A 144179-nucleotide genomic window follows, 5' to 3' on the forward strand; every position below is an offset into this window, starting at 1 on the left:
TTGACCTAAAATCTCAGGACAATTCCCATTTTTACACTTTTTTAGCAGGACACAACTGTCCAAAGAGGGACTGTCCCTCGCAAAGTGGGACAGGTGGTAACCCTATAATCAAGGAGGTCTACAAATTATACTGAGGAAATGAGGAAACAAAAAAATAAGCATTTGCATGTTGCCTCCCACTTCATTTTTTCTGAATCCAGGTTTTATTCATAAGTACAGTATTTATACTAATAATAAAAACCATGTGTATCTTTACATCAGAGAACAAACAGCTTAATTGGTGGTCAGATTCACTGCTTCACTTTTATAGGATAAGAATGCTCAGACTTTTCTGTACTTCGTCTTAGATGAGTATGAAAAGAAATTTGTTTGATTAGTCTGCTTGCTAATGATCACATTTCAAATTACCCTGGAAGCCAGCTGAAATAGATTAAATTATTCTGATAAAATAATTTAAATGCAAATAGGAAACCCAAGTGAAACAGTAAACATTTTGGGAAATATTCTTTAGAAATATATTAGCTCTCAGAATGACTGAAAATACCCTTTAAACTGCACGCTAAAAATTAATTTCCTGACAGAAACTCTGATTTTCAGATTTCCAGAAAGAGACACTAATGTCTTGACTGTAGGAAAATTACTGGGCAGATGGGAACCCAAGATGAACAAAAGTAAGTAGAGTCTTAAAAGCATTTATATATAACCGAGTTAGCTATGAATTGTGTTAACATTTAATAACTGCTATATTTTTTCACTTTCCTTTTTAATTGAATGTACTGAGGTTGGGGATTGTATACTATGTTGGTGGTGCAGTGGTTAATGCTGTTGCCTCACAGCAAGAGGTTCTCCGGTTTGATTCTCAGCTGGGGTGCCTTCTGTGTGGAGTTTGCATGTTCTCCCTGTGTTCGTGTGGGTTTTCTCCAGGTACTCTGGTTTCCTCCCACATTCTAAAGACATGCTTCTGGAGCATTTCTCCCCGGGCCTCCGCTGAAAACAGGATCTGTGGAACCTAGTCGGACTTTCCCGGTCAACAAATGTTAAATAAATAAATATAAATAAAATATGTAAATGGTTTAATAAACATTGCTCTTTTTGGAACAAAGAAACTGTAAGTATAGTGCACGTAGCATCTAGCAAGGGCACTCGGTATCCAACAGAAACTGTCTTTTTTAACTTGAGATGTTTAGAACTCTGTAATTATTTACTTTTTCTAAATACTGGTTTATCTCATTATCTCTGCATTACCCATGGCTCAGCACTTCTGGACAGTGACTTGCTAATTAGGTAGGCACAATGAGTAAAAAGTGGTTAAATTCAATAGCAAAAACAATGCTTTGTTTTTGTAAGTGTGATTAATCCTGCTTTACACATTTCCACTTTTAAACTATACTGTTGAATAAGCTACATTCAGTTTCAGTTCAGTGGAGCAAGGACTGAACACAGTGATCTGTGCTGAAAATGTTAATTAACAGGAGTCTATAGTCACTGGTGCACTCTTTGCTGAAAACCACATCAGTGGATTTAGAGTGTCAAAAAGGTTAACTGTAGACATACTCCAGACAGCTTGACACTCTCCCATAGTAAAAAAATGAAAGTAAGAGGGGTTTAAATATTAGTTTTAATGAAAGGTGAAGGAATTCATATCTCATGTAATAAAATTATCTTACTGTGCATGTTCCTCTTTATGGCTTTCTGCTGCTGTATGCTGCATTCCTAACAGTTATTTCCTCTTCTTATTGTTGACCTCTTTTTTTCCTTATTTCTGTGGTGTTCTTCACCAATATTAAATGGTCTTGTTCTTGGTTTCAAAAGGTATATTTTATTTAATGTGTACTGCAAATTATGCATGTGCTTCTACTTGTAGCCTTTCAGGAATGAAAACCAAAGTACATGGTGCCCCTCATTCATATGGCATTATTGTATGTAGTAAACATTCATTGTTGTATATCATTATCTTCTGTGATGGACATGACTCGCATACCTCCCAACTGTACAGATTTTTGCGGAATACACAGATTTTTGCCTCATACTTTGGTCCATTTATCATGAAGTTGTGGTTTTCTGGCAAGTTAGTGGCAAATCATTAACATTTTGAAGTTAAAAAATAATGACAGACATTTGAATTTCAGACTTCATAACCATCAGAAATTTCATGCAAATGCAAAACCTGTTATTCTGTCAAATTTCTAAGTTTGTAAGAGTAATATTTAAAAACTGTCCCTATTTTTGGGCCTTTGTACCCCTTTTATTTATGGCATTGTCCAGATTTCTTGCTCTAAGAGGTTTGCATGACAGCCAATCTTCCAATGACAGAATACAGATATTTCAAAACAGCAAAAAGTAGTTCAAACAGCTAAAACGGAGACAGGTAAAACATAAAATTGTAAAACAGGTTCCGGCGTATAGATCACGAGATGAATGCCCACGAGCTACAATGCTGAAAACAGAAGCCCGCAGCATCGCTAGACTGTACAGCCAAAAGAGAGACATGCCGTGGGAATCCACGATGGTGGGAAAACCGACAAATGGAGATGACCCCTAAAGCAAGTACGTGGGCTGCCACCCGACAGTGGAAACAGCCGAGCAGCAGAACCAGGCTAAAACGTACACCAAGCAGCAGAACAAGGCTAAAACGTACACAATAAAAATTAAAATGCAGCATACCTTTTGTGCTTCACAAGTCCACACACAACCTGTACATCAAACCATTCCAGGGAAGCTGACAGTAAAACCCAAAGAAGCTGCAGCCGCAGCAGAGCGTACGTACATGCGCATTGTCCAAACTAGCAGCAAGAACACCACAAGCAACCCTGCCAATACCCCCTAACAGTATATAATGGCACAGACAGCCCTGAGCTGTGTAGAATATGGGTAGCCCAAATTCCACATACACGTGGCTGTCGGCCACTGTAGTGGAACAGACATTTGAGTTTCAGACTTCATACCTGTTAGTGTAACATCAACTAAGCATGACACAGCATGATGGACACAGTGTTCTTGTGAGTACCACTGTTGGGAATGGCTCTAACACATAACCAACCCAAAGAGGTGGAGAGGCATTACTGCAACAGACAGTAACTGTCCTGCCAGAGCCCACCTACTACAGTGGCAGGTGGGAACATGCCAGCCCAGGCAAGCACAGACTACCAACCCAACAGCAGGAAAGAAACATTGTAGAAGATAACACTGTCATGCAGGGGTAGCAACTCACCTCCCAGTCCACAGCAGCATGTGTGTATTCCAGGGGGCCACCAAACCCATCCAATGGTCGCTGCAGCTGGGATACACAAGTATGCAGGCCCATGCAGGCAGACAAGGGAGCAACACAGGGAAACCTCCCTATGTAACCTCTGTCACTGAAACTGAGATTGGGCCCCACACTCTGATTGGCTGGCAGCAACAGCTGGGAGTTAAAGGGGATCTGTGCAGTACATGTAGAACCTGTGGTGCAAGCAAGCTGTGTAGACTCCTACCAGACTACAATCACTTGTCAACCCCACGGCTGTGTGAACTGCACATAGTGAAACCCTAGCAGACCAGGAAGTCAGAGCAAGGTGGAGTGTAGACAGCTGCACAGGGCCACTGTGGCAGGCAGCGCTACTTCAGATGGTACAACACAAGGTGGTGTACAGCAACTAACCCAATGTCTGATAGTGACTTGTACTGGAGTCGCGTCTACATCCTGTTCCCTGCTACACTGGCTGCAATGGATACAGAGAGGCCATCAACAAGTGGTGTTACCATAATGGAATCTATGTACCTGTATAGCCCTGGTCAGCTTGGCAACAGATACAGCACAGTGCCCAATCAACAGGGCAAACCAATGCTGGTAGTGGAGGGATACCTCTACCATTTGGAGTGTGAAGCGATACTGGGCATGTATTGAGCGGAGAGTAAAGGCCTGCAGAGGTCGTGCCATCACTGTTCACCAGGATGAGGGGGAAGAACTGCTGAAATCACTGCCACACCAGCATGGTCCAGATGGAACAACAGCCTAAGTGGCTACACTGCAAGCAGAACTGCGGCAGAGGGTGGTAACCGGCAATGACCTGCCAATTCTGGTAATGCAGAGTGTCTTAGGCACAGTGGACGACAATGTACTACAAGAGATGTCTTGCCATGCCACCCTGTGTTGTAGCATAACCAGGGTACGGCAGAGGGCACGGGCATCCATGACCACACCTCCAGTAACACTTGCAGATATTGATGTCAGCCAGTATCCACTCCATAGTGGCGGCTATATCCTCCATAGAAGGTCTGATATGGATGGGACTGGTTCCTTGGTTCTGCTTACTACATCACAGAATCTGACTGATCTGTGCAGGTCTGACATCATTCTTGGGGAAGGCACCTTCCCCACATGGGCTGATATATGTCATCAGCTGTATACATTACATGGATGTATTGGCACCCCCACCTCAGCAAGGATCGTCCCCCTGGTGTACTGTCTAATGACACAGAAGTCAGAGTCTGCATACAACAATATGTGGGAGATACTGAAGGGTATGGCCATAGAACAGGGATGCACCTTGGCTCCACAGTATATTATGACTGATTTTGAGAAGGCAGTGATCTGTTCCAGCCGTAAGGCATTCCCTAAGAGTATTCTGAAGGGGTGCCTATTCCATTTTGCACAGATCATTTGGCGCCAGATCCAGCATCACCAACTTGTGGCCCTCTATGGTACAGACACTGCTTTCTCAATTGCCATCCACAAGCTGATTGCGTTGGCATTCCTACCACTGGAAGATGTTGTCCCTGCATTTCTGGACATTGTTGTTATCTTACCAGACTGTGCTCAGCCTATAGGCTTATTTCTGGACCATCATTATGTGTGAGGCGGACCACGGAAGTATGCATCCCGCTGCTCAGCACAGCAATGCCTTCCATTGTCCTACCCTTTGAGGTTTTGGAATGTGTGTGATGTCTCTGACATGGACTTCCCACGGACTAATAACCAGATGGAGGCATGGCATCGTCGGCTGAAGGTGTTACTGGGATTCCCTACAGTGCAGCTGTCCAACCTTCTGTCTGTTCTGCAACAGGAACAGAACCTGACAGATACCTGACCAGAGTCTTTTTTTGAGGGGGATGCCTGTGACACCATGTAGGAAGTCTATTGTTGTAAGGGAGCATCACCTAAAGCACATCTTGCAACATAAGTGTGAATACAGTGATGTGCAGAATTTCCTCCATGGTGTGGCACATTTCTACAAGTTGTGATTATATTTGGGTTTAGTACGCACCAAGCATTGCACACATCACTTTACATATTGTGTTAATAAAGGCTTTGCCCACAGCACACAGGTTTCACGTTACCACTTTCATGCCCACTTGGTATCCTATGCCAGCCACATGTTCAACTGACGGTCGCACATGGTGGCTTCTAGGGGGGTGCAGAGTCTATCACTGTGGGGGTTTGTGTCTGCCACCTGTGGTTAGGATGCAGGGGGTTCCTGTATTCCCACAAGGAATTGTCTGCAGGCATTTGTCACTGCAGCTAAACTGCCAACCTGCCATGTATCCACATCCAGCTGTCTCACAGTGGGGGTGTCGCGCCGCCTATGCACCTGAACCCATTATAAAACATTAACTGTCTCAAACTGCCACAGTAAAGAAGCATTAGTAGGTTAAAACTGATATATTTTCATGCAATGATGATACACATACGTTTAAATTAATGCCATATGAGTTATATATGAACATATAAGGGGTGGTGATTTTGTAGCAAGAGCTAAGGATATGGAATACAAATGGATCGATTTGTTATGTGTTGACAGAACCCCAGATATGAATCAAAACATTAGCATTAAGTCTGTGTTAAAAGCAAGACAATATAGGAAGGTAATATCCAGTCATGCTATATAATTTTGTCATGTGGCCAATTTACCTGCTATAAAAATATGTCCTTTTGTCCTTTCATCTATTAACCTAGTGAAGTGGTGTGTGAAAGCTTATTGTCTTTAATATATTAAAGTTTGTTTTCTGTGGTACTTTGGGCCAGTTCAAATGACAACTTTGAAAACTGAAATACACAAGCTGGATAAACAAATTAAGCATAGTGTGAGACAAGATCAAAAAATTTTTGAAGAAAATTTATATAACGATATTGAAAATAATAGGAAACCATTTTATAGATACATAAGATGTAGAAGGAGTAAAAACATACAAACTGATAAACTGTATGTAGATTCTAAAATGTATTCTCAGACACAACAGATTATAGATATATTTACAAAATCGTATGCAAAACAGTTTGGCTCCAAACAAGGGGTAATAAGTTGTTCTGCTGAGATCCAGTTAACCTCAAATACTGGAATCAGATTATATTGAAAAAGAACTATGCAAACTGGATCCAAACAGGGCACCAGGAGGAGACAGAATAAGTAATAATGACCTGAGAACACTTCAGCAAGAACTTACAGTACCATTATATTTATTATTTACTAGGTCATATAAATATGGGGAGATTGCTCAAGATATGAGACATGTGCTTATTAAACCTGTCTTTAATGGAAGGGGGAGTAGGACAAACCCAGAGTCATATAGAACCTTAAGTGTGCTTTCATGTTGTGGAAAAATAATGGAAAAAGTAATGTTGGATAAGTTATTGTCAGAACTGGAAAAGTTGGGACTTGAAACCATATATCAGCATGCATATGTTGAAAATAGATCTATTACCACCTGTAACATGATGTTCTACAACAATATAATAACAGCTATGAATGAAAAATTGTGCTGTGATATAATTTATAGAGATTTAACTTCAGTATTTGACAGGATCATACATATAATGATGGTCAATAAATTACAACAAATAGGTATTGATTTACTATTGATAACATGAATAGCTACATGACTTACCAATAGGACATGGTAATTATCATTCAGCAACTGGACAAGTGAAATTCTTGGTTGCAGTCAGAGTGCCCCACAGTGCTCTATCCTAGGCCCTTACTAGTTTAGAGTGTATCTTTCAAACCTATCTTTTTTATCTGAGGTGTCCTACATGCAGATGACCTGAAATTGGGTAAACTGAGTACATGTGTTACAGATAGGGTATATCTGCAAAAAAACTTGACTAAATTCACCATTTGGGCACATAAGAATAATATGCTGATAAAAACACCAAAAACTAAGCATGTGAGATTTAGGAGACATAAACTGAAATGTGAATATTTAACACAGCACAAAGTAATTAGATCCAGCTTTGAGGTTTTCTAATCATATCAACCAATTGGTTATTGACAGTTACAGAGCTATAAGCTGTATAAAAAAAGTATAAAGTCTAGGAAATCAGAAATGATTAAGTCATTGTTTGTTTATTACATTAAACCCAAACTTGAGTATGGAGTAACAATATGGAAACCTTATAAGAAAGCATGCATAAATACACTGGAAAGAATACAGTGGAACTATATCAAGAGTATCCATGGATGTGTAAATTTCAGTTATTATGAAAGACTAAAATAACTTGTACAGTGTCTCTTACAGATATTCAAGAGGAGATCTTCAGGTATAAAATGCATTAAGAGACAACTATCTCTGGGAATGTTTGGGGTTATCAAAAAGTAGTAGAAAATTATCAGACAACCTATGTAGAAGAGTCGGCAATCCTGTGCATGTGTACCTCCCCAGGTAGATAGCCCAGATCTAGGTGTGGTATGGGCATCACTTGCATGATTGATATGCCAAATGGCTATGATGTTATATTCAAATGAAGCTTGTGCAGATTTGATGGTGACACCGTGCATACAATTTACCCTTTTCCTTAATGTACTGTGATGCTGGAGTTGGAATATTTAATCTGCGGGGGTTGTGGGGTCACAGGGAGGCATAACCCCCTGACAAATGTAAAAAACAAAATATATTAGGTAGTTGCAGTGCCCCCTCAAGCTAAGTGCCGAATACCTAATGAATATTCATGTGGCCAATGAAGACATCAACATGAATATTCAGGGTTTAGGCCAGACCTGCTACTGCGCACCCGGGGAGGTGCTCATGTACATGATTGCCAAAGATTGTATAGGAATGAGAAGTGTACTAATTGGTTCTCTAAGAGAGCAGCCAATGCATGGATTAGACTCCAAACTACATTAAAGTAAGCATTAGTTAGACATTCTTAAGAACAGCCTCAACACTTATTATGGGAACAACTGTTTTGGTATATTGGCAGGCTACAAGGGCTTTAATGCCAATGCTTGAAATATATGTATGTATGTATGTATGCAACTGTGTATAAACATATTTCACATTTCTATAAATGTGCAAAGTTTGTTAATATATCTCTCTTGATATACAACTTATTCAAGATTGTCTTTTATCTGTATAAATGGGCAACGTTTTATATCTGTTTTATGTGTACAGTATATACTTAAAATGAATATTTACAAAAGAATGTTATTTGAGTTACTTTTATCCCTGTAAAAGTACCCTGTTTTGTATCTGTTTCTGTGCATGCTATGTGCTTTTACAAATGAATATGCCAGTAGCCTAGTAACTTCCTAGGATCCTATACACAAACTACATCCCTGGGATTACACCTGTGTCCCTGCTGGACAGAGGCATCAGGTGCAGACTTATCTAAACAAACTCTTAGCTAGACTTATAAGAACTTCAGATTCAATAGCCTAGTAACTTCCTATGATCCTATGATCCTATACTTCCTATGAATATTTATAAGTGAATGTTGGAGGTGGCAACAAACTCACAAGGTATTCATATACACCATTAGGATTAATGACTACCTTATCTACTAGTTCACCTCCATTTTATTATAATACTTCAAACATAGTATATATGTTTATACAATGCAAAATGCTCAAACACTGTAAAATATTTTTTGCACTGCCTCTCATCCAGTTTATTGATGAAAAGGTGTGTGTGTGTGTGTGTGTGTGTGTGTGTGTGTGTGTGTGTGTGTGTGTGTGTGTGTGTGTGTGTGTGTGTGTGATTGCCTGTGCCTATGTCCATACATGGTCGTGCATGTTTGCATTCAGTTATGCAGGAAAACAAAAAAAATGTTAGTTCAGAGCTTTCCCCTAGTGCATAGTTCCATACATTACAACAATGTTAAGCAAACAATAATATGTCCAAAAGAGTGTTACGGTGTACATAACACCTGTCCAGGGCTGTTCTGAGGTAGTGAAGGTCCTCTATACTCCTCGAAGGGCATTATTCACACGATAACACACACCCAGGATGGCATTATTTTACTTAGAGAATGGACTATCTGTTAAATTGTTTTGTGTTTGTTTGTACTTTTTTTAATTAGTATATATATTTTTAATATCTTTTATGTAAAGTAGTTCCTTCCTTAATGTTTCACACTTACTGTAGCATATGTAAATATTGCTGGAGGAAGTATTTTGCATGCAAAATATAAGTTTGATAAGTATTTAATGTCTACTCACTCTCTCTCTCTCACTCTTTCACACTCACAGACACACACACACACACACACACACACACACACACACACACACACACACACACACACACATATATAAATTCAGAGGTGGTTTACCTTTAAAATCATACAATTAAACTCAGTTAACGATGCCAGCCATTAAAAGTTTCATAACTTCATACCTCTCAATTGTCCAGACTTTCACAGAATGTCCAGATTTTTGCCTCTTTTTTTTGTCTGTTCCTCATAAAATTTGTGGTTTGCTGGCAAATCATTGGGGGGTGGGGTTGAAGTCATTAAATAATGGCTTACGTTTGAGTTTCAGACAACATATCCTTCAGAAAAATGCATGCTAACATAAGTCCTTTTATTATAGCAACGTTCTAATTTTTAAGAGCAATATTTAAAATCTGTCCCTATTTTTGGACCTTTTTACCACCATTATTTTACCCTTTGTCCAGATTTCTTGAGCCAAGATGTTAAGAGGTATGCATATATTTCAGTTTTTTAAGAAAATGCAGTAACGGCTGTTTTGCAAGTGTAAATGATTGGCATTTTAATTCTAATATGCTGCTGTGAAGAGTCAGACTTGGTTTCTAGAAGGCATTACCTATACATTAACACCATGCTGGAGAACATTCATTATCCAATCAGAGTGGTTATGAGCAGGTCACCCATTCTCTAATGTGTGGTATTATTCTGACTGACTTTCACAGGCTGCATGGCATTTCAGTGCCTATATATGCTGCTGATCTTGCTGTCATGTACCAGATGTTGTATCCTCTGGCTATGGCATATGATATACTATAGGCCTGCCGTGCTTTAATAGATTTTTGTGACATACTCGTCATTTACCCTGTGCATTCTTCCAGCTGTTCTCTTCTCTTCCGGAGGAAATGACAATACTAATTCTGCACAGAAAACATGTGCACTCCATGACAGCTAGGTCTCTACATTATTTATACGCATGTATCAGTGTATATCTAAGCTACCTCATTCATACACAACATACCTTTGACTACCTCCCTGGATAGTTCATGCTGTACTCCACAGTGAGACACCGACCTGGCAGACTCCAAAGCAGTCCCTCACTACGAGGTGATCACAAGAAGTCTGGATTACCACAATGGACAGAAACAAGCCAGAAATGTATTGAAAACAGCAAGCCAACTCATGCAGTGAGATAAAAAATTAAAATAATTAAACAAAGAAAAAAGAAGAGCAAACAATAATGAATGGTACTTGCATAGTTAAAATAGTAATCATGATTAATTAAAACTGTTTCTTAATTCCTTCCTCTTACTCTTTGCTTGACAGCTCTAATAATAGTGTTTAGCCATTGAAAAAGACAGGGTAGATTGCAAACGCTCAGCTATTACAAAATATAGGATTAAAAGAAAAAATAATAATTTTGTTACCATGGAATACAGTGTCCTAAATCAACCTTTTATTCACTTATTTTGCAATCACTGTGCTCACGGATATTGTGAATCAACACTTTTTTTCCAGTCACGTCTAGAACTAAGTAACAATAATTTAGTTCACCTAGCTAGTAAATAGACGCAAACTGTTAGTAAATAAATAAGAATAACTAGCTTTATATGTAGCTCTGTCATGGCTAGGTACTGAAAAAAACAGGAAAGTGTTTTTATGAGATTTGTATATAGATTAATTATTAGTGCCATCGTGAGCAATGGCACACAGAACTTAAAAAAAAAAATCACAGATCTTCTGACTTATCTGCTACAGAAGATGTATTGCTACTTCAAATTATTAGTTTCTGGTTATCCTTTGTAATACATGTTGTTGTAGACACATTCTAATTTAGGTGTTGCTGTGCCCTTACTCCGCACACTCTTCCTGAAATACTACTACATATCTTGTAAATGAACCACACCATATGAAGTTACAGCAGGCACTAACTGCTATACTCTCAGATTAAAGCTAATGAACCCTGTTGCATTTGTACTTAGTTTTCCAGTTATAATACTGGGATAGACGTCAGAACTGCTTTCTTAAGGTTTCCATAGGTTTATCCTAGGTAGTAAAGCTCTATCAGTCAAAATACTTTAACGTGTGTGTGTGTGTGTGTGTGTGTGTGTGTGTGTGTGTGTGTGTGCGTGCATGTGTGTGTGTGTCTTCAGCTTTTCTTTATTAAAAGCAATCTGTTTTGATGCTTTGTATCACCAACTGCATTTTGCACTGGATCTCATGTTACTGTTTAGCATTACATGCCACTATTTTTGGAGCATGCACCTAACAATAAGTAATCATCTGAAACCACTAGTTTCTACTTTTTCTTTGCATTTTCCATTATACTATGTATGGAAGACATAACTTATAACATGGTCACACCTCAGAGTTGTTGTTCTTTTAAAATACTACTGTTATTCTCAGAGGTGAAATAAGTTACATTAATAGCATTTATTGTACAGCAGCAAAGCAAGACAATTACAAATGCTACAAATTTGTACTGATTGTTACTTTTGGAGCCAGTTACTATAGAAACAAGCTGGAAACAGATACGAGAGTGCAGGGGAAGAAAGGCAGACTTTCAAGGGCACTCATCAATTTCTGTTGGCACTTTACCAATGTCAAATCTAAGTGATGTGTGTATACATAGTGGAAGCACTGCAAGGCTGAAGGTCAGTAGTTATTTGCAATAAAGTCATTTTATTCTATATCCAGAAAATAAAAAGGGGACAGACATCTGATTCTTTTTCACTGTGTATAGTTCAGATCTACAATCATGTAAGAACTGCATGCTTCATTCATCTCTTAGTTATATTACATTCATAACAACGATTGCTAAATTCATCTGTAAGGAAACTACAGAGGATATCAAGGCTGGATTTAGCACAAGGTGACCTAGGGCATTGTGCTGGCTGAGGGACCCCATAATCATAAAAAAGTCCCAATTTATCTCCTCCCCAGACTACCTCCACTTGGCTGTTTTGTTTTATCTTGTGAAAAGATCTAGGAAGTCTCAAATGTTGACACAATGAGAGAGTGGCTTCTTGGAGCTTCACAGAGTATGTGTGTGTGTGTGTGTGTGTGTGTGTGTGTGTGTGTGTGTGTGTGTGTGTGTGTGTGTGTGTGTGTGTGTACATGTCTGTATGTGTGTGTCTGAGTGTTATGATTCCTTTATCAAGACAACATTACAACCTCCCAATTGAATGCCACAAATTCAAACCTAAACAATGGAAATTCTGAAGTCTCATAATTGTTATTGTTCAGAAAATGCTACCTTTTTTTAAGATAAGACAACCCAGGAACACTGTCTGGTTAGGGAACTTGCTCAGAGTAACACAAGAGCAGAAAGAATCAAAAACTGTACTACATATATCAGCTCATTAAGAGCTTGGAGCCTTAATACTCCTAACTTTTTTTTCCTGGTAAATCATTGAGGATTATACTCAATAAATAAAGCCAGATTTTAGAATTTCATAGCTCCTATTGCTCAGAAAGTGCAAGTCGATACTACAATTTACTATCAAAATTGTGTAAATTGGTTTAACATGTAATGACTTACTCGAATCAAAATGGCGAAATTGCGCACATCGTTCGCTCACATCTCAAAACACAGTAATGTCGGTATGCTGAATTCAACATTATCGACATTACCTGAATGTTCAGAGATGTATTACCAATGTTTTCCAGGGGGAAAGCCCCCCTGCACCACTCACACTCACTGCTAATTATATATTCTAACTCTGAGATCACACTACAGTGAGGAAAAGCATATTACAGTGCAATCCAATTGAAACAGTGACTTGCAAAACCAACAAACTCAGGCTATGTGTCAACATTTCAGAGGCAACAGGATTTTCAATCATTTTAAACTTTTGAACCTTTACCCTCGACCTTATGAATGATGATAAGGTAACTTTCATACATTTGATGCTAAACCCCATACTACACTTGTTCTTGTACTGTTAACTTTTGGAATGAAAAAGAGTGGTCTGGCATTAAGACTCTGGACTAGTAATTGTTACCTGAAGTCTAAAGTGCAGGGTTTGAATCCCTCTACCTCCATTTTCCTTCTGTGACTATAAGTAAGTTAATCAGACAGTGTTCCTTGGTCACCTCTGAAAACAGTTATCCCCTGTTATTTTTGGTTTTTGTCCAAAATTCTTGAAAAAGGTCAGACATATTTTGATCTCCTCCTTGCAAATGATTTAGCTTTCTGGTAAGTTGCTGTGGACTGAAGTCATTAAATAATGACAGGCATGTGAGTTTCTGACTTTGCGTCACTCCAAAAAGATTTGCTAATGCAAAGCTTGTTATTCTAGCAACATTCTAACTTATATAAGAGAAATATTTAAAATATGTTCCTGTTTTTTGTTTTTTGTCCATGACTCTCAAGAGAAAAAGTTGTGAAGGCATGGAAGTATAATGAAATAAACCTGCTGATCATTATTTATGTATTTGTGCATTCATTTAATTGCAAGTAAACATCTAAATGTGTGCAGTCATACAAGGGTCTGTAACTGATGATCACATGGGAGTGTGTGCATGTGTTTATAAAGTCTAAGTTCTTGCATCCCAGTGTAGTTATGATGTAAAAGAAGGAATCAGTTGTAACAAACAGTAGCATCATCATATGAGCAATGTTCTTTGTATAAGATCCTCGCTTCCCTTGTTTTGTTGATAGTATGTTTATTATTTAGCAGTGAATAAGCTAGACAACATGAAGCATGTTTAATGTCAAAATATTAACTATGAATTTATTTTTAATTTAACTTTTTTTTTCAGTAATATAGATGGGAAATGCAATGTGCTCAGCGACAGCAGTTTGCCTGCTACTTGATGCAGATGAGTAAGCCTATGAGTTGCTTTTTGTAGTGTACCATTTGATTCCCACAACCTTCATTTGTCTAGTGTGTCAGTCTGACCAAGTTACTTTACCAGATAGAGGTCCAAGGCTGTCCCTTAAAAGAGACACTTGTATCCACCTAGCTGTCCCAAGCTACAACTCATACCATACATTTCAGCCACTAAACCCAGACTGAAATACAAAATGCAGGGGTGTATCCATATTCATCAAGGATACATACACCTCCAGGTTAGTGGCACAGCACGATGCTTCAGAGATCATCCACATGCAACTAACAACAGGCAAAACTGCAATTCAAATTGTAGCTTGCTACAGATCACCCACCATGTCCCAGGACCCCCATTCTGCATTTCTGGAAACACTGGAAAACATAAAGGTCCTATTAAACACTCTGATATTGGGTGATTTCAATTACCCAAATATTAACTGGGAGAACTACTCAAGTACTAACTCCCTTGCCCAACATTTCATAGAATTTATAAACTCAAACACCTTAGATCAACTGGGCAACACCCCCACCAGAGGTGACAAGGGTCTGTAACTGATGATCACATGGGCGACCAGTGTTCCACACCAGAGGCCAACACCTTGCTGGTTAGATCTGGCCATAAACTAATCACTCTGGATATCCACATTCCGCCCCCACCCCCGGTCAAAGAAATCACTGTGAAAAACTTTTCAAAAACAAACTTCATGTTACTTAAGACCGAGGTAGAAAGTTTGAAAGCGCCCATGCTAAAGGATAATGCTGCCCAAGCTGCAAAATCCTTTACTAATGCACTGTACGAGCACCTACTAGAATGCATGGATCATGTTATCCCAAGCAAAACCAAGACTCACTCCTCCAAGAAAAGGAAACCAGTCTGGCAGGCTCCTGCCATAAACAAGCGATACAACAGAAGGAGGAAACAAGTACAGAAAAGAGTAAAATCCCAAGAAGGTAAGACATCCCTGATCAGTATCAGCAAGAAACTATGATCCCTCATAAAACCATCCAAGGCTAGCTTCAAAAGAAAAATTGCCAAGGACTCCAAAGATAACCACAAGGCATTCTTTAGATATGTCAAGAATCTAAGTGACAATTCTCAGATCTGATCGGAGTTAATGCAGAATGGCACAAAATACACTGAACCAACCAATATCACCAACATCCTGGCAGACAGTTTCAATGCAAACTTTACCCCCCTCTCACCCCCAAAAGGGCCCAGAACCATACAAGAAGAATGTAGTGCCCCTGAAATCACAGCTCTCAGGTTAAAACAGCCCTCTCCAAAGCCAAAAGCACAGCATCAATGGGACAGGACAGTGTCCCAGGCTGCGTCCTACATGAGCTCAAAGATGAACTAACCCCTCACCTAAACACACTGTTCATACTCAGCCTCTCCACAGGCTAAGTGCCCATACAGTGGCACAGTAACAGTTATTCCATTCCACAAAGGTGGAGCCTAAACATACCCCTGGAACTATCACCCTATAAGCCTGACTAACTTGATCTGCAAGGCTATGGAGTGCATCATCATGGATCTCATTAACAGAGACATTGGGAACCTCCAAACACTGGACCCTACCAAGTTCGGCTTTGTTAAGGGCAGATCATGCCTCCTAAACCTGGTGGACTTCTTTGAGAAAGTTATCAAGGCTATAGATGAGGGGAAGGTGGTCCACACAGCCTACCTAGACCTCACAAAGGCCTTCGACACAATTCCCCATTCTAGTATTATAGACAAACTCACCAACCTGAACATAAACCCCTACATCATGAAATGGGTTGCCAACTGGCTCACTGACAGAACCCACATGGTAAGAGTTGCAGGAGCTAGGTCTGACTCTAAACCGGTTACAAGTGACATTCCCCAGGGCTCAGTCCTAGGACCCCTCCTGTTCGACATATACTTCTCAGAGGTACAGGCAAGCACAGGAGGTCTATGGCTGAGCAAGTTCACAGATGACTGCAAAGTAGGGGCTATAATTGACTCTCCGGCTGACACAGATATCCTCCAAAAGGGTCTCACTGAGACAGATACCTGGTGTCACAACCATGGCCTCAAGCTAAACGCCAAAAAGTGCATAGTCATCCCCTTTGGAAAAAACAAAGTACCCACAAACTACCACATAGGTGGTACGCCCCTAAATACGGAAGACATAATAAGGGATATGAGGACCCAAGTAGATAGTAATCTCTCCTTTGATAATCACATTGCCAAAGTGGTTAGAAAATCCTTCTATGTGGCCCACCTAATCACAAAAGGGTTTGCATCCAGATCAAAAGAGGTCATTGTGCCCCTCTACCCATCACTCATCAGACCCATCATACAGTACAACACCCCATTTGGGATGTACCTTACAAGACACCTGCAGCAGCTGGATGTACCTCACCAAGAGGATCACTGGCCTCAAACAGATACCTTATGCAGCTCAACTGAAGAAACTCCAGCTGTACTCGGTTGCATACCACCTACTCAGAGGTGATCTATGCCTGACATATAAGGCCATGTCCAACTCAGTATTGATGGACATGCTCCACCTAAAGAAAACCATATCCCCTCAAGCCACATGCTCTAGGGATCTAAACCTCACCACAACAATAAATAGGATGTGCTGGAAGGATAGATTCCTGCCCCAGAGACTTCCCATGCTCTGGAACAAGATTCCAATCTACATTAGGCAAAGCTCCTCACTAACACTCTTCAAGAGAAACCTTGACGATTGGATGGGAAACAGAAAGTTTACCCCAGGGATCACTTCAATGGCTCTGCTGGACAGAGGCACAGGGAACTAATCTAAGGGGTCAGCGAAAGCCAACACATTCCTGCTTGGCTTATAAATGCTTTCGGGCAGATAGCCTAGTACCTACCTATGAACCTATGAACCTAAATGCATTATACATTTGCCTTTTGAATTCTTACACCATTCAGAGAGCTGCTAAATAGTGCTTCACTAATGCTGTTTGATTATGACTCCTAGCATTTCTGTTGTACTCCAATGGGTTGCCAGTTGCATTTTCAATAAATGTGAGATACAAAGAAAAAGAAATTTACTGTTGCCCATGGTATGTCTGTTTTCAATGTGAGAATGTTTTGCTTTGTTCATTAAATGGTTGTCAGTGTTTTTGCTGCAAAATATTTAATAAACGTTTTAAACTAGATGCTAATTTATGTGACTATTGTAAAAGTAGAGAAAAAATTGTATGCACATGGACACATTTTAAATGTGTTTTATGGTAATTGGGGAAAGACAATTAAGTAATGAGATAGTGGCATTACTGAAGAGGGGAGTGGGACATTCCATTTCCTTGGCTAGGGCCCCATTGGACCACAATTTAGTTCTTCAAGATAAAATACATTTTAAATTGATTGCAGGTCTTTTCACTGAATCATATTTTAAGGAATTACAGATCATTGAAAAAAAAAAACAATTGAAAATTAATTTCATTGAAACACAAACCACAGTTCATAGAAATGATCATCTACAGCAAAACTAGCTTAACCTCCTTACTTAAATATGCAAATATACAAACTCACAGAGTTGCATAGCCATGGAGAAAAGGGAAAAGAAAGCACACAGCAAACTGCAGCTAGCCCATATACAGAAATTTATCCAGCAGTGGTTATCTGTATGTAACATCAATCACCACTTTGTCAAATGACCAGATAAACCTCTACATACAGTTGTACTTACAGTAGTTCAAGTTATCTATTACCCAATACCTTCAATTTATTACAGATGGTGATTTGAGAAAATATATTTTTAGTAAACTGAGTTTCCAACAAATGTTTTGCAACGCTTTGTTAATCAGTGAAATATGGTTTAATGAAAGCCAGGGGGAAAAAAAATAAAGGGTCTTCTTTTAGATTATTTTATTAGGGGTTCGCATTGTACATTTGAGATTCAATAGTGAGTATCACAAAACAACATGAAATTACATGCAAATGGGAAAATATGTCCTAAGCCCAAATTTGATGTATTTCAGAGAATCCCGCTTCCTTGAAAAATATTGATTTGGAAATGAGTATATATAAGTAGAAGAGGTATGGAGGTACATTGACCAACATCAGGGGTATAAGAGGGGGATGTCCCTTTCAGAAATTAATTTTGCACTTCACAGTTTCAACTGTAGAATCATGCTTACTTTCTCAGTTTTGGAACCCACATTGTACAATCTCATAATTTCAGTAAGTACATTTTAATAAGTATTAATTCCTCTGTGACTTTATTTCAATTCTCCCATTAAACAGGAATAAATGTAGAATTCATCAGTGAAAGCACCTAATCAAAAATGGACTCTAGAAATGTTAACAATACTAATTCTAGAAACTAGAAACAAAGAAATGTATAACATAGTTGGGTTTGTTACATCATAGCTCAGTTACACTGTTAGTAAATGTTTCATGCCAGCATGTAGTATGAGCAGGCCAGTTCAGGCCATATGAGTAGCATGATCACAATTACAAATACACGCAACGATGCTCTACTTGATTCAATTCTCTCGAAGAAGCTCACCTCCAAAAATATAATTTAATGCAAAACTGAGCTGCAGAATATAACTATCTCATGTTCTAAAAGGCGCAACGTTTATACAGGTGATGGACTTTCCCAGACAGGAATACTGTTGTACAAGTTCAGCTTATGTCAAAATTGAACTGAGCATGCTCATGTATTATAGGTTCATAGGTAGGTACTAGGCTATTGGGCCTAGGGCCTATATAAGCCTAGCCAAAAAGGTACCCTGACTTTCGCCACCCAAGAAAATAATTTTCCTGTACCACTGCCGAGCAGAGCCACAGAAGTGATCACCGGAGTGAATTTCATATCTCCCATCCAGTCATCAAGATTTAGTGCTAATGAGGAGCTTTGTTTGATATAGATAGGTAGTTTGTTCCAGAGTATGGGAAGGCTCTGTGACAGGAATATATCCCTCCAGCATGTTCTGTTTATTACCAGTGATTTTGCTGAACTCAAGTAAAGAACACAAGTTAAGAGTCTACCTTTAATTTGTAAAATGTTTATTTTATATAGATTTATAGATTTGCTGATTAGTTTCCATCACTTCCTTTGAGAGAGGTAACCTAGGACATGTAACATGGAAAATATATGATTTTGCATGATGTTGTCTAGCTGTGAGAACAAGCTAATGTTGAAGGAAGTCAAAACTGCAGGCATGGAAAATGTATTTTTAAAAGTAGTGTAGCATCTAGGCTGACATATTTCAGATAATGGCATGTAAGTATGAGACTGAGCACTTTACTTTCAGCAAGAACATTGAAAAATACATGAAACTAAGTGAAAAGTAATTTTAAACTATTAAGGAACTGAAATATGGTAAGATATAGAGATTTGATTGCTTTGTAATACCAGTAAGGCACTTTACTACTCATTAAAACATGTAAAAAAAAACAGAAAAATAAAATGAAAACTAGATGCAAATCTTCTGCTTGTGAGTTTTGAAGAAAACTGTGCAGATTATACAAACTGCTGATCTGACTGACATCAGTCAAAGATCTTGATTGGAAACAAAACAAAAGCTCAAGGGACAAATTTTGTCCAGGCTCTAGATAGATGGGTGAAGAAGGCTGGTGCGTTTCTTGGTTCAACTTAGAGCAACAAAAGATGCAGACACCTTCATAATTTAGATTAGGTTATTTGCAACTCTCCTTTATGCTTGAATGCTGTGGTCCAGCTTCCTACTTTGACTTAAAAATACAGCCCACATACATTTCAATCCCAATTTCAGTTTTGTCTTTCTTATAAATTTTTCTTTGATTGTTTGTCTGGCCAAATTAAAGTTCAGGTTGATGTGAGTTCTTAATTTGCAAGCTCTATACAATAACTTAATGTTACATATATTGAGGAACTAAAGAATATAGAATAAAGCTATGTTGTTATATATAAACAAAAAAAAAACCTTAATGAGATGGTCTTAATGATGAGTTATACTGCATTTGTTTGTTATCTGAATCATGGGGGAGCTGGGGGCTTATCCTCGCACTCACACTGGCACAAGACAGAGAAACTAATTTTAGAAAGGAAACCAATTGATTGCAGGATACACATGATCACTTACACACACACACACACACACACGCACACACACACACACACACACACACACACACACACACACACACACACACATACACACATATACTGAACTGAACTTGTAAACGAGTGTTGTGCTGCAGCAATACCAATCGCAGTGCATCACAGTACATAGCATATAACAAAAAAAAAAAAACAGTAACAAAAAACAATAAATTCAAATGGAATTAAATTTGCATTTTTACCACTAAAACAGTGGTAACCAGATTCAGCAATAAAAATATTTAAAAACAGTTCTACAAGCAGTCTATATTTAATACTGGATATAAGACCTCCAGCTTAAATGTATCACTGTAAAGCCAGACATAAAACTGTCCCATGAGCTACATTCCAAATCCTGGTAATGTCGAACACAATCACAGGAGATGAACATTATTAGTTCATCCTCTGTAAATATAGTAAACTTCTAAATCAGGAAAACAGCTACAGTAACAAAAAACAGCAGGGTACCCTATCTGTGGATGAAGATTTAATTCTCAAGTGTCATTTGTCTGAAATTCAACACACCGATAATCAGAGTTCCTGCATAGGAGAACATTGTCAGTGAGTTGTGTCAGCACTGATGCCCTTTTTGGGGGAATTTCTACTTTCTTCTAGTTGGTATTACTGTAGAGTTGTTATATATAAGTTTGTGGATGTGGGGACTGGCATATCTGTTTTCAGCCGTTTTTTTTTTCATGGAATGCAGTTCAGGAATTCTGATCCTGGGTGGGTTTAACTTCAGACATGCATAGTGGAAACAAAACAACAACATTGCTCAAAAAAGGCAGAAATGACTCACTTCAAGGAGACAGTCAACAAAAATGTATTATTACTTTTAAAATGTGTCATTAAATAAGGAAAGGATCAGCTGCATCATGCAGATGGCTGTGGTGCTAATAGCATTTGGGAAGAAACTGATAATCTGAAAAATAAGCAACATATTCAGTGAGCCAACTTAAATCAAAAACGTCAGTGAAATAAATGTAGCAGAAACACAAATTCTCCACACTAACTGAGCAATAGGTATAACTGTTTAAGATGTTCAAAAATGCATCTTAAAACAAGAGCAAGAAACATTGTTTCTGTGTGAAATAACAAACAGTACATGCACTGTGGAAAGGTCCGGAAATAAAGATAATGAGCACTGTACAGCAATAATGCTAGCAAAACAGGTTCACCAAGCAGTCTGCATTGGCTGTCACTCATTAGTCAGTTTCTCACCCATCACCATCATTTGGAAGGCGGAGCTTAGGCCAGGTTTAGTTGCTCATTCAATCCAAGACTGCAGTAACTTGAAGACTGTAAAGTAAGGAAGTTACTGACCACAGGGTCAGAAGGAACTGTGCCAAAAGTGAAGCATAGTCATGGGACTTCAGTCTATAGTGTTAGGGTTATGTATGGCATAATTAAGTTGCAGTAATTACTGAATCCCGTTTTCCGTTCTTTACATTCTTTCTGCCTCCCCTACATTCTTGATGCCCAGGGTCATATTGGTAGAAATGATAAGACAGCAGTTTATCTTTGGTTAACATACGTTGTAACAACAAAGTTTGTCTACTGATATCAGCTAATGTCTGAGCACTTTTTAAACATTGCAAAAAGGATCCCACTGCATTTTTCTTTTCAGTTTTCATGACCCTGGAATATTGGGGCAGTTCATGTTACATGCTAGTGTGACATCTTCAGTTTGCAGTACTTACACCTGGTAGCTGTGCATTTGACTATTTTTGTGCTCTGGAATTAACGTAATGTTCATGATATGGCTGACAATGATACAGGATATCTCAACACCTTGCATTATTATGTTAGGGGGCATGGGAAGTGTAAGTGCAGGAAATTCCTGAATTCTTACAATAGCTATACTATTTAGTGAAAAAATAAAAGGGGGACGTCATTTTTAGGAATAAATTAAGTTTTGAAAGTGTAAGATACATAACTGCATGTCCCACAGCTATGCATATACTAAGAACAGAGAGAGCAAGTCTGAGGTTGCATTACCTCCTTGTATTCCCCTTAATCAAAGGTCATAGTTAGTAACTATAACTAGCAGGGGTGTGGGAGGTACTGACTCTCCCAGAATGGGGTATCTGGGGCACAGCTCCCTGCAAAATGTTTTAATAAAATTACATTAGTTTTGAAATTCACAGTTGATTCCTTGATTTTTGCACTTTTGTTTATCTAGCTGCTGAGTTCAGTTACATGTTTTCAGTGGAGATCATAGCCTACTATTAGACAGCTGATCTTGATGGATCATAGGTTGGCTAGTCAAACCAAACCAACATCCTGTCACCCCCTTATATAAGCACATTAGGGGCCAGCACAGGAATATATTTGCAGTTGTCCATCCATTCATACAGGTAGTGTTTAAAAAAAATTAGGGAGCTGTATGAGACAGGGAAAAGGGACAGGGCCTAAGACAATTCTTAGAAGACAGAGAGCTTGGACCTTTTATCTTCTTAGTTAAGAAACATTGTGGTCTTTCAATTTGAGCATGTGTGTAATCAGATAAATATTTCAGGGGGAATTGCATTCCTTTATGAGCCTTGTTAACATCTGAGCAAGAGAGAAGGAATTTCCAATTAATGGAAGACATGGTTGTCAAAGTGTAGTTCATTGTAAATGGTAGTGCCCAGGTCTACAGTAATTGTATCTATTTTGAGACAGTATCTTCTTAGAGGTAGGTATAGGGGGTGTTGATGTTTATGAAAGGAAATAATGCTGTACTTTTTTGCATTTAGCATTAAACTATGGTCCTGGTACTATAAGTTTGTATGTGACAGGTCCACTTTTTGGATATGGGAGTCAGTGGGAGAGTTGATGATACTACAAAGTTTACAGCCATTCACAAACTTGATCAGACAAAGAACTGTTAATGTCAGCTTGGACATAAAAAAACAGATGCCAAATAAGAGCAGCAAGCCCGCTATGTGAGTTATTATGTTTGCATTGCAAACAGACCTCTTGATTGGTAACTCTACTTTTTTGCACATTTAGATCTTTTACTAATTTGACAATGATGCTATACTATATATAAAGATTTAAAGTACTACCTTACAAATGCATAATTTTACTTTCAGGACTTATGGTACAAAAAGTCAGCAAATCAAGGTATGAAGTACAATATTATGTGATATTTCTTTGGTACCAGATACCACCAACTCTTAACCCATCATCTGTGTTTAAAATATGTATAACATAAACAATTTATAACTGGATACAGCTTTGGTATTGTATTATTTTTTTAACTTAGGTTTCACTGTTCTAGCTTGTGACATATTTTATATAATGGGTTTGTACTTTGAAATGTATAGTGTTCAGGCAAAAATATCAGGCTTCTTAGATACTGTTTCAGTCTTTATTAATATAGGTCTCTAAATCGAGAAGCTTAATACAGAACTAAGACTGCCCATCATACACGCATTTATTATTCAGGTGTTTTCAGATCTACCGTAGTCCTGCTAAGAGCTGATATAACAGAGGAGCACAGTGGCCAGCGCTGAATGCATCCAGTTTATATACTGATGAGGCATGACTGCTGAAGCTAGAAGAAACATGTGACACCCAGTATGGATGGCGATTGCCTCATGGGAAGGTAAAGTGTCACTCCTACTCAACTACTACTGGTTTGTTCACAAGGGTGAAGCCTGAGTAATGAAACATAGCTAATCATGGGTAAATCCTGCATTACTCATGCTCAATAGTAGATTACTTCTATTTTACAATGGCATTATTTAAGAAAACAAATTACCTTTGCAAATTAATATCATTATGTAAACAGACTTTAGTGTTGCTCCACCATTTTCAAGTAGACTGGGACATTCCAAAGATGTACTGTGCATGCATAGTATATTGCTTTGTCTGCCTTTTTTTGTTAAGGTATTAGGGAGCATGCATGGTCCATGTAGCATATCTCTAAACTGTCTAGATTTTCAGATAATGTCTACATATTTTCCTCATATTGCTGGCAAGTAGTTTTCTAGCAAATCGTAATCGTAATGGATATTTCATTTTTTTGATGGCAACATATTGGGAGGTTGCTATGGAGCAGCAATTTGTTTGTGTGGATTTTTTTTTTCTACTGGAGAAAATGAGTTAACCTAAGTTCTCCTTGTGGAGAACTCGATTAATTATGAGCATTCAATGAGTAAGCTAACTGGTCTATCCAATCGGCTTTCACATTTTGAATATTAAATTATTTATATTAAACAAAAGAGAAAATATTGCTTTCTTTGCATCTGCATGTTGGTTTTGCTGAATAAATTTGGACAAAGTCAATACTTTAGTGAGAAAGAGCAGTAATCAAAGAGAATTTAAAAATTTTTTTGCTCTAATTTGTTTTGAAAAAATTAATAGGAGAGCATTACTGAGAGATGGGCAACTGATTTAACAGAGCATGACATGTTTTATGACAGAGTAAAAATATGGGGGAAATGTGACATTCTACAAACTTGTGGAGAGGTATGTGCAATTGATCTAGTCATTCACAGTGCTGAAGTATTGTGAGCGTTCAGAGTCGTTTCTATTTGGGTATATTTGATTTACAATGGGCATGCTAATTGGTCTGTCCAATCAATATACATGTTTTTGAATACAAATGACCCATTACTGTATACAATTATAGTACACACACACACACACACACACACACACACACACACACACACACACACACACACACACACTAGAACTTATTCTTTTCTGATATGAGTATAAGTCAATTAAACATGAAATACACTCCCCGGGATTCATGAAGCTTGCGCCAGGTGCAGGCATAGCATAGGGGGTATAACGCCAAATATGACCATCGAGCGATTCAGGTAAGATCCAATTCCACATGCACTGCCAGCGTACGCCAGAACTGCGCAGCCCCCGGCTTAGGTATGCTAATCACCCCATGTGCAGTGTTGCACCATGCAAATGAAGGCATATAGTGATTCATGAAGTGGTGCAGGTGTAGCGTAAGCCCACGGAAATGTAAACCAAAAAACACGGTTTACATTTTCCCAAACAGAACATCGGAGCTATGGAAGAGGGCCAGACCCGGGTATCACAACGTTAAAATATGCCAATGGCGAAATACACAGCCAATGGCATAAGAAAAGATGCACAACACGTAAATAACAACATTTAATGTCATGTCCACAGTAACGCACAGCACAACCGCAGGGCATGTGTGCGGAAGCTGTAACATAAAGAAAAAATATAAAAATGTCATAAAATCGCAACGTAATAGAAATCAGGTTTACAGCATAATACACAATGGTAGACATGGAACACCACAACCAAGGTGCAAGGTTTGCTAAGGGCCTGCGATAGTGTACGGCGCGGTAACTATGAATTTGTAGTCAATGCCATGCAAATGAGGCAGATAATACTGAATTGCAAATGTCCCGCCGGATGAAGGTTGTACCATACGGCGCAGCGGTATAACACCGAGGAGTGGCTCAGAGGAGATACATGACATCAGCAGAGGGGTGTGCCACCATAGCAGTAAGCACATTGGAGCAATGCAAATCTGGCCTGTCTGTTGCTAAGCAAAGCTGCAGGACAGGGGTGGGGAGGAAGGTATAGAATCGTTTAGCTGAGGGCACACATGGTACCCAAAAGCGCATGTGTATGGGGATGAAAACGTGCCCGAAACCCAGTAATCGGATGCACGCGCCGCAAACAATAGCACAAACAGGAATGTCAGGGGAAGAAAAGAAGGAAATGCGGAAGTAGGGTAATTGGAGTACTAATGAGCAATCAACACCAATCAACCCACGATGGCCAATTGACGGCAGCTGACAAGTCTGCCTGCAGAAACCTGAAAAACAGGATAGGGGAGGCATTGGAATGCAAAGAAAGGAGGGGAGGTATTGGATTGCAAAGATAGGAGACCTGACACAGCAGAGCAAAGCAAACCGACAGCAGACCGGCAGTAGCACACATAACGCAAGATACGCCAGGTCCAGGAAAGTACAAATGAAAGTAGGCTGCAGGATGCACGCCAGAAAATGGTAGGTGCAACATGCAGAAATGTAAAGGGAAGGTCAAGAGGTAATCCATGGCAGGCAAATGTAATTTAACACCAAAGTCACCACAATAGTAGTTCCAGCAGTAAAACACATAAGATACCCTGTAGCTACGATCGTACATACACACCCTATGACATCATCGGTGTTCACAGCACAATAGTATAAAGTGTGAAAGCACCCAACACACACCTGTGTATTCCCAAACACTGCACCATAGGTGTAAACACACAGGGAACTTTTAAAATGTACATGTTGGGAGCTGCCATAGCTGTGATTCATCAGCATGTGTTAGAGACTGACGGTGTTGTGGAGGATGATGCCGACAACCACCACAGGCCTCAGAGGAGAAAGAGAGCCTTACATGTGAGCTGTACTCCCAGGGCTGACAGGTGCAAGTCATCTGTGCCACAGCATTGTGTTTGACCAGGTCAGTCAAAACAGACAGATACCAGATGCCTGTGGAATGACAATAGGAGCATAGACAACTGTTGAAGTGACACAGTCGGTCATTGTATAGTGGTATCGTGTCCAGACGAATGCAAAATGCTCCCCAGGGCTTGGCCCACACCCTCAGGGCTATAAGACTGGTGAGCTATTGCATGTCCCTGCACACGTAGTCTGTGAAGTGGCATCACAGGGCAGTCACACTAACATGGAGAATGACAGTCACATCATACCTGGTGAGGTGTGGCATGGGTGCATAGGTTATGTTGCAGAAGCAGTTACCCGACAGCAAGATGTAAGCGACTATCACCTTGTGTAGCCTGCTGTGTGGAACTGCAGTGTGACTCCCTACAGAGTCACCTATGACTGGTGTGTTGTGAATGTTATAACTCCCTATTGGCTGTATGTGATGGGCACACATGAGTCTGTGGGCTATAAGTTGGTGATGTTGTCTTCCATGATGGGGGCTACCTCTGGTGCCTACACTGAGTATGGAGACGTACTGCACAAGTTGTCCTCGTAGGTGTGGCCAGTGGTGTAGATCATGTGAGACTATGTGATGGGTGGGGTGTGTTGCGAATGTTACACATCCCCAAATGACTGTCAGGTGCAGTCAGGGTTGGTGACAGCATTACCCCCAGCCATAGCTGTCAACCTCCTGTCCCCAAAATGAGGAACATTAGCCCTCATAATGTGTGACAAATGGGCAAAACATGGAACACTTACAACTGGCTTACTAACAGCTTCAACTAGGAAGGGCATATTATGGCTAAAATAGGCTGGTTTTACATATAAAAAAGATAATCTAATGAATTAATATGATTCCCATCTATTTAGCCATGGCTAGCAGGTAAACAATTTCCAACAATGAATGTGTGACAGACCCTTTCAATGTGGAACCTTGAGGAACATGCACCATTTAGGACCCCAAATGAGGTACGTTCCTCATAATGAGGTACACTTGAGAGCTATGCCCCCAGCACGGCTGCAGAAGTGCATCCCCCACAGGCTGTAGTGTCGTATGTTGGGAGGTGAGCATTGAATGTGTACGTGAGACAATTGCTCTATTGCCACAAGTATGACATATCCCTCATATAGACAGGCAGTAGCACTGGTACGTGACAGTTGGACATGCCTGTATATACAACCATGTCACACAGGATATGTGCATTACATGTGTACAACAGCTGTTGTACCATAAGCAAGCTGGGAAGTGTAGGACAGCCAGTGTACCTGTGGGAAATGGTGTGGAATGGGTGCTATAGTAATCAGTAGCTCATGACATGCTCACAAGTTCTGAACAAGTGCCTAACATGACAATACAATACAGATAGGGTGTTGGATAATATCAACCCACAGTGGTGATGACAGTCATTTTGGGTGGCACCGCACTATAGCCCTGCTGAGTATGGTGTGCATGTCCATGGACCATTATCACTGTAGATGTTAGCAGTACAGATGTACAAGACAGCATGGATGTTTGATTACAAATACCTTTGTATGTCACAGGAGTGTTCCACCAGTGGCCTGTCAACAGGCCAACAGTGGCCTGTTGACAGACTCACAACTACAAAAGGTGCAGGAGTGACATGTGCACATCACACCAGTGCCAGCTACAGTAGAACAGGGTTAATGTGTTGTACCCCACCCTCATTGTAGCCCATACCACACAGACAAATGACCTATCAGTATAGCTGTGTCAGTGTTGTGAACAACATACAGAATGGGCTGTGTGGGTGAGGTGTGTGACATATGTGCACAGTCTGATTGTCACTGCTAGGTGAACATCCCTGTACCCATAAACTACTACCTAGGCTGTGGTCAACATTATGGACACTGTGTAAGGGATGGTGCTGTGCAGTGCACCCCCCGACTTGGTGACATCTCCAGGCCCCTTAGGTAGTCATATGAGGTACCCATGTCATGTCAGGGTGCCATCCATGAGCACAGAGATCACTGGATGGATGTGCGATACCAGCCTTCACAATCCTCACCCCCCACTATGCAGCATGCTGTCTACCTTGCAGAAAGACATTTGCTACACCATGATGATGGACATGCTACATGTCCATATCCTGATCTATAAGACATATGTCATGGACAGCCAACGTCCTAATACTAGGATCGCCACAGGCTGGACAGATCCCTGTGACATATATGTGACATACTCCCGCCTTACCATGCAACCCTGTCCATCAAAGCTGCACATGTCATCCCAGTCATACATGGTGTGATGGCCGCATGGTAGATGTACTATCAACTGACTGGATCAGTAATGTGGCACTGATGTACCTTGTGGTGGCATAATGGCTGTCTGTTACAGCTTGAAAACTGTGCCCGCACATGCTACGGTTGATAACCATCCCTGCGAATGTTGTCTGACTAGCCATTGTCCCATGTCTATCACATGTGCAATACAGGCGATCTGTGGCAGGATGTTGAACAGTTGTATAGTGCTGTGTAGATGTATATGGCAAAACACATGCATGTACAGGTGTCCATGTGTATGTGTGCATTGTCACTGCTCAAGTCCATTACGGCTGTGTCTGTGTTGATATGTGACATATACACAGCATCCAGGTCAACAGCATTACCATGGACACATCCAGGCATGTGCAGATAGGTAAGAACACAAGTGCAGGCAAATAGACATGCCCACAGCAAGACAGCATTTACATGGAGTATGAACACTGTAATGAGGTGACACACATATATGGTGATGATATCCAATGCATAATGGGTGTGACATGTGTGTGACACAAACACGTCAGTCATGTCAGTGTCATGATGCTTTGCAAAGATAACTGTGCAGATGTAGTAGATGTCATAGAAATGTATGTGCAGCAGTATCTCTGTACACCTCTGAAACTGTGACCTGTCACCATCATTATATCTTACAGATAATGCCCCGTACACGCCTCCCAGCATACAGCCACCAGGAGGATGATGTCCTCATCCCACAGCTCCATGACAGCTATGACTTGTTGTTCAGCCATGTGCCACAGCATGCCCAGCAGCAGGATGACCTGTGGCAGGATCTACGCAGGAGGGTGAACGATGTGGGTGGCCATAACCGCACCTACCAGCAGGTGCTCAGACACTGCATGGACTTGATACGACATGCAAAACAGCGTGCCACTGCAATCACCAGGGAACAAGGTAGAACAGGTGGTGGGCCACCAACCCAGCCCCCACTCACACACACCGAGGAGCTACTGGCCAGTCTGGGGACACCCAGGGAACAGCATCCACAAACACTAGCTGCCATCGTGGAAGTGGGTGTCTCCCAACCAATGAGCCTGGAGTTGCCTGGTAAGTCAGTACTGCACATATGGCTATTATATCCCATTTAGATGCATGTGTCACTGTACATTATGTAAAGTAACAACATATGCAAGGTATGTGGACACACTTGCTGCATACTACAGTATGCTACCCTGTGTATGCACACATGTGCATACTATATGCTATTATACAGGCGAATGTGTTAACATGCACAGTGCACCCTGTGGCTGTTATACAGTCATGGATAATGTTCATACTGCTGTGTCACCCCTATACAGGTACCTCTGGTGTGCCACACAGACGAATGTGTTAACATGCACAGTGCACCCTGTGGCTGTCGTACAGTCATGGATAATGTTCATACTGCTGTGTCACCCCTATACAGGTACCTCTGGTGTGCCACACAGACGAATGTGTTAACATGCACAGTGCACCCTGTGGCTGTCATACAGTCATGGATAATATTCATACTGCTGTGTCACCCCTATACAGGTACCTCTGGCATGCCGCACAGACATGAGTCCGTTGTAGGTAAGACTGTCATTAGTATCAGGCATGTTAAAGCATAGATCTATTTGCCATGTGGCCAATTAACACTTGCACACTTGATGTTCATTCCAGTCATGATATACAGGTCGCAGCACCCATCATTTACACAGGACACCCATATGCAATATATACAAATGAAATGATACACCAACCTGAAACCACAGTATTTGTCATTGCTACATGTATGGTCAGTTGTGCATACAACAGTGGAGGTGTTCTACAATGGAAGCATATGTAGTATGCATTGGAACAACATGTGTGGTACGCAAACAGTACCACACAGTGAGCTGTGATATGGGCAGCCCACAGTTGTCACCATTGTGTTGTATGCCCCTGCATTGGGTGCACACATTGTGATGTGCCATCTGACATGTCCCAGACATGTAGTATTCTGGCTGCAATATTGTCACACTATCCCATGACCCATACCCCCCATACCAAACATACAACCCATTGTCTGTATAGCCCTGTGGATGGTGACATATCTGACATCTATGGGTGTATGTCATATGGGACAACACAGACATGTGAGATAGATGGCCATCACACACATTTGGCCAACACATGTGCACACATGGCCATGGGGGATGGCCAGAGACACGTAGCCACACAGTAGATGTGATGTGTATACACCCTGTTGCACGTTGTCCACACATGGTCCACTTGTAGCCTTAGTTGACTGATTATACAGTTGATGTGGTACACTGAACATCCTAACAGCCTGTGCACAGCTAGTGGAGGTGTCACTGAAGTCTACCATATAAGATCGGTTGAACATCACGACTGTGTCATAGCATGACAGTAGTCACCTGTACAGCTTCCACAGACATTGACACTACATCAGGCCACAGATACTGTACATTCCCCTTGCTGCTGTAGGACATCACCGTTAGATGTGCACCTTGTGTGTGTGTGTGTGTGTGTGTGTGTGTGTGTGGTACATCAATGTCAGGTGGAAAATGGTGAATTGACATGTCCGCTATGTGTGGACATGGTTGCCAGGCAGCTAAGACCCTGTAGTTGTTGGGCAGGGGTGTCAGCTGTAGGTCCTCCAGTGATCTGTCACTTGACACAGCATGGTTTGGTGTGTATACACTTCAGCATCATGGGTCATAATCCACAGTTATGTCATGGGTATGCATGCAGTTATGGCTATGCAATGTGTACATATTATGCATTGTACAGCAACACAGATGCCTCAAGATGCCATGCAATGGCACAGTGTCTGTACTTCACACTGTATAGCAATGTAGACGGCTCACACTGCCCTTCCATGCTCATGCACATTTGCTAAACATGCATTCTATCTGTAGGGCATACAGAGAACACCGCAATGTGATGCCCATTACGATGCTGCACATGTGTCAGGACAGCATTGTGTCAGACATGTATGCATGTTAATGCACACATCAGCAGAGTACATGTCAAGGTCACATCAACCATGTGTACTGTTATCCTGTTCTGGTCCACATGGTGTATCACGGGGATGCATGCATACTACCATGATTGTGTGAACTGCATGGCTACTGATACGACACCTGCTTGCTGTAGTGTGCACCCCAGGGAGGTATGCTTACTAACACTATTAATGTCTGAGCTGCATGCCCTCTGCTGTACCACAGGCATGCTGCATGCCATCTGTCAAATCACATGCATGGTGTGTCTGTGTGTGTGTCTGTGTGTGTGTCTGTGTGTGTGTGTGCCTATTGTAATTTAGAGTCCTTCTTTGCATTCACAGGTGATGTAGGTGCGTTACCCTCCTGCGGTCCATCTGATGTTAGTGTCCCCACAGATATTAGCAGTGCTGAGCATATGCATGAGGTACAGGCAGGATTGTCAGGGGCTGAATCTGTGCCAACGGTTGCCATCCCAGCTATGTCCCCCTCTTCCCCGCACACAGTTCTGCTGCCAACACATACCGCATCACCAGTGGCCATAGAGGAAAGACAGTCAGTGTCTGTTAGCGTGGAACAGGAACATGTGGTGGCTACAGAAGGTGTGTCTACACACCATGGTGTCAGTGTAATGACTGCAGATGTGCCACACAGGCATGTGGCCAGTGCTGCTCGTAAGAGGACCTCTGGCAGACATGCACCTGCAGGACAGAGCGCAGCAGCTGGTATCACCAGACGCATGTTCCAGACTGTAATGGTGGCACAGGCACGTGCTGAACAGCAGACCAGAGAAGGGCAGAGGTTGCAGAGGGCTGCTATCCGTACCCTAAATGACAACATCCAGGCTTTGGCAAATGCTCAACAGCAGATTGCTGATGTTCTGGACTGGCGATTGGGTGACAGGGTTGGAATCCTTGACCGTGGCATGGCAATCCGCGAGTGTGAGCTGTCTGTGCTGGAACATCTGGTAGGAGTGAGGTGTAGGCCACGTGGACGTAGGCCAGCCACACCACCTAGTGCAGGTCAACGTGAGCATGCCACCTCACATGCCCACTCCCATAGTGCCAGTAGCAGTAGCAGTGCCGCTGGTGCTGTGCTGTGCACACCAGGACACAGCAGGCCACGTGGACATGGCCCTGGACATTCCCAGCGGGGACACGGTTCGAGTGGACATGTGTCATCGGACAGTAGCCAATCTGTACCTCTGCCTGGTAGTGCCCGTGCATCCCCTGGCAGGCACAGGTCACATGGCCATGGCCGGACACAGTGAGCTGTACAACCTGGTCTATACAAACTGGAGCTGTCAATAATACCCCATGTAGGCCTCACAAAAGGCAGAACTGTGAGCACACATACACGCACACAGCTAAGAGATCTGTAGGGCACAACAAAAACCACATGCATACTGAACAGACATGTCCAATCATATCACTGGCCCTTACCCACACACATGATGTCATCCATTGGTGCAGCCTATGCCCCTGGCAAACATTATCACCCTGTGCATATGATGAAGCCTGTGCTGCATCCCTGTCATCCACACCATCGGTGCAGGGACATGCTCAAATGGTCTGATGCACAGGGTGAACAGAATAGTGAAAAGTGCATTCTACATTAGTTGTGTAAGAATAGTGAGAGAAGTGTATATGACAATAGTTGTGTGAGAATAGTGAGAGACGTGTATATTACATTAGTTGTGTACTGTTGACATGCACCAGACATACCATGTAATACAGGTTTAGCATGCATTGTTATATGTTCACAGTATGTGTCATAGTAAAAACAGTAACAGCATGTTGGTAATGATGCCCTGGTTTCCTCCTTATGGTCTACTTGCATGTGCCTACAGGTAGCGCTGTTTGGAGTCTCCCATGTGTAACTGTGGAGTACTCACAGGGACATATGGCAATATTAGCATGCTATACGTAGCCTCAGCCTGACTGTCGTAAAGTCTAACATGCCACAGATGTCCACACATATACTGATCCAGAAGCATGTGGGCAGTTTAATAGGCTACAGTGGCTAGAGACGTGACATCCATACCAGGTCACATCGCAGGTATGTTGACATGGTGCACGGGTTGTACACAGCGGTCTGGCCAATGATAATGTTAGCGGCCACTTGATAGCATGAGGCCTCACTGTGTAGCAGTAATACCCTGTCACATTACAGGAACATGTTCACACTAATGGGGTCAACAACACTATAACGCACACCCCATAGTGTTGAGGTGAGGACCCTTGCCTATGTGGTCATCACCCTCACAGTACTGTGCACCCACACAATGCGACACAGAGAAAGAACATGTACAGGTAGTCAGTGCGGCTAAGACCGATGGCATCAACAGGGTAGTGGACTGCATGACCATGAAGGGTTAGGGATCCTGTGTGTTCTGTATGGTAACATACACCCTCACTCCATGCACCAGACAGCCATACATACCTACATACACACACACACACACACACACACACACACACACACACACACACACACACACACACACACACACACACACACACACACACACACACACACACACACTGTGGAGACCACAAATGTCGTACACATTTGGATAGCTGATATGTGTGATACACACACCACACCTGCCTACGTCATGCTTTTCACACTGCAGTATGTACAGGTCTGTACAATAGTGTACAGGGGTGTGTGACAAGCGGGTTGTATTCCACACCATATGTGGCATATATGGTCACACAAGCAAACACACATGGCTGTACTGTGAATGATACACCTGCTATATGATGATATGTCTGACAGACATGCAGCAGTACTGGCCGCATTATGTGTACCAACGCTACCTTCGGCAATTGTGCTGCTATATGCACATGGGAGGATGTAAGTTTTACAGGTGTCAAGTGACGTACTGTCGGTAACACCTGACCGCTGTGTAGGTGTTATGTCTCCACCGTCATGTAACGGTAACATAGCGTACTGTTTGCACATGTCATGGTTGGATGGTGTGTGACACACCTGTGAGCCGTCCCTGGCAGACATCCATCTACACAGGTGCATCACCACTTTATGTACACACATACCACCATACCTTCTGTACATCCTACCGTACTGTCAGTATGTCACCATATACAGGTGTCAATGATGGGGTGGCATTGCAACTGCATGTTGTAGTTAGGCACAGATGAGTTACTTACATCAGCTACTGTACATGCATGGTAGCTGCATGCACACTACAGATTGTACATGTGTGTTGGTCCTACATGCCTGTCATGTCACCATGTTTGAATGTATTGCAATTGGTGGACATGTGTGTTGACATACATAACACATGGACTGCTGTATGATATGATGGGTGTCATGGGTAACTAGTACAGAGGGAATGTGTCCTTGATCAACATTGCTATCTCATGTACTGTTAGCATTCAACAGCCATGGACCCACCTTCCATTTGCGTGCGTATGATTGCTGTAGCCACTTGTCTGCACAGAGGACAGCAAAAGCTATGCTATGTATATATGTGTTGTGTGTGTGTGGTCCATGCACATATCCACTGCAATTGCATGTATGACATATCCAAACATGTTTTATTCGTTGGTGTACAGCGACAGTCATCACAGCTGTGTAAGTCCCAGGGCCCCTGGTATGTGTAGAGCCGACCTGGTTATGTACAGTGGTATCATTGCAATGCATAACACATGATGGAACCCTGTCGGTGCATGGGTAGTCTACACAGTTGCTGAAGACCTATGTACAGTCCACTGGTCATGAGTTACATGGTGTTGTGTGAATGTAGAGCTGTGTATAGCTGGTCCAATGACATGGCGATGTGTGACGGCTACATTGTAGATTGTGGTGTGTACCTCCGTGATCTGCACCTGAGACATCTGTGATAGCTCCTGAGTGTGTACTGGTCAATACATGTGAGTGGCCTTCATGTACGTGGGGACAGTAATACCATACTGTGCCCTTCTGTGTTTAGAATCTGTGTGCATGCAAGACGTCCCTTTGCAACTGCTAAGTGTGTGAGCATGCCCAGTACGCCGTTGAGTAAATGGACACACAGTACATTCCAAACTGCGCCCTTCCGTGATTAGAATCTGTGTGCATGCAAGACGGCCCTTTGCAACTGCTGTGTGAGCATGCCCAGTACGCCGTTGTGCAGATGGACACACAGTACATTCCAAACTGCGCCCTTCCGTGATTAGAATCCGTGTGCATGCAAGACGGCCCTTTGCAACTGCTAAGTGTGTGAGCATGCCCAGTATGCCGTTGTGTAGATGGACACACAGTACATTCCAAACTGCGCCCTTCCGTGATTAGAACCCGTGTGCATGCAAGACGGCCCTTTGCAACTGCTGTGTGAGCATGCCCAGTACGCCGTTGTGTAGACGGACACACAGTACATTCCAAACTGCGCCCTTCCATGATTAGAATCCGTGTGCATGCAAGACGGCCCTTTGCAACTGCTTAGTGTGTGAGCATGCCCAGTACACCGTTGTGTAGATGGACACACAGTACATTCCAAACAGACGTGTGATACTAAGCATGGCCATTGACATCCTGTATAGCCATGGTGGTCATCCAGGCAACAGATGTCCATTTTCAATGGCACGATGGATGCCTACATTGAACACACTTGTTGCTGTCTCAAAGGGTGTACTGTCTGTGGTGCATCCCATATCTATTTAGTGTTGTAGTGTTCCGTAGATATGTAGTTGCCCCGATGACAGCACTGCCGTGTGTTTGTCTACGTCTACCTTGGGACAGTAATATGCTTTCAGACTGCTCACACTCTAAACATTCCCCATCGGCATCTTTGCCTTTGCAGATGATGACACCCACCTAGAAGTATGCCTCTGGGAGTGCTGTGTTCAGTAATCTTGGTAGCGTGTTCTGTAAATGCGTAATGCTGTAATGTGATAAGGTAGTTAGGTGTATGTTCAACTCCCAGTCCTGCCAAGTGTGTGTGTGTGTGTGTGTGTGTGTGTGTGTGTGTGTGTGTGTGTGTGTGTCTGTGTGTGTGTGTTTCCAGCTGCCTGGGGACACAGTAATGCTATTAGATGCCTCACAACACATACATTCCCTATCGGCATCTTTGCCTTTGCGGATGATGTCACCCACCTAGAAGTATGCCTCTGGGAGTGCTGTGATCAGTAATCTTGGTAGCGTGTTCTGTAAATGCGTAATGCTGTAGTGTGATAAGGTAGTTAGGTGTATGTTCAACTCTCAGTCCTGCCAAGTGTGTGTGTGTGTGTGTGTGTGTGTGTGTGTGTGTGTGTGTGTGTGTGTGTTTCCAGCTGCCTGGGGACACAGTAATGCTTTTAGATGCCTCACAACACATACATTCCCTATCGGCGTCTTTGCCTTTGTGGATGATTTCACCCACCTAGAAGTATGCCTCTGGGAGTGCTATGTTCAGTAATCTCGGTAGCACATTCTGTAATTGCGTAATGCTGTAGTGTGATAAGGTAGTTAGGTGTATGTTCAACTCCCAGCCCTGCCAAGTGTGTGTGTGTGTGTGTGTGTGTGTGTGTGTGTGTGTGTGTGTGTGTGTGTGTGTGTGTGTGTGTGTGTGTGTGTGTGTATATATATATATATATATATATATATATATATATATATATTTGTAATATGTATGTGGATATTAGCACTTTTGAATGTGCTGCATTATCTGTACATGATCACCTTGGATGTATCTGAATGTGCTATGGCTCTGTGATAGTGCACATACTGTGTGCTGTAGTGATCCTGGGTTATAGCTGTGTAGTGACCAGTTATTTTGTTGCTGGGTATTACAAGGGACATTGAAAACAATGATAGTGCAGCACCTTTAAACGGTCATGTGCACATCTCAGCAGCAGTCAGAAGTGGTTATTACTTTGGAAGATGAGTATGGCTCATATAACTATGTATTAAATGACAATACTATGCAAATCAGGTTAACATTACTGACACCCGTTTATCCACAGGTTGTGATACAGATCCCAAGAATGTATGTGTATACATTGACAGGTGCAGGACTGGAATACGGTTGAATGCATGGAGGGGTGTCCATGGCCAGAAATGGCGATCTGTACAGCCTGGCAGGTACAGTCTGTGACTGTCCCACAACCTCCAGTATATGGCTGACACATTCTGAAACAGTGTACATGCAGAGACACACATAAAACAAACAGCTAGGGAGAACACATACACACACACATTGCATCAACATTGGGCCATGCAAAACCTGTTGTCCCTCACACACACACAACTGCATACATGTTGATTGGATGGTTCAATGACAGGCTCTGGAAAAGAAACTACATACCCTGTGCATATGATGACACCTGTGCCGCCTCTTGTAATGTGTAACATTGATGCAGGTACAGACTAACATGATGCTGATGCACAGGGTGGCTTCATAGCATGGTAATAATATTACAATGTTGTTAACACAAAGTGTGATTTCCTTCTAGGTGTATGTAAGCAGGCATGATACATTACAGCTATGATCATCAATGCAGTATAGTGTACAGCACTGTTAATTCTGAAGATGTATTATCCATCCATGTGCCATTTGACTGACGTGTGTAGTATTGGCAGCATGTGTATCAGAGTGTGCAGTACGCGTGTGATGTATGTAGTACAGATTTTCATGTATTTATATGTGAACATGGTGAAGGTGCACTGTCTGCATGTACATGTATAGTGGATACATTGGAATGGTGACATGCCCTGTATTACACACTGTTAACACTTCATAGTTTCTATTGGTGGCCAGTATGCATTATACTACACATATTGTTGTACTTGTCTACACATGTGTGATTGCTATGGTTTTACACGGTGCTGTGGGTGATACTGTTACTATCTGTGATTGTTTTGCATTATGGTAGTAGACACGACCTCAACAGTCTGAATAACCAATTGTTATATGATATCTTCACAACTGACCCACACATGTAGGACACACAGTAGCATGTGGATCCTACATGTACTATACTATACCAGTACACACTGGTATTGACCGCCACACATTGCTGGGACCATTACTGTTTGACATATAGCCATGTTAGTTACAAGCAAAGACAATAGGGATATTCCTGTCCACATCTGGGAATTCATACTGTGGCCTAGAATGCATTCTGCACATGACAGTTATTCTACACAAGGATACATGCAGACAGATACGTGTTATCCAACCCATGCTGTAAACCTATAAGGCTATAAAGAGTCAGTTATCCACATTTATTACACATACTTTACCAAAAGTAACACATAGGTATTGCACCCCAATATGTATAATGGGTAACAATGTGTACATATAGATAAGTGCTATGTCATTTGTCATTTGATATTTGCATTTACAATGGGATTTTGAAGTACATCACTGTATCACATAAGCAATGGAAGTTCTGCATGCATATCCTCCAAGGTGGTTGTACAACTATGATGAATGTCCATTATTAACATAGTTTGCTGTGTTTGAACTGTTCTGCAGTAATACACATACATGAACAGTCACTCACATTATGTATATAAACTGTCATGTGTGTGTGTGTGTGTGTGTGTGTGTGTGTGTGTGTGTGTGTGTGTGTGTGTGTGTGACACAGATGACCTAGGCCACAGACAATTCTGGTACATGTAGTTGACAAGTGCTTTAATGCTCCACCAGATGTGTCCAGGCACCAGAACTGTGACTTGAGCGACACAAACACATGCTAGAGTATAGTTTCTGTTTGTGCGTGTGCCTCATTATGGCATTCCTGTTCATGTGTGTGTGCATTTCTGATGTGTGTCATCAGCCACAGTTGAACTGCACATCCAGCATCCCCCACTAGGTGACCATGAGGGTTGTCCCCATTGCCAAATGTTTTGTACAGCTGCGTCAGATGCCACATATCGGAAGCATTGCAGCTTCCAGGGCATCCAGCACACACATTCATTATTATGGGCTGGCCATCACACACAAACCGCCACTTCATGGAGGGGAAGCCCTTGTGGATGATGTAGGCCCTACCACACTCACTGGCTGGTGCTTTGATGCATATGTACGTGCAGTGTATTGCACACAATACTTAGGGTATTCCACTATTTTGTGGAAAAGACACATATTGCTGCCCAATACCTCACGGGAATTGGGGATATATACATCATCACTGACATGTGCTGACATGGCATTCATGAACTGGTGCAGTACCCTGGACGCTGATGTTTGTAAAATCCACATCATATCACCAGTTGATTTCTGTAAGGTACCTGTTGCTGGTATCCTTAGGGCAACACATACCATTTCCACTGGGATAGGTTTCCCTCTGTTGGTTCTGTGTGTGAGACATGGCCTGCACAGCTCCACAATCTTCTGCAGGAGGTCTCTGTCCACTCTATAGCACTGTACTATCTCCAGCTCATGTAGCCCCTGGTAGGTTACCCTGTGCCTGCACACTCCTCTCCGTCTACTCACTGTGTGATGCTGAGCAGCATTCACATTGGCACAGCCCTCCACATGTTGCATATGTTGACTTATAATAGCAATGGCAGCCCCTAACATTATGTTGTCTCAGTTAAGCTTTTACAGTTTTCACGTCTCTTAGTATACTACAGTGTTGCAGTGTGTCTGAGAAAAACATGGTGGAATGCTGTTTGTAGAGTTGTATGTGCTGTGCTGTGCTGGCCTACTGTACTGGCTGTGTAATATACTCAGTCTGATTGTTTTCACCTGCTAGCTGTGGTAGTTCTCCTTGGTTAACTTACTGCTATTTGTTTACCTTCCTTTTCACTGTTTGTGTCCACAGTGAGCGGCGCCGTGCATAGGAGCACAGTGAAGTGCACATCCGCTTCCACGTGCGCACACAGGCTTATACATGCATACAAACACTTACACTGGCTTACACAACATTACATGGGCTTCAACAATCTTACAGTAGCTTACTCGTTCTTCAACTCATGCACACGGGCAGACACACATGCACACATGCTTACTCAGGCTTACAGGCTTGCACGGGCGCAAGCACACTTCAGCAGGTTTGCAAGAAACTTCGGTGATATCCATGGTGTACACCGTCAGTTTCCTGACTTTACCTAGGATAAATCATAACACGCCTCTTCCACTGATGAGTCACTGACAGCAAACATGTGACACACTGCTCCAATAAGATTACAGTGTTTTATACATACACGCTCATGATGTCACCTATCTTCTATGCTGATAGTCCCCTTAACCTACTCTTACACTGTAGAGGCTTGGCCCATATGGCATGACAAATTGTGCTTCACTATCCTCAGCCTCAATTGCATAGGATTGCCTACTAATGCTTGGTTACATCTCTGAGAGTGCGCTTCCACACATAGCAACCACTACTCAGTAGCCATGTTGTCTTCAGCTTGCCATTCACCTGCATGATGAACTAACTTTTAACTGACATTACAATTTGTATGTATATTTTACATATTTGTCTTGTTTTGTATGCACAGTGCATATTCGCGCCACTGCGCTACGCTTAAACACTGGAGATCGGGGTAGGACAACTAGAGTTTTATTAATTTCCAATAGAAAAACATGCCACTGGCCTTATATTTGGCCATTGGCATGCTTCTTCAACTAAATCCATCCCTTATTTGCAGATGACATTGCTCCGTTAAGCTACTTGCAGAACGTTACTCGGTTAACATCCGTGTACATTTCTGCACATAACTCTACTCTTGCATAGACAGCTTACTGTTTCATGTATCACATATTTTACATCATTTGCATAGCTTTCACCTACAAATGGGGTAATTTTGCATATCATAACATTGTCTGTGCAATGTTCATTTTAGGGGCTGTGTTACACGCCCCTACAGGATATTGCTGAATAGCTCGGCAGACATTTTGCCTTGCTCTACTCTTACTCTTCTCGTACACACCGACCAAGGCTTCGTGAATCCTGGCCTAAGCTTGGCTGTGTGCTAATATGTCTATTTGTGGAGTAAGCATGGCTGTAGTGCATGGTATGTTTTGACCTGCTTCGTCTGTCATTTCTACAGAGCAGCTCCCACTTCCATCATTTGTAGAGGTGACAGCCCTATAGGAACTATATATACAGCTGTGACATTTGACAAGTCAACACATACCTGCGGTCAATACTAAACTGACTACTTCAGCGCTTTTCATACCTTCAGATTTGTCTTCTAGTAGTATAGTCGATAATACTGTTTCCTATAACATGTATCTGTTTCTGATATAAGATATGTCATTTTACTACACCACTACACACAATATATGAAGAAATCACAGGCCAGATGCCATTACATTCCTTTTGTAGGACACACCCACCCAGAGTGTTGTGTTCCTCACAAAAGCTAACAGGTGCTAATCATAACATATTCTGCTATCATCTACCTTATGTGTTCGCCAGTATTTGCGCTTTCCGTCAGTGGCAGAACTCACATGCGAGTGTGGGAGACTGAACACTGTATCGGGGACACTGCATAGCACCCTGAGGGACACATTTATGTTGTTTCTATTAACTTTCCACATTGACTATCACAGGGCATAAGTATTCATCAAATTTATCGAGGTACATGCTTTTGACTTATACATGTTTTGTCATTTGTCATCACGTCTTTCTTCACACCTGTCTACCTAATCTCACTAGTTCTGTACATTTATTTAGGTCAGGGTTACCTTCATACCTCTCAACTGTACACATTTTGGGTAAATGTCCCGAACTTAGACTTATAATTTTGTTCCTTTTTTAATAATATTCTGCCTTTCTGGTAATTTAGTGGCAAGTCATTAGGGACTGTGGGGTTAGACAATAATGACAGACATTAGTAGTTTATAATTAATAACCCTCAAAACATTCATACTAATGAATGATCCATTATTCTATCAACGTTCTGACTTTGTAAGAGGAATATTTGATATATTCCCTATTTGTACTTATTTTAAAATGCCTTTGTCCAGATGTCTTATTCTGATGGGTTGAGAGGTATGGTTACCATCTTAATCGTACGCATGTACGTCCATGATAATCGCTTACACGACACTAATATAAGTCCCTACGTCTTCCCCAATAGTTTACACAATATCCAGTAGATGGGTTCTTCATTTTTGGAAGATATAGGCGTCTGCTATACCCACATAGGAATATTAATCACTCCCATGGGGCGGACCTCATAAATCTGTGCCAACCAACACCTAGGCACCTAGGCCCGTTATTGCATACCCATGATTCCCAGACCTGACACCCCTCCACAGTAGTCATAACACATATTTAATGTGAGCGATAATAAAGTATGAAGACACTTCTAAGCACTATCCACTCTCTGCATATCGGGACATATGTCATACACTCTGTCAACCCATGTGTTATTACACTTGCACAAGCTACTGTTGCATGTACAGCTATATTGTAGTTGCAGATGACACTTCTTTGCAGCATCATTACAGGACAGTGCGTGTATAGATTCACAATTTTTGGGTTCCTGCAAAGGACACCTATATCCATGTTTAAAGAGTAGGACTTGCAGATCTGGCAAACTGATACTTTCCGGGCAATAGTTTTGGGAGCAGCAGTGTATTAATTAATTAATACATTAATTGCATGTCTGTATGTCTATCCATACTAGCTATGATGTAACCTATTTATGTACATGTGTTATATCTACGAGGACATTTGTTTATATGTTTGTTAGGTATATATCAATTAATGTTGCATGTGTTTGTGTGTGTATATATATATATATATATATATATATATATATATATATATATATATATATATATATATATATATATATATATATATATATATATATATATATATATATATATATATATATATATATATATATATATATATAAATGTATATATATATATATATATATATATATATGTCTGTACATTCTTTATTTCATATATTTATTTAGTTTACGTCTGTGGATATATATCTATACACAAATGTATATATCCATATATAGACATTACGTGTAGAAACTAGCATTCATTTGCTTTGCTGTGAGCGGATTACACACGCACAGGCGCACTTGCATTTCCTTATTGTAGGTTGCACGCAGGCGCACATGCATATCCTTATTGTGGGTTACACATGTTTACTAAGTCTTTGTGCTTACATGGGCTTTATTACTTGTGACAGTATCAGTAAAATATCTGTAATCCGGTTAACGGACATATGTGAAACACACGTTCACCTTTACATATTTAAATGTCTGTACAGCACAGACGCATTCATTACACTTTAACATTATATGTTCTGTAGTCATAGTTGAACCAGGACTGCATTCACATTGGCCGGATGCTGTAACCACTATACTTTTGGTGTTCTGACTCATTTATATGATACCCATAGTACATAGCTACATTAACATATGCCTCACCGCTTCACTTATGACACAGGCATCCATTCTCCTGCTGGGAAAAATGCGGTACTACATATTACACATTCCCTATTCCCTACTGCTCTGGACCCAAGCTGCATATTTAATCACTGCAGGGATATTCAGAACCCCAAGGCTTATAGTCCTGACACATACAAGTCTTTAATTGTCAGGGTGTTCATGTGGTGATCTGGGTTTAGGCTTGTCCGCCTGGTGAACAGAACTGCCCTGACCATGTTCAAATGTCAGACAAAGCACATAGACAGAGCTTGTCCATTTTAAACATTTTTTCTGTGTTTACAGACACAGGTGTTTGGGCACCTGTCAGCAGCTTATAATGTTGGCAATACATAATATGGGTGGGGGTGGTTACAATGCATAATCCACGGTGAGTGGTGTTCCCATTCACATTATTTTACCTGTGTTTACAGACACAGATGTTTGGGCACCTGTCAGCAGCTTATAATGTTGGCACTACATAATATGGGTGGGGGTGGTTACAATACATAATCCACGGTGAGTGGTGTTCCCATTCACATTTTACTATTTCCTGTATTCATTCATACGAGGATTATTACTTTGGACATGAATTAACTATGAATTAACTACAGGTATGCAGTAGTACAGTAAACATATGTGAAGGTTTGTTACTGTAAAAATGTACGGACCTCTGTAATACTCGGGGACTACCCCACATCCTTCACAACATTTCATGCCAATGTACATACTATTATTCTGTGAACTTTCGAAGTTTGTGAGAGCAGTATTTACATCTGTCCCTATTTGTCCACCCATCAATTTAGGCTTTGTCCAGATTTTGTTGCTGTAATAGGTTGAGAGGTGGTGTCGGTATGTGATTGAGTTGAATATATACTGTCGATAGTTCAGTGGGGAGTAGGGTTGCCACCTGTTCCTCTTTGTGAGGGGAAGTCCCACTTTGGACAGTTGTGTCCTGTGACGAAACCTAAGACATGGCAAATGTCCTGTGATTTTAAGACAAAAGTATATTTCTTATTTTCTTTAATAGTTGCATGATACAGGTATTTTGTATCTGAAACACATAACTATTATTTGAAATAGCATAAGCAATTCAAATGCTATGAAATAAGCTTTTATTTTGGCAAACAAGTGTAATTCTGTCCATTGCACTGGCCGGGGGTATGTTTTATCCTGCAAATTCTCACATTTCTACAAAAGATGTCCCACCTTGGGCATCTGAACAGGTGGCAACCCTAGTGGGGAGACCTGCATGGTGGACAGGTGTTCCATCCTGCGTAGTATGTTTTGCATGTCTGTCTAGAAACTGAACAGTACTGTGACTACACATACATGTTTTGTCCAGATGTGTACAGTACTAGACACCATGGCGTGTAAACAACTCTGATGTTTCAACAGGTTACTTATCCCATGCGGGATGTACCCAAACTTTGCCAAAACATGAACACGTGGGCATTTGGATTTACATAACTGTGATTGGATGTTTACAAACGTGGGATACATATTTGCAATCCTGACACTGCCTAGGATGATACTTCCTACTACATATGGGGAATACTCGCTATGTGTAGGTGTACAGCTGCGCAAGGCTGGTAGCTGGATTTGGTGGACATTCAGACATGGGTGCGGGTTATGTGCTATACGGGTGATGTTGCGTATTGCATTTGCATGCATGGGTTTTGCATTTGGATGTCCCGGTTCCGCATATAGCATCCTATGTGTATATGCCGGTTACATTCCTGTTCATGTGTATGGCACATTTTAATATTCATATGTTTGTGTGAGTTTGGTATACAATATGGACTGTCAGGTTTCTTTTCGGTTGTTATATGGCCACAACTGCCCAGCTGTATACTATCTCTACCACTGTGGGACTGCTGGTGACCCTGCCCATGGGGCTAGATGTGTGTATTGGCGGTGCGCTGACATGATGCTCTTCACTTCCACTGGGTATAACTACTTACAGTGCAGTACATTACGGACACACAATTTTAAATATCATTTGTTCCATGGATGGAAACTCATATTGTGTTGTGTGCATTTCTGTTTGGTTCTCAATTTTGTGTGGCTGGGAACTGTCTTGCATGCTTTGCATATGTTTCATTATCCATGGACACTGATAGGTGCGATTACTATTGCAGGCAGACTATAATATTCAGCAGTTTAGGTTGCTCATCGACAGCCGACATTGACATGCAGCTTAGTAACGCCCCATGCACTCATGCACATGTCCTATGCACGTGGATGTGGTGGCAGCGCACCTTCATTAATATGCATTGGCGCTACTACTCCATATATACGCTGCACGGCCGGCGCAAGACTTACACCGGCCTTGCGCCGAGCTTCATGAATCCGGGGGACTGTTTTCTGTAATTTTATGTATGCATGTTTGGTAAGCACATTTTTAGTAGTTTGAAGTTTTTTGTTATGAGTGAGTGTTTTGAATAGATGTTGCAAAGCCTATGACATTGTAGCCCATAGTGTGTATCTTCATTAAAAGAGACAAAAGTTAGCTAAGATCAAGATACTGTTTTCTATAATTTCATGTATGTATGTATGTATGTATGTGTGTTTGTATGGTAAGCAATTTCTTAGTAGTTTGCAAATTGTTTGTTATGACTGATTGTTTTGAACAGCTGTTGCAAAGCCTACAGACATAACCTATGGAGTGTATGTTCCTTTTAAGGGACAGAAGTTAGCTAAGATCAGGATATTGAGAAAGGTTTCATAAATAAAAAGGGCAGATGTGAGCCAGCAAAGAAGATAACTGCCCCAAGTGATATCCTTCTATTCACAACTCCTTTTCCCATTTTTGCACAGGGGGTTGGAGTGTCACTTCAGTAGTGACAATCATCTACAGCCAAGTTTTTCACTGCCGGGTGGCTAGCTCTGCTGCAGGAGTTCTTTCACATCACACACTTGTGCACACACTCATACCAATGGCCAGTTTTAGTGTCCAATCCACCTACTGCATGTGTTTGGAATGTGGGAGGAAACCAGAGTATCTAGAAGAAACCCAAGTGAACACAGGGAAGACATGCAAACTCTACACAGAAGGCAATCCAGCTGAGAACTGAACCAGAAATCTCTTGTTGTGAAGCGACAATGCTATCTTCTGTGCCACTGTGCCACCCAGCTACCCAAAGTGATATACGCTTACTTTAATACTAGCTACATTCATTAGAAATTTCAGGTTTAACCATTTTCATGTATATGTTATATTTTTATTTATATGTTAAGGAAATGTCCTTTATAAAAAGGCAGTTGGGTTTGGGAGAATCAGAATGGGAAGCTGATATACAAATGTGAAATTCACCTTCTTATTTTGTAGGGTGTATGAAAATTCTTTATAACCCTAGCATGTGATGTTGACTCTACTTCCTGGAAAACTTAAGGATTAAAGAAAGAAAGAGCAAGAGATCAAACTTTGCTTTATAGGTTTTTCACATATTTTAATTTTTGAAGCATTGTGCCTTAAAAATGTAATGACTATTTGATGCTCTTTACCAACTCTTCTCATCTCAGTGACACAGAACATGCAACTATATGTATAACAAACTCACCATAAGTACAGTTCCAAATTTTGCCTGATACATGGGCTTGATCATGAAAACGTTGATGCATTTCTCTGAAAAAGATGAGACACGTTTCTTATCTACTTACTAATCCTGCTGCATATCTGTTATCTCTTCCTTTTTGTCACTGCATGTTTACAATGTTGATAGACGTGAATGGGTTAGCATGAAATACAAAGTTAACACTTCCCAGGCTGCCTTCATTTTTTTTTTTTCATTTTGATTGGTTCTGTCTACTGTAGATTTACTGGATCTTACTTAGGCATGTAGGGTAAAAAAGTCTTGTTTTATAGTGTGTGTATGTAGGTGTGCATATAGGGACACAGTGCTTTGGTCCTTGAGGTATGACAAGACACCACACTACTACATTGATTGAAATGTGTTGATTTCTCTAGTGTGTCCGTTTTAAGTTTCTAACTCCTTACTTTTGCATTCACTGTACTTTTAAACACTGCTGTATACAGCTCTATTACGGGTAAGACTCATAGACACTCTGCACAGCGTATATCATTAGTACTCTGGAAACTGCATGGAAAAGCCCAAATATGAAAGACAGCAAATAGCACAGTGGGTTAGTTCTGCCCAGTGTTGGCGTTTATTGTGTCAGTCTATGTTGCTCACAAGGTGTGCAGTGGGACAGCAGTGCCTGATCCATCAGCACTGCGGATCCAATTCAGAGACAGCACAGTGAAGCATCAAAGCATCCATTGCCTAATACAGTTCTGTAATGGAGCTGTAGCAGTCCACCAGCAAGCTTAATATCCCCCAGCTGGGAAAAGGCAGGAAGGTTTTCTGCACCTTCCAGTACCAGCATAAGGTTATGTCAAAGACAAGGCAATTCTGAAATGCACAGAAATTGGCACAGAATGGCCACTCACTGAGCTGGACACGTTGCCCTGCACAGTATGACATTTACTGTAGCCTGCTGTCAGTGATCTCTGCTGAAGCACAGCTGGTCTGTAATTGATCCAAAGTTCAACTGTTGGTTGTACTCCTTATAGGAAAGACCAGTAATGATTTGTAGTGTAATAGCCCATTAACCACAACACTAAACACAGAATACCAGTCCATAATGAGAAACAAACAGTGCGTAATACACAGGAATGGTGAATGAGCTTCATGCAGGGTACATACTTTACAAATTCAGTGTGTTATCTGCACACATTAGGTATTACATGGCTGTGCATCTCCTGTTCTGTGCATAAGCAAATAAAAACACTACAAAATCCAGCAAGCTGTAACGGAAGATAAATGTACAGCCACCCAAATGGAGGTGGTTTTTGAGAAACAAAGTAGCTAGGAATTCTCATAGAGGAGATTCAGTGATACACAACTACATGGAGAATAATTTGGATGATATAGAGAATCAGTCCCACCAGAATAATTTACATTTGAAGGTATTAAATGAACGAAAGGAAGGACAGGACCTGTTGTTTGCTTCTATACAATTAAGATTGTGAATTGGAAAGTAATTACAAAGTCTGCACATAGAATTAATGAGAACTGCCAACCTGCCTCTACACTTCATTATATGTTGCTCGGACTATAATGACAGTGAGAGGATTTTTAGAAAAAGTAAAGACATTAATGGATTTGTACAATTGGAGACTTAAAAAGTCAGAATTGCACCAGACTATAGGTCATCACTATATACTGAAAGGAAAGGCTTTCTTCTAGTCATTAGTTGAAGTAGAGATCAGGGCCTTCCCAGTTTCCAGATTCCCTAAATGTTCTGACAAATGGCAGCAGGTAAGCGTTTCTTTTTTCATCAGAGGCTGAAGGGGCATTGAACAATTATACCTTCAAGTATTGCAGGAATACTAAAGTTAAGGAATCGGCTAATTAAAAGAATGGGACAGCAGTAGAACATAAAAAGATGACTGATCTACTGTATCATCTCTTACAAAGTTATAACTGAGAAAGAAAGGCAGGGGGAGTGGTGATAGGGCCACACTGTCTCTAATCATATGGAAGGAACATCAGGCAAGAAAGAGTCAGACCAGTCTGGGGGTTTGCATTCACAACAGATTTGACTTGCTACTTTTCGAGGATGCAGATGACTTTACTATAACAGATCCAGATCTGGTGGAAGTATCACAGATAGAGTAATTGCTGGGTGAGTTGCATACTACAGAAGAAGCTGTTTACACACCCATGACAGGTTGACATCTGTGAGCTTAGGTAAGTGTTTGGTCAGTTTATTTTCATTCTTTAATAGCTACTGCTTCACAAAAGGAAGAAATACTATGCATCCTTAAAAGGTTCAATACTAATGAACATGAATGACAGTCTGAACTACAATAAAATGTACGACGATGAGTCACGCCTCTTTTTAACATGGACTAGAGACTCCAACAAGGTTGTTTTTCAGTTTGTTAAATTGTTGTATGATGGCATTTGGCTTGCTGGTGAGGGGAAAATAGGTTGTTTATAATTCTTGTAATACAGAAGAAAACAGAATAGGTTTTCTAACTTTATTCTACTTTACTTTCCAACCCATGGTAGGACCTAGTGCTAAAGTAATTGTGTTATTTTTTTTTCTATTGTTTCTTTCCTTTCTTTCCAAGTGCTAAATAGCTGGGCATTTGGTGGTCATTAGTATTAATTGTATAAAGTATATATTAAAAGGGGCTTGGGCAGTTGTTTGTAGCATTTAGACTATGGTCTATATTTGAGTACATCATTTTATAGCTGTGTGTTGTTTTTCTGCTCTTTTTCCTCTCTGTATTTTATATTTGCTGTAAAGATTACTGGATGAAGGATTGGCATTACTGGACAGGTATTGGAAACTGGTTATTTGAAATGTTAGAGGCTCTGTACACCCCTTGTAAAAGGAAAGCAATTGAGGATAGATTGTATAGGATCAAGGTGGATGTAACCTTATTGCAGGAGGCAAAAATTAAAAATGCGGAAGAAGAGTGATTCATTAGTGAAAAAGGATTGGGGGAAGGGAGTGGTGCATCTTCAGTTAAAAAGGGGTGAGGGTACTCATTCTGATCCACACTCTCTTGAAGGAACATTATAACAGAAAAGGGAAATGTTATGGGGAGATGGTTGATTTTGAAAACAGGATCAAGATTTGGCCTGGTAATTGGAGGAAATTTTTATGGCCCAAATATGGATCAAGATGAGTTTCAAGAGGACTTTTTTTTAAATATTAGATCTCTAAGGGATGCTCAATCCCAAACTTTGATTTGAGGGGTCTTTAATATGGTACCTGATCCCACCTTATTCAGATTACCCACAGGAAAGTCTCCCCTGCCCAAATGTTTAGCAGCATTGCAATCACAGGCCATGGATCTTGGTTATACTGATGTTTGGACAGTGAGCAATCTTAAGACACAAGAGTTTACATTTTATGGACACAAGAGTGGCACTGCTAGAGGAACAGATTACTGGTTGCTGGATGACCACGGAATGGCTAGGGTACTACAGGTTCAGCACTATCCTGGCATACTATCAGACCAAAAAATGATCATTTTTAACAGGGGACAGCTTGAAAAGACTAAAGTGTTTCTTATCTTGGAGGAGTGACCCATTAGTCTTAAAACAAAAGGAATATGCACAAGAGTTGTGCAATTGAGTGGAGGAGTTTAGCAACTTGTAAGAGAGAAGGCATGGGTTACAGGCCCAGCTATGGATAGCTTTAAAACTGATCTTTAAGTTTTTCTTTTTGCTGAAGTACCAGAAAGTGAGGCTTAGGAAAAAGGAGGAGGAACCAGATGAACTAGATGGTTTAGAGGCAAGAATTAAAAGAGAAGATTGATTGTACAAAGGCAACAGATGCCAAACTATGGTACACAGGGAAAATTTAAAATGTTTAATGCAACAATATAAAGCCAAACATTATATGTTGCTACATACGAATGAACCAAATAAAAACACAAACTGCAAACTGATGTAAAAAGAGAAAAAACACACTGAATCCAAAATAAAAGTAAGTGCTTTCATTTACTGAAATTAGCAAACTTCATCAGACAAATCAAGAAAATACAAACACCCTTATATAGGCTTTCAAGTCATGACATCATTTCCTAATTAAATACATAGATAAAATATGTTTTCATACATTTTTATATGTTTCCATACATTTATATAATATATTTATTAATTGATGCTTTTTATTGTTTAAATATATATATAATTTTTGAATAGATTGTATATACTTGTATTGTATTATGCAAGTGCTTTTAGCACTTTAAATTGAGGCTTGGTTTATGTATTTAATTAGGAAACGATGTCATGACTTGAAAGTCTATATAAGGGTGTTTGTATTTTCTTTTTTTTTCAATAATCCATCTTTTATTATTTTTCAACTACATAACTACACACTACTATATATATACAATATGTACATGATTGCTTCCAAAAGTTACACAAACATTGTATATTAACACAAATTCTTAAGAAGGAAATACAACATGAAAAAGCCATCAGTCTATATTATTATTACAACCTATATCTAATCTAAGATTGAATCTGTCTTATAAATATATATCCTGAGTAACAGTGGATAAGAACCTCTAGGCCAACACAATATTAAATATTTGCTCCCATATTTTAATATTATTTATGCTTTTCTTATGGTCATTGATTAACAATTTGTGCGCTAATATGTGTCTTATTGCTAATGTTCTAAAATTTTCCCAAGATGTCTGGGTCGGGTTCAACCAGTTTGAAGCTATGTATAGTTTCATTAATAAACAAATATTCATGATTATGATCCTTTTTGATTTGTCTAAGTTATCTGGGGGAATATGCAGGATCATAAATTCCCAAGAGAGCATTGAGTGTTGGTAGCCCATTTTCTGTAAATGAAGTTTTAACGAATTCCAAAGTTTAAAAATGCATTTGCAACTCCAAAACATGTGAAAAAGGTCAGCCGTCTGGTCTATGCAGTATGGACAATTAGGCGAGTTCTTTGAGTCAAATTTATGAAGAGTAAGACGGGTATAGTAGGCATTGTTAAATATCATCAGTTGTGTGAATAGTAATTTTTGGAGGGATACTGACTTTAATGTTAGATTAAATGCTTCCAAGATCTTGCTGTCATCAACTAATATTAATTTTTCCCTCCAGTAATTCCATAAAAGAATATGTTTCTTATATTTCATCTCTTTTATCAGTTTATATGAGGTAGTTATATATTTTTTGTCTTGTATCAGAGCTTCCCATAGATTACGACATATATTTAATTCCTCTTCTTTAAATTCAAAGTTATTAAAATAATTTATAGCCAGATCTTTTAGTTGTCTCATGATAATTAGATAGGAAATAGGAAGACTTTTCTCTTTTAAAATATCGTGAACTGATACCCCAAGAAAGGGGTAGAAATCCAAAATGATTAAATCCTTTATTAGAGGGAATTTCTGTAAGTCTATCAATTTATTCCCTATTACTAAATTTGGGTTCTTGTGGAGTGGTTGAAACACCATCATATACTTTAGTAGGTTTAATGAAGTAAAAAGATTTTGAATTGAAGTTACATAGCTTTTAATATGTTCCATTAAGTCATATTTACTGAGTGTTTCTCTATTCAGAAAGGGTAAAGCTTTACAGTTAATTCCCACTCCAGTTACATGTCTATAAGTTAAGACCAACCATTTGGGCGACCATTTCAGACTGTCTCTATCAAAGTGAATCACCCTTAAAATTCTGTTAGCATTGATTACCAAGTAATAAGTTTCGAAATCCGGTAAGTCTAGACCTCCCCTATTCTTTGGAGCCATCAGTTTCTCATATGTTATCCTCGTTTTCCTAGGTTCCCAAAGAAATCTCCCTAGTCCTATATGAAGCTGTTTAAAAATTTCCTCGTGATTCTAAGTTGTGTAGCTCTAAGTATATATAGTATTCTGGGAAGAACATTCATTTTGATAATTGCAGTTCTTGCCATCATAGGTAATTTCAGTTTACTCCATCTTTTCAAGTCCAATGTTATCTGATCCCAAGTTGACTTAACATTATTTATAAAAAAAATCTCTATTATCAGTTGAAAATACAATACCCAGATATTTTGTTCTTTCTTCCGTCATTACCTGTCCTATCAGTGGTAACAATGAAAAGGGTGTAGGTGTCTTTAGTGGGAATATTTTGGATTTCTTAAAATTAAGTTTATAATTAGAGATTTTCTCAAAGTCTTCTACTGCTTTTAATATTTTCTCAGTATCTGACACAGGTGTGGTACAGTAAATATTTAAATCATCTGCGAAAGCAGCCATATTTATCTTCATACCATATAATGTTGGGGGATTGTAAAAAACATTTTGTTTAAGGTGTAAAAATAATGGTTCCAAATAAAGATTAAATAAAATGGGAGATAATGGGCACCCTTGTCGGGTACCATTGTTAATTTGTATTCTTTTAGAGCAGTCTTGATTAATAAATACATTTGTATATGCGTTGTTATATATTTTCTTTAAAGTTAAAATGAAATCCTGAGGTATATTAAAGTATGATAACATATCAAATAGGTATACCAAGTTAACTCTGTCAAATGCTTTCTGTGCGTCAATTATAAGTGCATAAATATTGAGATTTTTGTGCTTGGCGTAGGACATTAATGTGTGAAGCGTTAATGTATTATCAGTGGTCTGTCTCCCATCCATAAACCCCACCTGTTCTTCTGATACTATTAGATTTGTGACCCTTTTCAGTCTATTTGCCAGGATGGATGTCAAAATTTTCATGTCTATATTCAAGAATGAAATGGGTCTGTAATTATCTGGGTTTTTAGAATCACTTTTTTCTTTCGGTATCAAAATTGTCTTTGAAGCATTAAAGTGGGGATCATTAATTTTATTTTGAATTATATAATTAAATGTCTGTGAAAGTATTCTACTCAGAATCTCACTAAAAGTTTTGTAAAATTCAGAGGTCAATCCATCTGGCCCTGGGGCTTTATGTGGTTTCAGCTTCTTGATTATCTCTGTTACTTCCTCCGCTAAAATCGGTTTAATTAAATCCCTATGGGACTCATTATCAATACTCGGGAATGTGATCTTCTGTAAGAAATCTTTCCTAACTTTATCTGGTAAAAGTGTCTGCTGATCACCATATACCTGATTAAATATTGTTTCAAAAGTATTCATGATGTCTGCCTTATTAGTGTATGTTCTATTATTATAATATATTTCTGATATTAATAGTGTTGATTTTGTTTGGTTAATAATGTGTGCTAGTGCTTTTGAGGGAGTCTGAATATGATTCGCGTATTTTTCTAAATTTCTCTGTTCATAAAATGATAGTTTACTATTATGTAATAAAAACAATTCTTTTTGACACTTTAATAAGTCTATTTCTGTTTTGTTTATTGTAGTTCCTCATTAGCTCCTGGTCTAGTAACTTAATTTTGGTTTCCAATTCTTGTAGCTCCTTATTTTGCATTTTTTTATAGTAAGTAGCTTTCTGAAGAAAAATCCCTCTTATTTGGGCTTTAGTTGTAGCCCATTCTATATCAACAGGGTGTCTATTTTTGAGGAGGTTATGGAGTAACTGTTTAAGTGTCTCTTTAACTTCTTTCAATATGTCATCTTTCCTCAATAAATATGGATTTAAAGACCAACTGTATCCTCGAAGTCTCCTATTACTCATATTATTATTATTTATTGTTAGTGTGATCTTTGAGTGATCTGATAATTGTCGAGCTTGGGTAGAAACACATGGGTCAGCAGAAATCAATACTTCTGAGATAAAAAAAAAAATCAATTCTCGACCACATTTTATGGCAACTTGAGTAAAAAGTAAAATTCTCTGCTTTCATTTGTGTGTGTGTATGTTTAAATGGGTCATATAATTTTAAATCAGTTTTAAATTCCTTCAATGCTTTCATTGACTGTTTATTAAAAGCTTTAGATGACCCAAATTTATCTAACTTGGGATCTTGATACGAATTCCAATCACCTCCCATTAATATATAACAGTTGTTATATTGTTATAAAATGGAGTAAAGTGAAGTTATAAAATGGTGCTGATTAGTGGAAGGGGCATATATATTCATAAGTAATATGGGTTTATCATAAAACTTGGATATCAGAACCACTAAACACCACCGTCCCCATTTATCTACTTTGACATCTAAGATTTTCTCTTGATATCGGTTTTTAATCATAATTGCCACCCCTGCACTGTTCGTTGTCCCTTCCGCCGCCACTATCTCCCTAATCCATTTCTTATCCTTCAATATATCCCACTGATCATAAGTCAAATGAGTTTCTTGTAGTGAAATAAAGTCTGCTTTTGATTGGAAAAACAGGTGTAAAAATAGCTTCCTCTTTCTCATGTTCTGGAGTCCTTTAACATTCCAAGATTCTATTATCCACATATGAAGCTTTTCAAAAATGTATTCCTATTCCTACTATTAAGAGATAACCTTAGATTACAATATGTTAACATATCATAGATTATTTGGAAGCAAATCTGACATCCCATCCCTACCCAGTGCTTATCCACTATTCCTCTGGACCAGGATGTACATAGGTTTTTCACATTCTTTAAATATCTCTGGTTATCTAAATTTCTAACTCTACAAACTAACACAAAAATCCCATGCAAAAAACCTACAACCACTATCTCTAAATCTACAAAGCTTAATCCAAACATTCCCTAACAAACACTACTAACTACCTAACTACAGCTCTGGACATATTTTATATAGTCAAACACATTTACTAATTGTTGTATGAAAATCCAGTTTAACTAATACCTCACAATATTGATAATCAGCAATAACAATAATAGATTTTAACTTCTTGTCATATACAATATTAATTATTAATTCCCAGAGAAAGCAAACAGTTGTTAAACATTGCAAGACATTCCTAAGCTTATTTTGTTTAAATGTTCTAACTGCTTTAGATAATTGTCTTCCTCCAAAGGTAACAGTCTGCTAAAACTTGGAAATTACTATAAGTAACAATAAAAACTGTACTACACAAAGCATTTGGCTAAATAATTCTGTCCATATAAAATACACTTAAAAATACTAAAGAGAAGGAAAAACTAAATGTGACATTTTAAACATTTCAAGTTCACAGTTTTTCATAACATTTGTTATACTAACACCATCATGTTACTCTATTGAACAAAGCATACACATACATTTTCCTAATTAAAAGTGAAAAAACCTATCTAAGAAGAAGAAAAAAAAAAAAAGAAATAGAGACATAATTACCATATTCTATCACTATACAATGTAATACCCTTCTATTTTAACCAGCCCATTCACAATAGCATTTTCTACCTGTACAGCTGTACATTTCCTCATACCACACTGAAGCTATTTACCTTCTAAATAAGTCCAGGAAGCTTCGTTTTTTAGATCCAAACAGTTTCTACAGCTTCCCTATAGTCCTTCCTGCTTGCTGAGCTTGTTTTCTTCATTTCGATTTCGCGACGGGGGAACCAGTTTGCGGACGGACCTCCTGGATGTGCTACGTTGAAATCAGTCCCCCTGCATCCTCCAAAGGACTTCCTGCTACTTCGTGGCTTGTTTACGATCGTTGAAGCCATAAATCCTCGGAAAAGCCTCGTGGACATGCTGGAACTTCAAGATAAGGATGTAATCAAGTGTTTCCCAGGGCCTGGTAAAAAGAAAAGAACAAACAAAGAGTTATAAAGCCTCGAATCGTCGTAATTATGGAGTCCCAGTCTGTCTGATGCTGAAAAAAAAGCCTGGATGCTTTGATCAAACTTCTGAAGGTGGCAGTGCCTTGAAAAGTTTCAAAAAGGTAGGTTTTGCTTCTTTTTTAGTATTTATTGAATATTTAGTACCATCCACTGTGAAAATTAAAGTATTGGGAAACTTCATTTGAAATCTGATGTTTTTTTCAATCAAAAACTTGCAGTATGGAGCTAGCATTTGCCTGGATTGCCTTATTTGTATTGGTAAGTCCTGTGTCATGGAAATTTTGTTATTTTGCCACATGATAAATCCACCATTCTTTTTAATAGTTAGAAGTATTTTGCTTACATCTTGGTAATTCAGTATTTTGGCATAGACTGGTCTAGGTGCATTTGAAGCAAATGATTCTCTGATTGCTCTATGTGCTCTTTCTATAACAATCTGTTTAACACTGTCAGAGTCCTTAAACAGTGTTTCAAGTATTTGTATTATGGTAGCATTAAGATCATTGTATTGAATTGTTTCTGGTATTCCTCTAATTATTATATTATTCCGTCTGGATCTTGCTTCCAGATCTAAAATTTTGTTTTGCATGGTTTGAATGTCTGCATCATGAGAGTCTGTTTTTTTCGTAAGCATTATTATTTTATCCTCACTTTCAGCTATTCTGGTTTCTGATTTATCCATCCTTTCCAAAATTTGATTACATGTGGCACTAAACGTAAGCATTTGAGTTGATAAATCTTTTAAGGCTTCTTGAATAGGTAACAATGCTGATTTAATTTCCTTCATGCTGACCAGTTGATCTGGTTTGCTTGTTATTCCTGTTTTTGCAGTCTCCCTTTGTGTAACTGTTTTCTGTCTTTTAAAAATAGCTTCTTTTTCTGGAGATTGCAAGGCTGATAGTTTAGTTTTAGAAGTTGTGATTTCCATAGTTTTGTCTTCTTTTGACATTTTGATACACTGTAAACGTATTTATACCAGGAGTAAGGTTTCAGCTGAGAGATATATAATTCCTTTGTTTGTTGCTCTGTTCAGAGTCAGGCTGACCATCAGTTCCAATCCTGCTGTTACAAAATATTTTTTCTCTATTTTTTCCTCTCAGAAGCGAAGATAGATCCTAGTACTTTAATTATTGCTGCCAATTAGCGTATTAAATCTTGTGATATCTCCACAGGGTTGATTTTTATTTCTGATATCTGAAGAGCTGTAGATTTGCAGTGTTTAAAGAATAGCGGCCATCTTTGAATCAATGTTTTTATTTTCTTGATTTGTCTGATGAAATTTGCTAATTTCAGTAAACGAAAGCGCTTACTTTTATTTTGGATTCAGTGTGTTTTTTCTTCTTTTACATTATATGTTACTACATGTAAATAGAGAAAGGAATAAAACATTTGCATAGACATGCAGTATTACATCTGCTAAACTTTTGAGCAAGATGTTGGTAGAAAGACTGTAGGAGATGAGCATAACTGCTTTAAAGAATGAGGTGGAATGTGATTTATAATGACAAAGTGAGTAATCATTGTATGTGAGATAAACTGAAGGGTATATAGCCCTCTAGATAGATTGAAGGTAGCAGATAGAGAGAGCATGCAAATTTATGTTATTAAGTGCAATCTTTGGCAGGTATCCGTACAGGGAAGGGGTGTACTTTGTAGATCACTCTCATCTGAGGAGTTTAGGCCTGAAATTAACAATATCTAAACAGGTAAGGCTCCAGGACTGGATAGCCTTTTGGTAGAGTTATTCAAGGTTATGAAATTGCAACTATGCAAAGTGTTATTGGACTTTTACAGGAAAGGAGAAGAGTTTGCAGAACTCCATAAGTCTATGGTGGAAGCAACAATTATCTTGCTTCCTCAACCAGACAATGACCCTACTAACTTAGATTCATGTAGGCCAAGATCCTTGGTAAATACAGAATATAAAACATATGCCAGAATGCTGGCCAGCAGGCTGGAGAATATAATGCCTGATCTGGTGCACAACAGACAGCCAAGACTTTTGAAAGGCCAACTGGGGGGAGTCTAGATTTGGTGAAATTATGAATTAAATTTCAGAGGCAAGGAGAGTCAAATGCAGAGCAGTGGTATTATTAGACTTTAAAAGCAGTTTCAACTTGGTTGAGTGGAAGTATTTGTGGGAGGTATTAAGGGGGTTTTGTTTTTTCAGGAGAATTCAACTTCTCTACCACTGTCCTAAAACTAAAGTAAGCACACAACGGTATCTATGTTTTTTTTTTTGCTAAAAAGCAGAATGAGAAAGTGTTTCTTCCTCTCACCTTGGCTGTTTGTATTAGCCATAGTCCAACTGTCAAGTACTTTGGCACCAGAATTGAGCCAGTATGCAATACCATCTTAGTTTCACACCCCTATCATTTCATCATGGTTTGCAGATGATGGGGTGATATGGCTACGTAATCCCTGGGATTCTGTTCTGCTCTTATTAGAGTTTTTAGAGAATTTTGCAAGGTTGTCTGATTTAAAGATTAATCAAAGTAAGATGGGGGGTTCCCTTTAAACAGAAAGTGTATGGAAGCGGTAGGAAAGGATAGACTTTTGCCAGGATTAAAGGTCTGTATAGATGTCACATATATGGGTATAAGGATGGTATACCCTTTGAGTAGAATGATAGAGAAGAACTTTTGACTCCTCCTTACATAGTTAAGGTAAAAAAACACTGTTGGAATAAACGTATGCTGCCCTTTACGCATAGTATTCAAGAAGTGAAAATGGTTCTAGTACCCAAGATCTTGTTTTATTTCAGGCATATTCCTCAAGTGGCAGGAACAAAGTGGGTTGAAGTAACTTAAAAGCAAATTATGGATTTAATTAAGCAGGCAAATCTCTTAGAGAAAGTAGAAAATTCTTAAGAAACTGGGAGATGGTGGTTTAGGAGTACTTAACTCATTCACTCCATTGGAGTTCAGGAAGTTCGCACTGTACCTTCCAATGGCCACAGCCTAAGCCTTTTGACATAATCAAATTATGTCCTCACATTTCAAACAAATGTTCGTATCTCAAGAAACATAGGGCTTATGAAAGTAGTGTAAATGCTAAATCCTTCAGCACAAACTATATTTAAAGTGGTAGTATTCTTTAGGTTCTAGGTCTTAAAATGAATTTTGTAATTCACAACAAACACAGAAACTATTTTGTTTGTAATGTTTTCTAAACAACTTACAATATCTGAGCAACTACTCAAGTTACACACATACTGCCATCTGCAATTTATTCATCTAGCTGAGAGCTTTCATATGAGGCTAAGGAGTTATGTGTTACTTGGTTGTTGAGATATTTAGAGAAATGTGAAAATTATATCTATATAAATTAATATCATGAAAACAACAGTTAATATCTCTTACCTGCACTAGATAGAGGCCAAATATTAATGTAGTTGAGTTTGCTATTGTGTAAGCTTCAAGATGAAATCTTTTAAAATCTTGTACATAACATGATTTTGGAGTTATTGAGGCAAATATGAGCAAATAATATTTAACACCCAGAGGCGTCAGTAGGAGTTAACTGCAGATGCACCTGGAGGCATCACTTGGATGTAATGAGTTTATATAGAATTGTATATTAGGCCTCTGTAGGTTGGCAAGTGTGTAGAATGAGAGAGAAACCGAGTCCAGTATGATTTTGTATTGAGCTGCAAGTGATACATCACAAACGAGGGTGTTGGGATTGTAGGGATGCCAATAAGGTTTGAGACCCATGTGGATTGGTATGTTGGTGGTGGAGGCAAGGAATTTGGCATGGAAGGGTGTAAGAGAGTAAATAAATGGGACAGGCCATGGTTTAACCTGAAGGTAATACTCACTAATAAGACTCTACAATAGAATAACTAGCTCAAAGCTAATATTCAAGGATGAGGTTTGTGGTAAAAATTTTACGGATTTAAATGAAAGTAAATCTTTAAGATAGTGGCAATATTTACAACTCACTTCCTTATTAAGGAAAGCAGGAAGATGGAATCAAAGGGAATTATGGAGGGAAGGACAAGCAGACTTTCTGTTTAAAATAAAAGAAGGTAACGTTAGTGTAGAAAAACTGTACAAGGCCTATCAAAGCACAGCTAGGGTTACACAGGAAGGGTTTATGGACAAATGAAAACAGTGGATTGGGACCCCAGTATCAGAAGAAAGATGGAAGTTAGCATGGAAAAGGGTCAGTCATTCATATTGCTCTAGGTTGAAAAGCTTCATATTATTCAAGATGATAAACCAGTGGCAATATTAACCCGAATGAGTATATGGAAGGGGTTGGAGTGCCACATCCAGATGCTAGAGATGCAATAGCCCTAACACAGATTACCTTCATGTGATATTTGGGTGTCCAGCTATGTATTTATTGTGGCTCTCAGTTTACCATGTGACTACTCAGAACGCGTTATATTCCAGCTATAGTGGATAGTGAATTTTGGCTGCTGGGCTTGAAAGATGACAGTCAAGAGGTGATATAATCTGAGAAGGTTAAGTGTTGCAAAAAAAAAAAATTACCACATCATTGACATTTTAAACAACGGAAACATCACACAGTGGATGGTAAAAGAATTATTGTATATCAACAAACAGGCCAATCAAAGTAAAATGGATAAAGGATTTAAGGAGGACAATCAGTTCTAGAATTTATTTATCTATAGTCAAACGAGGGCAACATAGCTGGGTTTTTGATTATGATGAGGTTGTTATGGTTCTACCTGACATAGCCGAAACCACACAACACCGACAACCACATCACCGACACCACATATTCGACAGTCCATAAACACGAAACCACACATAACCGACAACGAAATAACCGACGGTACACAAACACGAAACCCCATACACTGCACACACCACAATAACAATTATTAAAAACAAAACACATCCCCATTCCACAAACCACACACACAACACAAGCACACCAAAATCCTTACAAGCCCACACTAAACCTTACCCTAACCCTAAGGTCCGTCACTATCGCACACTTACCTACCCGCTCCTAACCCTAACTCACTTAACCCGCCTATCGCTCCCTAACCCTAACTCACTTAACCCACCCTATCGCTCCTAACCCTAACTCACTTAACCCACCCCTATCGCCTCCCTAACCCTAACTCACTTAACCCACCCCTATCGCTCCCTAACCCTAACTCACTTAACCCACCCCTATCCCCACAGACCGTCAATCTCCACACTTACCTGCCTCGCACCCTAACGTCCGTCACTACCGCATACTCACACAGCCTTTCCCCATGTCGGCATCCTCGGCGTTGGTGTTGTCATCCGTCGTGTCGGTCTTCTGCATTGTCGATGTTCTGCCACTCGCGATTCGCGTCGGTCTTCTTCACTTTCGATCTTCTGGAGCTCCGGATTCCGATGTCGGTCTTCTGCGCTGTCGACGAAGTCAGGTAGAACCGTTGTTATACATAGGGTTTGTTGTTCTTGTATGGTTATAGTTTAACAAGATTTGATTACTTATTTCCTATTTTTGTCTTTCCAAAGCAGGCATGAATGAGTATTAAGCATGTCTAAGATATGTTGTGTTCATTTATTTTATTTCAATTGTAACCATTTTTGGAATTTTGTATTAAGGTTTCTGGTTTGGAATAAGTATTTCATTTTTTTAAAAATAAAAAAACACTGCAAGATCCTCACATGCAAGCGTATAGACACACACACACACACACACGCACACACACACACACACACACACACACACACACACACACACACACACACACACACACACACACACAAGCACACAGACTTAAAAAAGTGAGGTTGGGAGATTGTTTGTACACAACATTGATCAATATCCCCCACCTCCCAAGATCCTCTACCTTTGCACAAATGTTGTTGTACCATAACCATTAAACACATGTTTGTCTTGTTATTAGTGGTTGGCACACATCATGGCAGCACAAATGAGACAATGTATGAAAAAAAGCCTTAAACATACCATGGTGTATGACATCAAGAAGCTAAATTAATGGCTTGCATTAGCTTCTTAGTAAAGTTCAGCAACTTAGTCATGCTACTGAATGAAATGCACTGCAGTCTTTTACAAATTGTCTCCCAGAGCTCTTCCTCAATTGTTTTCCTCAATGTCCTTATCAGTACTTGTCTGATGTACCCCTTAGATTAGGACTCCATAAGCAGGAGCATTAGTGAGCAGAGAGGAGAGGATGGTGATCTAGAGCATAGCCATTCTGACAGTCACAAAGGCCTTTGTGTATATCCTACACACACTCTTTCCCCATGCCAAGCATGAAATGATTTCCATACAGAGGAAAACTGCTGGTATGTTTTCACAGTTTTTTTTTCTTTGCAGTATTAGACATCCTTGTCTCCAGTGATGACTGTAGTCCTGAGTGGAGGCTGTTCACACTAATTTATTTATTGTATTAATTTACTGCATTTGTTTACCGGGAAGGTCCACTGGGCCTAGGTGAGCCTATTTTCAGTGGAGGCCAGGAAAGAAGAGCTTCACATATATTACCAAAGCATACAAGAAAAATAACACACAATATACAGTAAAGTACAGTTATAATACAGTAAAATATCAGAGATTAACTGGTACAGAGTACATACAGCCGCACTGCACTGAAGATGATATGATCTCAACAGTTCAAGTATTATATACAATTTTATACACTTGCCCATTGTATAAAATTATTAACATTGATGGTGGAGTTGTATGACTAAATTTTATTGGTTTGTAGGTGTTAGTAGCTGAGGTTTAGCAGGCAGAGTAAGAGCTCATACAGTTGTTATGACAAGATGGAGTGGAACAGCTATATGAGTATAGCGATGGAATGATGAAAGGATTATAGTGGAGGAGGTAGGTTTTACTAAAGATGTCTGACAATCTTCTGTAAAAAATACAAGACTTTTTGTAGAATTATTACAACCCATAACCTACATACGGAACTTTATGAGTTAAACCTCCCTACCTTAATACAATAAGCACTCAAATTACACTGCCAAATGGTGGAAACTTTATATGCATCTGCAGTTCCAAAGTCATTTAACTCATTTGCCAGGAGGTGCCATGCAATCTTACATACACACTGTATACAAAAGTAAAGATTTTAATTTTCAAGTCCTATAGAAAATTAAAATTTTACTGAATATTGCATAGGCCTCATACATGCATGTGTCCTATTATAAATGAAGTGTAATTACTTTGTCCCAATCCAAATACATAGCAAAGAATTAAACAATGGAAATGTCCTTACTAGCAATTTTGTTTCCATCATAAACTTCACTTTGAATATTAATAACCCACACCCTGCTCAGTGCTGAAAAAAAAATCATTCCGTACTACTCAAGTCGTAATTAAGAAAACATTAGATGTTCATTGTGTTACCCTGCTGCAGTCATCACACATGGGTTATCCTGCTGTCAGGCGGTCCCGCAGTCGGCCTGAGTTCCAAAGTCTTGGTCCGGCATCAGTTGCTGTCGCTTCTTCCCTGACGTCAGTGCGCCAGGGCTAAACAAGAGGCATCCAACGCCATTTTCTTCAGTCTTTCTTGCCGCGCGGTGCCCGAAGCAGAAGCAGTTCGCAAGTGCCGGTCGGCCGACACCTGAGATTTTCGACTTGAATTTCAGTCCGAAGTCTTCTATAAAGCTAAGTACCCCATTGGGGAACCTTTTCTTGCCTCAGTCCAATGTCAGAAAAAGTTAACAATTGCATTTCTTGTGGGAAGCAAATACCTCATAAGGACTTCCATTCTTATTGTATTCCTTGCCTAGGCCCAGACCACGACGTCTCAGGTTGTCGGTAGTATGCTAGGTTTAATAAACGAACTATCAAACGCCGTTTTGACTTCGCACAACATTACTTTGGTAGGAAATTTAATTATATCATGCCGTCGGAGCAGCCGACGACCAGCATGCATAAAAAACGCAAGGATAAGGACAGGCAGCCTAGGAACAAGCCAGACTCCGAGGCCTCTGCTGGGCCTGTCGCCGGTTCTCCGGTTTTCAGTGAGGTGCCTACGCAGCCCCTGACAACCACAGAATTGGAACCCCAGACAGCTGCGGATTCTCAAGCAGAGTGTACTAGGCCATTGCAGCCATCTTCATTAGGCCCTTCCGACACCGGAGCAGAAGGAGATCCCGGTGCAGTAGAAACACCTTCGGTTGCAGAAGGTGTCTTCAGACCGACTACACTCACCATTAAATCTTATGCTAAGCTTAAAACTCCATTAAAACCAAAAAAGACTGTACATCAGTCTACAGTTCAAGGCCCCATGCCTAAGAAACAGATGCTTAAGATGGCTGAAGATTTGATTACCCTAATCAGGGGTTCCCATCCCCCTCCAGATAAAAGACCAAGACAAGATGAGGATTATACTTCCTCTGACCAGGTTTCAGTTTCCTCAGATTCTTCTGAGGAACAGGATTACACTTTTCCCCCTTATGAAGACACTGATGCTGAAGACTCCATTCCCTCAGCATCTCCCCCTGAAGACTACTCCTTTGGGTAAACTTTACATACCATGAGGGAACATTTCCATTGAGAAGGCCAGGACTACTCTGATTCTAAGAAAAGGCTCCGAGAGTTCCTTTTACTACCCCAGCACAGACCACTTGCTATCCCTCCAGTTTTAGACATTGTGGATGCTGTTTACTTGGAGTCTAGTCTAAATCCAGACTCTCTACCTCCTGCTCCAGCCAAACCAGACAGGTACTACAGAGTACCTGACTCACACAAATTCCTTTATAAAAGCCCTGTGGCTGACCCAGAAACAATTTCCCAGGGTCCCAAAGGGGCTAAAGCTTATATGGCTAAAAATCCTGTGCCCTCTGAAAGGGATTCCAGAGCTCTAGATAGATGGGGAAAGAAGATATACACCTCAGCTACTCTGGCTATGAGAGTATTAAATTGTCAGTTTCACATGCTGAAATATCAGCAATTCCTAATGTCTCAATTAAAACAAAAAATGAGCACACATTCTGACCAGTCTGAATTCAAGGAAATGCAGGATCTGTTGCATGCAGCTGAACAGGTGGGCAAACATACTTTACAATGTGGATTTGATTCATTGGAAGCTTCCTGTAGAGCAGCTGTTACTGGGTCTGTCATACGTAGACATGCTTGGTTAAAAGGACAAACCCTACCTGATCATGTTAAAGCAAAATTATTGGATGCACCTTTACAGCAGGATGTATTATTTGGTGTCAAAGCAGAAGAGGTTTTAAAGAAAATGGAGGATAAGGCAAAGTCTATGCAGATGGTCAAGGATTTTTTACAGGTACAACCCCCTCATTTCAGCAGAAACTGGCCAACAAAAAACTGGTCCTTTCCAGCTTCTGACAGATCACAGAGGGGCAAATACAGATGCCCAAGGGGCAGAGGTCAGTCACAAGGCCCTTACAAACCTCGCCAATGGGGAACGGCTACCGAGAAAGGAGGAGAAGACAGGCCCCAAGCTAGCAGAAGTCAAACACAATGACTCAGTTCTCAAACTACCAAGCAAATCTTTCTTGGCATCTCCCTTGGGAGGAAAATTAGCACTTTTTGCAGACAACTGGCACATCATCACAAAAGACAAATGGGTCCTAAACATTGTCTCACAAGGATACAGATTCCACTTTCATACCTTGCCAAGGATAAAAGGAATGCCAAACTTGCCACCAAATCAATGGGCAGAGGCACAAAAACAAATTACAGCTCTCATGGACATGAGAACCATTCAACAGGTACCTACACAGGAGCAAAGACAAGGATTTTACTCAAGACTCTTTCTAGTCCCAAGAAAAGACAAAGCATGGAGACCTATTCTGGATATTTCAAATCTGAACACCTATCTACAAGTACCAAAATTCAAGATGCTAACACTACAGCAGCTTCTTCCCATGCTGGGCAAGAATGTTTGGCTAGCAACGTTGGACCTCAAGGAGGCATACCTGCATGTCCCTATCAGACAAACTTGCAGAAGATACCTCCGCTTTATTGCAGGTTCAACCCATTATCAATTCTCTGCACTGCCCTTTGGCTTATCTACTGAGCCCAGGGTCTTCACAAAATGCCTGGCACCAGCAATTGCATACTGCAGACAAAGAGGAATTCAAATATACCCATACCTGGACGACTGCCTTATTCAAGCAGAAAGCAAGGACATTCTTTTAAAGCATCTGGCATTTGTCAAACACCTTCTAAGTTGCCTAGGGTACACAGTAAACGGAAAGAAATTAAAACTAGTGCCCTCACAAAACATAATATTTCTGGGTGCCAGCTTGAATACAATGGCCCAGATGGCTTATCTCATACCAGACAAGCAACAACAGCTGACTCAATACTTCAAAATAATGGCAACAAAGACCCAACTCCCTGCAAGAAAAATTCTGTAGGCCTTGGGATTCATGGCATCTTGCATACTACTAATACCATTTGCAAAACTGCATATGAGGAAATTACAATGGTACCTGAAAAGCGTATGGACTCAGCACAGCCACAGCTTGGAAACAATGATACCACTCATTCCCTGCCTTCAACAGGAGTTTCTATGGTGGGCACAGGCATGTCACCACAACAAGGGTCAGCCTTTCACCTTACCCACAGCCAGGCAAACTATGACAACAGATGCATCGGACTATGCCTGGGGAGCACACATGGCAGGACAGTGCATTCAGGGCAAATGGACTACAGATCAAAGGCATCTGCATATCAGTCAAAAAGAAATGCTAGCAGTACAGAATGCCCTAACAGCTTTCAAGGATCTCTTACACACAGGACAACTAATAATAAAGACGGACAATACCACAGTAATGGGGTACATAAACAAGCAAGGGGGCACACATTCCTACCCTCTATGCAGGCAAGCAATGACCTTGTGGAACACAGCACTGTCTTACCAGATTCAATTACAAGCACAATTCCTGCCAGGAAAGAAAAACACATTGGCAGATGACCTAAGCAGAAACATCATGGATCCCCACGAGTGGAAACTAGATCCACAAGTATTTGCAATGATAACTCAAAAATGGGGATGCCCAGACATAGATCTGTTTGCCAACCCCCAAAACTACCAACTTCAAAAATTTTACACAAGGACATTCCATCCACAAGCTTGGAAAGTGGATGCCCTCTCATTCAGTTGGAAAACATTAACAGTGTATGCCTTTTCTCCACTGCCTCTTCTAGCAAAGGTGCTGCTGAAAGTCAGATTAGAGAGGCCACAAATGATACTCATTGCACCAGACTGGCCACGCCAACACTGGTATCCAATTCTAAGGAACATGGCCCATGGCTCACCATGGATTTTACCACAAATTACTCACCTGCTCACCCAGCGAGACAATCAGATTCTACACAGCCAGCTCAAGACTTTAAACCTGGCTGCATGGCAAATTACCTAAACAACCAGCCAACACTTCTATCCAAAGCTGTTATGGATGTCATTCTGGAGGCCAGGAGGCCCAGCACCAGCAAAACCTAAAGGCTAAAATCCCCTTGATCCAAACATTCCTCAGATTCTACAATATTTAACTGAGATGTTGCACAAAGGACTTTCCTTTTCATCTATTAAGATCCACGCTTCAGCAATTTCAGCTCATTACAACATGGCTCCTCCTTTATTTTCACATCCACTCCTAAGACAGTACCTCAGAGGGGCTAAGAACATAAGACCGCCCAGGAGAGCACCAACACCTACTTGGGATCTCAACTTTGTTCTGGAAAAGCTTACACTGCCACCCTTTGAACCAGCTTTTTCAGCTGATTTACAATTTATTTCATGGAAAACAGCCCTGCTACTAGCAATAACTTCAGCTAGAAGAGTCTCAGAGCTACAGACACTAATGGCAGTGGAGCCTTTCCTCGTTTTTCATCAAGACAGAGTCTCTCTATGAACTAACCCTTCCTTTATGCCAAAGGTGGTATCAAGTGTGGCCCTAAACCAAACCATTCATTTGCCCACCTTTTTCCCAAATCCCCAGAACAAAGGAGAAAGACTCCTGCACTCTTTGGACATTCACAGGCAATTATGTTACTACTTGGATAAAACTAAGGCTTTCAGAAAATCTGACCAGCTCTTTGTAGCCTATGCTGCAGGATCACAAGGAAAAGCTATCTCAAAACAGACCATTTCAAAATGGATAGGACATTGCATACGTTTCTGCTACACGCATCATGGGAAACCGGTACCTGCTAACATTAGGTCCCACTCCACCAGGGCTACAGCTACATCAGCAGCCTTTCTCAGGGGGGTGCCAACCAAGGATATTCTGGAAGCTGCAACTTGGAGTTCAGTGCACACCTTCATCAAACACTATCACTTACCTCTATATTCTAAGATTAGAGCTGGTTTTGCCACTGCAGTTTTGCAGGGCCTACTAGCTTCTTCTAACCCTGTTTAACTCCACCACCCATCCTTAGCTTTGGGATTCAACCCAAGTGTGATGACTGCAGCAGGGTAACACGATGAAGATAGTACAATTTTGTACCTACCATAAATGTAGATGTTCGAGTGTTCACCCTGCTGCAGTCCAGGTTACCCTCCCTCCACACCCTCTGAACTAGCTGGACTTATCTATACCACTCTATCCTATACAACCTCTGTGGTGTATTTGCTTGTGCCTGAAGGTATTGTTTTATTTTTATATGTACTTTTTTTATATAGCAATATATATATATATATATATATATTGCCTACCTATTGGGGGCACCTGACATCTGGGGCAAGAAAAACTGAAGAAAATGGTGTTGGATGCCTCTTATTAACCCCTGGCGCACTGACGTCAGGGAAGAAGCAACAGCAACTGACGCCGGACCAAGACTTTGGAACTCAGGCCGGCTGTGGGACTGCCTGATGGCAGGATAACCCAAGTGTAATGACTGCAGCAGGGTGAACAGTCGAACATCTACATTTATGGTAGGTACAAAACTGTACTTTCTGTCCCCATTTTAACACATAGGGTTATTACAGTAGTTGCTTTATCAGGTCATCTAATCACAATAACAACATAAAAAACTATGCCAAGGCATTTCTTCCTACTGCAGGACTGGCATGTCACTTACCATATGGCAGTTAGCAGCAGCAAAATAAATGCAAAGCACACAGAGATGCCCTTTTAACATATAGCTCTGATATGTTCATGGAGGAGAAAATTTTTAAAATCCAACTCTTCCCTAACACTTTCTAATTGTACAGTTTTGAGAATAAGAAGCTAGTTATACTTAGATGCTTATGAGTGCAATGTTAATCGAGCATGAGGATTTAAAGACTAACATTGTGACTGTTTTAAACGGAGGATTAATTCTAAGTGGAGTAAATTAGTCTCACTTGTGTCAGAGCAAGGCGTTAATCTGATGTGAAATTTACCTGTTACATACAAATATTTTTACTGCAAAATAATACTGAGATATTTATTTCAAATCAATTTCTTGTGTCTAAGGAAGCCCAATGTCTTTGTGTGAAGAGACAGAAGTTCTTACTACTTTGTCATAATAAAAATGTGTATAGTTGAATGTTCAGGCATTGTTCTTCAGTTCTGCAGCTGATGTCCAACTGTCTTTGGGTTGTTTTTGTTTGCTTACTGGACTTAAGGTTTCAACAGACTTGTCTGAGAGATTAAGCTAAACAAAGTATTTTCATAAAGCTAATGCCATTGTTGCCTCACAGTGTTTGGTTTACTGGTTCAGTTCCCTGCTTGTGAGCCTTTAGCAGGATTCATCCCATCTAGCTAAATAGTGCGGAGTCTGCATCTCTTTCCCAAGTTTGCGTGCTCTACTTTTTGTTTTTGTCATTTTCCCTGTGAACTCTAGTTTTCTCACGCATCATGCTGATAGGTGAACTCTGCTGCCTGTATAAATGAGTGCCCTGCGTGTGTGTGTGTGTGTGTGTGTGTGTGTGTGTGTGTGTGTGTGTGTGTGTGTGTGTGTGTGTGTGCGCGCACGTGTGTGTGTGTGTGTGTGTGTGTGTGTGTGTGTGTGTGTGTGTGTGTGTGTGTGTGTGTGTGCGTCTGTGTGCATCTTGTAATGGACTAGTATCCTATCCAGAAATGATTCTATTACCCATTTTGCTGCTATAATAGGCTGCAGCTCCCCTGTCCCCTCAATATTATAAAGTGGGTATTACAAACTCAATGAATGAGCGATGTCCTGTTTCCCATTCTTATACTTCTGTATTAATACTACTATATGTCTGCTATGATACATTTGACAGGTGTTTAATCAAATTTCTAATATGCTGAACACTAACCAGAAATTCTTAAATGTGCAAAACAGCTTCATCTGGAATCTGCAGCAGTACTACTATTGTGATGATACAATCCGTATGTTGCTTGCTGCACATCTTTACTTCCTGTGATGAGTTGGATATTGGTCAAATAACCTTGTTAGTCTATTTGTTTTAGATCATATGTCAACTTTAATAGAAAGATATGAAATGGCAAAATAACTGTCCTTCATCTGAAGGAATGCTTCTTTGACTGCACATTGTGAAACTGGCTCAGCTTGCAATGTTCTTCATATATATATTTTTTCTTATTCCTCTTTTATAGGACTGTTGTTGAATTCTACTCACTTGATTGCACTTCATTATTTCTCTGAAACTGCTACTGAACAATTGACACATATTTACTGGTTTATCATTAGGTCACTGTTGCTGTAGCATTTAGCTAGATGGGATGAATCCTGCCAAAGACTGATCACCAGACCAGTATTAGAAAGTTTTAGGCAACTTCCACAAGCACCATACATCTGAGGAAGCTCAAGGGCATGCTGGTATAAATTCAGACATATAGGCACAGAAATTCAGAACTTTCTTGCTCTTGAAGATTTCAGTCATGTTTTTCGATCTTTTGTGCAGATACGTATCCCCTTGGGGACTTTTCTTCCTTTTTTGTGAAACACCAAAAACTGCTAAAAGTAGGCTGAGATCCATTAAAATTTACTTAGATCACCAAATGCTTCAGGCCCTAGTAAAAACAACTGTATTTTATTTTGGTGCTGGTGCCTCAGATGTCCCCTTTCTGGCTCCTAAGAAAAGAAGGATTGTTACAGAGGTTCCAGAAGTGGCTTCTATTTCACCCTTTCCCTCACAGCCCTCAAAACATGACTCTACTGTGCTGTTTTGGAGTCCTTAGATCACCTGTTTCTGTCTTTTGACTACTGTGATGTTGCTCCTAGGGATGCTGCTAAGGGTTGGGAGTCTAGCATATCCACTTGGGCTAGACATATACATACCACTGACAACTGAAAACCATGCTTAGTGATATCAGAAGGAATAGACAGCATCCCTCAGGCGGTGGTGAGAGAAGAGGTGGCAGGCTCCCATGTTGATGTCCATACATCCAATATGATTCCAAGATGGACTTTGGGCACCTCCTAATAAGAAAATTCAAAAAACAAAGCATATCTCTACTTTTTCTACTCCATCTTCAAGAGAGTCTGAAGAAGAATGGCATTTCCTTTGCTAAAGGTTCTTTCAAAGGGTTTCAGTGTTTGCAGTGTGCCTCCCCTGTTTTTCCCATCTTCAAAAGATGAGGTCTCCCTTTCTTTCAGATACTAACTCCCAATCTGACATTGAAGAGCCTGGTCTGGATTATGCTTCCCAGATGTCTTCTCTTGTCTAAGTACAGGATATATGGAATCATTGTTTCAAGAAAAGCACATAAATATCAAAGAAATGATGGTCTTGATAAATGCATGAAAGATCTTAAATCGTTTGTGGACTCCAGGACCTCTACAGGCAATCACAGTATCACTATTGTGATGTGGTATGTAAACAAAGAAGGGGAAACTGGGTCCTACCCCAAATGTAGTCTAGCCATTATAGCCTGTAAACTTGAAACTCAGCACAATCTATCCCTGGGTCTTTTAGGGAGATTGTCCAACTGTTGGGAAATTTCCCAAACAGGTCTATTTGCCTCTATATAGGGATTGGGAGGGTGGCCTAATGGTTAAGGTGTTTGTCTTACAAACACAAAGTGCAGGGTTTGAGTCTCACAAAGGATAATTAGCTAGGCTTAAAATGGCTCGCAAGGGCAGTTAGCTTAGTACTTATCTATGGACCTATTCACAAGAGACAACTGAGAAAATCCTGCTCCAAGACATCTTGCAGAAAGGCCTGGATAACAGATGCCTTTTCCTTTCCATTGATTAAAATGTTCCTTTAAGTCATTCCTCCTTCCCCTGATAACCAGAGTTCTTTTAAAAACTACTATATAAAAATAACTTTGGTAACTTGATTTTGCCCAGACAGCATTGGTTTCCCTTCTAATTTTAATGACCAAAGGCAATTAGCACAAACGTCCCCCCACAGAACATATCTACTCACACAGGACAAGGGATCACTGATCCACCACAACATGCAGAATATACATCTGACAGCTTAAATGATAGAATTTTGATCCCATTAAAGCACTTTTAATCTGAGGGTGTGGAACAGGCATTAAATGAGGTTACAAAACCTGCCTCTAGAAAATCTTATTTAATCAAATGGAAGACATTTTCTAGTTGGTGCTACAAGAGAATCCAGGGCACAACCAAGGTAGACATCCCTCTGGTTCCACATTGTATTAGTGAATTGCTCAACTTATGTCTTTCTTACTCTTTTATAAAAAAAATCATCTTTTGGCCATTTCTGCTTGTCTGCCTTTAGATCTCCCCTTTCATTTTTATTCCGAGTTAAACAATATTTATAAAGGGTTTTTCATATCCAATTGCAAAGGAAACATGTGGCTCCTCCCTGGAATCTCAACCGTGGTTTAGAAAAGCTCACATTACCACCAACTGAGCCAGCTCATCAGGCTGATTTGAAATCCCTGACTTTGAAAACTGGTTTTATGTCAGCTAGATGAGGACCTGAGCTGCAGGCTTTGGTGGTGAGCCAGCTCTTATTCCTTTTTCATAGGAATAGGGTAACTTTAAGAAATGTACTTTCTTTTATGTCAAAAGTGGTTTCAGAATTTACATTAAATCAATTCATTCATCCCCCTGTGTTCTTTCCTGAACCAAAAAACAGCAGGGGTGAGATAATACTGTATATTCTAGATGCCCACAGTCAGCTGAAATACTATATTGACAAAATGAAAAATTTCAGAGCTTCAGACTAGCTTTTCATTTCTTTTGATGGTTATTCCCTTCAATTATTTATTTATTTATTATTTGTCTTTGTTTACCAGGACAATCTGACTGGCCAATACCCATTTTCAGTAAATGACCTAGGAGAAAAGCTTCCTTTGCTTACATTGCATTATACTAAGTTCCAGTTAAATACAGAATAGTTATATTTCTATTTACATTTATATGCAAACAGTAGTTACATTTATACATTCTAAGATTTTACAGAGGTGGAAGTTACTAAAGAGAAAGCCCACGTGCAACTTAGTGGATTGTACAGGCAGCAGTTAAGTATAAGAATTGTTTTGTAATTTCAATGAGAGGTTGAGAGTACTCTGTTTAAGGAGAGTATCTGGACAGTATTGAACTGTGAACACAAAGTCTTAACCTTGTGATGAGCATATGCAGGACCAGAATTAGTTAAGATCTTTAAGCAGTAGTTTAAAACCATTGAGTTTGTCAGAGAGTTTTATTTGTGTGGGGATACTATTCCAGAGTTTAGTAACATACTGGGAGTAGAGCAAGTCTCCTGCAACATTATTTGACTTATTTGTGAGTGATAAGAATTTGTTAGTAGAGTGGAGGGCCCTTGCTGGACAGTAGAGCAGTAATACATTTTGTAGTGCAGGGCATTTTTGGAGGTAATGAACGAGTTGGTGTGCTGTAGTTACTTGTGAATATGTTAGGTAGTTGTGTAGGTGCATAGGTTCATAGGTAGGTACTAGGCTATCTGCCCAAATGCATTTATCAGCCTAGGTGGAATTTGTTGGCTTTTGCTGCCTCCTTAGATTCGTTCCCTGTCCCTCTGTCCAGTAAGAGCCACTGAATTGATACCCAGGGTAAACTTTCTGTTTCCCATCCACTCATCAAGGTTTCTCTTGAAAAGTGTTAGTGAGGAGCTCTGCCTAATTTAGATTGAAATCTTGTTCCAGAGCATGGGAAGTCACTGGGACAGGAATCTATCCCTCCAGCACATCCTATTTATTGTTGTGGTGAGGTTTAGATCCCTTGGGCATGTGGCTCGAGGGGATATGGTTTTCTTTAGGTAGAGCATGTCCATCAATTCTGAGTTTGGACATGGCCTTGTATGTCAGGCAGAGATCACCTCTGAGTAGGCGGTATGCAACTGAGTACAGCTGGAGTTTCTTCAGTCTAGTTGCATATGGCATCTGTTTGAGGCCAGTGATCATCTTGGTGAGGTACTTCTGTGGTCTTTCCAGCTGTTGCAGGTGTCTTGTAAGGTACATCCCAAATGGGGCGTTGTACTCAATGATGGGTCTGATGAGTGATGCGTAGAGGGGCACAATCACCTCTTTTGATCTGGATGCAAACCCTTTTGTGATTAGGTGGGCCACATAGGAGGATTTTCTAACCACTTTGGCAATGTGATTATCAAAGGAGAAATTACTATCTACTTGGGTCCCCAGATCCCTTATTACGTCTTCTGTATTTAGGGGATCTATCACCTATGTGGCAGTTTGTGGGTACTTTGTTTTTTCCAAAGCGGATGACTATGCACTTTTTGGCATTTAGCTTGAGGCCATGGTTTTGACACCAGGCATCTGTCTCAGTGAGACCCTTTTGGAGGATGCCTGTGTCAGCCGGAGAGTCAATTATAGCCCCTAGTGTGCAGTTGTCTGTGAACTTGGTCAGCCATAGTCCTCCTGTTCTTACCTGTACCTCTGAGAATTATATGCCGAACAGGAGGGGTCCTAGGACTGAGCCCTGGGGAATACCACTTGTAACCAGTTTAGAGTCAGACCTAGCTCACACAACTCTTACCATGTGAGTTCTGTCCGTGAGCCAGTTGGCAACCCATCTTGTGATATAGGGGTTTATATTCAGGCTGGTGAGCTTGCCTATAATACCTGAATGGGGAATGGTGTCAAAGGCCTTTGCGAGGTCTAGGTAGTCAGTGTGGACCACCTTTCCCTCGTCAATAGCCTTGGTAATTGTCTCAAAGAAGTCCACCAGATTTAGGAGGCATTATCTGCCCTTAAAAAAGATGAACTGGGTAGGGTCCAGTGTTTGGAGATACCCAATGTCTCTGTTAATGAGATCCATGATGATGCGCTCCATAGCCTTGCAGACCAAGCTGGTCAGGCTTATAAGGTGATAGTTCCAGGGTTATGTTGTGGCTCCACCTTTGTGGAGCAGAATAACCATTGCTGTGCACCACTCTATGGGCACGTAGCCTGTGGAGAGGCTGAGTTTGAACAGTGTGTTTAGGTGAGGGGTTAATTCATCTTTGAGCTCATGTAGGACGCAGCCTGGGACACCGTCTGGTCCCATTGATTCTGTGTTTTTGGCTTTGGAGAGGGCTGTTTTAACCTGAGTGTCTGTGATTTCAGAGGCACTACATTCTTCTGGTATGGTTATGGGCCCTTTTGAGGGTGGGGGGGTGAAGTCTGCACTGAACCTGTCTGACAGGATGTTGGCGATATCGGTCGGTTCAGTGTATTTTGTGTCATTCTGCACTAAATCTGAGCAGATCTGAGAATTGCCACTTAGATTCTTGACATAGGTAAAGAATGCCCTGTGGTTATCTTTGGAGTCCTTCGCAATTTTTTCTTTCAAAGCTAGCCTTGGATGATTTTATGAGGGATCGTAGTTTCTTGCTGATACTGATCAGGGATGTCTTCCCTTCTTGGGATTTTACTCTTTTCTGTACTAGTTTCCTCCTTCTATTGTATAGCTTGTTTATCGCAGGGGTCCACCAGAGTGGTTTCCTTTTCTTGGAGGAATAAGTCTTGGTTTTACTTAGGATAGCACAATCCATGCATTCTTGTAGGTGCCCATAGAGTGCATTAGTAAAGGATTTTGCAGCTTGGGCAGCGTTATCCTTTAGCACGGGGGATTTGAAACTTTCCACCTCGGTCTTAAGTAACATGAAGTTTGGTTTTGAAAAGTTTTTCACGGTGGTTTCTTTGACCAGGAGTGGGGACGGAATGTGGATATGCAGAGTGATTAGTTTATTTCCAGATCTAACCAGCAATAGGTTGACCTCCAGTGTGAAACACTGGTCGCCTATGTTGGTGATGACTAGGTCCAATATGTTGTCACCTCTGGTGGGGGTGTTGACCAGCTGATCCAGGGCGTTTGAGTTTATAAATTGTAAGAAATGTTGGGCAAGGGAGTTAGTACTTGAGTAGTTCTCCCAGTTAATGTTTGGGTAATTGAAATCACCCAATATCAGGGTGTTTGGTAGGACCTTTATGTTTCCCAGTGTTTTCAGAAATGCGTAATGGGGGTCTTGGGACATGGTGGGTGATCTGTAGCAAGTTACAATTTGAATTGCAGTTTTTCCCATTGTTAGTTGCATGTGGATGATCTCTAAAGCATTGTGCTGTGTCACTAACCTGGAGGTGAGGGTATCCTTGATGAATATAGATACACCCCCGCCTTTTGTATTTCAGTCCGGGTTTTGTGGCCAAAATGTATGGTATGAGTTATAGCCTGGTAGTGCTGCCATGCTCTCTGGAGTCTTAAACCAAGTTTCTGTTACTGCACATGTATCGATTTTCTCCATACTGAGGAGTGCCTTGAGTGCGTGCATTTTGAGGTTTAGACTTCTGGCTTTGAGTAGCATTACCCTCAGTTTTTTGTTACTTGTGCTATTTACGGTGGTGGGTTTGTCTTTTGAATCTTGCCTAAAAAAGGCACTATGGGGGTGGCAAGAGCTTTGGCCAGTATTTGAAAGCCTAAGGGTGACAGGGGCAATCCTTCTCTAGCCAAGCAGCGTGGCTTGTCGAGCATGTCATCCCAGGCTGACAGACACTGGATCCTCTTTGAATGACATCAGAAGCTTAGCCAATTGTTGAAATTGATATTTTTTTTCTTTATACCGTGGCATAATTCTTGGTGAGGGCAGGATGCTACTCAGGGTCAGTGTCATACCAGCCTGGACTATGTGATCAGAAAGCTCTTTCATGTCTCTTTTCATGTAGTCCAGGGAGGTATGGCTCAGGTCATTCACACCAACATGGACAATGACAGAGTCATATTTGTACTTGTTCTGGAGTGACCTGAGTGCTTGTGTTATATGGCCGATCCTGGCACCTAACAGGCAGCTAACAGTAACCTTCTCCTTGTTCAGCTTAGTGAGTGGGACGTCAGTGTACCTGACTATAGAGTCACCTATTACTAGAGTGTTGGGTATGTTATTTTGCCTTAAGGGCTGTGATTGTGTGGCACACTGGTTTTGTGAAGTATGTGTTTCATGGTTTGTGTTGGGAGGTGGAGGTTGCTTGGATGTCTGCTTTGGAGGTCTCTGTTGTTTTTGCACATTTTTAAGCCAGTTTAATTGCTTTAATCTATGACAATGGTGGGTCCTATGAGAATTTAGCTATTTTATGCAGCAGGTGGCAGGTTTCTTTCTTTGAGTATTGTTTAAGTTTGTTAGGACAGGAGCGGCATATAAGAGAGTTGGCAATAAGAAGGTGGTAGCCAGGGGCGGCTTGTGCTATAGGACTGCATGACTGCAGCCCCCCCCACCTGTACAAGTAGAAAATACCCCCACCTGTAGAAAAGAAAGAAGGAAATCCCCCCACCTGTACAAGAAAATAAAAAAAAGAAATGTGAAAACCGGAACTACACACATGCGTGTTTGGAGTTCCTGGTACTCACAGAACTCCAGACTGCTGGGTTAGGCAGTTCAGATAGAGGAGAAAGGCATCTCCACCCTGCCAGCCCAGAAGTCTGTGTGGTGATGATCGCACAGATGAGAAAGAAACTGGACTGGGTCATTGGCAGGCTGGAGCTTCCAGCCTATTCTCATGGAGCCAAGCCAGAAACCAGCTGTTAGCATGCGCGGGCTGATGAAAAGACTACAGGGGAGCTTTGAAAATCAGCTGTTAGCTTGCGCTTGGATTAGCTGCTGCAGTTGGGACTACAAAGGAGCTTGCTTTCAGGGGGAACAACTGGATTAGCTGCTACAGTGTGGAACGGAGGACTGGATGCTTCAGGTAGGTCAGAGGAAACGACTGGATGCTTCAGTTGTGTGTGTGTGTGTGTGTGTGTGTGTGTGTGTGTGTGTGTGTGTGTGTGTGTGTGTGTGTGTGTGTGTGTGTGTGTGTGTGTGTGTAAGGCCCCAGTTGCTATATACTGGTGGCTAGAGAGAACACATGGTGGTGGGTAGAGAATACTCAAGCTTGAACCCTGTACCTTGGGTGCAGGTGGCAAGGGCCTGAATTCCCTACCCACCACCATTTGTAAAATATTTGCAGATGTTTGCCTCATATTTGTTTTGTTCCTCATAAAATCTGTGGTTCCTGTGTGTTTGTTTTTCCTTTCAAAGTCAGTAGTGCTGTGGTGCACTGGTAGCATTGTTGCCTGACAGATTCTCTGGTTTGATTCTTGGCTAGGGTGTCTTTGGTGAAGAGTCTGCATGTCCTCCCATCTTGCAAAGAACATGTGTCTGGCATGTTTCTCGCTGCTCTGCTGAAAATTGTTTTTTGTTCCAAGTCAGTCTTTCCTGGTTAACAAATGTTAAATAAAAATAACAGGCATTTGAATTTCAGACTTCATATTCTTCAGAAAGTACACAGTAACACAAAACCTTTTATTCCAGCAATTTTCTAAGTTTATAACATGGATATTTGAACCCAGCCACTGGGGATGCACAAGCCAGTGCATTCCTTTGTGCCGGTCCCAAGCCCGGATAAATGGGGAGGGGTGTGTCAGGAAGGGCATCCGGCGTAAAACTTCACCAAATCTTTTCATGCAGTCACCAGTTAATATTTCCATACCGGATCGGTCGAGGCCCGGGTTAACAACGACTGCCACCAGTACTGTTAGCCAACAGGGTGCTGGCGGAAATTGGGCTACTGTTGGCCAAAGGAGGAGAAGAGGTGGAAGGCATGGCCGAAGGCAGGAAGAGAGGAGAAAGGCTAGGACTGTGGTAGTGAGGGTCTGAGCTTTGAATGTTGGCAGTATGACTGGTACAGGGAGAGAGCTAGCTGATATGATGGACAGAAGGAAGGTTGGTATATTGTGTGTGCAAGAGACCAGATGGAAGGGGAGTAAGGCTAGGTGTATTGGAGGTGGGTTCAAATTGTTTTATCATGGTGTGGATGGGAGGACAAATGGCGCAGGAGTTATTCTGAAGGAACAGTATGCGAAGAGTGTTTTCAAGGTGAAAAGGGTGTCGGATAGAGTGATGTTTATGAAGTTGGAAATTGATGGTGTAATGATTAATGTTGTTAGTGCATATGCCCCACAAGTTGAGTGTGCAATGGATGAGAAAGAAAAATTTTGGAGTGAATTGGATGAAATGGTGATGACTGTACCCAAGGGTGAGAGAGCGGTGATTGGAGCAGATATAAATGGGCATGTTGGTGAAGGGAACAGTGGGGATGAGGAAGTGACGGGTAGGTATGGTGTTAAACAAAGGAATGCAGAAGGTCAGATGGTAGTGGATTTTGCGAAAAGGATGGATATGGCTGTGGTGAATACATATTTTAACAAGAGGGAGGAGCATATGGTGACATACAAGAGTGGAGGAAGATGCACACAGGTGGATTATATCTTATGTAGGAGGGCCAGTTTGAAAGAGATTGGAGACTGTAAAGTGGTGGCTGGAGAAAGTGTAGTCAGGCAGCATAGGATGGTGGTTTGTTGGATGACATTGGTGATCAAGAAGAGGAGGAGGAGTGTGAGGGCAGCACCAAGGATCAAATGGTGGAAATTGAAAAAGGGTAATTGTGAGGTGGAGTTCAGGGATGAGTTAAGACAGGCACTGGGTGGCAGTGAAGAGTTACCAAATAGCTGGGTAACTACAGCAGAGCTAGTAAGGGAGACAGCTAGAAAGGTGCTTGGTATCACATCGGGACAGAGGAAGGATGACAAGGAGACATGGTGGTGGAATGAGGAAGTACAGAAGAGTATACAGGCAAAGAGGTTGGCAAAGAAGAAGTGGGATTGTCAGAGAGATGAAGAATGTAGACAGGAGTATAAGGAGATGAGGTGCATGGCAAAGAGAGAGGTGACGAAGGCTAAGGATAAGGCATATGAAAAGTTGTATGAAATGTTGGACACTAAGGAGGGAGAAAAGGACCTGTACCAATTTGCTAGACAGAGGGACCGAGCTAGGAAAGATGTGCAGCAGGTAAAGGTGATAAAGGATAATGAGGGAAACATACTCAAAAGCGAGGAGAGTATGTTGAGGAGATGGAAAGAGTACTTTGAGGGGTTGATGAATGAAGAGAATGAGAGGGAGAGAAGGTTGGATGATGTAGGGATAATGAATCATGAAGTACAATGGATTAGCAAGGTGGAAGTAAGGATAGTTATGAAGAGAATGAAGAATGGAAAGGCTGTTGGCCCAGATGACACACCTGTGGAAGTATGGAGATGTTTAATTGAAATGGCAGTGGAGTTTTTAACCACATTGTTTAATGAAATCTTGGAAAGTGAGAGGATGCCTGAGGAATGGAGAAAAAGTGTTTTGGTACCAATTTTTAAGAATAAGGGTGATGTGCAGAGCTGTAGTAACTACAGAGGGATTAAACTGATCAGTCACAGCATGAAGTTATGGGAAAGAGTAGTGGAAGCTAGGTTAAGAAGGGATGTGATGATTAGTGAACAGCAGTATGGTTTCATGCCGGAAAAGAGCACTACAGATGCAATGTTTGCTCTGAGAGTGTTGATGAAGAAGTACAGAGAATGTCAGAAGGAGTTGCATTGTGTTTTTGTAGACTTGGAGAAAGCATATGACAGGATGCCTAGAGAGGAGTTGTGGTATTGCATGAGGAAGTCAGGAGTGTCAGAGAAGTATGTAAGAGTGGTACAGGATATGTACGAGAGTAGTGTGACAGTGGTGAGGTCTGCAGTGGGAGTGACGGATGCATTTAAGGTGGAGGTGGGGTTACATCAAGGATCAACTCTGAGCCCTTTCTTATTTGCAATGGTGATGGACAGCTTGACAGATGAGATCAGACAGGAGTCCCCATGGACTATGATGTTTGCAGATGACATTGTGATCTGTAGTGAGAGTAGGGAACAGGTGGAGGAGACTCTGGAGAGATGGAGATATGCTCTAGAGAGAAGAGGAATGAAGGTCAGCAGGACTAAGACAGAATATATGTGTGTGAATGAGAGGGAGGATAGAGGAATGGTGAGGATGCATGGAGTAGAGGTGGCGAAGGTGGATGAGTTTAAATACTTGGGGTCAATAGTTCAGAGTAACAGTGAGTGTGGAAGAGAGGTGAAGAAGAGAGTACAAGCAGGATGGAGTGGGTGGAGAAGAGTGTCAGGAGTGATTTGTGACAGATGAGTACATGTAAGAGTGAAAGGGAAGGTCTACAAGAGGGTAGTGAGACCAGCTATGTTATATGGGTTGGAGACAGTGGCATTGACAAAAATGCAGGAGGTTAAGCTGGATGTGGCAGAGTTAAAGATGTTAAGATTTGCACTGGGTGTGACAAGGGTGTACAGGATTAGGAATAAGTATATTAGAGGGTCAGCCCAGGTTGGAAGGTTTGGAGACAAAGCCAGAGAGGCAAGATTACGTTGGTTTGGTCATGTGCTGAGAAGAGATGCAGAGTATATTGCGAAAAAGATGCTAAGGATGAAGCTACCAGGTAACAGGAAAAGAGGAAGGCCTAAGATAAGGTTTATGGATGTGGTGAGAGAGGACATGCAGGTGGTTGGTGTGACAGAGCAAGATGCAGAGGACAGGAAGAAATGGAAACAGGTGATCTGCTGTGGTGACCCCTAACGGGAACAGCCGAAAGAAGAAGATAACATGGATATTTGAAATTTGTCCCTATTATTGGGACTGTATTCCCCCATTATTGGCTTCGTCCAGGTTTTTTATGCTAAGAGGTTGACAGATATGGTAAGAACTGAATTCACTAAATGGTAGCCATTTAAGTTTCAGTCTTCCTCTCTTTTACAAAGCAGATGATTTGGCATAGTGGTATGTTGCTCTGACTGTTTTGCACAGGGTCCCCTGGGTTCAAGACTTGGCAGTGAAATGCATGGTGGTAACACAGCATTTTATTCTAGCAACTTTCCAACATTATACAAGTAATGTTTAAAATGTGTCCCTGTTTTTGGGCTTTCACCCCCCCCCCCCATAAATGTTGGCTTTTTCCAGATTTCTTGTGCTGCAAAGTTCAGAGATACAGCTGAGTGTCGTGTAGATTTTACAAGGAGCTGAGAGCTGCAGGGGAACAAAATTTTAGTGCTGCTTATGCTTAGTCGGCTCGCATTATTAATAGCACAACAGGTAATGTGCTTGCTTTTGATACAGAAGGCTGTGGGTTCTACTCCCACAGTAGGTAGATTTATTACTGATACTGTACTGTGTTGTAAAGGGGGTGGATGCTGCAGTCCTTCTTGGCAAAGATACCTAGTAACTATGAACCTGTTATCAGTTTGCCATCCATTCCCTATTGCAATATTACTAGCTTATCATTTTTTTAATGCAATGTAGGCAATTTATTCCTCAAGAGCAACAGGCACTTTATTTGTAGATGAAACAATGACATATAAAGTTGTTTGCTAGCAGCAACCTCTTAATTTGTTACAGATTTATTTAATGTAGAATTATTTAGATGACTTTTACTTCTTCAGAGTGTGTATATTTACTGATACTGGTGAACTGTAGAAGTTTGAGTAGACTTTTTTATGATGGAAATGTTCTGAATTGGGCAGTTTTGTCATTAATGTTGCATGCATTTTGTTTCATTGTTTACCTGAAAAATGTCAAAACAATAAATTTAAAATGCCCTCTAACACCTGTACTGTATTGTACAAAGAATATAATTTAATACAATCAGGAAGGTGTATCAAAGAGCATGTGTGTGTTTCGTGTTCAAGGGGCCTATGATTTTGAAAACAGCCCAAAGTTAATCTTTATCTGCCACTGGCAAAATGTATTTTCTTTGAATGTGGGTTTCAGTACTGTTTCAATGAATGTGAGTTTCAAGGTCAGAGAAGTTTTAATGCTAAATCTATTTTCATTGTGAGACTGCATTGCTTTGTTTAGCAGATATCTTTTAAAGTTTGTGCTGTAAAATGCAAAATAAAACTTAAAAATGAAATCCAAATCATCGCAGAAGTAAAGCAGTATGACTTAAAGAAGTCCTTAGCTAGATCTCCACTAAGTCAGATAGAGCATGCTGTTTTACTATACTACTTCCCCATCAATACTAATTGTCCTACTAACATGATGTAGAGACCACAATTAAACTATTTTGCAAATAATTTGCCAATTACATTAGATATGCCAAACTGTCCTCTAGTATTTGAATATCTATATCTACTGCTATTATATGTAAAAATATTAACTTCTAAACTTTATTAGAACATCCTACATGAGTGACAACCCAGTGTAAATAATGTAAATAGTTGTTTTGTTATATACAGGTATACAATTATAGTTTTTCCTTTTGTGAAAATAATAATGGTTAATGGTATAATGTGTATAAATGCTTAGATGCTTGATATCTAGTGTGAATTCTGGATCACACTCAACATTACAAGCCATACTTGTCTTTTACTAATGCTTATTATAATGAATAATAACTGTCACTTTTTCTGCTTGATTTTTGTTTTAATTTTAAACCTTTAAGGTTAATCAACACGTATTCCATGAATTCTGTATGCAACATGTGTTATTTGATCATATGTAACCCCATTGTTATCTTACTTCCACTTTGTATTAAATTGTTCATAGTAGAAAAAAGAAAGTGAAATAAAAATTTTATTTGAAAAAAAAAGAGACGTAAAGCAGTATGCACATTACAGTGTTTATGGTAAATGGGGTGAAATAATCAAGGAATAGGACATTGGAATGGCTGCAGGGGGGAGGCTCCATTCGGCCATGATTTTGTGAGGGGGGCAGAAGGGCAGCAAACTCATTGATGGCCCCAGCTGAACTATACCGCTCAACTGTCCAGATTTTTGCAGAATGAATAGATTTTTGTTTCTTATTTTTGGTTTGTTCCACATAACATTTGTGGTTTTCTGGCAAATCATTTAGGAATGAAGTAATTAAATAATGACAGACATTGAGTTTCAGACGTCATAACCTTCAGAAAAATGCATGCTAAAGCAAGACCTGTTATTCTAGTAACTGTCTTAAGTTTATACAAGAGCAATTTTTAGTATTGTTTGTATGTTCCCCCAATATATTTGGCCTTGTCCAGATTTCTTGCATTAAGAGGTTGAGAGGTACATGCAAATAAATCGCTTTATAGAATTAGGAATATCCAAACCTCTCAACTGTCCCCAATTTTGGCTCAAAATGTTGCTCTCCTCCTAACAATCCCTCTGCAAAATGGCAATTTTAGAAGAAAATGTGAAGGATTCACAATTATAAATAGCTGTAATGATCAGAGTTATAGATTACTTTTATTTCAGAAATGCATGTAGATGCTCTTATTTTGTCAGCTGCTCAAGTTAACAGTACTAATATTAAAAAGGTGTCCCTTCTTTGACAGGTTCCCAGATGTATTTGTGGCAATTTTATATTTTTGCATCACAGTTTTGGTCTGTTTTTCATAAAATTGTGGTTTTCTGGCAAATTAGTGGCAAATCATTAAAGAATGAAGTTAGAAAATAATGGCAGACATTTGAGTTTCAGATTTCATTTCCTTCAGAAAATTCATACTAATGCAAGACCTACTACTTTCTTTATAAGAGCAATATTTAAAAAATGTCCTTATTTTTGGGCCTGTGTCCCACTTCTATGTATGGCTTTGTTCAGATTTCTTGTTGTGAGGTATGAGTGCCAGAGTCATCACTGTCAGCCAGAGACATTTCAAATTGTGACATACTTGTTGCACCCAACTCCCCATTGTAGTGGCTCTGGATGTGTCCAAGCAAGGCAAGGAGCAGTTATGCAGTTTAAGTGTGCAGAGTATTCCCCCATGTAAGGTAGACTACAAGTACAACCATGGCTTTTCATCTATCCTTGATTTTGCAGAATGTTCTGGTTTTCTGTCATATTTTTATACTGTTGATTTATGCTTCTTATTATTCAGAAAATGCATGCTGTTGCAGTGCCCTGTTGCTCTATGTTTAAGCAGCAATGCTTTAATGACCATCAGGTAAGCTTGTTAGAGATTGTAAGATGCAAGTAAGCTTTAATAAGCATACTGTTAAAGGATTACCAACATTGAAAGCCTTTTCGTTGTTGCCATGCAGAGAATATTTACATAACTAGATAATGTATAAGTCTTAGGTATTGAAATGCATATGACAGTATTTGTAATAAAGGACAGGATTACAGTATTTTCAGAAGCTCATTACATTTGTTAGAGACTTGCAGTCATCTTTGCAGGCTTTACCCATAAACTAAACAGAATGCCAATCTATCATGTGTGGTCCATAACTTGTGCAGTAATCCTTTAAGCAGTTTATCTTGAGTTTGTTTCTTGTTTGCTGTTAATTTTTTACATTGATCATGTCTTCTCCATGAAACAAGTAGATAGTTGTTGTCAGGCAGCAGGTCTTTTTTGGATAAGAAACATTTTTACAAGTGGGGGTATCACACAGATATTGCTACTTTCAGCATGTTACTTGGTAATTTTATAAAGCTGAATATAAATTATAATTAGAACTGCAGTACGAGGAGAAGTGGTTTGAGTTGAGTGCTGCTTGTTTTTTTGTTTTTGATTCTGACTGGCATTCCAGTAATATATTTAAAAAGTAATTGATTTTTTCATGCATAGCAACCTTTGTGTTTCCATCTAGAAATTAAGTAAGTTGTCATGTAGCCAATGAATTGAAATATTTTTTTCTTCTGCACTTCATTTTGTCTTGATTGGACTCTCATAATGATGGTTTGGCACCCAGGGCAGCGTATTTAATTAAAGTACCAGTTGCTGTTGTTTTGAGCATAGCTCCACCCTTTCTAGTTAACCACACCCCTTCCCATTGACCCCACCCATTCAGCTGTCTCCTGCAGCCCCCCTTTAATTTGAAGTCACCAGCCACCACTGGTGGTAGCTAGAGCTTTTCTTGCAATATCTGTAAGGAATCCGTTGATCCTATAAAGGGAGCCTAGTTTCTGGTGTGTAGAGTTAATGGTCTGCAGTACATGCTGGTCATATTTGAGATTTTTATCTATTATAACACCTAGACGTTTACTGTTAGTTACAGGTTCAATGACATTATTATTAACTGACTTTATAGTAAAAGATTGCTTTTGATTTTGCCACATTTTGAGGTAAAAATCATTAACTTAGTTTTCTTAGGGTTGAATAGGAAGTTTGATTTTTTGAGCCAGGTTTCTACAGAGGACAATAATTTGGGGGTAATGCCTTGGAACTTATTTATTATTGAAGCTGCACATATTAATTTTGAGTTGTTTGCAATACTGAACTAAACTAGCATGGTGATTGGAGATGTGGTAGTCATTAATAAAGATATTAAATAGGTGAAGACCCAGGATAGAGCCCTGATGGAGACCTGTAGTAACTGTTTGAAAGGATAAGTAGGTTTGTTGCCATTTAATGGCTTGTTGCCTTCTAGATAGGTAACTAAGAAACCACAACAAGGAGTATTGTGAAAATCCTGTTGAGGAGAGTTGAAAGAGCAGCTGCTGGAGCAAGACAGTATCAAATGCCTTTGACAAGTCCAAGAACATGGTGGACACAAGCAGACCATTGTTTCCATGTTGGTTTATTATATTGTAGTAGTGTGGTAGTGCAATAGTTGTGCTGTGCTGGAGCCTAAAGCCATTTTGTGTTTCTGACAGCTGGTCATTTGAGGTTAGGCATTGCATCAGATGCATATGGATACATTTCTCTAATATTTTATAGAGGGGGAGAGAATCACTATTGGTCTGTAGTTATTAAACTCCATAGATGTGCCACCTCTGTGCAGTTGTATGATGTAGGATTTTTTTCCACAGTGATAGGACATATCTTTCTGCTATGGGCCTACTAATTAGTATGGACAGAGGGAAAGCTATGACTTCTGCTGCTATTTTTAGGCAATCTGATGGTAGTTTGGTCTACAGCTGCGGAAGTAGTTTTTAGTTTAAGGAGCAACTTCATTATGAATGAGGTAGGTACTGGACTAAAACTGAAGATCTCTCAGTGGTTTTGACTGGACAGGGGTAGAGAGAAGGAGGCAGATGTATTAGTGTCTAAGAGAGATAATATTGATTGTATAAAGTAGGAGTTAAACTGTGTGGGATAGAGTCTGCCATATTGTCTGTTTTTAGAGAGGGCATGGTGATCTTGCCATGGTGAAGTAGTGTATTTTGTGATTACCAAAAAGTTTTGCATTGTGTTTGTCTTAAAGGTTGGTATAGTATGCTTGCTTATCCTGTTTGACATGGAGTTTTGCAAAGTTTCTAAGATATCTAAATTGTTGGAAGGCATCATGAGTTCTATTTATATACCAGTTTTCCAGGCTTTATCCCTTTTTGACATGATTTTTTTCCTGTTTCTTTTGTCAGCCAAGGTGCAGGGTTGGACTTTATTCTTTTATTACATACTGGTGCTAGTTTATTTAACGTCTGTAAGAATACGTTATTAAAGTGTTCTACAGTAGTATCTAGTGCCATTGTTCTAAGTACATTCTAGTTATGTTGTTTCAGTGTTTCATTGAAAATATCTTTGCTAAAATTGGTTGTATTTCACATTTGATCATAGATAATATGTTTATTTAGGATATTGTGAGTTCTAATGGCATATGTTGGTATGTGGTCACTTATGCTATTTGAGAGGCAGCCTGCTTTTGTCAGTCTGTCTGGTTTATTTGTAAGAATATAGTCTAATGTTGAGTGTCTTCCTGAAGTTTTAATGATTCTAGTAGATGTGGTTATTAAATATCTGAAGTTGTACAAGTTTATGGGTTCAGTGGGGGCATACCTCTCAACTGTACAAATTTCCACAGAATGTACAGATTCTTACCCCATATTTTTTGTTCATTTTTCATAAAAGTGTGGTTTTCTGGCAAATTAGTGAAAATCATTAAATAAATCCAAAACCGGTTTGAGAAATCAGCAACACAGTCCGAAAACGGTCAAATAACACTGTTTATTCCACTGTTTTAAGCGCTTTTCATCAGCCTAATAGCAAACTTCTTCAGAAACAATTACAGCAGTAAAAAAAATTCCTTTTTTAACTAAAACAGGTGATCAACATTCACCAATTGCATTACTTCTTTCTGCTTGAACAAGCATAATTTAAAATTAAAGTGAAGACTACTAATAACCAGAAATAGAACATCAAGATAAGTCGACACATTTAAAAATATAAACACATCAACAACAACAGCTACAAGATACATATATAAAAAAACATTAAAAGTTATTTTAAGTAATTCAACCATTACCTAAAGAATATATGTTTGACAAAGAATGACTCATCTCTGCAAGCTCTTTAGTTTAAGGATGCTACTAATTGAGCATGATTCTTTCAACCCAGGAAAATTGTAGGCATTCAGCCTCACCTGCCAAGTTAATTCCAGTTCTTCAAGTTTGAGTGGTCTAGGGCCACCCCTACTGTCATACTTGGCTTGATCAATAATAATAAATTTAAACGCATGTTCTTTATTAGAAATAATATGCTTAGCCAATGCGTTCTCTAGTTTACATTTATTAATAGCGTATTGGTGTTCATAAATTCTGTCACGGAGCCTTCGCTCCATCTTTCCTATACAGAAAGCAGGACAGAATGTGCACCTAGCCAAGTAAACTACAAAAGATGAATTACAATTGAATCTGCCTTTCAATTTATAAGTTAAACCACTGACCTTAAACGAATTGGTGACTTTAACAAATTTACAGTTGTTACAGTTTTGACATTTATTCATCCCAGTATTTCGTATTACTGGGGTGTATTGTTGTTCTAATAAGGTTTTGAGGTTCCTCCCTCTTCTAAATGTCACCCTAGGGGTCTCACCTACTTTGGCATAAATATTAGGATACATCTTAAACAGGTCCCAATTTTTCTGTAATATGTCCAAACATGAATAACTGTGTGAATTGAATGTAGTGTTAAAGGACAGTGTAACATTCTTGTCCTCTAAACCCAATACTCTACTGGTCGTGTCTAGCTGTTCATCTACTACATTGTGCATACTAGATGGTGTCAGTAGTGATTTAACACAGATTAAAGGAATATATGCCCTATCCACTCTCTAAGTGGTAACCTCTTGGATTAGAACATGGATGGCTACTAGTAAAATGGAGGAACGTATTGGAATACATATTTTTTCTGAATATCCGTGCTACATAACTATTGATAGTGTAATCCCTTCCACCAAAAGAGGTCAGTCATTAAGGGTCAGTTAGTGAGGGCCTCTAGAATAACCAGTCTGGATGAAGACTTTTATGATGAGTGTGCTGTTTTAAAAAGCATGTTTTTGCATCGTGGATACCCAGAGCCCCTCCTGGATGCTCTAATCCAAGAGGTTACCACTAAGAGAGTGGATAGGGTATATATTCCTTTACTCTGTGTTAAATCACTACTGATACCGTCTAGTATGCACAATGTAGTAGATGAACAGCTAGACATGACCAGTAGAGTATTGGGTTTAGAGGACAAGAATGTTACACTGTCCTTTATCACTACATTCAATTCACATAGTTATTCATGTTTGGACATATTACAGAAAAATTGGGACCTGTTTAAGATGTATCCTAATATTTATGCCAAAGTAGGTGAGACCCCTAGGGTGACATTTAGAAGAGGGAGGAACCTCAAAACCTTATTAGAACAGCAATACACCCCAGTAATACGAAATACTGGGATGAATAAATGTCAAAACTGTAACGACTGTAAATTTGTTGAAGTCACCAATTTGTTTAAGGTCAGTGGTTTAACTTATAAATTGAAAGGCAGATTCAATTGTAATTCATCTTTTGTAGTTTACTTGGCTAGGTGCACATTCTGTCCTGCTTTCTACATAGGAAAGACGGAGCGGAGGCTGAGTGACAGAATTTATGAACACCAATACGCTATTAATAAATGTAAACTAGAGAACGCATTGGCTAAGCATATTATTTCTAATAAAGAACATGCGTTTAAATTTATTATTATTGATCAAGCCAAGTATGACAGTAGGGGTGGCCCTAGACCACACAAACTTGAAGAACTGGAATTAACTTGGCAGGTGAGGCTGAATGCCTACAATTTTCCTGGGTTGAATGACTCATGCTCAATTAGTAGCATCCTTAAACTAAAGAGCTTGCAGAGATCAGTCATTCGTTGTCAAACATATATTCTTTAGGTAATGGTTAAATTACTTAAAATAACTTTTAATGTTTTTTCTATATGTATCTTGTGGCTGTTGTTGATGTGTTTATATTTTTAAATGTGTCAACTTATCTTGATGTTCTATTTCTGGTTATTAGTAGTCTTCACTTTAATTTTAAATTATGCTTGTTCAAGCAGAAAGTAGTAATGCAATTGGTGAATGTTGATCACCTGTTTTAGTTAAAAAAGGAAGGTTTTTTTACTGCTGTAACTGTTTCTGAAGAACTTTGCTATCAGGCTGACGAAAATCGCTTAAAACAGTGGAATAAACAGTGTTATTTGACCGTTTTCAGACTGTGTTGCTGATTTCTCAAACCTGTTTTGGATTTATTTAGTTTTTCTGCCTTGTTTGTGTTTCCAGGTTGACAAATCATTAAACACTGAAGTTAGATAAGAATGACAGACATTTGAGTTTCAGACTTCATAGCCTTCTGAAATTTTATGCTAATGCAAAACCCATTATTCTATCAATTTTCTAAGTTTATAAGAGTAATAGTTAAATTATTCTTATTTGTGGGCCTTTGTGCCACTTTTGTTTATTGCTTTGTCCAGATTTCTTGCTCTAAGAGGTTGAGAGGTATGAGTGGGGGTAGTGGAATTTATGACTTGTCGGTTTATATTTAAGTCTCCAAGTATTAGTTTCATGGTTCATTTGTTGGGATATCTAATACAGGATGTTTTCAGCAGTATCAATGTTATTCCCTGGTGGTATATAAATTGCTGTTAAACATATAGTTTTCCTATTGTTGATTTTAGGAGTCTTGTTAGAAGTTCAGCATTGTTAAATTTGGATATTTCCTGTGGAGGTAAGGTGATGGTTAGGGAATTTTTATAGATGATTGCTACAGCATCTGCATGTTTGTTTTGTATGTCATGCCTGAGTATATTGTATCCTGGAGGTGGGTTGGGGTGATCTCCTTATCATTTCTTTCTTTTTTTTAACCATGTTTCAGTAGGTATAACTACATCAGGAGTGTATGTGGCAAGGTACACATGTATGTCATGGACTTTATTGCACATACTTCTTAGGTTCATATTTAGTAAGGTGAGTTTGGGTTCCATTTTCTGTTGAGGTGTGTTAGGTGACTGATTTGTTTTGGGGATGGAAGTAATTGTTTTATCAACAGTGGGACCTGGGTTGGGGTGAATATCTCTTCTAATTTTATGAGTTTATATTTTACACAGGGAAGAGTGTGGCCAGTTATTTTGGTCTTCTTTCAGTATTTGATCATAAATTTGGATACTAGGTCTTGAGATATTTGTAGATAAACAAATTAGATATGGTTTGTTTGTAGAGACAGGGTGATATTGAGAAAGACAGGCTGGATATATGTTGATATTCTTTGTGAGGATTGCTTGAAGTCCTAAGTATTTGAAGGAGGTGGATTTGATAATTGTTGCTGAAGGCTAGTAGAGTGAGGAGGAATAGTAAAATCATCTGAGCTAGGGGCATCTTATTTAATTTGAGCTTTATCTTTGTTATAAATTAGGATTAGAAAATGTTAGGAGGGTACTGGGTTGGTTGTAGAGATGTAATTTAATAGTTACAGGGGTAAGGAGTAAGACAGTTTGAGAAAGAGTCTTGGCCAGTGCTAGAGTGGGTGTTACTATTGGGAGCAATTCTATTGATTGTTTTTCTTTTGGCGAGAACTGATGGTGTTGGTTAAAGGATTATATAGGGTGCTGCTATGGAAGTATAAATGTAGAGTAAGAGGGGGTGGATAGGAATTGAAGGTAGGGTAGGGGAGTGGAGTGAAGCCAAGCATAAGCAAAGGTGAATGAACAGGTTGAAAACTTGGCGAAGAGACAGAGAAAAAAATCAGTGACTGAACTTAAACAGCTATAAATCTGCTGAGAGAGATAAGTAAGGGAAACAATGCAGTTTATAAGGCCTGTGTGCTAGTAGAAGAAAGCCTTGATTTTGTTGCTGCAGTACACAGTTTTATTAGGAGAGTTATTCCAATATCATCTTGACATCACTAATGATGATAACAGTAAAAAAATTGCACTTGATTGCTTGAACAACTATATAATGTAAGGAGGTTTGACTGGACTTTGAAATGCAAAATCCAAAGACTACTCCAACCCCCACAGATCAGCAGAACAATGACAAAAAGTAAGCCAGAATGCAGGACTGCAGCTCTGGAAAAATATTGGTTCAGAAATGAATGTCGTTACAAAAGAAGATAAATAAACTTAAGGAAGGGAGACAGTGGACTGCTAAAAACAATAAATGGAGCACAGTTAAATGAAAAAGTACCAATGGGATTCCTGTGGTCTAAAAATGTGAGTTATTAGAGTGGGCAAAGTCTTTTGCGTTAGGCTGCCATAATATTTACAATTTACATAAAAATATAGCCCACAGACTGGTGCTGAAACTGCAGACTTCACTGTTACATACATATCTATTAGCTTGCAGGGACACTTTTATAGCAAAATAAAAAACACACTAAATAGACAGTTTAGTGCACTGAGTCAAAGCTGAGTGTGCAAAAATGCTAGCTCAGACCTGAGAGTGGTTTAATAACTGTCTCAGGCAAGGGGAAATAAGAAAGGAAGGGGGAAACCAAGGGTGATTTCCTTGAAGGCATGCAGTTCCTCTAAAGAAAGATAGGAGTATATAAATAATGGGAATATTAAGTTCGGAAGAAGTGAAGAAAATATAAGAGAAAGTAATAGTCTGAGTAAGAGCAGCATGAGAAAATGTCAGTGTCTGTTAGGAAATAGAGAGTAAAAGCTGACCAGCAGGATGTCAGTGGAGGAGGGTTTATAGACTATAAGGCTGTTGCTTACAAACTAGGACACTGAAGCACTTGTCTTCAAACTTGTCACTATGCAGGCTAAAATACACACAGAAGACTGGATGCCCCTAACACTTACTTAAAGCACAAGGGCAGATGTGGTACACAGTTTACCCTTAATAAATGGTGGGTGGACTGAGTGGACTCAGACTCCCAACTGAATGAGCCTGCTGTATACTTTAGGGATATTTCCAGTGAACTTAAAGTACAAGGGCAGAGGATTCAATACAATTCTTTTACTCCCACCATGATAAGCCCCTTCCACAGAAGGTTAAAGCTCATTGTACCAGAGCCATGGCTTCTTAGAAAGGGGTGGGCTCTAGATCAGTGGACAACCACTTCCTCATCTCTATACATAGTCACAAAACGTTACAAGACTGACTGTTTTTCTAGGGCATGCATGGGATTTACTAGGTTAGCTCTCCTGAACCCTAATACTCAGTCGTCCTCCTTTGCTATTCATGCTTTGGATATTATCCCATATAGCCTTATGCTACTACAGTAATGATCAAATGATGATTATACAATAAAAGATCATTAATATTCTAAAATGAACATACTGATTGGACAGCCCAAGCTGTGTGCCCATTGTAAATTGAGTGTATACCAAAAGAAGAAAGTCCAGCCACTAAAGTACAACTGAGTGGCCAGACTTTCATTAGTATACACTGGATAACAGCATTCTATACTGACAACACACCAAAATATGAGAAAAAGGTATATTCTGCAAAACTAAAAAAACAGACAACTGATTTTCTTCATATTTATTCCAATGTCCCTCACAAATTTTTGTTTTATTTATTTATTTATTTTAATGCAATGGAAATACTCTTTTCTCCATCGCTTCTCTTGTACTCATGTACTGCACAAGTGTAAGAACATAAGTCCTATTTACATGTGCAGTACACTGGCAAAGAGAAGACAACATGGAAGAAGACTAAAATGTTGTTATGCAAACACATTACTTAAGAAAGGTAAGCCATTGCTTTCTTAAATAATCTTCTTCTTCTTTCGGCTTTTCCCGGATAGGGGTCGCCACAGCGGATCATCTGTCCACTCATGATTGGCAGTGGAGTTTTTACAGTGTCGAGTTGCCAGCCCAGGACCCAACCTTCCACAGAAGACACACACACTCATACCTAGGGCCATTTTAGAGTGTCCAATCCACCTACTGCATGTCTTTGAGATGTGGGAGGAAACTGGAGCACCCAGAGGAAACCCACATGACCACAGAGAGGACATGCAGACTCCACACAGAAGGTAACCCAGCCAAGAATCGAACCAGAGAACCTCTTGCTGTGAGGCAATGCTAGTGTATAATAGCTATAATCCACTCCTGTGGGGATATATCAGGATTTTTCTACTGATGGCTTTGTTTAATCAGTTGAGCTTTGCCCTTGTGGTCAAACCACAGCAACTGTAGGTAAATCTGAATATACCCACACACATTCATGAATTATTGCTTTAATAAAGTACAATTGGGTAAGTTAACTTGCCGTAACAGTAGATGTTTGAATATTTCCCTGTTGCAGTATTGCAACCCTCTCTCTTTTCCCCTTAACTTGTGCCTTTTTTCCTGATTTTTGGGGACATTTTTTTTTGGTCAAGATGGGGTTCCCTTTTCCCCTGTCCTCCTTTTCTCCTAGCAGATCAACATCCAATTTGGCAACATGATTGGTTGCTCACTTTTCTGCCTCCTTTCCTTACTTGGGCCTTAAATCTCTGAATTTGTCTGCTTGTACATCCAAATGTATACCAGTAACCCTGTGCACTCCTTTAGATATACAATGTACATGGAAGATGTCCATAAGCTTTTGAATACTGGTCAGATGTCTGTTCCTTGGCAGGCTATATCCCATATAGGTATATACTACTGCAACAGTGATCTGTTCAAGCATCTACTCTTACAGTAAGTTTACTTACACAACTGTACTTTTGTTAAATTATAAATTATGCTCTTCTGCATTTTCTACAGTCCCACATGAATACTTATTTACGACTTGCTAACCAATTTTATTGTAAATTAAATTAAATGTAAGTGTTTTATTGTTCATTTTATTGCTTCATTTTGATGAAATGTTTATCTTCATATAAAGCTTTTTTTTGTTTGTTTCATAGTGCTACTTAACAAAGAAACTGGCAACAATAAAATGTGTATTGTCCTTATCAGTGAGGCTTTGAATTTTCTCAACAACTGATGTTATTACTGCTAAAGCCAAGGTTCACTCTGCTTTCTTGTTAATTGTTAATACCCAAGCTCCACATTCTAGCAAGCATTTATACAAGTTAGTGTAACCTATTAGACTATACTAGTCTGAGGGGAAACAAAATCACTGAAAGATATCTCATGCAGATATGGAGAGAACATGCAAACTCCACAGAGGAAGTAACTAAATCTTGGGATTGAACCCCAGTCCTTTAACTATGATGCACAGGTTTTATTAAAGCACTTTAGCTCTGCAGAAACTTCAAACAGCAACAAATAAATTGAATGTCTTAGCAAATCTTTGAGTTGTTCTTGGAAAAGAATGCAGCAAACTACACAAACCTCATTCAAGTCCTTAACCTGTGTATCTTCATAATATCAGCCGGACACAATCATAAATAGAGTAAAACAACTGCCTAAACCTGGAAAGAACAAACTTTTATAGTAAAAGCATATAACGAAATCCAAAGAGCTTGCTTGCACTAGCATATGTTAGTTTATGTCTCAGATTTGTACTTTTACATGAACAGTATTTTATGTCATGTGGTTAGTCGCTTTTATTGCAGTAATGTTAACATATACCTAGCTGTGTAATTTTTGCTCACACATTTGATTAAATGATGTGTTACAATGAGTGCAATAACTCAGATACTGTCAGTGTGTGAGCAAATGTTAATTAAAATTAATTGTTTGGTGAGGTGTATTGTTTTTGCTTAGTCCTATTTCAATATTTTGTGGCTACCTACCTGTCATCTGGTTCATTTTGGGGATTATGTCTGGGCATCTAGTGAAAAGGACTGAAGCTCTGAGCTGTTAAGAACTGCTTCTTGTGCCCATGGTTCAGGGTTTGCAACCTTCCACCTTAATTTGCCTATTGTGTGAGTCTGAACAAGTCACTTAACCACATAGTGCTCCCAGGTTGCCACTAAAATGAAAAATTATTCCAGTGCGTTTACTTTGTCAACAAATAGGTAAAACAGAAAAAAATAATTAAAATTATTTTAGTATTTAGCTTGAACAGACTATCACCTCCCAAATCTGCATATACCTTTCGAATCTGGCATAATAGTTGGTGGGGGGAGGGGTTGCATAATAATTAAGGTCTTCACTTCATAGACACAAGGTACACAGTTTGATTCTGGCCTTGGGTTGTTGGCTGGGCTTAAAGTGGCCTTTCAGAGCAGGTGGTCTATTATTCTTCTGTGAACTTAGAATGTTTTAGCCCTGGAAAATTACACCTACCTCTCAAAACCAACCAGAGCAGTTATTGGTAAGGTAGTGTTTTTATCCCAGCTTGAATATGGCCTTCACATCTCAACTGCTGCCTACTGCAAGAGCATGGCCACACTACAGGCCATATTGCAGTCTATAATAAATAAATATGTTGATTCATCACATGCTTTCTCCAACGAGAACACAGCCGTTTCACTGTCAGTAAAGTCAACTGGTAGAAAAGTAAAAAGCAGACCATCTACTTGGCAAACGTCACTTCAAATTCCTCCATCTAGAAACACTTGTAGAAAAGCTCACCATACAAACATTCTCCTATTACCTAAGAACTCATTTCTGAACTGTCACTGCTATACAATACCCTAAAAAGCTACATCACATTTATTATGCATTTTCAATTCTAGTCCCTAATCTATGAAAATCTCTTCCTCTTCATCTAAAAGACCTCTCCTTTTACACCATATTTTGACTTGAATTCAAAACGTATCTCCTAAAATAAGTCCAATGTCGGAGATGCAGAAAGAAGGAAGCAGGACATGTGCATACGTTTTGGGTGTGCCAGGTGGTTAAACATTTATGCATTAATTACATAGATGACTGGGATAAAGTACATGAGATGTGATGCCCAAAAATATTAAAAATTTATACTCTTGGGTTTAGGTAGAGAGGAGGATTCAGCTACTGTATCTGGGACAATGGGTAAGGAGTGTTATAGCTAAAGCAAAAGCAAAACTTTGCAAGGACAGCAAGTGCAGAGGCCCAAACCAAATAGCAAACCAGTAAACAAAATAGGCCAGCACTAATATGAGAGAGGAAACTATACTTTATTACAAAGTCAAATAGCAGTCCACAGACCGGTTTCAGCTAAAAGCCTTTTTCAATATTTTTCAATTGAATTGTACAGGTTGTAGGTCACATTAAAGGTGGGAAAAGTTTTGAAATGATTTATTGTGGTATCATTTTTTATATCACAAAAACCTAGCATTTTAACAGGGGTGTGTACTCTTTTTATATCCACTGTAAGTCATTGTTCTCTCTCATTTTTATATACAGACATATATTTTTTTTCTTAAGAACAGGAGAGTCAAAACTGATTTCTGCTAAATTGCTTGCTGTATTTTTTTTTTGTAATCACAACAGCTCTGCCTGAAATTGGTTCACTGAGATCAGTGTATTACCCTGGTATATTTAACATCAATAACTTAACTCCTGATGAAGCACTTCCACAAACCCTTTGTTGGTCCAATAAAAGGTATTATATAAAAACACTACACTAAATCTTAACCATCATATCAGAGTTCCAATGTTGATGTTTTTTGTTAGTTGATCAACACAGTATTTCTTGATTTCTTCCATGGTAGACAAACTTAAATAAGTAAATAAATAAAACAGTTAACAGTACAGCATAACAACACATACTGTACAGATAAACAAAGTTGTGTTGCTGTGCTGTTAAGTAGTTCAGAGATATGCACATTCCAGGTAGCACTGCATCTACTTAATGAAAATGAATTGCTCATCTGGTTAGGCTGAACAACTGCTCTGCTGAATGACCTACCAGCTTGCACTAGGTGGAACTGCTGATAGCTTGCAAACCCCACACAGACTAACTACCCCCCCACACACACACACACACATGCACACAACATGAGACAATAGCACACACTCACACACAGAGGGACAGAGATAGCAGACTGTGGCCTACACAAACATACAAGATGCACACACACACACACACGCACACACACACACACACACACACACACACACACACACACACACACACACACACACACACACACACCATGCATAGACACTCACACAAAGATGCAAAGACAGACACACAAGTACGTACATGCATACAGATAGGCATACATACATACTCCTACAGTCTGCATGCACAACTTTTCATCCATACCTGCCACAGGTCACATGAGCATCATCCACCAGAAAGACACACAATCACATCACATACATTCACTCACACCAAGTATTCATGCTTATACAATCACAAACTCCATTCACACTAACCCTATGGTCCATACATAAACAAAGGGGCACACACTTGCATACCCTCTCATACAAGCTTGCTTATCTGAGTCAAATTCCTTACCAGGAGTGACATTTTAGGGTGGGGGGCATAAAGTTGATCTTCTTTCATTTCTGCAGATTTCCTCCCATTAAATGATATAAGTATACACAGCTAAGTTACTGCATGCAGTTATGCATTTTTCTGCATGGATATTGCCTAGTACTTTTGTCTATGAACCACTGCACTATGCAATATATCCTCCAGAGCACTGTACCAGACTCCTAATGGACTCCGTTAGTATAGCACTACCCATGGCTGCAACATTAACATTGTGTGCCAAACAGTTTGCTACTTTATAGAGCAGAATTACACTACAGAGCAATCAAAGAGACTATGAATGAGAATAGCCTTGCCTACTATACAAGGCACTTTGCACAGCTTTGTGTACAAGGCAGGCTTCTGCTAAATATCGGCTGCTGCATTGATTTTTTAACTACTAGCAATACTATTTCTACTACATTCCATTTAAAAGGCATTTTAAGTACCTGTGTTTTTCCATTACATATGCTCAGTTTTACGGAATAAAAATTTTCATTGAAAATGCAATGTTTGCTCATCCTGAAAAATGTGGTAATTTATTTATTTTTAAGAACCTTTTTTGGTTATTCAGAGATTGTACTTTGCGATTAACAGTAGTTATTATTTCTGAAGTTGTGGGCATATTCTAAACTCAGTATTAACCAAATAAATAAATGCCTGATAGATCTATAGTGCCACAGAAGGTCCCTGTATCTGAGGTATATTTTATCTAATCTTTAAAAAACATCATCCTACAAAAGCTTTAACTGATAATTTGTATTTAAACTAACTTGCTGTGTAATATAATGGTGTGTTCTGTTTAGTTACTTTATTTGCACTAAGTTGTTTTGTAATTGAATGCTATTTTTCTGTTTAGTTGCTCCTGTAAGTAGAAAGAGATTAAACTCCTGAACTGGGATCTTGTTTAAGAGCCCATGGACAGACAAGTAAAATAATTAATTGTATTCCATATTGCTCAGTAAGCAGTTAATTTCCACCTTGCTGCAGAATTTAGTTTCTTTCATATCCTTCTTGCCATACAGTCCAGGGGCATTGGAGTAACAAAAAAATTATTTTTTTTTAATTGCTTGCCAGCATTTAAGTCTGGCATTTCAAGTGCATATATCTGCTTTCTTTCTTCTAGGATACCAGTACCTTGAAATCTAAGGTCTAGAAGTTAATAATCTGCCAACAGCTTATAAGCAAAGTAATTACCCATTTTAGTGTAAAACAGTAAATCTAATACTGTAATTGCACTTTACATTTCATATTATCGTGGCAAAGCATTACTGCTGCTCAGGATAATAGGTTAAGTCTGAAGATTTTTGATTAAAATCCTTCCATATAACAGGCTAATTGCACCTTAAACTACTGACTAAGGATGTTCTTTCAGCTGATTCTAACAAATTCAGTATGGAGACCATACTAATTGTTTCTTTTTGAGGTTAGTTGTAGAAGTTCAATATTGGAATATTTATTCATTTGTATTCTACTGGCTAAAAAAGGATTCATTTTAAAAGTATTCCACAGGTAACCAAAGATGCCTAGGTCATTACATGGTCTATCGCTTACAATTCATACAGAAGCAATGGTAAAACCCCCTTCTGTTATATAACCCTTTGTTACAGGCTCTCTCATCTGTCCTCTTTAAACTATGAAGAAGCAATAAAAATGGACTAAACCGTTATATGAGAAAATTCCCCACCTTGTTAAAGATTCCTGGTCTTTTTTAGGGAAATTATCTCCTGATCTGTGGAATAAGGACTTAATTTTTTGACCATCGATGTTGTCGACCTATTTTCATGTATCCCGAAGGATACAGGATTGGAATATTTTGAAAATAGTCTTAGATCCATTTCTAGTTTTACTTGGGATTGAATCTGTGTTTTGGTCGACATGATGTCCTTGGTCTTGGACTACAATTTTATTAGTTTTGAAGGAGAATTTTATAGACAGACCAGAGGGGTGGCGATGGGTGCCTCCTGTGCACCCATCTTCGCTAATCTTGTCATGTATGAGTGGGAGAAACTTTTTCTTTTTCCTTGTAAATACATTTCCAACATCTCCTTTTACAGTAGGTATTTGGATGATTTGTTCATCCTATGGAACGGGCCTGCTAGTGAGATCCCCATTTTTATGGATTACATTAATAAAACCACGGACTTTCTACGTTTTACCCATCAATTTTCTTCTGATGGGATTGCTTATTTGGACACTTTTATTAGTCATTCTTGTAACGGGTTTGATTCTAGGATATATCGTAAAGATACATTTTCGAATAATTATTTGCATTTTTCAAGTGACCACCCTAAGTACACCTTCAAGAATATTTTCAAAGGGCAATGCATTAGAGCTGCCCGCATGTCATCTAACAAAGCCGTTATGGTAAAGGAATTGGAATTTATAAAATTAATGTTTTTGGATAGGGGTTACCCGAATGGTATGTTAAATGATGTTATTTCTTATGTCACACGTGAATGGGGTAACAAATTCTTTCCTATTCTAGGGAAGGGTGACATGTTTAGGAAAAATCCTTTATCTTCCCCCACGCACAAGTCTAGAGTATGTGTCTTGACTTTTTCTCCGCATGTGCAATATATCAAAAACATAATTTTTGAATGTTGGAGATTATTTCAATCTGACAATGATTGTGTGAATATTTTGGGCAGTCAACCTGATTTTGTGTTTAGAACAGGTCCAAATATTAAGGACCTTCTTGAGTTAAGGAAAAAACCTAGATTTAGTTTTGGAATTACAAAGAAATGTGGACATTGTGGTCAATGTTCGTCTGTATTAGAAACTAATGGGGTTAGGTTGGACAACTTTAATAAAGTTTATGTTAAGAGTAAAGGTGGTAATTGTCATACTTACCAAGTGGTATATCTAGCCCTATGTTCCAAATGTTCTGTGTTTTATATCGGAAAGACCGAGGGGCCTTTTAGAAAACGTATTTATGAACATTTGTATAAAATTAGAACTGGTGACCTTAAGAATGCCTTAGCTCAGCACGTTTCCGCTCATGACAATACCCATAATTTTAAGTTTTTTATTATAGATAGGGTTGATATTGTCCCTAGTGGGGGGAATTGGAAAGTTAACTTGGCCAAAAGGGAGGCTATTTGGCAGTTTAAAACTAATGCCACTTGTTTCCCAGGGATTAACGATTTTATAAGTATTAAACCTTTTTTACAAGTTTAACTTCACCATTCACATCATTCAGGGTATTTTATTAGTTTAACTGACTTTTAAGCTATTTAATTGCACATAAGATGTTATGCTTACGTGTATTTAAGTGTCATGTATTTGTGATGGTTATATACATACATATATACATGTTTTTATTTTTATTTTTATATTGTGTGAATTGTTTTGGAATGTGTTCCTTTAAGATTTTTGGCGCCTATTTTTTCTGATTAGTGTATATAAGTGGGTTATATTTTCTGGTTCAGGGTTCTGATGAAGTCTGATTACAGATGAAAGCGCTTAACCCTGTTTTTGCACATCAGTGGTTTGTGTTCGTGATTGCATCTGCAATAAACCTCTTCATTTTACAACTGTTTTGTATCCAGCGGATTATTTCGTTAAGTGGACATTTTCTGACATTTTCTAACACTTCTTTGCTTGGGCACTGAGCAGTTGTGAGTTGGAGCCTTTAGGGGAGCCTGAATTTTTTGTTAAAGTGGAATTTGGCCTTCCTTTAATGTCACTTCAGTCTATTGCCAGTGTACAACTTCTGCAAGTTGCACTCAACTAAGTTTGCAGTTACACCCATCTTTCAGATTCATGTACCCAACACTGTCTACATCTGCAACAGGCTTCCAGATACTTCAATGGTTACTCTTCTTTTGGCTACCTTTATCTTTGAAATAATAAAGGAAAGAAATGGTTACTTTTATTGGCAAAGAAGTCTTTTGGATAGCAGGTGCCTGTTTATACAGTCTCCATTTTAGTTCAGCAATCAGTGAGGGAACTTTTGTTAAAATAGGCCTAGCCTGCTGGAAGGAAGTACAGTCTGAAATCTGAAAATCAACAAATCTTGTAAGACTTAAAAAAATAAATATACTTGGGAAAAATACACAAGTTTACTGAGACTTTTGTCATTGTTTCACAGCTTACGTTCACTGCATCTGACCTTGATACTGCAGGAGCTCTGTCACAAAGCTCTACACCTACAAGTTTACTGAGACTTTTGTCATTGTTTCATAGCTTACATTCACTACATCTGACTTCGATATTGCAGGAGCTCCGTCACAAAGCTCTACACCTAAACATTTACTGACACTTTTATCATTGCTTTATAGCTGTGATCACTATGTCTTACCTTGATATTGCAGTAGCTCTTTCACAAACCCCAACACCTACAAGTTTACTGAGACTTTTGTCATTGTTTCATAGCCTGCAGTCATTACATCTGACCTCGATATTGCAGCAGCTCTGTCACAAAGCCCTACACCTACAAGTTTACTGAGACTTTTGTCATTGTTTCAAGTAAGCATATTTATCATGAAGAACCTTGATACATATAAACTTTAATTGGTTAAATACATGCCTGCTTTGTAAGTGAAAGGTTCTGTGAAATAGCAAGACCCCTTACTAAGTCACTGTCCCCTTTTGCTCGAACAGTAGATTATACTGCATATGTCAGGTATTTGGTCTCAGGAAGTGACAGAAAACCTGTTTTATTTGCATCTCATTGTTAATTGCTTTGTTTTGGCTATAAAGTGATTTCTCTCACTTATAATTTGATCTGGTGCTATACCTTTAAAGCTGGTCTTGAAGGCTTGCAGATTATTTTATTGAATGATTGCCTTTGTTATACAAATGTTTTGCTTCAGCTTTGTTTTATCTCATTTGTATGGTCTGAAGAAACACCTTAGTACATGAAAGTGCTAATCTATTAAAATTCTGTTTTTTAGCCGTGTTTGGATGTTTTTTCTATTTTTATTTAGTCATACCTGATTTCCCTCATGTTTTTGTGATGTTGCTCATAAAATTTCCTATTTTTTCTTAATAATAATCAATAAATGCGGTGGAGATATTCATTTCTCTGTTGCTTCTATTGTACTAATGTACTGTGCAAGCATGAGAATATAAGTCCCATATGTATGCACAGTATGCCAGCAAAGAAAAAACAACACAGAAGGAGGTTAAAGTGTCATTATACAAATACATTATTTAAGAAAGGTAAGCAATTTATTTCTTAAATAATGCTATTGCATAATAGTAATAATCCACTCCTATGTGTGGGAATATCATGATTTACCCACAGGTGGCTTTGTTTGATCACTCAGTCCCCATCCTCATGATCAAACCACACCAACCGTAGGTAAATTCTGATATGCCCACACACTGTCATGGATTATTCCTTAAATAATCTCTAACCAAAGTAATTGGCTGCAGATGACTTTGCAAATTCATTTTACTTGTATAATGCATTGTCTATATCACTGTCAAAAGGCATGATGAATCTTCACTGTTGGATTCAGAAGCAAGAAAGAGCACTGTTGACGTTAAAGAAAAATCACTGTCACTAAAGTTTACTTCAAACCAGGATGAAGTAACAGAGTCACATGGTCTGGTACAAAGGGTAACTCAGCTGCAAAAACCTCCAGATTCAATCTGGATAATGAGTCTGGAATCAATTTGGATGGCAAATAGTTTGCATTCAATTTTGGATTTGCTCCATATGGCAAAACGCCATTAGCTGTCACTTTGGATGTAATGGTATCCGTGATTTTTTGTCTGCTTCTACTTGCAATAGGTTTTGCTGGTTCACATGGAATGACATTGATGAAGTCTTGGCTGCACTTGTCATGAGGGAGGGTTCTTCTTGACATGCAACATGTGGAACCAGGTGGTGAGGCCTTCATAATGAATGACAGTAGCAGCTGTGAGCAAAACCAAGTAGGGGCCCTTTCCATTTGGGACTGAGTCTGTCTCTTCAGGAGTGCATCTTAATGTAGACAAAATCTTCGGGCTGCAATTCATGATCTTCTTGTTCTGTAAGTTGTTGCACAGCATGCAAAACAGAATTATGATAATTCTGCAATAAATAACAGAGAGATTTGCTAAGAAAACTGATTCATCAACTTCTTGTAATTCCAAATTCTTGGGAAGGGGTGTAGTAGGCATTCTCATGGGCCGGCCCATAATAATTTCATGAGGGGACAATCCAATAGTGGTAACTGCATTTTTCATACTAAATAAAAGTAAGGGCAAAGCTTCTGGCCACTTCCAGTCTCCTCAAAGATTTTAGCTAAATGAGTTTTGATTGCCTGAGTAGCCCTTTGCACAATTCCTAAAGCTTGTGGTCTATAGGGACAATTAAACTGCAATATGATATATACAATTTTACAAATTGGCTGTATTACTTGACTAGTAAAGTGAGTGTCCTGATCTGATTGAATATAGCAAGAGACCCCAAATCTTGGGATCAATTCTGTTAATAATTTATTAGCGTCTGCCCGTGTATCATTTTTCACACAGGAATACACCTCTACCCATCAAGAAAAAGTGTCAATAACTATTAATTTAAATTATAATTTCTGTAATTCTGACAGTACAGTCAAGTCCTACTGTGTGGAGCAAAATAGCCCCTAAGGCTTTTCAAGTTTTGAAAAAGTGCAGGTATAGATTTAAGCACATTGGGTTCTATGCAAATTACACAAGTATTTACAAAAAGTTTCAACAAAACGTAGAGAAACAAATGAAAAGTCCAATAAGAGGCCCCTTGTCAGGAAAAAAGCAGCTCCACTAAAAAAACCTTAACGCAATTTTATTAAAATGTAAAACAAGCGTTTTCGCTACAGTTATATGTAGCTTCATCAGAGGTGAAATGATATGCAGATAAAAAACACTACATAAATGTCCTGAAAACCAGGAAATGACATTGTTCAATTTCCTGAAGCTCAAGTTTGTTACATGTGTTGTTAAATAATACTAGCGCTTCTGCGCTTACATTCTGTAACAAGTTTTGAACATTTTATAAAGAACCAGCTCACATAAAAGGATTGAACAAGTAAAGTTAAACTAAAAAATATGTTTAAGAATATAATTAAAAACATTAACATTGTTAATAGTGTACTTTTTAAGAAATTACATCCTTGGCAACAGAGATATTTCTGACTAAAAAGTCATAAATAACAATCCATATTTTCAAAGTTGCCTGCCTGAAGCCGTAAAGGCATAAAATACATGTATTCAAATAAATATAAACTCACATCCCCTAATGGGATGCGTGTTGTGAAACAATGCTCAACTCTGGTAATGCAATCATGTATTATTTTGCAGTTTTTGCCGTTTTTTCCTATAGGACCCATCCTAGCCATATAAATACATCCAAGAAAAATACATAGATGTCTGTGCCCAATTGTTTTATTTTATCTCAAATAACTCCTCAATTTTAGTACAGGTGTGATATTACAGTTGTTGTTAAGTCCTGGATGCCTAAACGCATCCAGTCGTAACTGCCATTCTAGCTCCCGATTCTCAAGAATCAGTGGGAATGGGCCGCCTCTGATCTTCACTGGCACGTGGTCAATGGCCATGAAAGAAAAGTCATGGCCTGGATTTAGTTCAACATGTTTTGCCAAAGCGTTATCATTCTTGCTATTCCTAATGGCATACAAGTGCTCATACATACGGTCGCGGACCCTACGGTCCGTCTTTCCGATGTAAAACGCTTGGCAACAATTACACATCGCTATGTATATAATGGACCTGCTCTCACAATTTAATGGAAAGCGAATCAGGTATTTTTTATCCCTAACAGTAAATGTTTCACCTATTTTAACCCTGTTACAATACTTACAGAAACCGCATTGCTGCATCCCACTCTTTTTGTTAAATAAGTATTGGGATGTATCCCTTTGTAAAAGTTCCTTAAGGTTGGTAGACCTTCTAAAAATGATCCTAGGTATACTTCCTAGTTTGTCTACCAAGTAAGAGTTAGAATTGATGAAGTGCCAATTTTTACGAATTATAGCTGAAATTCCTTTAGAATTTCTGCTAAAAGTAGTGATAAAACTTAAACCAAAGTCACTTTCCTTTGTTATAGGCATGACTACTTCAGATTCCTCATTATTCAAATTCAACCCTACAAGGTCAATGTCAGTGTAATTGTCAATCTGATTAAGAGTGGTTTGTACTAATAAAGGTTTGTAAAAACCATTGAGTCTTTTATTAGTGACTTCCTCAATCAGATCATACAACAATTGGTCAGGGTACCCTCTGTTCTTAAACATTTCCTTCAACAGTTCACATTCTATAGTGAAATCTGTCATAGTACTGCACATTCTCCCTGCCCTCACCAATTGCCCCTTCACGATCGACCGTTTCTGTTTGTACGGGTGGAAACTGGTGAAGTGCAGGAAAGAATTGCAGTAAGTGCTTTTTCTAAACACTGTTGATGTCAAAGTGCTATTCTTAGGGTCCTTAGTAAGTTTAACGTCAAGGTAGTCTATTTCCTTCTCAGAAAATTTAAACGTGAATTTCAAAAACTCAGTTGTTGTATTTAAAGTTTCAACAAAGTTTGTAGCATCGGTTTTCAGACCCTTGAATAATATAAAAATATCGTCAAGGAATCTGGTGTAGTATGCAACAGGTTCCATAAGGCCCGACATTTTTCTTAAAATGTTAGCCTCCCAATAGCCCATTACATAGCTGGCCACACTAGCCCCACAAGGGGAGCCCATTGCCACTCCTCGTTTTTGGAGAAAGTATTCTCCATTGAAAGTGAAATAGTTTGACATCAAAACAACGTCAAGCAATTCAGTTACTAAGTCAACTTCCAATCTAGAAGCCCCACATTCCTGGAGTGTCAAACCTATCCATTCCACCGCCTCTTGATGTGGTATGGAAGTGTATAGGTCTACCACATCTATAGTTAGGAAGTTATTCTCATAGTTATACGGAATAGCACTAATATTTTCAAGAAAGGTCCAGGAGTCTTTACATATGCTAGGTATGGTTTTAATATACTTGTCCAGTATACTGGTTATAAGTTTAGAGCAAGGGTATGTGATGGATGACCTGCCGTCAATCAAAGCCCTCATAGGGGGTTTTTTTACATCTTTATGAATCTTGGGGATTCCAAACATGACAGGAATTTTAGGTAAATTTATGTCTATATAGTTGTACAACTCACTGTCAATTTTTCCTAAGAGGAACAAGTCCCTAAAGTATCCCCTGATTCTACGGTACTGTCCATTCACCTCACTTATAGACGACTTAGTGTAACAGCAGGCCTTACACGAACAGGAGGAAGAACCGACCCAACCAGTAACCGAGTTGTGTTTCATTGACCCCCCACCACAGAATACATTAAGTGTATCTGTAGAAAATGAAAAAACAATCATACTAACTAATAAGAAGGGGGATTTTAAGATCTACAATTTCTCCGACATCACTCTAGACGGACAACTAATTGAACTGCTAGCACTTGGCAATTCGTTTGTCCCTAGTAGATCGGGGAGTATTAGTAGAGAAATAGTAGACCTAAAATGTTTCGTGAGGAAATTAAACCTGAAATTACTGTTCAATCAACAACATGACATAAATAGAGCTGTTGCAGGTGGTAGTGATGGGAATTTACCAGCACTGAAACTGGCCAGTGTTTTTAACCCACCGTTACACACAGTATTGCAATTATTTGAGAATACATGTGAGGAGGACTTTAGGTTCCTAACAGATAATAAAAATAATATTGAAAATAGGAGTGATTTTAATATCACTAAGGAACAAGCTACACTATTGGATGACCTTTGCCGTTTACCTGTACGCCTGATAAAACCTGATAAAGGTGGGGGACTGGTGGTACTAGAGAACACCTCCTATAATGAGAAGATGACTAATGTGTTGAACATTAACGCTTACACTAAGTCGTCTATAAGTGAGGTGAATGGACAGTACCGTAGAATCAGGGGATACTTTAGGGACTTGTTCCTCTTAGGAAAAATTGACAGTGAGTTGTACAACTATATAGACATAAATTTACCTAAAATTCCTGTCATGTTTGGAATCCCCAAGATTCATAAAGATGTAAAAAACCCCCCTATGAGGGCTTTGATTGACGGCAGGTCATCCATCACATACCCTTGCTCTAAACTTATAACCAGTATACTGGACAAGTATATTAAAACCATACCTAGCATATGTAAAGACTCCTGGACCTTTCTTGAAAATATTAGTGCTATTCCGTATAACTATGAGAATAACTTCCTAACTATAGATGTGGTAGACCTATACACTTCCATACCGCATCAAGAGGCGGTGGAATGGATAGGTTTGACACTCCAGGAATGTGGGGCTTCTAGATTGGAAGTTGACTTAGTAACTGAATTGCTTGACGTTGTTTTGACGTCAAACTATTTCACTTTCAATGGAGAATACTTTCTCCAAAAACGAGGAGTGGCAATGGGCTCCCCTTGTGGGGCTAGTGTGGCCAACTATGTAATGGGCTATTGGGAGGCTAACATTTTAAGAAAAATGTCGGGCCTTATGGAACCTGTTGCATACTACACCAGATTCCTTGACGATATTTTTATATTATTCAAGGGTCTGAAAACCGATGCTACAAACTTTGTTGAAACTTTAAATACAACAACTGAGTTTTTGAAATTCACGTTTAAATTTTCTGAGAAGGAAATAGACTACCTTGATGTTAAACTTACTAAGGACCCTAAGAATAGCACTTTGACATCAACAGTGTTTAGAAAAAGCACTTACTGCAATTCTTTCCTGCACTTCACCAGTTTCCACCCGTACAAACAGAAACGGTCAATCGTGAAGGGGCAATTGGTGAGGGCAGGGAGAATGTGCAGTACTATGACAGATTTCACTATAGAATGTGAACTGTTGAAGGAAATGTTTAAGAACAGAGGGTACCCTGACCAATTGTTGTATGATCTGATTGAGGAAGTCACTAATAAAAGACTCAATGGTTTTTACAAACCTTTATTAGTACAAACCACTCTTAATCAGATTGACAATTACACTGACATTGACCTTGTAGGGTTGAATTTGAATAATGAGGAATCTGAAGTAGTCATGCCTATAACAAAGGAAAGTGACTTTGGTTTAAGTTTTATCACTACTTTTAGCAGAAATTCTAAAGGAATTTCAGCTATAATTCGTAAAAATTGGCACTTCATCAGTTCTAACTCTTACTTGGTAGACAAACTAGGAAGTATACCTAGGATCATTTTTAGAAGGTCTACCAACCTTAAGGAACTTTTACAAAGGGATACATCCCAATACTTGTTTAACAAAAAGAGTGGGATGCAGCAATGCGGTTTCTGTAAGTATTGTAACAGGGTTAAAATAGGTGAAACATTTACTGTTAAGGATAAAAAATACCTGATTCACTTTCCATTAAATTGTGAGAGCAGGTCCATTATATACATAGCGATGTGTAATTGTTGCCAAGCGTTTTACATTGGAAAGACGGACCGTAGGGTCCGCGACCGTATGTATGAGCACTTGTATGCCATTAGGAATAGCAAGAATGATAACGCTTTGGCAAAACATGTTGAACTAAATCCAGGCCATGACTTTTCTTTCATGGCCATTGACCACGTGCCAGTGAAGATCAGAGGCGGCCCATTCCCACTGATTCTTGAGAATCGGGAGCTAGAATGGCAGTTACGACTGGATGCGTTTAGGCATCCAGGACTTAACAACAACTGTAATATCACACCTGTACTAAAATTGAGGAGTTATTTGAGATAAAATAAAACAATTGGGCACAGACATCTATGTATTTTTCTTGGATGTATTTATATGGCTAGGATGGGTCCTATAGGAAAAAACGGCAAAAACTGCAAAATAATACATGATTGCATTACCAGAGTTGAGCATTGTTTCACAACACGCATCCCATTAGGGGATGTGAGTTTATATTTATTTGAATACATGTATTTTATGCCTTTACGGCTTCAGGCAGGCAACTTTGAAAATATGGATTGTTATTTATGACTTTTTAGTCAGAAATATCAATGTTGCCAAGGATGTAATTTCTTAAAAAGTACACTATTAACAATGTTAATGTTTTTAATTATATTCTTAAACATATTTTTTAGTTTAACTTTACTTGTTCAATCCTTTTATGTGAGCTGGTTCTTTATAAAATGTTCAAAACTTGTTACAGAATTGTAAGTGCAGAAGCGCTAGTATTATTTAACAACACATGTAACAAACTTGAGCTTCAGGAAATTGAACAATGTCATTTCCTGGTTTTCAGGACATTTATGTAGTGTTTTTTATCTTCATATCATTTCACCTCTGATGAAGCTACATATAACTGTAGCGAAAACGCTTGTTTTACATTTTAATAAAATTGCGTTAAGGTTTTTTTAGTGGAGCTGCTTTTTTCCTGACAAGGGGCCTCTTATTGGACTTTTAATTTACAAAAAGTTGAGTAACTTCTGAAAGATGAGGGAAATACCAATAATTTGAAACCTGTTTTATTAAAGCACTTTTGCCCAAAGAAAAGGTGAATGACAGACTTTGATCAACTGAGTTAAGAAAATCTGTGAGGCGAGTAGCCACAAATAATCCAGAGACCAAATGCAGCCATTATTTATCCACTTTGTTCTTTAAGAGTCCTCTGTCTAATTCTGAAAAGATTATCCCCTGGATTCACTAATCCTCCGTGTAAGACTTAATAAGTCTTACTCGGAGGCTGCAGTTGAACGGTTTGATGTCAGCGTGCCATGAATATTCATGAGGGCACACTGACTCAACCGTAACTCTTACACGGACTGAGTAGGAAAGCAGGGGGCGTGTCTGACTGCCGAGCTGTCTAAATGTGCATGCCCCTGCAAGGTTTTAAAAAGCATAATGTCAGCACACAACAGCGAGTTCGCTCAAATGTACTTGCACCCAACACCACACTCCCTGACACTGTAAACCCCCATCACACTTATATAAAGTAAATAATTATATATTTTTTTTTAAATCCACGATATAGCTGCCCGTATTTGTGCGTGTGTGCGCGGGTGTGCCCATTGCTTAGCTAGAGGTAGCAATTCTGGCATGGAAGAGCATAAGAAAGAATGTTTATGCAAAGCATACCAAATTGCAATAGCATAATGGTAGAGTGTATGCACAAAGAGAAGGCATTCACGGGTCCCACCACTCCCCTTCTTATTTATGTTTTAAATCAGTATTTGAAATAATACCAGATGTATATGATTAAAATGTTATTAAAAGCAGTGACATGGCCAATGTATCAGTGAACAAAATATATATTTTTAAAGGACCCAGATATATAATAGCCTGCTGTTAAGCAAGGCTTTACACAGCTAAACACAGGTGCCCATAGTTTAATAGCGCTTTACCCAGCTAAACAGAGGTGCCCATAGTTTAATAGTGCTTTACCCAGCTAAACAGAGTTGCCCATAGTTTAATAGCACTTTACCCAGCTAAACAGAGTTGCCCATAGTTTAATAGCGCTTTACCCAGCTAAACAGAGTTGCCCATAGTTTAATAGCACTTTACCCAGTGCAATAGAGTTGCCCAAAGTTTAAAAGTGCTTTACCCAGTGCAATGTGTTTGCGCAGACATGCGCACCACACCAACCGGGGCACCATAGGGCACCATGGAGCAACGTAGAGCTAAGTTGCTTAAACGCAGCCACACCCCCTAGCCTGTTTAGACAGTATTAAAATAAAAGAATGACCAGGTTTGAACCCAGGACCCTGTGCATCATAATCAAAGTACAGAACCACTAAGCCATGACAACATAGGGGCAGCAGCCACTATTAACATTCATAAACTTACGAATGGTAGTTTAACCATTACTAAGCAGGTCTGCAGTCAGCTGAGAATTTTACAAAACGGCCAATCACAAAAAAGTGCAAGAAATGCGGCATATTTAAGCCCCATAGGTGGGAATACTCACCATAACTGATTGCAGCTCACATTTGCAGTCAGAATAGCAGGTGCAGGAGAGGGTTCATGCTTCCGAGCACAACGTTGGGGCATCGAGGAGTCCAAATACATGATTTGGCTACTTGACCACCGTCACGAGTCAAGACTCCTGCAGGGCCAGTTCCAAGGGACGGAGTACAAGGCAGAGGCTTGGAACCGGTTAGCTCGTGACCTCACCAGTGCCACAGGCATTCCTCGGACTGGTGAGCAGGTCTGTCACCACCATGCAGACCTGAAGAGACGAAAGCAAGACCGCCTGAACCAGTGGATACAGGAGGCCCGTGGGATGCAGAATGCCCCACGACTGAGTATGTAGCCATGGAATGCAGTATGTAAGAATTGATAATGGAGTATGTACAACGGATAGGTATGTCTCAATATCCCTTCATTTACTTTACAGTTGCAGGTGACCGTGCTACGAATCAGCAAGCCTATGCTGATAGGCTGCTAAGGCTGCGCCATCAGGCAGGTTAGTGATTATTCTGCATGTATTGTTATATAAAATATGGGAGAGAGCATGACAGAAAGTGTTGTAGTCCAATAAAACAGCCATAGAATTGCCTGAATAAGTCCTCTGCATGTACTGTCAGATAAAAACATCAGAGAGGCAGAAAAAGACTGTAGTAACCCATTAAGAAAGGTAACATATGTCTGGAATAATATCTCTGCAGGCACTGTCATATAACATAAGTGAGTGAGCCTGAAAAAAGATTGTTCTAACCTATTAATAAAGGTATAATATGTCTTGAACATGTCTGCCATAAACACAGTTAAAACAAATAAAGGAGTGAGCCTGTGGAAAAGTGTGCAATGTCATTCATAAAGGTCTAAAACCCAGAGTGTGTCTGTGTCACAGAGTCTGAAATGTTGTTGTACCCTTGCATTATACAAACAGTACTGTTTGAAAATGTGCTGGCAACCCAGAGTTATGCAGTCCCATATAAAGTGGGTGATGGAAGTGCTAGTAGCTGTGAAACATATATGCAGTCCACAATAGTCAGTTACTGGCTGGCATGAATAAGTAAACCTGGCACACGTGTAGCATGTAATTATTCACCAGAAATGTGAGTGTGTGTCAAGAAATGCAGGGTTCTGTACAAAGCACAGTGAAAATGTCATGTGAAAACATCCCAGATATGTAGATAAAGAAATATAAATGCAAACAAGAAATATGTAGCAGTAACATCTGCATCCTGGACAGTTAGTATGTCAGATATAGATCAGGCATATATTGAACTAGCCAAACCCACGACACAACCTAATGTATGGTGGCAAGTGTAATAATACAGGTAGGGGATATACACTTGCAGTCACTGGGAATGTAATGTAGACTAAAAGGTCATTATAAGATGTTAACCAAGGTTTTTTCTACACCCTACCGTATGTGCATAAACCATGCAATTCCACATCTCAGTGGGTATGTGTAATCTTAAATATTTGTTGGGACATATGTCCTATTGTTTTATAAATATTTGCATTGATGTTATTGCATGTGCCCTGTTCAAACACCACATTCATGGTGGCCTGCTGCTACCAAATATCCATGCATGTTGTTGGAATATCCACTTTCATTCAATATAGGCATGTGTTATGCTTGCTGTTCAACTGTTGGAACCTTGTTGTGTTGGGTTAATGGGAATATTACTGCATGCTGTTACAACTAATCTGGAATGCTGTTGTTTATGTTGTAATTAAACACACCTAATCACAGAATGTATGGGAAGGCCTGTCCCAGCGGACCCACCTGTCCCTCCTCAGTTGGCGAGTGCACCTGGCACCAGCGGCTCTGGTGCCAAGCCTGGGCTCCCCTCCTCCATTGGTCCGGTGCCACCTTTGGGTGGAAGCGCTGCAGGGGATGGGGCTCGTCCTCCCGTGCAAGCATGGGCAGAGGGGGGCCACCTGTCACCCTTGGTAGGGTCCGGGCAGTGGTGCGTAGGGAGATCCAGCATTCAGTCGCTGATCCCCTACGCCAGCTCGAGGCGAGAGTGGCTCATCTCTCGGGTGAGCCTGCCCGTCCTACACAGCCCTCAGCACAGCCACCGTCGGGGCTGTGAAGGTGCAGTGGTGACTACCCATGGGTGGGGATCTCAGTTCCACTGTTACTATCTGTGGGCTCATGGGCTTGCGATTTCCAAACATCCTTCCCTGTCAATTGTGTTCACCCACCCCATGTGTCAAACTCCGCCCCTGTATGCGTCTTGTTTGTCTTGTCTGTTTACCTCCCCAACCTACTTCCCCAAATATACCTACTTCCTCTACCTCACATTCCACTCTCACCTGAAAAAAAAAATTAAAAAAAAGGGCAATCTGTTCCCACAAAAAAATTACACCCCATACATAGCTGCCCAATTCACACACATGTCCGCTGGACATGTAAACTGATAATTCTAATTGGCAGTACAGCATATTTTGTTGTCCTCACCCCTCTCTCAGGGGTGGAAGGTTTCAAACTTCACACCAAATTTCAAACATATGCACAGCTGTTGCTGGTAAAGAAATGGGCAGCTATGGACCTTCCCTACATCCATCCTGCACATCCCGAGCTGGTTTCCCTACTGTCTTTCCCTCTTTGTGCCCCCTTTTTCACCACTTTCCTATCTCCCCATTTTCTTTTCCTTAAAAGAAATTAGTGCGGGGGTTAGCGGGAGTAAGCACTTTTAAGCAGTAGTTAGTGGGTGTGCGAGAGTGTGAGCTTGTGCGCTTAGCTAAGCATTGCTAAGCATCACGCAAACCCATGCAAACCCGCTTACAACTGCTTAAAAGTGCCTTAGTCACTCTATATGACAAGGCCCTTGTACTGCTCAGCGGCAAAATAAAAAAACTTGTCAATCGCGAACCCAGGACCTTGGACTCACCAGTCTGCATGAAGTACCACTACACCACAGCAGATATACAATAACTTGATGCTGAAAGAAATATAACATGCATTACAATGAGTGAATGTAAAGGGAAAATAGGAAAGCCATAGGAATACATTGCAATAACTACTGTTGTATGCCAGTTAATTCTCTAATTCGAAAAGTAAGTACATACTCCCATGTATCCAGTGTTAGCATTAGGAGGTGTGAGTAAACCTACACACTGACAAGAGTGTACTGCAAGAAGCAACAGTCAGGTTTCAGTACAATATGCATTTCACTGGCTACAACCCAGCTTCAGATATGAGACATATACCAACCTTCTGACTGAGACAACAGTGTCCACAGCAAACAAGCATGGTCCCCACCTTGCAAAACTGAAAGGGCTACGCCTACCTAACCTATCATTTTATAGCAGTGTCCTGAAATCACAGTGAGAACTGCAATTACCACACAGCAGGCTGTATGCAATTACTAAATGGTGGGCACCAATTGGTGCAGAGGCCATCACATGCACATGTGCAGATACCTAGAAAAGCAGGCTGTATCTGCTGTCCACACATGCAATAATATCATTGCAACAACTGGGAGGGAGAGAGAGAGCACAAGCGAGAGAGACAGACAGAGACAGACAGACACAAACAGGCAGAAGGAGATAGACACTAAAAACAAACAGCAACACACAGAGGAAACAAAACCAAAAAAAATAAATAAATAAAAAATAAAAAAAACAACACCTACAACAGATGGAGGTGAGGAATACAAAGGTAAGGTATGTAACAGATATGTATTTGCTGACATCCAAAAGATGTGTCTGAAGGGTACTCTACATACTGTGAATCATCCATATGTGGCAGCAGTCCGTATCTATATGTACATCCACATTTGCATAGGGCAAGGGACATACTGCAACTGTTAGTGAAGGCTGGACATAAGTATGTTGTTGAAGGCTGCTATGTGCACATATGTATGTAGGTTGTAGTGTGTGGCATTGCAGAAAGCAAGCAGTGTTGGTATATGTCATGTGGTGTTAAACACTGTGAGACTGAGATACAGGCAGTGAGGCCTGCAACAGCTATGTGGCCTGAGGACAGCAGAATGCATTCTGCACAACATTGTACAATAGTATTACATAACCGTATGTCTCACAACTGTTGCATAATTGACATCCCCACCATGAAAGGTGGGCAGTATATGTGCCTATATGTGCTGCTATATGTACAGCAATGGATGTTTACATGTATGTGTATATATACATGTATATATATATATATATATATATATATATATATATATATATTTGTGTGTATAGATATATAGATATATGTGGATATATTTAGATATATATGGATATATATGGATAAATAAAGATATATATGGATATGTATGTATATATATAGATATATATAGATATATATGGATATATATGGATATATGTAGATATATATAGATATATATATATATATATATATATATATATAGATATGTGTGGATATGTATGGATATATATAGATATGTATAGATATGGATAGATATGGATAGATATGGATAGATACGGATAGATATGGATAGATATGTATATATGTATGTATGTGTGTATATATATATATATATATATATATATATATATATATATATGTATATATATATATATATATATATATATATATATATATATATATATATATATCTATAAGAGAGAGAGTGAGGGAGACACGGGGTCATATGTACTGCAACAGGTGCCTGTTGTCCAAGGCATGGACTGAACACCAGTGTTGATACTGCAGTGCCATACCCCATTCCAAAACACCTTACGCAGTAACTGCCACATAGGTGGTAGCCTGCCTAACAATGATGGTATCAGAAGGGTACACGGGACACAGGTGGACAGTAGGCTCCCCTTTGATAATCACAGTGCCACAGTAGTAATGTAATCTGTCTACGTGGTACATGTCATCACAAAAGGTGTGTCATCTAGGGAAATATAGGTCGGTGTTCCCCTCTACTCATCACAATGCCCCATGTGGTATGTACCTCACATGACAACTACAGCAAGTGGAAAGGCCACAGACATACCTAAGAAAGAGTAATACTGCCCTCAAACACATGCCCTATGCAGACTGACTCACAAACCAAAGTTAGAGTGTGTTGCATACCGCCCACCCAGAGGTTACCACTGCCGGACATACAGAGGTATGTCACACCCATAGCAGTCGGCCAACCACCATGACAACAGCTCACAATCCCTCCAGGCTACATGACCTAGGGCCCTAATCCTTGTCACCTCACTAAACAGCACATGCTGGAGGTACAGGTTCCTATCCACAAATATGCCATACTCTGGACTAAACCACCCAGCATGAACAATCAAGGCTCCTCATTAGCAGATGTCATACATACCCCTGATGATTGTTTTGGAGATAGGTAATATGCCCTGGGAGTCACCTCTGTGTATCCGGTTGACAGGAGCAAGTGAAATTACATTATATGTGTATCAAAGGCCAGGTTAGCATATGGCTAGGCTGCTCTAGGCCCTAGGACCAATAGTGTATTACCTACCTATGACACAATGCGCACACACATGTACTCAGTGCAATACCTTCTATGTGAGGTGGAATGAGTGTGACAGTGACTGTGTGCAAGGTTTGTAAAGGTGTGATAGCTTAGTGTGAGGTTGTGTCTGTCATGGTAGTTTGTGTCCTAGGTGTGAGGCAGGAGAAAGATGTGTCAGTTATTGGGATGCAGACATAGTAGGATGGCATATGTTGTGATGTAGTTCCTTGTGTACGACTGTAGTGTCCCAATGTAGGCTGAAGCAATACATGTATGCTCAGTAAGTGGTACTGCTGGTGACTCCAGCTCACATATGAACTGTTGTACTACCTGAAGCTGTAGGCCTAAACAGCACAGTATGGTGTATGTTCACAGTCCCTGGTAACACTGCCTTGTGTGTTTCCTGTAGTCTGCACAGATTACATACCACAGGCATAGGTATCTGTAAGTAGGGGCACACAGTACTATAAGGTACACAGGTAATGCTCATCTGTGTCGGCATACATCTGTGTGTTGTATGTATGTCTGATGTGTGTTTAATGATGTCTGTACCATGCCCGCAATGACATGTGTGTTACAGGGTATGTGTGTGTACCTAGCAACATGTATACTCTGTTACAGCAGTATGCCAGCTATATTAACAACCATGCACATATGTTAGGCAAGGGTATGGCATCAAAGACTAGGGTGGTTTACTGGTAATACTGTAAATGTACATGACATTCATTGCATTGGATGACATATTTCTTCATGCATTAGCTTGATATATACCCCCGGGGCGAGGTTGTGCATTGCATCCCAAACAGTGTGCCGACTACTGGTGTATACTGGTGTGTTATATGGAGTGTTACAGGCACTGTCAGCCAGTTGTGGGCTGAGCACTGATATGTGGTATTGAATGTGTGTATCCTCTGATAGACAGATGCTACATATGGCAGTTAAGTGATATCTGTACTTCATAATGTTAAGTGTGCCACATGACATGCTCACACATATCGTTTAATTGTCTTCCAGGGTTATGGCTCATCAACGTAATCCATCGTATTCAGCTGTGAAGGAGCAGGAAATTCTGAACAACCTGGTGCAGCACTATAACCTGCTTTTTTCAAGGGCCAGCCAGCACCAGCATGATAGTACTGCATTGTGGCAAGACCTTGTTCGCCGAGTAAATGACATAGGCATGCATAACCGGACATATGAGCAAGTACACCATCACTGCAGTGATTTAATTAGATATGTCCAGTAGCGTGCATCTGATATCCATAGGCAACAGCTTGCCACAGGTTGTGGGGAGGCCATACATCCCCCCCTCACCAGAGTGGAGGAGCTGCTCCTAAGCGTGGTGGCTCCTGGCCTACAGCAGCAACAGCATCACACATGTGTCATCATGGAGGCCGGAGCCACCCAGCAGGATGACATGGAGATGGCAGGTAATACACCCTAGCTGTAGACTACCGTTACCTGTATTGTTAGAATATGCATATGTGAGATGTGTACTGTGTGTTTAGCAGTTGTGCTGCCTAATGTGTGGATTACTGATATTTGGAATAGTATCTGTACACTTGTGACTGTTGGTCCACTGTCGTTTAGCGCACTCACAGTAGCAATGCCACAGTTGTGGCCACTGACAAACTGTGTCATATTCTTCTAGGTCCCTCTGGTGTGACAGCAGGGCAGACAATACATGCTGGTGAGTGTGTTAACACTTTAATATTGGTAATGAAATGTGCATGTCATAGCTGAGGTGTAGGCCATGTACACGTAACACACCTACGCATAATGCATGCTGTGCATGTTTGCTGTGAGACATCAATCATCTCAATAAAGTCAGTAGCTGCCTCAATCATATGCAATGCACAGTGCAGCAGACACAATTGTGGTAACACTGTACTGCACATTGGATATGCATAGCTGCTACAGCTGTAGACAACAGAACATGTTTATCATACACAGTACACGAAAACATGCTACATTTGGCATTACCACACCCGCTGTAAGGTCACACTTCAGTATCCCACATGTCATGCACATACACATGATGTACCTCAGGGGTAGAGGCCTATCATGGGGCTGTGCAACACTCTGCAACACATAACACAGTCATGTTAGGCAATGCTCCCTATTGGGCACCTCACACACCCATGTACAAGGTGGATGTGTAATTGTGAACGTAGCCACGGCACTGCAGTTCAGGTACAGCATGCTAGGTGGTGGTCTTGTGCACATTAGTAGCTGTGAGTGACCACAAGATGCATGTTGATGATGGCACAGGGTACTACACCCCATCCAGTTACAGTGACCACAGTACTACTCATAGCAGTCATTGCTTTGCACCTCAGTGTTGTGTGTGTGCAAACATATGCACCTATACACAATATGCATAGCATGTTGTCTGTGTGCTTACATATGCCAGTATACACAATATGCACAGCAGTCACCATCCACACAAAGTGTCATATATATGTCCTGGAATGCTAGTGGGTATATAGGTCACTTGACACACATTGGGTATGTGTGGTGTTTAATGTTGCAGTCATGTAGCATGCCATGCCATGTCTGGCACCCACATATCTGCAATATGTCCCACACTCACCATAACCACTGTACACTGGCCATGTCGAGTATTGGAATTCCTTCACGTCAACATGCACCACACATCCCATGTGTGTACATAGCATGCATGTGCTACACCCGTGTCCACTATTATCTGCTATGGACACAGACACTGCACTCAGACATGGATATCTATGTGTCACACAGATAACACATGCAGCCATAGCATGTATACTTGTGAGTGATGGTGCACAGGGCATTGCAGAGCTGATAATACCTGCACAGCGATGTTGTGTCCATGTACACATTGTGTTCCAGGGTGTAGCCAATCACTGAACAACTACACAGTTGCATCAAAGCCATGTATACTGCCATTTAATAGGGGTGTCTACACTTGCACTGCATTGTCTTGTGCAACACATATTCTGCATGCTGATACGTGTGTGGTGACTGTCTACCTTGTGATACTGACACCCACCTTCACCCACTATAGAGTATGTATTGGATAGCTGGTATGTGTGTGTGTATGTGCTGTAGTGAGGTGTGTATTAGTGTTCATGTGTTCATGTGTGCATGTGTCCATGTGTCCATGTGTGCATGTGTGCATGTGTGCATGTGTGCATGTGTTCATGTGTGCATGTATGCATGTGCAGACCATAAAGTGTGTTTCCTGTCTTCCTCTCACAGGTCTGAGTTAGGGGTTGGCGAAAGCAGCAGGCAACCTGAAGCCACTGCCACGAATAGTGGTGGTGATGATGACACATGTATATTGGCACAGGAATATTTGACAGGGTCTGTCATTAGTCCGCCAATCGACAGTACACAGCATTCAACCCCATCTATGCGCACACTCATACTGTCAATACATCCCTCACCACCAATGGCCATAGGCGACGGACAGCATACAGTTGCCATTGACCAGGAGAGTGTGGTACCCATGGCTCTTGCATCCCCTCACAGCAGCCATAGCCATAGACCTGGAACAGTACCACATAGGCGGAGATCCAGGGGTTCTCGGGGGAGCACCACTGGTCGTATTGCCCCTGGCAGGCGTGCCCTCACAGGTCTTACGATGACCAGTATGTTCAGGGCTGTAATGCAGGCTCAGGCACGTATGGAACGGTACACCAGGCAGGGATTTAGGACACAGAGGGCACATTACACCGCTATCAATGACAGCATCTGTGACCTTGCCGGTGCCATCTGGACTTACACCGAGGTCATTGATAGACATTGGGGGGAGACATTAGATGCCCTCCACAACATGTCTTCCATGAGCCAGGACCGTGTGGGATGGTTGCGACATCGACAAGGACGCATGCCAACAACAGCTGACAGTGGTCGCAGACAGCCCACAGTTCACAGCCACTCCCGTAGTGGCAGTACCAGCCCCAGCAATGCTGCAGCTGGCCTGTCCATTGACCTTCCCAGTAGACCATGTGCACGTGGCTCTGGCCAGTCCCAGCAGGGACATGGGTCCAGTCATCATACCTCTGCCTCTGATGACAGTACCTAGTCAGGGTTGGTACCCAATACTGTCTGTAGCACCCCTGCCAGGCACAGGTACTGTGTCCATGGCCGGAGACAGTGATCTGTACAGCCTAGTAGGTACAGTCTGTGGCTGCCCCACAAACTACCATATATGGCAGCCACATGGTGGAGCTGTGTGCATGCAGACACACACACATTAACCAAACAACTAGGGCTCACACATACACACACACATTACATCAACATTGGCCCATGCTGTACTGTTGTCCCACACACACACACACACACACACACACACACACACACACACACACACACACACACACACACATGTCGATTGGATGGGTCAATGTCAGGCTCTGGCAAACAACATAACGCCCTGTGCATATGAAGATACCTGTGTCGCCTCTTGTCATCTGCATCATTGACGGAGGGACAGGCTAACATGGTGATGATGCACAGGGTGACACTATAGCAGTGTAGCAATAATAGCAAGTTGTCAACAAGGAAGTGTAACGATATCCTTGTAGGTATATCTGAGCAGACATTATGCATCAAAGCTCTGATTGTCAATGTAGCATTGTTTACACTACTGTTCGGTCTGAGTATGTATTGTCCACCCATGTGCCACTTGGCTGAAGTGTAATGTGTTGCCAGCATGTGTTAGTGAGTGGACAGTACGTGTGTGATGTGTGCAGTACAGATTAGCAAGTGTACATATGTGAACATGGTGGGTGTGCACTGTCTGCATGTACGTGCATAGTGGACACATGGGACATGTGGCATACCCTGTCGTACACATTGTTAACATCTCATAGTATCTTTCAATGGCCAGTATGCATTCTACTACAGTTATGTACTAACATGGGTAGACATGTGTATGACATGGGTTGACACTATGCTGTGGGTGATACTTGTTAATATCTGTCAATGATTTGTGATCTGGTAGTATACACAACCTCAACAGCATGACTATAAGCAATCATTGGATGATGTCCTGACAAATGACACACAGTAGTAGGGAACCCAGTAACAATTGGATCCTTCCGGTGCTACACTATAACACTAACCAGAGGTAATGACCGCCACCCATTCCTGTGACCACATCTGTTTGGCATATAGCCCCATTAGGTACATGCAGACACACTAGGGATATGTCCATCCAAATCTGGAAATGCATGGATTGGCCTACAATGCATTCCCTGGATGGGACGCATATCCTATACAAGGGTATCATATAACCAGATACCTGTTGTCTGATACATGCTGTATAGCAGTAAGCCGACTATGGCATAGTCATCCTCATGTACTATACATACTATCCCATCAGTACCACACAGGTGGTAGCACTCAACATGTATGTTGGGTACCAATGTGTACATACAGTCTCATGTTATGTCATGTGTCCCTTGGTATCCACATATCTATAGGTATTGTGGAGTCCCAAGGTGTATCACATAAGACATTAAAGGCCTGAATGCATATCCACAAAGCAGTCGTACACCTATAAAGACTGTCCATTCTTGGCAGTCTTTTTTGTGTATGACCATGTCTGACATATACCCCAGGCATATACCCTCACTCACACTACTCTTAAGTAACTGTCATGGGTGTGTGTGCCACAGATGACCTTGGCCACAGAACACGACAGTGGATGGCCTTGTCACATACATACATACATACATATGTAACCTATGATCTGAGAAGCAGCGGCACAACCTGTCACTGGAAACAAATGTATTCATGTAGTATGCAGGCTTCACACCTATGTACTGATTGAGGGGACATGTGCACATATATATTTGCCATGCAGATACCTGTTATGTGCAATGCACTTACTGTTGTAATCATACTATGTCATACCATAGTAAAAGCAAAACCCACACCACATTGACCAACAGTGACATACACACAGTCAGCATTTGCAGGATTCAAACCCCTACCTAGCTATGTTATGATACTAGAGAGCGATGCATTAACATGGCACGCTATCTGCTTTACTGGGTGGCTTCTCTTCTCCGGCTGTATTTTTAGGATGGTGATATCATCAGTCTTTCCAAAGAGGAATGTACCTCTTTTAGTGTGTTTTCCCAGTCTCCAAAAAGGGCACTCCTTTCAAAGACAATCACACACACACACTCACTGTTTGCAGGATTCAAACCCCTACCTAACTATGTTATGATACTAGAGAGAAACACATTAACATGGCGCACTATTTGCTTTACTGGCTGGTTTCCCTTCTCCTGCTGTGTTTATAGGATGGTGACATCATCAGACTGGACATGATGATGTGTGTACACTTTGTTTTATGCCATTCCAGGAATGGTCCATGTGGGTCAGCAAGTGTCAACAGCTTGAACAAGACCTCAGAATCCTTACCTTGTGTGATCTATCTGTGGGCACATTGACATTCCGTCATATGTCAACATATATTTATGCACAGCTTGTTGGTTTTGTGGATATTACATGTGTCTGGGATGTTGATAAAGGGCTATTCAAAGTCTATATGACACATATGTAGATGTGTTCATTGATGTATGTCCTGGGTGGCTGCCTTGCAAACAGTCTAGCATGTTTGGGAACCATGATCCGCACATGAACATACCACAGTTGGTAGGGCTGTGTGTATGTCAGCTTACAATAGCTCTGTTTATGACTGCAACCATGATGGACTCCATGACCTTGCAGATCAGGCTTCATAGATGTACTGGACTTGACTTCCCATGGTGTGTTGTGCACCAACACTTGTGGGGAGTGCCATATGTAGCTGTGACACATTCAACGGTTCCACATCCTGTGTAGGGGGTGAGGCTCAGCTGACTGTTCAGGTGCATGATCTGTTTGTTCTGTAGTTTGTGCATGACACATATTGGGAATCAATGTATTCCACTTGCTGCCATGCTTTTGGCAGTGTGGGTAGCTGCTCATCCATTCTACATGTGATATCTCCTGGTATGATGATATGGACTGTTGTCAGTGGGAGGTGGGTATGTACATATGGGCCTGTCTGTCATGATGGCGGCATTGTCACTCAGGTACAATTGGCCCTAACTCAGGACATATATGGGTGTACATTGCTATTTATGACATAGCTGAAGGAGGTGTGTTAGAAAAATATGTATTAAAGTATATGTTAGTGCTTATTAGAAGCTAAAAGGGTTAACACATTTTATTTTATTTTATGTGCAGCTTAATTTTGTATGAAATTACAAGATGCTTTTCTAACTGCAGTATGCTTTCTGAAACTGCAAGATGCTCTTTGACCTAGTATTTGCTAGCAGAGCAAAATACATGTTTATGCCTTTTGGAAATTTACTGAGAAGCAGGTGATTATCTGCTAGGTCAGGAAAATAATGAATAGAACAATACTGTTTTTATAATGTTACTGAACTTGAACAACCATCTCTGTACGAGTTATGAGAACCTGCACAGCTGCAGAAAAGACAGATACAGATGAACAAAGACTGCTTGAAGAAATGAACTATAATCTGTACTTGCTTTGTGCTTGAATTAGCCATAGTACCTTGAATGGCAACATTGCTTAGTGAGAAGTTGTATCTGAATGGTGGTTATCAAGGCCAAATTGTTTTTCTTAGGAAGTTTTTTTGTAAACTTAATGTGCCAGCAGAAAATCATGGACAAACAGCTGCTATGAAATAATATTGAAAGAACTTGTGATTTATTACGTCAGCTTAGTAGGCAATGTCTTGTAAGAAATGTATAAGAATAGCTTCACTTCCTGATTCTAGTTAGACAAACTCTGTATTAGCACGTTTTTGTCTCCTTGCTGCAAGATTAAAGTGCCTTAACCTGAACCTGCCATGTGTTGATCTTTTTGAAGTTGTTTTTCCTTTGACAGATTGGTCCTTTGGACCGGAAACTCTCACTTCGCCTCAGGTCAGATAGGCCAGGTGGCATGAAACCTTACGGGGAAGAGACCACATCGGTTCTTCTGCTCTGAAAGACCTCCGACTGAATTGTCGTTCAAAAGAGGCCAGCCACTTTTCTGATCTGCAACTGGAGGACAAGTTAATGGTTTTCCATAGAACCTGGTGATCAAGCACGGAGGCTCAGGTAAGGTGAGATTTACCTTTTTTCTCTTTTAGATCAGGGACTTGATTTGAATCATCTGTCAGGAGATTTGTTTTGTACAAGTCAGGGACAGGAAGATTGCAGTCTTGTCATAGATCAGGAAAACAGAATAGGTAAGACAGTTATTCTAGATAAACTGTGAAAAAGAAAAATCGTGGTACCACGTGAAAATAAAAAGGGTTACGTAACATTTTTTCAGAACAATATGGGTAATAAGTGCACAAAAAATTCCCAAGATCCACCGTTAACTGAAGATGCAAAATATATGCAATTACAGCGTGCCGACAATGTTAGGTACTATACAAAATGTGTTAATAAATATGAATTTGATGGCAAATTAGAAAAATCCTCACTTATTAAACTTGTCAAACAGCTTAAAACTGACACAAAAGGTCAGGTGAAAAAGCAACGTCAATTAGGCATTCCTCAGGCACACAGGTGAATTGAGGAAGCAAACCGTAGGGAACAAAAAAATAATAATTCAAAAGCTATGTTTTTAGATAAAGAAGACAATAATTTGGTAATAGCATCAGTCCCTCTGCCTCCTCCGCTTCCCGTACCAAAATATAAAGTGAGTGGACAAGCTGGTCCACCTCCGCTATACCCGGCTGTCTCCGCGAAGCCAAGACCATATGTCAGAGATCCCATCGAGACTAGGTCTCGAACACGTAACTTAAGAGGAGATACTGAGTTATATCAAATGAACAAAAATTCACGAGCTATGAGTGAAAAAGAGATATATCCGCTCATAGAAGTACCAAATCCTCAGGTAGGACAGGCAGGGCAGGACCCAACTCTCCTAGTATACAGACCATGGACACTGGAAGACATCCAGAAAGCCACAGAGGGAATTCCCCATCCAAAAGTTAATTTTAAAAAATTCTTAAAAGACTTACAGGATATAAAGTTAAGTTATCATTTAAATGAAAAAAAAGTAAAAAGTAGTTAAACAAATCGTAGGTCCAAATTGGCACATGATCAGTGGCAACTGGAATCCCTGTGACTCAGAACACAAGCCACTCCCACATAGCAACGCAGAACTGGATAACAGAGTAAAAGGTCTAACAGACCAAATCTCTGAGAAGTGAAAGCCTAGGACAGACTGGACTTGCATTAATCAATGCATCCAACAAGAAGGTAAAACAGTTGACAGATATTATGCTAGATTATTAAAATGTTTTAATAACCATTGTGAAATGCAAGTACCTGAAGACCAAACATGATTCCCTGTATGAGCAGCAGCTAAAAAGTGCATTTTTAAAAGGCAGTATTTTGCCTATAAGCAGCTTTATTACAAAACACATGGTTGACCACCGTACAAGTAAATTACAGTCACTACTTGAATATGTTAGACATGCCAAAAGGCATTTTAACAGTAAAAAAAAAAAAAGCCCAAGTATTTTCTGTAAAAAATGGAGCAAAAGTTTATGTGGTACAGTCCGGAAAAAAGGGCAAAAAAAATGCCCAGGAAAACAAACAATCTAATAAACGATCAGAGGAGTTTAAAGAAAAAAAAAAAGGGGTAAATGTTTTAAGTGCGGAAAAAAAGGAACATTTAACAAGGGATTGCAAGCCAAACAAAAAGCCATAGAAGATAAGGAGGGTGAGGACTGACTATATGATAGTCAAAAATCACTAAAAGGGAGTAACCGAGAAAAGACAAATGCAAATGTAATAGAGGGAGAAGAGAATGTAATAGAAAAAATAGAGAAAGTGCAAAAAATCACAGATGGTGAAAAAAGTGAAATTTTAGACTTAGCATTATTGAGCCTAGAGCTCTGTTTAGCAGACACAAAACCGGAAGTTACACTTCTGGTAGAGGGGAGGGAAGTTAAATTCTTGTCTGACTCAGGGGCTTCATGGACCCTGATACATCCTTCCAAACTACCAAAAAATTAAAAATCACTTAATTACATATTAGTAAAAGCAGCTAATGGACAGCTGTATCGGGAGCCACTCTCCCATAACATAGCAATAACTGACCCTGTTTCAGGGATGTTCTAGAAAAGCAAAATTGTTTTTTCCGCAAAATGACCAGTAAACCTTTTGGGCAAAAATGTTATGCAAATATTTAGCATAGCAGTAGTTCCGACTATGCAGGGTATAAAAGCACAGCAACAAATGGATACTTTTGTGGTGCAACCGGAGGGCGAAACATTTTATTGGTACAGCCAGGACTTGGTCACGACTGGTCCAGGGGCAGTAACCGAAGAACTGATAAACATAGCCATCAGTAAGTCCCCCCTCCCTTGACACTGATAAACAGCATTTGTTGCACTGTACTCTGTATTATTGTAGCACATCAGGACCTGATAAGGAATATAAGCAAAAACTGTTTAAAAAACATGCAAACAGATTAGTATTACGTAATCTGTACTGGGACACAAAAGGAAACAGTGTAGTTAGCTGCTCATTGCCCCAAAAATTCTTTGCACTCTATAAATCTAATCGATTACCACATGTTAGTTTAACTAAGGACAAGAATGCAAAATGGGTAGACCTAGGAAAAAAAGTCACAAAGTGGAAAAGACAGACGGAGTTAAAATTGTCAAAACAGAAAGTACAGAAGCAGAAGTTAAATTAAATAACACAGACACACCCAGCTGTACACAGCTGTACACTTGCAGTCTAGCGAGGACAGCTGATTAGCACTCTTACTAGGAGAGGAAGAAAATGCCTTACAGAGCATACCAGAAACTCTCTGGTCAACAGGGAAGTCAAATGTAAAACTAATTCGTACAGCAGGACCAGTTACTATTACACCAAAATCAGCATTTAGACCACAAAAGAGACAGTATCCCTTAAAAAAAATGCAGAAGTAGGAATCAAACCTATAATAGCAGCTTTACTTAAAAAAGGAGTACTGGTAGAATCTCCCGATTCACCATGTAACACACCCTTATTTCCTGTCAAAAAAGCAAACGGAAAATGGCGCCTGGTCCAAGATTTACAAGCTGTAAATGACACAGTAATACCTAGAGCACCTGCAGTGCCAAATCCACACACCCTATTAAATGATTTAAAGCCTCAACAAAAGTATTTTTCTGTGGTAAATATTAGCAATGCGTTCTTTTCTATACCAATACCTGACAGCCAACATTGGTTTGCATTTACATTTCAGGGAAAAAGGTATACATACATGCGACTACCACAGGGGTATTGTAAAAGTCCAACAATATTCGCACAAGAGATGGCAAGCAACTTGGCAGGATTTAGCCCACCAAGAGGCAGTCAAATTTTACTTTATGTAAACGACATCCAGCTGACAGCCCCCACCCAGCAAAAATGCAAAAAAGATACCATAGCATTACTACAATTTCTAGCCACTCAAGGACATAAAGTAAACAAAAACAAGTTGCAGCTTTGGAAAAAACAGGTTAAATACCTGGAATATGTAATATCCAAAAAAGGCAAAACATTAAATAAAAATAGAAAAATAGCAATTTTACAAGCACACAAACCGACTACCAAAAAAAAAAATGATGTCCTTCCTGGGCACGACTAATTTCTGTCGGAGTTGGATTCCAAACTATGTCTTGGAGTCTGCTTCACTGACCAACTTGATATACAAAAAGCCTATGGCAGCACAAAATTTATTACAATGGACACCAAAAGCAGAATCAGCTTTCTGCAAACTAAAACAATTAATAGCATCCTCATTAGTTTTAGGATTACCAAACTATCATAAACGTTTTTTCCAAACTGTAGATTGTAAGCAAGGGTATATGACATCAGTATTAATGCAGCAACATGGGAACAAGCAATGCCCCATAGCTTACTTTTCATCACAGCTGGACCCAGTGGTGCAATCCCTGCCCCACTGTGTACAAGCAATAGTTGCAGCTGCAATGGCAGTACAGGCTTCGGCCTCAGTAGTGTTGTTCCACCCTCTGAAATTGAGAGTGCCTCATGCAGTCGCGATTATTTTACTGCAAAAAAAAGTAGCATATCTTTCTCCTGCTAGACATCTTTCCTGTATGACTATACTCTTGAGCCAACCTCATATGACAATTAAACAATGTACAACTTTAAACCCTTCTACCTTGCTCCCGACCCCTGCAAATGGCACACCACACAGCTGCCTGCAAAAGATTGAGCAAAAGACACTGCCTAAAAAAAATCTAACGGATGTTCCCTTGAATAATGCCAAGGTGACATATTACGTGGACGGCTCATGCAGGAGGGGTCCTACAGGACAGAACCTAGTGGGGTATGCAGTAGTTTCTGATACTGAAATTTTAGAAGCAAAGTCTTTACCACACAACTTATCTGCACAAACAGCAAAATTGATTGCCTTAACAAGGGCATGTACCTTGGCAAAGGGTAAATGTGTAAAAATGTTTATTGACAGCCAGTATGCTTTTTCTACTGTACATGTTTTTGCACAACAGTGGAAAAATAAAGGAATATTAACATCTACTGGTAAACCAATTAATCACGTGCAGTTTATTTTAAATTTGTTAAAATCTATTCAGTTACCTCAGAAAGTAGCTATTTGTAAATGCGTAGCTCATACCAAGCAACAGGATAGGATTTCAAAAGGTAATGCGAGAGCTGATACAGCTGCAAAGCAGGCAGCTTCAGCTTCAGAAATATTTCTTTTAAGTAAAAAAATACAACCTTCTGAGATTTTAAATTTAAAAATGTTAAAAACAATGCAGACACTTACTACAAAAGTAAAAAAACAAAAATAAATAAAATGAGGAGCAATTCTTGAAAAGGGGCTGTACATCCCCCCAAAAAAAAAACAAAACGATTTTGCCGTCTAACTTATGTAAATATGCGGCTTTGTTGAGCCATGGGCAGTGCCATGTCTCAACAGGGGGGATGGTACAGTTAGTGAACCAAGTGTTCACAGCATATGAATTTACAAACTACACAAAAAAATTTTGTGCGGCATGCCATGTTTAAGTATCATGCACAAGGGACATTGAAGCCTAAGCAAGAAAGTTTCCCAACACCACCGTACCCATTCCATACTATCTGTATGGATTTCATAGAACTGAACAAATGCGAAAATAAAAAGTATTGTCTTGTCATTATAGATATGTTTTCCAAATGGGTGGAAGCTTTTCCGACCAAAAATCCAGATGCAGCTACTGTTGCAAAAGTCCTTGTTAAAAAAAAATTATTCCTAGATTTGGCATACCGGAAAAGATCTACAGTGACAATGGCACACACTTTGTAAATCAAACTATACAACAGTTGAGTCAATATTTCGGAATTTCCTTAAAGAACCATTGTGCATACCACCCACAATCCGCAGGACTAGTAGAAAGGCATAATGGGGTTTTGAAAAACAAACTTCGGAAATTAATTAGTGAGACACAAAAGAACTGGGTGCACTGCCTGCTTCTGGCATTGTTGAGCATGAGAACTGTTCCAAATGCAAAGGTGTTAACTCCTTTTGAAAAATTATTTGAGAGGGTATACTATATACCTCAATGGAAACCTCTCATGCCTGCAGACCAGGAGGCCAACAGTTCACTCACAAAATACATGAGATGACTTTTAAGTAATAAACAACTTTTGCAGTTAAATTCTGTTTCAAATAAAAAACAAACCAGACCATCGGAAGCAGCAGTAGTCCCAGGCACGTGGGTCTGGGTGAAAGTCATCAAAAGGAAGAATTGGACATTACCAAAGTGGAAAGGGCTGTACCAAGTGCTACTGTCAACACCCACTGCAATCTAGATCGCAGAGCGAGCGTCCTGGATTCATCTGACACACTGCAAATTGGTTAAAAACTTTGAACTGGACAAAAAACTTGTTACTGTTACACAAGAACAAAATGACCAGATACAGAGCAAATAGAAATACAGAACAACCTCAAAAGTATTGCATGATCATTCTGTTAACCATACTGATAACATTGATCTTTTTGTTGTGGCCTTTCCTTTTTCCAGCCACACGAGCTGAACTGAATAAACAAGATGCATTACTCATAGACTGGCATCCGAACTTTAACACTTACCAAGCAATTAAATATGTGTATGCTAAAACTTTTAATGTTTTGAATTGCTGGATTTGCACAGCTATACCAACAGCATACAGGGGATTGTTAATGACTGTTGTCCCCCTAGGGGTCAATGAGACCTGGAAAATTTAGATTTTTGATACTACGACTGTGAAATCACAAGACAAAATAGCATTGTACCTGCTTGTTACACAAAAAGGAATTGTATGTTTTTACAAAAATGATACTGTTCAGGTGGGTTGGAGCAATTGTAATGTGACTGTTCCTTACAAATGTGATATCAAAGCTAGTAATGCAGGTTATATTTGTGATTCAAACTATGACTCATACTTTGAATCAATGCACAAAACGGTTGATGAAGTACAACGTAATCCTGTTCTCTTTAAACAACTATCTATCATTGATAAAAAAATGTTTCATGCAGAGCAAGTATATATTAATACTAAAGTAGAAAATTGTTATTTTGTGCATGGAAAAAAGGCATACAAATGGTTACCTGAGAATTGGTCCGGCAGTTGTTTTTTGGGTTACCTGGTCCTGGCCATACAACACACTGCAGTTTTGCCTCAGGGAAAAATTTGAAATGTCAGAAAGGTCACCAAGAAACCTGGAAATCCAATCAAGAGACCTGAGAATCCAATGGGACAAATTAAAGCAGGCTGGAGAAACCATAACTCCGTGAAAAACAAAGATAAACTGACACACATGGACACTATTATATCGTGGGCAGGTATATCCCCTGCATATGGCGCAGTAAAATTGACTTGGGAGCTGAGAAAACTGTCCAAACTTCTCGAAGTAATGAGCAATGCAACTTTTTTCTGCTCTCAAATTAGTAACTAATGAACTAAACGCTATGAGAACTGTGGTGCTTCAAAACTGCATGGCTCTTGACTTCACCCTAGCGGTAAAAGGTGGTACGTGTGCTTTAATAAAAGAGGAGTGCTGTTCGTATATTCCTGACAACCAGCATAAGATAAACGACCATCTTGAGGTGATTCAGCAAGTGTCGGCCATGACCAAACCAGGCCCAAACCCACTGACGGATTTTTTTTCCAGAATTTGTTTGGGGGGTGGGGTAGCATCCTAATAAACATCCTAATTGCCATTTGTGTGGAATTACTCCTATTAGGAGTGTGTGTTTGTTGTGGTATTCCCTGCATGAAAAAATTAATCAAAGATTTTATAGACATGTCAGTTTCTGAGACTTTGTATTACAGTCTGAAATTTAAAAAACTGTTGAAAAATGAAACACTTTCATAAGTTTAAACTGAATAACTCTCTTAACTGCAAATTCTGAACAGCAAGAGGTTAGGAGAAGAAGCAAACTGTTTATGCTTTTGAAAATAGAATAAAAAGTATTAACAGGGGGAAATATGTATTAATGTATATGTTTAGTGCTTATAAGAAGCTAAAAGGGTTAACACGTTTCATTCTATTTTATGTACAGTTTAATTCTGTATGAAATTACAAGATGCTTTTCTAACTGCAGTATGCTTTCTGAAACTGCAAGATGCTCTGTGACCCAGTATTTGCTAGCACAGCAAAATTCATGTTTATGCCTTTTGGAAATTTACTGAGAAGCAGGTGATTATCTGCTAGGTCAAGAAAATAATGAATAGAACAATACTGTTTTCTATAATGTTACTGAACTTGAACAATTAGCTCTCTTCGTGTTATGATAACATGCACAGCTGCAGAATAGACAGATACACATGAACAAAGACTGCTTGAAGAAATGAATTATAATCTGTACTTGCTTTGTGCTTGAATTAGCCATAGTACCTTGAATGGCAACATTGCATAGTGAGAAGTTGTATCTGACCGGTGGTCATCAAGGCCACACTGTTTTTCTTAGGAAGTTTTTTTTTTGTAAACTTAATGTGCCAGCAGAAAATCATGGACAAACAGCTGCTATGAAATAATATTGAAAGAACTTGTGATTTATTACGTCAGCTTAGTAGGCAATGTCTTGTAAGAAACTCTGTATTAGCATGTTTTTGCCTCCTTGCTGCAAGATTAAAGTGCCTTAACCTGAACCTGCCATGTGTTGATCTTTTTGAAGTTGTTTTTCCTTTGACAAGGTGTCATGATTCAGTCTGGACTCCTTCTCAGCTACTCTTTACAAAACACCAACGAACATGAGCACTAATCCCTGTTATACTTTTTTACACGCTTAACACCCCTACTGATCCTTTGTGATCAGGCTACAGAGTATGTCATGATAATATCCTGGCATGTCCAGGGGTCGGTTTCGTGTGTACTCTCCAGTCCAGCTGGTGAATATTGTGATATTGACACAATGTCACATCTGCCTCATGTACACAGACAACCCTCTCCTCCTCCCAACAAACTCATATATGTGTGAGATGCACCTATATAGACATACAGGGTGCTGTACTCTCTAGACCCATGACTGGTACAGTCTATCAGGTGGTGAAGGTAACCACACACACCACATATCAGTCTCACATATCTTCTAGCAACAGCACTCAATCCACATTATCACACATAGACATACTCAGATGCTGTAAATCTACTCTACCTAAGCAGCAGAGACTTCCAAAGTAGATACACACACACCTGCTACCCCACTACAATACCCACATATCACATAGTTCACAATGTCAGTGTGCCACACAGTCACTGATCTTCAGGCTAAACAACACACCTAATACACTTGTAATAGGCAACACGTATTGTCAGACACACTGACGTACCACTCACCAGCCCTAACAAGGGAATAGTCACTTTGGGCTGTCTGTTGGGTGCCAGGATCTGACACATAAAACAGGCAGTCAGGTCACTCCAAAGCAAGTACAGGACTGGCACCATCATTGTCCAGGCTGGTGTGTATAACCTCAGACGTTACTCCCTGGACCACATGACATGATACATGGAGGAACACTCTGATCATGTAGCCCAGGCCAGTATGACCCTGACCTTGTCTAGCATCTTACACCCACCAATTATGATGTCACAGTATATGACACACATATCACATTTAACAGTTGCCTAACAAATTTATTTAATTCATAGGGGATACAGTGTCTGTCAGCCTATGGTGACATGCTCAACATGCCAAGTAGCTTCACTATGGACAGCTTGCACCTGTCACCCTTGGACTTTGAAATGCTGGCTAAGGCTCTTGCTACCACCATAGTGCTTTTTTTAAGCAGGGTTCAGAAGACAAACCCACCTCCATAGACATTACAGGTTAAATGAAACTAAGGGTAATGCTGCTCAACAACAGTTGTGTTAACCTCATATTGCGGCCACTCAGGACTCTCCTCAGTATGGAGGATAGCGATATCTGTGCACTGACAGATGCCTGGTTCAGGCTCGCTTATGCACACCAGCACTACCAGGTTATGTTTCATACCATGCTGTCTGACAACAAGCCTTGGAACAGACAACACAACTAGGGGGAGTATCCATATACATCACAGATACACACACCTCCGGGTTAGTAGCACTGCACAAAGCATCACAGACCATACATATACAACTACCATTGTGCAATACTGCCTTTCAGTTTATTGCCTACTACAGAACACACTCCCACACTCAGGAACCACACTCGGCTTTCGTGGGAACTATGAAGAATATGAAGGTCTCAACAAACACCATTATATTGTGTGACTTCATATACACAAATATTGACTGGGGATACTACTCAAGCTCCAACACCCTCATCCAACAGTCGCTACAATTTGTAGACTCATATGCTATGGCACAACCAGTCAGCACAGCCACAAGGGGGAATACATATTGTACCTGATTATCACCAACATGGGGACTCTATGTTCCACACCAATAATATACCCCTCATTGGTAAGGTCAGAACATACATGTATCTCACTGGACATACATATACCCTCCACACAGCCATCCTGGGTAATCTTAGTGAACTTCTCATGAGCCAATGTCTCACTTCACTGCAGCAAAGTGGTATCCTTCAGAGACCCTGAGACAGTGGCAAATACAGCTCACACTACTGCATCTTTTACATACACATTCTACGGACACCTAGTGGACTGCATGGATTGTGCTATCCCAAATAACAACAGGACTCACTACTCCAATGGCAGGGGACCTGTCTGGTAGACCCCAGCCATTAATTAGCTGTACAACGTCAGGAGGAAACTACTACATGATAGAGCACAATCCAAGACTGGGAAGGCATCTGTGATCTGTACTAGCAGACAGCTACGATCACTCATGAACTTTTCTAAGGGCCGCTTCTACCGGACAATTGCAACAGACACATAGGACTATCACACGGCCTCCTTCAGTTATGTCAGGAACCTGGGTGGACACTCACTGATATGCTGTGAGTTACTGCATACTGACTAAACCTACCCTGAACACACTGGCATTGCCAAAATCCTGGCAAACAGGTTCAGTGCAGATGTTTCCTACCCATCCCCCCTAAGGAGCAACTATCCATCCTAACAGAGTATAACCTCTCTGACATCTTACAGTAACAGGTGAGTGCTGCCCTCCCCAAAGTGTACATCACAGTATCAATATGACCAGACGGTGTCCCAGCCTGCATCTTACACAAGCATCATGACAGACATAACCCTCACATTACATCACTGTTCAATATCGGAGTTACCCCAGGATATGTACCCAAGGAATGGAGTACAGCGACAGTGGTCCCACTCCACAGAGTTGGTGCCACAACGGACCACAGACAATATTGCCCTATAAGCCTAAGTAGCCTGTTCTGCAAAGCTATGGAGTGTATTGTCATGGGGCTCATACACATAGACATCGGGAACCTACGGACACTGTGTCCTACACATTTCAGCGTTTTTGTGGGCAGATCTTGCTCCTTGAACCTGTTTGTATTTTTTTAAACGGCTAACAGGTCCATCAACATAAGAGACGGCTGTCCACACAGCCTACCTGAACCTTGCAAAACCCTTCAACACAATAACCCACTGGGCCATTATGCATATGCTCACCAGCATCGATATGGACACATATCTCACATGATGGATTGATACCTGGATCAGGGATAGCACCCACATGGTCAGAATTGCAGGTGCCATGTCTGACTATACACCAGTTACACATGGCATCCCATACGGCTCGGTCCTAGGACCTTTCTTGTTCAGTATATATTTGTCTGATGTACAGGCTACCACAGGGGGAATATGGCTGAACATGTTTGCACTTGACTGCAAACTGGGTGCCATGATCAACTCTCCAGCTGCCACATGCATACTCAAACAGGGTCTCACAGAGATGGATGACTGGTGCCTGAGCCATGGCCTACAGCTAAATGCCATTAGTTGCATAGTCATCCCCTTTGGGAATAACAACATGCACACATTACCACATAGGAAGTACTCCATTACATATGGTAGGAGTTGTTAGGGGTTTAGGGACATGATTTGTTCGTACTGTCGCCTTTGACATTCATGTTGCCAAAGTGGTTGGACACACCTTCTATGTGGTCCACCTTATCCCATATGGTTTCACATCTAGATCGAGTGGGGTCACTGTGCCCCTATACTCATAACATCCATGCTTGGTTACAACGCCACATTTGGGGTGTACCTTACCCAACACCTGCAGCAACTGTACTGGCCATGGTAGTTCCTCACCAAGCAGATCTAGGGACTCACACAGATGCCCTGCACAGTTCAGATGCAGTAACTCCAGCTCTACTCAGTCGCTTACCACCTACTCAGATATGATGTGTGCCTGTTGTTTACAGATATACCCAACCCAGAATTACTGGACATGCTCCACCTCAAGATATCCGACTGCCTTGGGGCTACACATTCCAGGGATGTATACCTCAGCACAGATGTTAATAGGACATTGTAGAGGGACAGATTCTTATCCCAGAGGCTCTACTCACTCCAGAATGTAATCCCAGTTTCATATAGGCAGAGCCACCCACTGACCACCTACTGGAGACATCTTGACGACTGTATGGGTGATTGTATGTTTACCCCTGGGATATCTTCTGTGTCCCTGCCAGACAGAGGCACACTAGCCTAAATGTACATGGGCTATCTTGTGTGACCTACTATTCACACACAGTGTAGTAATCTGACAGGGTTGCAAATGCCAAACACACTCTGGCTAGGCTTGTAAATGCCCTAGGGCAGATAGCCTAGTATCGACCTCTGAACCTATGCTAATGTTCAAGATGCACAATGTTTATTGCTGATACTGTTTGCAGGTCTTTATCATCTTTGCTTTACCAGTTTCTATGAACAACTTTGTATCTGCAGAACATATTTGATTATGACAGGGTTCAACTATATTATAGATGTGTCTGTTGTCATATAACTGTGTGCATAAGGCGGATTGCTGTATAGTGACAGGTTCCTGGGTTAACACATGCAGCTGCCAGATATGTGTGGCCCACTGCTGTACTCAGACATGGCCTAAGTGTGTGAGCTTGCCCAGTTCTGCCATTCCGTGTTTTGTTGCCTGACATTTGTCTCATTTATTCAAGTGTGTGAGCATGTCCAGTGTGACCTTTCAGTATGTTGCTATCTGAGGTCCACTACATTTGTTGATGTGGGCAAACATGACCGATATTAACATTTATACTGTGTGTGTTGGAAGTCAGGTTCTGTTCTCACTGTAGGACTCACCTTTGTGTCATAACTCAACAAGGATTATGCTGTGCCTGCAGGGTTTCCATGAAATACTTTGCATAGACTTAACATTCCTTCATACAGGCTGATCACTGCAATACTGTCATGGTTTAGTGGTTCAGTACTTTGGCTATAGTGCACAGTATCCTGGGTTCGAGGCCCATCACTGCTTTATATTTTCATACTGAGCAGACCAGACTGCTTAAGGGCCAGTTAAGCAAATATGAGCATGTTGGCTTTTGTTCAGCTATGCCCTACTTAGACCAGGCTTGTCCGACATTGCTCAATATTCACCAACATTGCTGGACGTTGCCCAATATTACTGAACATTGACCACAGTTGTGCTAGTTGGTGTGTGCGATTTTGTTTGCATATACTACATGGTTGTACATGCTGTTTAGCACTGCTTTATATTGCTTAACACATGGCAATCATGCCTTAGGTGGTGCTGCAGGGCTGCCTATGTCAGATGCACATACTACACTCCCTGTACATGTTTGAAAGCAGGTAGTATCAACTTAGGCATCCCTTTTACTATATGTGTGAGTCAGAGAGAGGTATAATTTCCAGAGTTCCTACTGAGCCAGTGTATGTGCTATGCGTTGCCTCTTTGTCAAGGCCAAAGCATACTGGGCACACCTCCTTCTGTCTACTGGGGCAGGCTCAGGTTGTTCCTCCTCCGAGTCATGCTCTGCCTGTGATGGCCTTGGCAATGGTGGGGGGCTGTTTGGCCCAGGCCTATGCTGGTCCTGCTGCAGCTGTTTTCGCAGGATCATATTATGTAGCATAGCACATACCATGACAATTTGGGTACATGTAATTGGTGAGTACTGCAAGGCTTCACCAGATGTGTCCAGGCACCAGAACCATGACTTGATCAGCCCAAACACACGCTCTATTACATTACATGTTTGTGTGTGTGCCTCATTATGGTGTTCCTGTTCAGGTGTGTGTGCATTTCTGATGGGTGTCATTAGCCATGGCTCCAGTGCATTGCCAGCATCCCCCACTAGGTGACCATGTGGGATGTCCCCACTGGCAAATGTCTGGTACATCTGTGTCAGATGCCAGATATGGGAATCATGGTAGCTTCCAGGGCAGCCTGCACACACATTCAGTATTATGCCCTGGGCATCACACATGACCTGGCAGTTGATGGAGGGGAAGCCCTAGCGGTTGAAGTAGACCCTACCCCGCTCGCTGGCTGGTGTTTGATGCGTATGTGCGTGCAGTCTATTGCACCCACTACCTCTGGGTATTCCGCTATTTGCTGGAAGAGACGCATATTGCTGGCCAATACCTCATGGGAATTGGGGAAATACACATGATCACCGATATGTGCTGACATGGCATCCATGAACTGGTGTAGTACCCTGGATGCTGATGCCTGTGATATCACCATCATATCACCAGTTGGTCTCTGGAAGGTACCTGTTGCTAATATTCTTAGACCAACAAATACCTTGGTTTCCACTGGGATGGGTTCCACTCTGTTGGTTCTGTGTGTGAGGCATGGCCTGCATGGCTCAACAATTTGCTGCAGGAGGTCTCTGTCCACTCTATAGCACTCCACTATCTCCAGCTCATGTAGCCCCCTGGTAGGTTACCCTGGGCCTGTATACTCTTCTCTGTCCCCTCACTGTGGGTTGTTTAGCAGCATTTCCATTGTCACCACCCTTAGCATGTTGCATATGTCGCCTTATAACACAAATGGCAGCCCGTAACATTTCTTTGTCTCAGTAAAGCTTTTTCAGTTTTCACTTCTCTTAGCTTACTGCAGTGTCTGTTGTGAGAAACATAATGGACTGTTGTTTGTAGAGTTTTAAGTGCTAGGCTGGGCTGGGCTAGTGTACTGCCTGTGTAATGGCCTGATTCTGATTGTTTTCACCTGCTAGCTCTGCTAGTACTCCTTGGTAGCTTCCTACTATTTGTTGTGCTTCCTTTTTCCTTTCTGTTTCCTCGGGGGGGGGGGGGCGCTGCGCACACAAGCGCAAACACATGCACAGCAGCTAACACATGCGCACACATGCTTACACGGACTAAAACTTGCTTATTCGGGTTAAACCACATGCACACCAGTGCAAACGCGCTTACAACTCTTTAAACAGCCTTATACATGCTTACTCCGGCTTAAACACGTGCACTCATGCTTACACGTGCACACTCTGCTTTACTCGGGTTTACATGCACGCACACACGCGCATACCCGCTCAGCAAGAAACTTTGGTGTTATCCACGGCATACACCTTCCATTTCTTGCCTTTCCCTAGCCTACCTGTTGACACACCTCTTTCCGTGATGTGTAAATGACAGCTGACACATGCCACTCTGCTCCAATGAGCTTCACTTCTTTCATACATACCCCCCCTCATGATGTCACCTATCTTCTACTCTGTTACTCCCCATATCCTACTCCTACACTCCACTGACTGTGCTCATTTGCTATGTAAACTTGTGATTCACTATCCTAACGCTCATTTACATAGGATTGCCTACTAATGCTTGGTTACATGTCTTAGACTGAGCTTCCCCCCTTGGCAACCTCTACTCGGTAGCCATGTTGTCTTCAGCCTGCCATTCCCTTGCATCGTACATTAACAATTTCAATAAAATCCACATTTGTGGGTTTTAATTTTTAGTATTCTGGGTTTTAGAGCACAGCCCGTTTGTGCGGCGCTGCACTATGCTTAAACATTGGAAATCGGCGAAAAAAAATAAAATATTTTTATTTTCATATTGCATCAGGAAACATTTCACTTGCCCGTATATTTGGCCATTGGCATGCTTCCTGCACTGGATGCAACCTTTATTTGGAGCTGTCACGGCTCCATTTTGCTATTTGCAGAATGGTACTCAGTTGTCAACTGAGTACATTTCTGCAAATAACACTGCTCTTACTCGGACAGGTTCGGGCTTCCTGAATCACAAATCTACCTCATTTGCATGCCTTTTGCCTGCAATTGAGGTAATTTGCATATCCCAGCGTTGTCCACGTAAGAGCCATTTTAGGAGCTCTCTTACACGCCCCTACACGCTGTTCCTGAATTGCTCGTCAGACATTATGGCTGCATGAAGTCTTACTCTACTCTAAGACTCCGTGCAAGCCTTCGTGAATCCGGCCCTATAACTCCTGCAAGAAATGTTGTTAGTTTCATTTAAGTGCTGAAAAAGGAAAACAGGATAAGACAATACAGCTTGTCTTGCTACCATATCTGAAAAATTATTTCCCTTAGTTATAAAGGAATCATCATATTATATGTGGCACATTTAACCACAACTTTCCTTAGTAATAGTAAGGCATCTAATAAATTATCGACAAAAAAGCATTTTTAATAATTTTTGCTGAAGTCAAATAACTTAATTTTTTTTCCAAGTGTCCCAAGTACTTCATAAGCATAATGTGAGTGTGTGAAAATTGTCACCAACTGATCTTTGTCAGCCCTACAGGCCTCAGTAATAGCTGCAAGTTCAGCTATTTGTGAAGACACATTTCCATTTAATTGTCCAGTTAACAAAACTCTGTTTAGTATACAAACAGAAAAGGCTAATACAAGTTAACCATTGTCTCTTTGAATACAGGAGCTACACACACAAAGAATTAGATCTGGATACTGCAATGGAAAGTCTTTTAGTTCTAACCAAGGAGAAAGCACAGTGTTAACAATACTTACATAGATGTGATGTTCTCCTTCATCTGCTGTAGGAACTAAAGAAGCAGGGTTAAGTGGTAGACATCATTGTTAAGGGTCATTAAGTTAAGACAACTCATATTTAGACAACTGTGATGCAGACAGGTGTTGCATTTTAGTCTTGTGCCTGAGAGTTAGAGCAGCCACCATTTCCACTAAGCGTGCCATCCTGAACACTGCCTTAAGGCAGAGGGCTGCTGCTACAAGATGAAGATTAATTCTGAAA

Source organism: Protopterus annectens, chromosome 8.part0 (genome assembly GCF_019279795.1).
Source record: "Protopterus annectens isolate FY-2018-M chromosome 8.part0, PAN1.0, whole genome shotgun sequence".
Classification (NCBI taxonomy): domain Eukaryota; kingdom Metazoa; phylum Chordata; order Ceratodontiformes; family Protopteridae; genus Protopterus; species Protopterus annectens.